Raw genomic sequence first — 121,896 nt, forward strand, 5'->3', positions numbered from 1 at the left:
TCTAATTGGCCACAATTGGCTGCCCCCAAATAACGAACAAGTCACATCTCTAAAGGAGGTGAGCAAGATATTTATGTGGTTTTTTGTTGTTGTTGTTGTTTTTGTTTTTTAGTTGTAGGTGGACACATACATATTTATTTATTTTCATGTGGTGCTGAAGATCCGACCCAGTGACTCACACATGCTAGGCAAGCACTCTACCACCAAGCTTCAACCCCAGCCCAGATTTTTATGTTTTAATGCCATGTTCCTGCCTTTGCAGATATCTTGAGAAGAATGCAGTCTATCAGTAAATGTCTAGAATCCTTACCCAGTGGGCCCCAAATTTTTTCTGCATCTCTACCCCGAGGTTTGCCTAGGTTCAGTGAAGGCCCCAAGGCAAGAAGCTGAGCCTTCACAAGTCCCATCACCCTCTCAGGGGCCTGTAGGCATGAGGAGAAGGGAAGCCCTCAACCCTCACAAGCATGTAAGGATCCCTCCCTTAGGAAGTGTCTCAGTTTATTTAATGTGGGTTGGAAGCAAGGCTGGAGCCCAGCTGCCTAAATAGAACCTGAACTTGGATATTTTGTCCTCATTCCTATCTAAAACCTGGACAGCTTCTTCTTCTGGCATAATATCCTTGGGTCACCTCTGCAAAGAGAGATGGATGACAGCTAAGTTTTTTTTTCTGAATTTCTGGACTAAATTGCAGATGTGAGAAGTGATGTAATTAGTAACAATGTAGTTAAGTACATTCATTTTATCTTTATAAAAAAGGCTTATGGCTTCTCACTGTCTGTACATCTAGAAGTCACAATCAGTATTCTATGAGCACAATTTGAGGCCTAATAATTCTCACATAGGAACTTCACCTTCTCTTTGAAAATAGGAAAATATGTGTTAAATAGGACTAACATAAAATTGATGCCATTGGTGGGTATGAATGGTCCTTTTAAAAATGAGCATAAAACATCATTAATTTGTAGCAACCTTACAAAATAATACAACTAAATTAATACAGGATAAGTTGAGTTCAAAAGTTTTAGTATTAGGTTTTTGTTTGGTACTAGAGATTGAACCCAGGGGGCACTTTACCACTGAGTGACTTCCACAAATATTTTTATTTTGAGACAGAATCTCAATAAGTTACTGAGGCTGACCTTGAACTTGTCATCTTCTTGTTTTAACCTTCCAAGTCCCTGGGATTACAGGCATGCCACCATGCTTGGCTTTCAGTATTAAGGGTTTTTTTTTGTTTGGTTGGTTTTTTTGGTGTTTTTTGTTTTTGTGATTTTGTTGTTGTTGTTGTAGATGGACACAATACCTTTATCTTATTTTTATGTGGTGCTGAAGATCAAACCCAGTTCCTCACAAATGTTAGGCAAACGCTCTACCACTGAGCTATAACCCCACCCCTCAGTATTAGGTGAATGTTCAAATTGTTTAAATAGGCTCTTCCCACACTGCCACAGAAGCTCCTCTGTCCAATTATTTGTGTTTGTTTTAATGATGGCAACTGGAAGAGTTTTCAAAATAAAATCTACCTTCATCTCTGTAACAACAGACATATGGTTGCATTAAACTTGAAAAAGAAGTTGGTATATTTTGGGGTATGTTTTTGGAATCACACAGCAAAACCTCCTCTATTTAAAACTTGTCTATCCTGAAATTTCAGGTTGACAGGAGATGGCTTAGGACCAGAAAGAAAATAGAGGCCTCCGATTAAATAAATCTTGGAAAAATCCCTGCACTAAAACCTCATGCATTTGATTCAAGGGGCAACAGAGAATCTGTGAAGGCCTATTTGACTTCCTATTCTGAGCTTATGGATTATAAAACTACATGAAAAGGAGGAGATTATAGGCATTTCTTTAGGGTCTTAACATCATCATTAAGTGATAGCTGAGAGCTGGTCAGCAATGAAGGAAGCAAACAAAAGAGAAACCAAGAAACAAGTAAAATCCCCATATGAAGTTGACACAATTTATTGCAGAGACAACATCCAACATACTCTCACTGTATTCTAGCTGATGCTCACAGATGACCCTGAGTCACTAGATTAACTTAAGTTCAGAACACTCTCTGTAAGAGAGGGAGAAATGCTTAGTATATTTTAGATAACATTTTGCAAATATTCAAATCACCCCAAAAAGTAGAATAAAGAAAAGTAGGACTTTCCAAAAAGAAAACTGAGCTCCTCTGAGTTATTTATTAATTCAGCAAGTCTTTATTGAGCATTTCTTTGTACCAAGGTCTGTGCTAGGTAGGCCTTAGTGTCCTGCTCTCAAGAAGTTTATGTACAAGTCAGAGGTTTCAAAGTATGACCCAAAATCCTGGGGTTCACAGGATCCTTCCAGAGGGTCATCAAGGTCAAAGCTATTCTCCTAATGATGCCAAAATGGCATTTGCATTCATGGTGCCAAAGTATTGGTGGGTAAAACTACAGGTTCCTTAACATGAGTCAAGAAAGTGACACCAAATATGCTAGTAGTTGTATTGTCCCCATCCTAACATATGCACGTGAAAAGACACTTTCACTGAAAAATGTCATTGACAAAGCAGGAGAAATTATTACTTTTATTATATTTCAACCTGCAGTATACCTGTTTTGAATCTTCCCTGAAATGAAATGGGAGGTCCCTATGAGGCACATTGCTACAGAGAGCCATGGGTGTGTTTGTCTGAGCTAGCCACATTTTACAAGGGATGTAATTTTTACTTGAAAGAATGATGGACAAGTTGGTTGTTCAAACTTAGGTATTTGGCAGGTGTTTTCTCAAAAATGAAAAAAAAATTGATCTTATCACGTCAGGAAAAAGAGAATATTTGTTGACAACAATGAAACTTGAACTTTCAAATGAAAGAGTTTTTGAAAACATAAACTTGCAGCTTTCCAATAATTAGAGACTTTCCAATGAGAATGATGGTGATATTAACAAATCGATTACTTGATATTATATGATGAAATTGTCAAATTAAAATAAAGTGCATAACACAGTGAACCAGTCTTTTCCAAGTAAGCAAAAATGCATGAAGTTAAAAAATCATGCATGGATAAATGTTGCATCCAAAGTGAAAAAAAACAGACCAATAGATGTAATGTAACAGAACACATAAAGTTCACTAATTTGCTTTTAGATAACACGTTGAAATTAAACTTTAAGAATCTACCACTTGTTCAGTTTTAGCATAGTATGAAAGACAAATATCCACAATTACCTGAAAAGATTATTGAAATGTACTTCTCTTCTCCACACTGTGTGTATATATATTCATATTCACTACTAAATAAGTTATGTATTTATTTAAAATAAGATATATATTTATTTAAATAAGCTATATATATTTATTTAATAGTATCTTCTTTCAACAGAACTGTTAAGAGACACACACACATGCATACACACACACATTTATATATATATATATATATATATATATATATATATATATATATGACTGTATATTCCTCATATATTTCAACCTCCCAAAATTAATTGCAGCATATTGAAAACAGAAGTAGATATGGGAAGTCTACTGCAAAAATGTGAAGCACCACCAACTTTCTTTCTGAAATTTACATTTGAAAAATACTGTAGTTATTTCCATAAAAATATGTTCTTAGATATCAACCTCTCATAGGTTTCTTATTGTTACATTTATATGAACCAATAAACAAAAATGTTAAGAATTTTTAAATTTTACTTTCTAATATCATAATCCACATAAGCAAAAGCTCTTTGGGGTCCTCAATAATTTTTAAAAATCCAGAAAATCTTGAGAACACAAAGTTTGAGAGCCATGGGTAGATTCTAGTAAGAGTCTAATTTACTACAATAGGCCTGTGACAGGAAGAAGCACAAGGCAGCATGGAGGCAGCAGAAGGTGCATCTAATCCGATCTTAGAGAATCAGAGAAAGCTTCCTGGAGGAGGTTATCTCTAAGCTAGACTCAGCAGATGAGAAGTTGGCATGCTAAGAGGGATAGCATGTGGAAGATAGAAGGAAGAGCTTCTACAAGGGTCCAGAGGACAGTGTGGCTCAGTCATGAAAATTCATTATTTGCTAGAGATTAGTTTGTGATAAATTAGGTTGTACTGATGATATTATCATTTCAATAAAATAAGCATATATGTGGAGTAAAGGGTTAAAACTTGACTCTGGTCTCAAGTGTACATAATAATAATGAGGGGAAAAATGAGCTGGAAATGGTTTCTAGTATGTTGTACCTATTTATAGAAAGTTTAAAACAGACACCTTAATAAGTTATTACAAATATGTAATTAGAAGGTGCAATCTATATTCCAAGATATCTCTAAATTAAGCCAAATTTGAGACTATTGTTAAAAGACTTTTTTTTTCAGATTAAAGGACATCTAATGAGATGTTTAAAGTCTGATTTGAACTGGAAACAATACAAGCATGAATATAAAGTATTATATTCTTTACAACTATGCGATTTTCTTTCAAAATAGTGGTAGTTATCTCACGAATTTAGGTCATGTCCAAAGGTGTTTTTTTTTTTCCCTAAAAGTAACACAAATCCTAAAATGAACTTTTCTATGTTTTAGTGGTCATTTTGTCATGTTTGCTACGTGCCCACACTTTCCTGGTTTTTCTATTTCTCTTCTGTTTTAATAGTGTCTTCTTCCAACAGCATGAAGGAAAATTTTTAAGTCCAATACTCCTGGAACCTCCACCAGGATTGGCTGATTCCAAGGATGGTATTCACTCTAACGTTGAGGCCAGGAAACCAGCTCTGTTAAGAGGCATGTCCATAACCAAAGCCCTTGCTTTATTCCATGGTGATTTCTAAGCTTCTTCTGCTTTGCTGCTGCTTCTTCATTTTTTTTTTTAAGACAGGGCCTCACTGAGTTGCTTAGGGCCTCACTAAGTTGCTGAAGCTGCCTTTGAACTTGGCAATCCTTCTGCCTCAGCCTCCCAAACTGCTGGGATTATGGGCATGTGCCACTGCACCCAGCAGATGACACACAGCTTCTGAGGGTGACTTATGTCTTTTGGTGGGAGTTCAGAAGAAGCAAAAATAAGTATTTCTGGTTCAGAATTTAATTCTCATACAATTGGCATCCTAGAAAAGAAGTGATCTATAATCACATGACCTCTTTTAAGTGTTACAGAACCAGCAATATGCAGTCAGGAAAACACAGTGGCTCAGGTCATATTGCCACATTTTTCAATCCTCTCTGAAGGGCTCAACTTCATTCATAGATGTCATTTGTAAGGTACTTCAGAGAGTATCTTGCCATGGATCATTATCTGTTAACTTATTTTTTTAAGTCTGCATACATGCTGCTTTGCTACTGTATGTTTTCTATTATCTGCTGGTTGGTTGGTTTGTCTATACATTTTGTGATTCCTGAGAACTCTGAAGAGTAAAATAAGGGGTGAATAATCATGTGATTTTTTTTTACAGTCTATTATACTTTATATTAAGGCAATAGCAAACACAGCAAAAATATATCAAAAAGTAAATAAAACTAACTGAAAACTAAGATTTACTCTGTAACTGCACACTACCAGCATCTTTCAGAAGATTTAGAATGTACTAGTTATTAAAATATGCTATCCCCTTGCACTGTGTCTGATACTTGGTGGGTATACAATAACTATTGAAAGAATAAATGAATCAATGACTGACATTTATAAGTGGAACTTATAGAAATAATAGCTATCATTTTCACATTTTTCAAATTAAGAAATTAAGACATATGAGGTGAAGTAGCTTGTCCAGTAGCTGAGAAGGGATGGGATTGAGTTTTGAAATCATGAATTTTGACTATAAGCTCACTTAATTTATCTGGGCACCTTACTGTGACATAAGTGATGTTTTTGAAGATTATGTTTAAATAGTATGAAATTTGTTTATCAACTGATAGAATATTTGATAATTATTTTTAGTATGGTAAGAAGTCAGATACACAAATACTGGTCTATATTATCACTGTCAGCAATCACTGACTGGGATATCTCCATGGTGTCAGTGGGAAGCATGGATGAGCTTGGAGCACAGCACATGAGGCTGGATGGCAAGCACGGTGGCCCTGAGCAGCACCCTCTTCCACCCTTTGTTCCATGACTTCACAGCTGCCATCGCAGATAAACTAAAATACCTATCCTGGTCAAATCCAGAACATTCTTTTACAATTACCTTTTGTTTTGCTGTTGTTGTTGTTGTTTTTTTTTTTTTTCAGTTAGGCTGTCTAATATATTTTGAAATTTCAAGTGCTTAAAAGGGAGTCAATTTTTTATACTTACCACAGGAGGGCACATGGTTTAAATGTTGAGAAATGACTGTTTCGTCCTATTTCCTCAAGCATGTAATGTTATCTGTTGTTGAGAGTCACAGTCACCCTCCTGTGCCGGATTTGCATTCTGAAGAATGGAAGCGTGGGAGTTCAGAGATTCTGTAAAGGTCATGGGGACGCCCTGTGCATGGGACTCCGTCCGAGGAGTCTGGTCATCTCTTCACTTGCAGATCCTTCATCTCTGTACTGCCGGCGGACTTTCTTTCATCATGTCCAGTAGATTGGTCCAATTTTCACTCCCTGGTGTGGATGGAGGAATGATGGTCAAAAGCATCATCTTGTCACACACGGAATCTGCCTTCCTGTACCTTCACTTCTCTCTCTGGGCAACATGTTTCATGAGGGTAGGGACCAAGTCTGTTTTTTCTCATCACCATATCTTCAGGAACTCAAACAGTATCTGGCTCATGGTAGATGCTTATTAAAGATGTGTTGACTGAAGGAATGTATGGATGACCAAATAAATGGCTACCTCTTTGTACCCTGATATTACAACTTGGAATAAGGTCATCTGTGTGTGACTTTACATTTTCCTATCACTTTTTAAAAGTTCACACACAATCCCAGCAATTTGGGAGTCTAAGGCAGGAGCATCACAAATTTGAAGACAGCATGGGCCACTTAGTGAGAACCTGTCTCAAAATTTAAAAAAAAAAAAAGGGGGCTGGAGATGTAGTTCAGTGGTAGGAATGCCCCTGGGTTCAATCCTCAGTATTGAAAAAATAATAAATAAATAATTTTGAAAATTCACATGCACAGATTCCACCTCTGAAGTAGCTAATCCATAAGCAATTGTAGAATTCTAAGCAGAACCAAACTCCTTGCAGAATTGGCAAAAAGCCATCTAATGGGAAATCAGATATTTGCTGGCCCTGGAATTTGAGAGAGATTGCCCACAGTTTTCTAAAGGACAACTTTGATTTTACCTCTATTTTAAAACCCAGTGGTTTCAGATGCTTGCCCAGCTCCAACCTCTTTAGAGGGTTAGCACCTTGTATCCTCACTGCGCTCCAGATGAGAAGCACAGAGGCAGAATTGCCAAGGCAGGTGGCTTCACAGCAGTCCTCATCCTTCTGACTGCTCCAGCCCAGTTCTAGCCAAGACCCAGCATGTTGTGTAGGGAAGGCCTGAGGGACGGTTGTCCAGAATCCCAGGCTACATGGAATCTTCCAGAAGGAATTGCAGGAAGAATGAGATCTATCCAACTATCTAACCCGTGGCATTAGTTTCTTGAGGTTGCAGCAAATTACCACAAACTCAGTGGCTTAAAACAACACAGATTTATTATTGTTTCATTCTGAGATCAGAAGTCCTGCTACCAAGGTGTCTGCAAGGTTTTGTTCCTTCTGGAGTTTCTGGGAAAGAATCCATTTCCTTTTCCAGCTTCCAGAGGCCATCCACAACCCTTGGCTCATGGCCACCTCCTTCCATCTTCAAATCTCAATCTCTCTCACCTTCCTTCCCCTACTTCTCCCTACCCTTTCCTTCCCTCCCTTTCCTCTCCTCATATCTTCTCAGACTCTCTATTGCCTCACAAAGGAACTTGGTGATTATATGAAGCCCCCCCAAATGATGATTTGAATTGTCTGTACATCTCAAAATTCTTAATCACATCTGCAAGGCCCCTTTGACCATGTAAATCAACAAATTCACAGATTCCAGGGATTAGGATAGGAATATTTGAGGGGAAGGGACATCATTCTGCCTATCACATCACCCCATCTGCTTTCTTCTTAATTGCTTTTGAAGGTGGCCTTAGGTCTCTACTCTCCAAAGCAGATTCCCTCACAGGTTGCTGGGGGCTTCTGTGCCAGTTCCTCCCAAGTTTTCCTGGTTGTCTCAAGAGATGCACTTGCTTCTTCCTCCCTATTCCTCAGTGCAACCTGGACCCTGTTCCCCTCTCTTCTCCCTTGTGCCTGTATTACTTTCCTTACTTATCTGAATCAGGAACCAACTCTGTGTCCTCCTGGGGCCTAGAATAGTGTGGAACAGATTGCAGGTATTGTCATTGCTGTTAGTGCTCAGCAGGTAACATACTTCTCTTTGGGCCTGGTGCTGTCCAGATGTTCCCCCCAGGCCCATGACTTCACCTGCTCACCCAACCCTGGAGCACCTCTGCTAGTGATATCCTCCCTGGCTGAGCTGAGAGGACTCCACAGTTGCTGTCCATTGAGCATATCTGTCCCCGGTTACTGCTGGTAGCCTGTGGAGAGAGCCTGCGCTTGCACCTGCAGTTTTCCATCTCCTGCAAGCTGGCCTGCTATTGCTGGGCTGTGTGCTGTGAGTGACTGCCTGTCTGCAGCACCAGCTGAGAAGCCCGGCTCCAGGCAGGCTTGGATATTTCCACCATAATTCTCTCCCCCTCAGGATGCCATCCCTACATGTGTCAGAATGACTCACTTGGCACTTGCACTTGCAAAGAGCCAGGATTTAATGAAAAGGCCCTGGCCAAGAACTTGCCCATCTCCTTCTCAGTCCCTCGCTGAACAGGCCTCCTCCCCACTCAGGTGGAATCTTATCACCCCAGCCATCAAGAAATGCAGAAGCAAGAACTGTCTCATTGTCAGGCACAAGGAGAGGCTTGGGGATGGGGTTGAAGTGGATTAAAGGGCAGGGTAAATGAGGGAATGGAAGCATGAAATCAAAGTTTCTGCTCTCACAGATTTCAAAATCAATTGGGGGAAAACATTAGTCATCAAGTAATTACAAAATGTTGTAAAATCTTGTATCAGGGAAGTGCTAAGGAGCTGGGGAAAAATAAGTGGATCTATAGCTCCGAGTCTACATGAGGATCAATGCAAAATATTAAAAATAACGTCTTAAAAATACTAGATAAAACCCTGTGAGAAATTTTCTTATATAGCCTTAGAGTGGCCTTAGGCCATTCTGGGCCTGAATATAACATAGGACCCACAAACCATCTAAAAAACAAGAGACTTAATTACATAAAAAAACTTCCCCATGACAAGATCTTTTATATATAAAGTAAAAACAAAACAACAATAAAATACAACCTGAGAAAAATTCATGAATCATACTACAGAGAAAGGCTAATTTCCCTAATGTATAAGGAATACGTACAAATCAATAAGAAAAACACTAAGCATTTTAATGGAAAAATGGGCCAAGAATGTAAGTAGACAGATCACTGAAAAAGAAATGCAAATGGTTTTTGAAAACATGAAAAGATGTTTAGCCTCACTTATAAGAGAAGGCAAATAAAATCATACAGATATATATATTTTTGCCTATTATATTGGCAAAATTTAAAAAGCATGAAAATACTTGTGAGGAATCTGCAGCCCACTCATGTGTAACATATTGGCACAAACTTAGAGGAGGCAAATTTTCTACATCTATCAAAACTGTAAAATGTGCATCCTTTGACTCAGCAATTTGTTAGGAATTCATCCTATGGAAAGTCTCTAACCTATGAGAAATGACATAGATAGAACCTTCTTTTATGGTAGTACTGTTTATATTATCAAAAGATCAGAAGGAATCATCACGAGAGGAGTGATAAAGGATGTTTTTCACATACAGTGGAATTCTGTGCATTGGTCACAAGCAGTGGGGATACCCTGTAGGATGATCATGCAAACAGTTTAAAGATGTGTTGCTGAGGGATAACAGCAAGATGCAGGATGATTTGTTCAGTGTGCTACCATTTGTGTATAAAAGAAAGAGAAGTAAACCATCAGTTATGTTCAAGGATAAGCCCAGACTCTTCCTGCCGGTTGTTTTGGTTCATCCTGTCCTTTCCTGTAGATTGTCTTATCTCCATCTCTGCCTGGTAGAAAAATGACTCTTCCAGGACAATTTCAAATATTTCTTTGTCTACACATCTTTATTGATATCTTGAATTAGATACCCTCTCGATTGAACAAAATTATTAAATATCAAATAATTATTTTAAAATTATTAAATATTAAATAATTAAATATTTAAATTATTAAAATTATCAGGTTTGGGGCTTGAACTCCTTCCTAAATAATTCATAAAAGAAGAAGAACTTATAAGAAATTTAATATTCTATATGATCAAAGACATCATAAATGGAACAAAAGACAAAACTGACACACCAAAAGGAAACATTCATGGCATTTATTGATGACAAAGGCTTATTATTCAGGTTGTATTAAGAGGTTGTAGTCTACAAACCAATAAAGATAAAATCAACAAGCCAATAGAGAAAAGGACAAATTTTAAGAAAAAATTCAGTTACTTAAATTAAAAGGAAGAAATGTTATTTAAGATACCTCCAAATATCAAACACAAATATATTTCTCCCCTTGAAGAACAAAATCTTTTTTAGATTTATACGATGATATGAGTAAAGAGGCAAGGATAGGAGGAAGTATAAATAGTTAAATCCTCTTGGGGCAGTAATTTGGCAGGAGTTAGCCAAAGCTAAAATTATGCATCACCTTCAACTCATCTATTCTACTTCTAGACATCTGTGCTCAGAGATCCATAGATGCACTCAGCAGCACTTATAAACATGGCCACTGCAACATTATTCACAATAGAAAAAAAAAATCTCCTAAAGGACCACCAGTAGGAAAAGGAGTGGATGAATTATGGTAAATTCAGGCTCTGGGCTACTGTGCAGCAGTTTCAAAAATAAGGTAGATCTTTACGTATTTGAAAAGAGCTCCAAAGGGAAAATGTCATTTGAAGAATAGTAAGCAAAATATTATTCCACTAATGGGAGGAAAGCGCATGCATATGTGTATGTATAGGTATGTTTATACATATGTGTACATACTAAATATATGTATAAATACATGAAATACGTGTTTATATATATGTAAAAAATCAAATAAAATAGAGAAAATTGTGTGTGTGTATATATCTATCTATATCTATCTATCTATCTATCTGTGCTTGCCTGGATAACAGTGTTTTCCTGTAGAATTAGGAATGCAAAAGGAGGGACATTTATTTTGTGCCCTATGCTTTAATAGGGTTTGGTTTTGTTTGCTATTGAATGGCAGTGATTGCAAGAAGCCAGTTCATGCAGCTAGGAAAAGGGATTGATCTCAGTCGATTGGCCTCCCAGTGTGATATTTTTTTTCCAGTGTTCTATCAAAGGAAAAGAAGAGGCCCTTTGAGTCAAGAATGATTAAACAGAAATAAGTACAAGACATTTTCACCTAGCTATGGAGATCACCACTGAATTTTCAGAATTGTCCCTCTTACAACCAACCTAAATGGCCACTACAGCATAGCTGCCCCTATCAATGATGCAGTCCATAGATCATGCTTCTACTCCCTTCTCTAATAGCTCAGACCTTACAAGTTATTGTCCTTGTTTTTCTTGTTTCTTCCAAGATTCCCTGTTAGATTTTCTACAGCTAGCCTAAAATTTGGAAAGAAAAGACCTATCAATGCTGAGTAAACAAAGACTATTTCTCGAGCCTTAAATAATACATTCCCTGAATTACATTCTAGAATGACTTCACTTTTAAATAGCAGCATAATATTGGAGCTTCATTTGATGTGACATTTACTCTGACCCTTAAGGTCTTTCTCTTTTATTCTTCTTCCCAACCAACACTTTTGCTTGCTTTGCTGCCTTTAATTTTCCTTAATTCTTATAGCATAGAAGAAGGGAGTTGCTATGGTTCGGATGTGGCTTGTCCCCCAGCTTCATGTGTTGGAAACTGGGTCTTCCACGTGACAGTGGGACATGGTATGGAACCTTTAGGAGATGGGGCCTAGCAGGAGGTCCTTATGCGAACTGAGAGCAAATATACCATCAGAAGGGATTTGGGGATCCCATTCTGTCTCTGGCTTCCTGTTTTGAGATGTGATGCTTCCTCTGGAACACGCACCACCATCTATCATGGGGTCTTTGTCAGAATTAACACTATGCTGTTTGGACCCTTAGTCCCCAAACTGTGAGCTAAATAAACCTCTTTTTCTTAAAAAAATATCCTGTCTCAGGTATTTCATTATAGTAATGAAAACAGACTAAATAAGTTATAGGGGAAATTGTGGGCTTTGAAGTCCGACATATTTGAGTTCTTGTCATGGGTTTTCAACTTACTATTTCTGTGACTTAGAATTATCTAGCTTTTCTGTCTGTCAGTTTTTCCATCAGTCAATTAGCAAAATAATAACACATGGAAAGAAGAGAAATCACAATGAAGTTTTAAAGATTATGAAGTGAATGATAATGAAAACACAACATAGTGATATGTTTAGGGTGCTGCTAAAGCAGAACTTGGAGAGAAAAACATAGCTTTAAATGTATATGATAGACAAGAAGCAAAACTAAAAATCAACTTATTTGTTTATTTTTATGCAATGCTAAGGATCAAACCCAGTGCCTCACACATGCTAGGTAAGAGCTCTGCTACTGAGCTACAGCCCCAACCCCTACTGAGTTTCTTAAGGAACAAAAATAGGAAATAAAATAAAACTCAAAGAAATTAGGAGGGAAAATAGAATAGATACAAACATTTTCAATGAAAACATATACTTACATGCAATAGAAAACTATCAATAATGCTAAATGTGGTCATTTGTTAATAATAAAGAAATTGATAAACCCCTTGCAAGACCAATCAAGAAAAAGACACAGAATACAAATTACCAAGATCAGAAGTGAAAAAGAGATATCAGTACAGAGTTTAAACCAGCAAAATTATAAATAATACTATCCAGCACTTAAGAAGTTTGTGAGAATTAACTCAAGTAATGTATGTAAAGCACTTGGCATAGTAACATGGCTCATAGAAGCAATTCATTTAGCCACCAAGTCTGCTTTTATTGAGTGCATGCTCCATGCTGGGCACTAGGAATATGAAAGTGAGCTGGTGTGAGTGAACACAGTGTGTATGGGGCGTGACAGACATGATCCTTGTCCTATAGAGCAGAGTCCATAGTGAAGATAGAAATTTCAAAAACTCATGTTTAAATGTAAAGTTACAATGATGACAAGTATCATCATTGGGGCCTGGAGCCAAAAGTGCACATGAAAAGTGTAACTGGCCCAGGAAGGAAAGTCGAGAGGCCATCCCTAATAAACAATAGCTGAGATGCCATCTGCAGGGTGAGCAGACATTGACTAGAAGTTCACCAGTCAGCTCTTGGCAGAGGAAAGAGCAAGGTAAAGGTACTGCTTTGGAAGGAAGGATGGTCTGACACAAGGTCATTGTATCCGAAGCTGGAAAGTAAGGGTGAGTAGGGTTGGGGTAGAGGGTATAGATCAAACAAGGGAGATAAGGACTTTGCAGGGTCTTGTAGGATATACCTATATGTTTAGTCTTTATCCTAAAGACAGTGTGAATCCATTTAAAGATTTAAAGCAGAGGTGGGGTAACATGGCCAGATTATAAGAGACTGTTTTCCACGTGGTGTGAAGCATGGACTGGCTAAGGGTCAGGGTGGACATGAGGATGCCAGTCAGATGATCATTGTTATTGCACAAGGGAGAAACAATAGCTATAATTACTGTTCATAACATAAGGTCAATTGAAAGTAACTCAAATGTTCAACAACAATGGACTGGTGGGATAAGTTATAGTCAATATATAATGGGTTAGTATATGGCTAAAAAGGGATGAAGAATATAAATATATATTGCTATAGAGTTATTTCCAGGATATATTGTTAAGTGAAAAAAAAAGAAAAGAAAATAGAAGAAACTGTGTGTGTGTGTGTGTGTGTGTGTGTTGCTATTTATCTGAGAAAAGAAAGCAGGTAGTATGCATTTTTAGCAGGGGGTTGAAACCAGGGCCTAGCACATGCTAGGCAGCACCCTACCATTGAGCTACACACCAAGAACTATATATATGTATTTTTACAGTGAACAGATAAACCAAGGTTAAATGTGTTACTTAAAAGGAGCATGATGGAGTAGACAGGGATAGAGGCTTAAGCTTTCTCAATACAAAGGTTTTGTAGATTTGACCTTGAAACCATGTAAATATTTTACATAATTATAAAGCAAAATTAAATTTTAAAAAATCAATTCAAAATTAGTGAAAATCAAATGAAACAAACACAGCTAACTATGTATTGAGTTAATAACATTAAAAAGGAGTCAACTAGACCATAAAACTTTATGCTGTTTGTTTATATCTATTGATGATGGAAATTGTCAAAAAAAATCCAAACTACTTGCAATAATCTTATTGATATTAGTAGGGTTTTGTTGTTATCCTGTGACTACTTTGTATATATTCTGGGATTTAAAAAAAAAGGAGTGATCATTTTAGTGTCTGGCAACTGGAATTTTGGTTTTCTAGTGTGATAATTCTAAGAATAAAAATAATTGCAAAAAGCTTTGAACCATTTTTGGTAATCATGTTGTTGGCAAAAGTATTCCATTTTATCTAAAATTACAGAGAATATGATTTTTATATATTGTGAGACAAAGAAAATGAAAAATCATCTGTTCTTCTAATCATCCTGGATGTCTCTGAGAACTGGAATTCAAGGCATAGGACAAAGGGAAATACAGATGTAGAATAAAAGTTTAAACAAAATCCCCATGGCCTTCATACTCAACTGGGAGTGCCAGTATGAACTCATAATGTATTTCATCTTGAAAAAAAAGTATTTCCTATTTCTGTCCACTGAAAATATCTAGGAACAATTACCAAGATAGTAGCAAAAACCCTTATGTTCAGATTATGGTCTCTAAATACCATTTCCTACTTTAGGAACTTGGGTTCCTTAGAGAAATGGATAGTTCTCAAGTTCTGAGGCCAGATAAGTACACGGTGAGCAGGGAACACATTTTCCAAAGGTGAAAAAGTTAAAGCATCAACATAATAAAAGCTGCAAGTTATAGTCTTAATGATGCAAAAACATTAGTTTTTTTGGATTACACTGTGGAATGGATTTGTTATTTTGAAAGTTAGTAAATAAAGAGAAATTGTCATGTTTTTATCCTTTTATTCCTGTACAAACTGTACCTCTGGCTAATCAACAGATGGAATAAGGCTTCTCCTAACAAGTCTTCCAGTTGTCAAATGAATGAAAAATAATAAAATTAGAATATTACCCCATTTTCAAATCCTTAGTATATAATGACGCTAGGTAATGATCATGAATACTATTAAAATTACAGAATAAGAGTCAACCAATATCACCTAGGAAACATACTGGTAAAAAATATCAAATCTGATAAAAATTCTGCATCTGATCAAGCTTTTGGATTTAACTATCAGTATACAGAAAACTCAGGAGATAGAGAACATGTTAAGTAACCCAACAGGGGATACAACCAGCAAAATTAGGACTTTGTGAAACTCTACATAACACATATTCTAACAAGAAATTACAAGGAAAAAAATCAGGAACACACATTAAAGGAGATTTAAGACTGAGCAATCAATTAAAATAAATAGACTTTATTCTGATTTTGATTTAAACAAGAAATTAAAAAATCACTTGATTGGAGTTGGACATAGTGGCACACAAATATAATTGATTTTGGAGACTGAGGCAGGAGGATTGCAAATTCAAGGCCAGCCTCAGCAACTTAGCCAAGACCCTGTCTCAAGATTAAAAATAAAAAGGGCTAGGGATGAGGCTCAGTGGTTAAATGACCCTAGGTTTAATTCTTGCTACACCTCAAAAATCACTAGATGAGAGATGATTTTGCATTTATAGTATTCTCTCTACTTGTATTTATGTTTGAAAATTTTCTATACTGAAATGAATAATAATAAAACAAACTATCCTCTAATGAGTACTTATAATATACAGACACTTTTAGGCACTTTAAACTTTTAAACTATCCCCCATTTAGAACACTGGCAACTCATCTGCATCATTCAAATGAGAAAACCAAAGCACAGAATGGTTAAGCATCCTGCCCAGAGTTACACAGGTAATAAATTATGGCAGTTGAAACCAGGCAGTTTCAACTCCAGAACCCATTTCCTACTTTATACACCAGTACCTCTCATGATGATGGTAGCTTGGACTAGGGTGACTACAGTGGTAAGAAACAGATGAATTGAAGAGATACTTAGAAGGTAAAATTGACCAAATTCCATGCTGGATTGCACATGAAGCTAAGGGTCAAGGAAGGGTTCAAGACATCTGTGAGTTTCCTGACTTGCTACATAGGACAGATGGTGGTAGTATTAATCGAAATGGGAAACGTGTGACAGAATCAGGTTTGGAGAGCAGAGGTGATTTGGATTTGGAGTGTTTCAAATTTGAGGAACCTTTGGGACATTCAGGTGATGTCAACTGGGTAGCTGGGCATACAGGCCTTCTTATATTATTTTCTGCCTTCCTCCTCCTCAGAACTGTAGCCTTTTTCTTGGAATGGGGTTACATTTCTAGGCTTGAAGTGTGATTTAATGTTCTATTCTTTTTTCAGAGGTGTTGGTGGAGGTATCACCCGCACATTTTGGAAAGCTGCTTTTACTTCATTGTCTCAAATCAGAAAAAAAAGTCATTTAATCAACCATGCCTTGATTATTTATTATGCTTCAACCATTGCATTGGGGCTTATATAAATTTGCATCATTTACTCCTCTCTTACAGAGTTATTTAGATTTATAAAGAGCTTATTCTTCTTACCATATACATGAGGGGTCTGAATATCAAAAAAAAAATGTCACTTGCTCAAAGTTACAGAGCTATAAAGCAGCAGTATGCATTCTTTTTAAAAAATTTTTTTAGTTGTAGATGGGCACAATACCTTTATTTTATTTATTTGTGTGATCAAACCCAGTGCCCCATGCATTTGAGACAAGCGCTCTACCACTGAGCCACAACCCCAGCCCAACAGTATGCATTCTTAGTCTGTGTTCTGCCATTATGTCTGTCCAGATGATGATGGGAGTAGTTCATGGTCATGGCCTTTCACTGCATATTATAGTGAGAAAGTCCTTTTGTTGTATTTTTCATCCTACCTTCTGCTTTAACATAGGGGAACAACCCAGATACTACTGTGTTTTTCACACCTCTCTAATGCTTGCTAACATGTTTTTATAGAAGATAGGATATGCCTCAATCTTGAGCAAATAATATGTATAGCAGGAACTTAATCAATTTATTTTCATTATGTATATTTTATGAATATCTTCTACATATAAGGATATTAGTATTTCCATGTATATAGCAAAAGAGAATTTATTTCAAAATAAATTTAAGAATAAATTGAATAGTAAAAGAAAACTATCACATACATGGAGGCAATGGTGACTCAGAGAAGGGAGGGGATCACTAGGTGATGCTGGACTCCAATGGCTAAGCCCTGCCAGACTATTCTTCACATTACCTCCAGCCCCCTTATGGGATTCCATAGTGATTGAACATCTTGACCATAATCTATTGACACTTCACTTAGAAACTCCTAGGCTCTGTTTACTAGTGTCTGGAGCTCTCCAGTGAATTTGTTGCAGACATCAAATGCTATTGACCAGATGGTACCTTTATTTCCCATTGATCAGACTGGCATATAGGAGGGGACCCACAGTCTTTTGCTGCTCACTGCCTCTCCTATTCAAGATTGCAGGAAAAGGGGGCAAAGGGTACATAAGTAAGCTACGGCTGTTAATATCTAAGATATTGGGTTATTTTGGAATTCAGAATATCCACTTTTTAAAAATTATTATTAGTTTTTTACTAACATGCATTCTTGTATTACAGCTCATTGACTACTCTCATTTCTGTCCACCTCTCTTCCCTAACTCTAATTCTCCAGTTTTTATGGTGGCATCATGTTTGCACAGTTTGTCCCCTCTTCATCCTCCCTTCCTCCCTGAGACAAAAGCTATACTCATTATACTTGTGGAAAATGGTTGTAGATGGGTTGTCTTTTAAAAATTTTAATGAGTTTTTCTAAACATAGACAAAGGCGATAAAAATTCCTGATGCTACATGTATTTTAAGACATCACTGTCACATGAAATAATTTTGCCTGTGTGTTCCCCAGGGAATTGAAGAGTACATTATAGTTGCTGTAATCCTGCTGGTTAGAGACAGTATCTTTATTCTTTGTTATGCCTGAAAATATCTGTTCAGAATATTATTAAGAAATCTGTATCTGAGATAATATATCTGTATTCATCTCATTTCCCATAAGCACCACAAAGGCAGTGCTTTTCCACCATTAGCTCTTAAAAGAAAAGTTCAAGACTAAACAAAAGTAGGCTTAGTTTTTGCAATTTTCATGCATTCTTTTAAGCGAAGGTGGTAAATATTGCTATTGATAAATATCAGTAAACATGTCTTCCTAAACCCACAAGGTTAAAGAAAAGACAGATTCCAGTCTTCCTGGGGAGAGTATCCTGGGCACCTGTCCACTGTAGCTATCACAGATCTCAGACCCTGGCTTCATCATGGACTGGACATAGACGAAGGCCTGACTTTGTGCACCTAGGACGTGGGAAATATCTCCACTCTGAAAATAGAAACTCATCCCATTCTCCTGCATAGGCGGGATGAGGGTTTGGAGAAGGCAGTAGGTGCGTGGGAGGGGGTGTGTGTGTGTGTGTGTAGACTGCGTGCCTTCCCACTTCACGGTTGCAGCAGGAGCCCTTTGGGTCCCCCAGCCCCTTGGTTCGCGGCCCTGCCCAGACCATTGTCCGCACACCTCGTCCCTTCAGCTTCCGGGCCGCAGGCAAGATGATTTGCTGCAGATGACATCAGCCCTGGGCCAACGGCTGGAAGAGCCGAGGCAGCCACCGCGTGAGGATGTGCCCGGTGGTCCCTTCCTCCTCCTCTTCCTCCTCCTCCCGGGCTCCCTGCCTAGTCTCCATATAAAAGCGGCGCCTCCCCGCCCTCTCTCACTCCCCGCTCCTCTCCCCGCGCACTCTCCACCGCCTCCGAGAAGGCGGAGGGGGAGGCGGCGCTGCGCCGGGAGGAGGGGGGACGCAGGGGGCGGAGCGGAGACAGCACCTTCGGAGATAATCCTTTCTCCTGCCGCAGAGCTGAGGAGCGGCAGGAGAGGAACACTTCGCCGAGGCATATCGGGCCGGCAGGATGGCGACCGTGGTGGTGGAAGCCACCGAGCCGGAGCCATCCGGCAGCATCGCCAACCCGGCGGCGTCCACTTCTCCCAGCCTGTCGCACCGCTTCCTCGACAGCAAGTTCTACTTGCTGGTGGTGGTCGGTGAGACCGTGACCGAAGAGCACCTGCGGCGTGCTATTGGCAACATCGAGCTCGGTAAGCGGCCCCTCGCCCCCAGGGACGCGCACCGGGAGACGCGCAAACACGACCCCACCCAGGGCGCGACGGCCACCCAGCTCCCCTGGAGCGGCGCGCCCCGCACCCACGTCCTTCCGGATCTCCTCCCGCACTCGACCTGGACTCTTTTCTGGTCATTTCGGGGAATAACCCGAATATTAAATTTGAGACCTAGAGGGAGAGTCTCTGATAACCTTGAGGGATCAGTCACCAGGACGGTCCGCAGCCACAGTCGAGTTGGCCACCGCCTCTCCCGCTAAGTGAAATGCAGGTGTCAGAGGAGCAAAGGCCATAATAAAGCCGCAATCGCAGGAGGCAAAGGGGGGGATGGTGGTAGTAGACCTGATGCAACCACTCCCTTCAGCACCCTTCTTCGCCTTAGCAAAAGCTGGGATCCCTCTCACCCGCAGACCTGAGGGTTGAAACACCATGTGCCAGGGCCCGTGGGAACCATCCTCACCACGGCCACCGAAGCCCCCGAGAACTGCCTTTTCTGGCGTAAAACTTCCCGATCCTTTCTTTCCTCAGAATGACTAGGCTAGTCCTAGGGCCACGCCCGCTCCCCCCACCCCTCGGGACTTAGGGATGGAGAACCGCCTGCGCTCGTTTCCCAGACGAAGCCCGCCTCGCCGCTGCCCCTGAGGTCTGAGCTGCAGCTTTGAGAAGGGACAATGGGACCCCAAGTTGTGGGGTGGGGCTTCTTTAAAAAGTATCAGCCTTGGGAGTGGTATATTGAATGGGGAAGGGGGCGTCAGCGGGTAGGGCCAGCCCCTCGCCCGATGTGTGCACCAGGAGCGCGCTCGGCAGAGCAGGGTAGCGGTTCGCCCGGAACCTTGGGCGGGGCTGGGAGGGTCCCGGCGGGCGCAGCCTCGGACGTGCGGACCGACCCGCCCTTCAGCCCCACCCGGACTGCCGCAGTGCCCACACCCCGCCAGCCGCACCTGCCCCCCGCACTGCGGCGCCCCCACTAGGCACGGCTGGCAGGGCGTGCGCTTTGCGGGAGCCTCAGGCTGGCGGGGGCTACTCGCCCCCACCTCTCCCTCTTGCCTGGCTTTGTTGCGCTCGACTCCAGGGTGGCAGTTATGATCTCTGCCTTTTCGTCTACCCCCGGCGTCCTGGCCATCCCCGCGCCCCTGACAGAGGTCGCCGGGTCTCTCTGCAGCCCCAGCCTGGCTCTATTCTCTCGGGGTGGTGCTGAAGCCTTTCTGCCCGGAGACACCGGCTGGTGGGCGTGGTGCAGTCCGCACTGCGGTCTCTACGGCAGCCCGAGGCGGACAAAGGGCGTTCACGCAGCCCTCCTTCCCGGTTCCCCCTCACCCCAATAAAAGGCGGAAGAAAAGCCTTGTTTTAGATGAAAAAATAAATAAATAAATAAACGCTTGTCATCTGCTTCTTCTGCACTTGGAAATGGCCACTTGTCCCCAGAACAAAAGGCTGCAGGGTGGAGACTGGAGTTGCAGACCTTGTTCTTTTGTTTAACTTTAAAGCACTGATTTTTCTTTTCAGCTTAAAAAAGGAAAAAAAAAATGAGAACAGAAAGCAGTCATGATAATTCATTCGGAAAAAAAAAAATAAAAATAAGAGACTTTAAAAATGAAATGTTTTATTTGAGCACCTCAATAACCCTACGTTCTCAAACTATAGGCCTTTGATCTGATTTATTCTAATTTTGTTTATTTGCACATTTTTCTCCTGGAAAATTTTTGCACATTCTTATTTTGGGCGTGGCTATTGTGGGAATCAATGACTTTGATTTTTTTAAAAAATCATTTGTCAGTAGCATTGCCTGGGAATAATGACATATAGGGAGGTGATTTCTAGCTACAAAATTTTCCTAATCACCCAATGTGGTTCAGGGAGGGATCCTCATCCTTATTTTCCAGATGAGGGCCCAGAGGCAGGAAGGGGACCTGCTCAAGGTCACACCGCTTATCAGTGACTGGAGTGCCAGTACTGCAGCGTCACTCCTTTTCTGACCCTGTCATGATGTTGGCGCAGGGCAGGCTAATATCTGAGGGAGATTTCAATACAGCAGTTTTCAGAGCTTGCCTTTGTACAGTCATCCACTTGTGGGCAGCGCCCCATGCAGGGAGATGGTTCAGCACTCACCTTCCCACCATAATTATCTTCTCGCTTTGTTACTCAGCTGATCATCCTTTCAGTGTCCCATTCCTCAGGGGGTTTATTCAAGTTGCTTCCGCTGAAGGACAAAACAGATGCAGCCAACTATTGCTCCCTCTATACTCTTTTTCACACTACTAGCACTTAGTAATAAAAATTCATCTTTCTGATTTTTTTTTTAAATTTAATCCTGTTGAAGTATTAGAGATGAAAGGGCACAAATCATAGATGAACAGCTCAATGGATTTTTCACAAAATGAACACACCTGTGTTATCCAGATAATAACAGATATTACTGCAATTCCAGAACCCCACCCCCATCTCCTTTGCCATCACCTTGCCTTCCTGATTTTTAATTCCTTAATTTGGTCACATTTTTGTGCAGAATTCCGAAATGGCTGTATTGATCCCATTAAGAATCAGCCAAGTGAGTGAGCAGAGCCATTTCCTGTGGGCAGTAACAGATGCTGTTGTTTCTCTGGAGATTGCTCTCCTGGGTCCTGGGGTCTCCAATGCAAATCAGGCTGCAGGGCTTCCAATGCTAAGTGAGAATACCACTCCCCAGCTTTTCATTCAGAAAGTCTGACATGTCTTAGCAACAGGGTGAGCAGGATTTCTTTCCCTGTGTATGACATGTTGCAGCTTCAGTGGGCAGGTCCCAGCTGGGCCTCCTCCAGAGGTCACTCTGATGCCACCGCTGTTGTTGCTGAACCCTGCAGGCCATGTGTGTGAAGCAAGATGGAGCTGCTCCAGGGAGCTCCGCTTTTAACTGGGCCCTGCTGCGTGGAGTCTGGGAAACCATTTTCTCATTGGTTACTCTTTCTTATTATTTCCCTTCCTGTCTTCATTGAGGTTCTGTGGGATTGGAGACCCTGGTGACTTGCCATCTGGTTACTGAGGACCCTCTGGGAAGCCTAGAAGATAATCTATAAATCTGTAGAGGGATGATAGTAGCATGGTAAACCAACATGCCTGAGACATCCTAATGTGGATGCTTAATAAATGCTTCTTGAAGCCAAGAGAAATGGTCACTCTTGTTTTCTCAACTGTATTTACAAAGCACAATGACAGGTTTGGTTATTTCTGAGTTTGAAACAATTGTTTCCATGTCCTCTAGCTTTACTGATTCAGTTATGCAGGACTGAATCATTGTGGCTATCACCAACTATTATTCCTTGGCAATACCCACCCACCCCCGCCCCTGCAATTCACCCTCAACATGTGTTTATCCAGTCATCCTTGGATTTTAACAGAACACCTGCTCCTCAAGTTTGTTTTGTTCTGGTTTTTTTTTTTTTTGGGGGGGGGGGTATGTGTGTGTGCATGTTTTTTTAAAAATCTAGATTACATATATGGGTGTCTTGCAAATTGAATTTATTGGTGTGTGTAACTGCCCTGGATTTTGAGATTTAGATTTAGCTGATTATATTGTAACATTCTGATGTCACTTTATTGAATGGGTTTAGTCTAAAATGATAAGAGAATTAAGAACCCAGGAAAGATTTGGGTTTAATTTCATTATCAGGTCTGGAGATGAAGCTCAGTAGTAGAGCACTTGCCCAGCATGTGTGAGGCCCTGGGTACAATCCTCAGTACCAATAAATAAATACAAATTCCATTTTCTTCTAATATAATAAGTGGTAGTTAAATGAAATGTTATAAGGTATTAAATTTATTGTACTCATCTTTACTTTTCTAAGTCAAAATGTGATAGATTTCTGCTTGCATCGAGTAGTTGGTATTATCTACTAAGGGCTCTGTGATCCATACTGAAACACAAGCCAGTCCCAAAACTTAAGGTCATTAAATAGATGATTCATTGTTAACCTTCTCTAAGGGCTCACTTAAAAATATATATAAATATAATATATATTTATAAATATATATTAAAATATATAATATATTATATATATTTTAAGTAATATATTATATATATTTTTGTAGATAGACACAATACCTTTATTTTATTTATTTACTTTTATGTTGTGCTGAGGATTGAACCCGGTGCTCATACATGGGAGGCAAGTGCTCCACCACTGAGCTACAGCCTCCTAAGGGCTCACTTTAAAATAACTTCTAACTTTTAGGTCAAATAAATAAATGATCATAAATCAATTATTATTTGCTTCTATCATAAGATGTTTTATAAGATCTGAATTATTTATTATCAATACTTGAAATTATGAACTATGTATGTAACATAGGTAATGAACATCAAGTTGCTAGCTTATAAAAAATAGGGAAAAAATCAAATTGAAAGTTAGGTCAAGGGAAAAAAATAGGAAAATCTTGTCTCTGAAAAGTAAAGCCTTTCTTAAATTAGCATTTACTTTTTAATTGTTTCCTTAGCTTATGCTTCTATTATGGTTTCAGTTCACTTTTTGGCATGGTTTTACCAATAGAGTCTTATGATTATAGGTTAGTTATTTAGGTATTTACAAAAATACATTCAAAAGCCCATTTCTCAGAAACAATAATTAAAGCCCATAGAGGCAGATCAACTCATTAAAGGCCCAAATGACAACATGCAATGCAGGTCATTTTATTCTGCTTTCTTCAATCTGCAGTTGTTTTTAAGAATCTAGGTTTTTGGGTTTTTTTGTGTGTGTCTTTTTAGCTTTTAAAAGGGAGGTGCTTTTAAAAAATTGTTGGTTTCATTAAACAATCCTGCAAAATGCATGCATCAGGGTAAGCTTGGAGAAATCCAGATTGTAGACTTCAAGGATACCGGACTCTTCCTTTTTCACCCTGACTTACTCTGTGGTGACCCCCCCCCCCTTACACACACCTTTTCTTTCCCCCACTTTTCCATCTGTAAGTGTCACATGCACATTCCCCTCCTCTTTGTGTACTTCTACCATGTGGGGTCACAGAACTGAGAAGAAAAAAACCCTTTGTTACTCTCTTGTCACCAAGGATAGACCAATGATAGTGCTCACTTCCCAGGGCTGGGCCAAACCCATTTAGCAGCCAGGAGTGTTCTTAGGGGTAACAGATGCCCTTTTGGGCCCAGATGTTTAAAAACTGCTGGAGTTAGCAGTTGTTCCCCACCTGGGTAAGCCAAGAAGGGTGCAGCAGTTAGAGACTGCTGGAGAAGGAAAGCCTCAGGGAAGAGCTGCACTTGGGGACTTTTGGGAGGATAATCAGAAAGAGGGCCAGGAATTTCTCCTGATTTCTCTTCTCCCATTGCTGACCAAGATAACCTGCTTCTAAAAGCCTGCTCAGAATCTCTTAACCAATACCCAGGATCCCATCCAGCCACAGATTCTGAGAAGGGAGAAAGTGGGAAAGACCAACAAGAATAGTTTCTGTGCTATGAACTCTAGAGGTCCCACTGTTGGCTCCATATTAGGCACAAAGGGGAGATACCGAAACCTACTCAATGCAAATGAGCCTTCAGTGAATAATACTCTCCCTTCACTGATATTATCCAGCAGATGGTACAAAGCAATTCTGAATATTTTCTTTCTACAATTGGTATAGAAAGTGGCCTGATCCCCAAATTTTCCTTTCCAACAAAAAATAACTAGTAAATCCCTTTGATCTTTATTTGAAAAGTGATAGTAGTGATTGTGCATTGTTAAGAAATAATTTGGCTGGAAATTGCTCTGATAGAAAGAGAACCCTAAATTTTTAGTTTAATTGGAAGTGCAAACATGTATGTAGCTCAATGGTAGAGTGCACTTCCAAAGCAAAGGAAAAAATGACAAACAATAATGTAAGAGCACGCATACGCATAACCCCAGATGGAGTCATTCAAATAATGTAGCAATTTAGACATTATTTAGAACAAAGACAGAAAAATTGTATGAATTTAATTTAAATACATATGTCTCATTATTAACTTATTGACCCAGCTTGACAAGCTAGAAGACAAAGTGGAGCTCTGACCTGCAGCTTGGAGAATTCAGTCAACAATACCAATTAAGTCAGACGCAGACAGAAACGCAATGATTTTTCACACTAGGCTGGTATATAGTGTATATGTTGAAGTAAAATATTCTAATGAATTCAGACCTCTCAACCTGTCAAGCTCTTCGGGAAACAAAAAAAGAAACCATTTATCATTTCTGTACTAAAAAGAGCTGCAAAATCTCAACATGCCTTTCTTGTTAAAATTTAAATACTCCATTAGCACAAATGCAAACTGAGGCCATTAATGTTTCCAGGGAGACCCATAAAATCCCCCCTTATAATTTATCCACTCTTTAGGGCTGTTAACTCTTCCATTTCTGAATTCTTCTCATTGATCATGTGGGGAATTTCTGCCTTTATTTAGTGGACATAAGTCTATTTGAAAATATTCCTCATGGTTGAAAAGGTATTTGATGTGTAATCTGAAGGTATTTAATATGTGTTTCCAGAAAAAAAATGCACATATAGACACACATGTATACATATATGTGTGTGTGTATATATATATATGTATATATAAGCACAGATGTGTACATATATGTATGTATGTGAATATATATATCTATATCAAGGTAAGAACAAATTCTTTGTAAAATAAGAAAACTGAATAAATCATAAGTGGAGGTAAATACAGATAGGCATTCAGGATTTGGAGATGTGTTTAGCACACTGCCATTTAAACCCTCTGGTCTCTGTGCACAACAAACGATCAACAAGAATGATTGAATAACTGGCTATTTAGAGATATTTTACCTGCAGTGTTGTACCCAGAGGTTCAAGCTCCTACCTTTAGGACATGGGCAGTAAGTGTTTGTTGTTGCAGAAATTTGTTCTTGGTAATTGAGGATGCTGTAAACAAGGATGCAATCATGAATGCTATGTACTGGCTCCACCATGAGCCATCTGCTCGGAAAAATATAAATGTACGCACATGCACGCGCGTGCACACACACAATCTCACTCCAGAATCCTGGGTTTCCTCAGTTTTCCCTGAATTGCTCTCCAGTTCTCTCTCATCCAGTGCTCTCTGGATTTCCCTCTGAGCCATCCCCTTTGGGATGAGGAGCTGGAGGGAGGAGAAAGGAAAAGTCTGAGGAGGTGGGGCATGGGCACAGGAAACCACCATCATTCCCAGACTTGATCTTGTGTTCTCACTGCTGATGTTCCTTTCAGTCCAGTGAAAGGAGGTCTCAACTGAAAGGAAGTTCATGGCCCCCAACATCAGCAACGGCTTAATAAAGTACAAAATGTTGCCATATTTCTTTGATTCTGGATAAGAAACTTTAATACAGCTAACAATTGTGAATGAATGCGCTGCTTGCCAAGTTGGGCAGGTAATGCCTGAGAGAACACATGGGCCAAGTCTTGAGATCCACCCTGCTTATCAAAGCCAAGTCTTGAGACCTGCTTATCAAAGATCATGTACATTTTGGATGGATATCTAGGGGTTGAGAAACATAGGTTAAAAAAATGAGATGGGTACAGGAAAGAAATCAGCCGGGCAGGGTGGTGCATGCCTGTAATCCCAGCGGCTAGGGAAGCTGAGAAAGGAGAATCTTGAGTTCCAAGCCAGCCTCAGCAACTTAGTGAGACCCTGTCTCTAAATAAAATATAAAAAATACTGGAGATGTGGCTTAGCGGTTAAACGCCTCCGGGTTCAATCCCTGGTTTAAAAAAAAAAAAAAAAGAAGAAATCATATACTACACACACTAACAAGAACATCATTTGAAAGACAGAGGCCTAGGCTCCCTGATTGCAGCTCCCTTATGGCTTCTCCACCTGCTTTTTATATTGTCTTGCCACTGCAAGTGAACCATGAGAAAGCTAGAGATAGTCCAGTGACCTCTCAGCCACAAACAAACTCGCCGTCTTCCTGCCCTTTCTCTTCCCTCCCTGGAGGAGAGCCTGTCATTTCCCTAATAGTTGTTTTCTTTGACTCTTCCAGCAAAGCTGCATTTATGTTTTATGAGGGGCAGAAGTTCAGTCCCCGATGATGGTTATCCTTCCCTTGTGGCCTGGTGGAGAGACCTCCCTGGCCTTCCCACTTTGTGGCCATCCACTGCTAGTCACCAACCTCTTCAGAAAAGGACTCTATAGTCTCCTCTAAAGCCTGAGAAATGTAGCAGTGATGTTTTCCAAACCACTCTGAAATGACTAACTGGAAGTCTGTCAACTCTTCCTTTTCCTCCTTAGGAATCCGATCATGGGACACAAACCTGATTGAATGCAACTTGGATCAAGAACTCAAACTTTTTGTATCTCGACACTCTGCAAGATTCTCTCCTGAAGTCCCAGGTGAGGCTTCTGTATTAGTCAGGCTAGAATTTGAAAGGACAAGGGAATAGGCCACTGGCTGGAAGCTTTGTGTGGGACTCTGGATTGATATCTAGGGGAAAGATATTCTTGAACTGCTACATGATTCTTTGTACTGGTTATTATCAACTACTTAGCCAGCAGCCACAGTTTAAGAAAGCCTACTCCAAATTATAGCTGTGTGGATTATTCATTTTGTGAATTCTTAGATATTTAAGTTCTAGGCTAATATTTTTTAACTCTCCATACTCTAAACTCAAGTGATTGCAAACTATTTAAATGTTAATTTTACCCAAATGAAATTATGAATTCAAATAGGATGCTCCCAGAATCCCACAACTTCCTCCTCTTGAAAGAAAAAGGAGACATCTACTACATTTCATTTTATCTTTTCTTTATTATCCCCATTGCATTATCATCTACCTTTCTTACTGTGGGTAAGAGAGTTTGATATTCCAAACTGCTGTTAAAATAGCCTTTCTTTTAGAGATGAAAAAGAACACTGCAGAATAATTAAAGGTAAGGACACAAACATTTGTCATCCTTGAAGATTCCTGCCTCCCTGGAGATGTGCCCTGTTGCATGTCTCTGGTGCTGGTGATAGATTCATGCTGAATTCACATCTCTTCTTCCTCTTGTGAGTTGTGACCCTTATTTTTCCCAGTTTGTCACATTTGGGGATTATGAAACAATTTCTGGTCCATAAGAGCTTCAAACCCAGGTTGTGTTTTCCAAAAACTTTGCTATTGAAACTATATTGTGCTTGATTTCTTGACTTCATTTGAATTTTATGTAAAATAAGAGAGAAAACACTTTTCTGTCTACATGCTTTGGCTCTATGATTACTTATTTTATTGGCATTGCTATAACATCAGAAATGAGGTTTAGTCTTTGGGGGATGATTAGATCATCCTCTATTATAATATGTACATTGAGATTTGAAATGACTTTTATGGAATGTCAGTGCCTTCATGAATCATACTTGGCTATAGTATTATGCCCATGGGATTGTCCTGTGTTTTTTTTTAAGTTTGATATTAGGATGAAATCCCATACATTTTAGTTATCCAAATGAATTGTAGCATTCAAGCATGGATGGGTGAATCGATTAAGAGAAAATTAGGGGGAATTTTTTTTTTCATTGAAAGTTAAACTTGCTTCAAAGCCCTATGAAAAATCAGTTCTTAAGTAATGTTGCATTGGGTTGAGGAAAGGAATGATCCAGAGACTTATCAGGCAGGATATGATTTACTGAAGGACAAGTACAGTATTAGATTGTCTCTCTTGTTATTTTCATGTCTTGCAAAATCTCCATAACTTTTCAAACCATCCCACAAAAACTAAGAGAAGTACCCTTTACTAACAAGTATGTTTATTTCAACATATAAAAGCCAAGTTTTTATCCTTTTCCTATAAGTTGTTCTGGTTTTCTTGCTATGACTGTGGGACTTGTTTTCTTTTTTGTAAACATCATGTTTGTAAACATCTTGTTGCGTTCATTCACATTTGGGTTGACCTTATAAGAAAGACAACTGTGTATTGAAAAATGAAAATTTGTAAGAATTTCTGAAAAATTAACCATTTTTAGACCAAAGACCTAGCTAATATTTCTCTTGTGGGCTAAAAAAATCAAGTCCCTCCAAATTATCACTTCAACCTAATGTACCCTTTTCTTTTCTCCTCTCCTTCTATCACCTGTATAAGAGCTGGTCACCTACCTAGTTCTATCAAGTGCTATGCTTGATGCTCTGTTTAAAAACTGGCCTTTACATGCACAGCATCCTTACCATTCTTACCAACTGCAGAAAGGACTGGTGTAATGATTTTCCATCTCAAGCATATGTAGGCCCCAGCCTTCTCTGGGAACTTAAACCTCTAATGGAGCTATTATAGTGATGCCTGTATGTGGGAAACATGAAGTTTTCTTATTAAGACTGTTTCATATGTTGATTATTCCTTATTCAAAATGCATGAAACTGAAGGTCTCAGATTTTGGAACTTGGAGATTTTTGGAACATTTGCCCACATTTTTACCAGTTGAACATCCCAAATAAAAAAATCCAGAATCCAAAATGTTCCCAAATCCTTGGATGTTTAGTCTGTAGATGATAACATACATGTCATATTTAGTTTCAGGTGTGTTTTAGAAAGAGGAGACATCAGAAAACAAGAATACAAAATTGAGGTACATAGAAATTAAAGCATTTTCCTTGGATTGGGCCACGGAAACCTATAGCTTTTCCTGAACAAACTGGAGAAATTTGAGGTGTGTTTCTTAGTGACTCCAAGCCTAGTGTTCTCTTCCCTTTTCACTTGAAATTCTAAAAGCAAACTTGTATCCTGCAGATCCCTGAAAGTGGAGTTAACTGAATCTCTGCATTTAGAGTTTTAAGAATCAAAGTTAACTTTTGAGACAAGGAACAAAAAGAATGATTAAAAAAGAATAAAGCCACTCATTCACTTGGTTTTAAAATACTGAAATGGGGGGCTGGAGTAGTGGCTCAGTGGTAGAGCACTTGCCTGACATGTGTGAGGCCCTGAGTTCGATCCCCAGCACCACATATAAATTTAAAAAAATAAAATAAAAAGATCCATTGACAACTAAAATATGTAAAAATAAATACTGAAATGGCACCTACAAGGTGCCAGGCACTATGGAGAGTGAGGTGGGTGAGGACATGCAACAGACAAAGCAAACGTATTCATTACTTTTATGACATTTATGTCACGAGAGGAGGTATTAACAACCACAGGCAGCTCAACATCAAATCTAGCATCCTGTGTCAAGTTCAGGCTTCACAGGGTTTTTTTGTTTTATTTTGGTTTTTTTACTTTTTCTTCTCTCCTTCTTTCTTCCCTGGCTTTGAGAGATGCCCCCCCCCCCCGCCCCCCGACTCTGTTTAGCAGAGTTACAGTAAAATACTCATCCCCTGGCATAGTTGATTAGGGCTCAGGTTGTTGTTACACCTCCAAGTACAGCTAACAGACCCTGCAAATGGCACAGCTAGGTTCATTCCTTTGTACCAGTTTATCCCTTGTTCTAGAGTTTTGAGCTTCATTAAGGCTCTTTCTTCAGGATTTGCTCTCGTTCAAGACCACTCTAATCAGTTTAATCATCTAAGATAGATATCCTTTGGGCAGGAACCTGGCATATAAGTGCTTTCTCCACACAAGGTGGGGATGGCATCATATGAATGGGGAGTGGAGGGTCCCCATCCCCCAGAACCTTAGTCCTGGGATCGTTCAGCCCTGTCCAACTCTGGCGACTGCAGTTCTTGGAGTGGTCAATCATCAGGTTCATCTTAGGGTCTTGAGTGTGCTACAGCATTGACTTGCCTACAGTGACTTAGCCACACCTGCCATGCCTGCCATGTCCCCAGGGCACTTCTTGCTGAGCTGCCCTGATGCTAGGCTTCCTGGCCACCCCACATGGGAGGGAGCTGATGCAGGCAAGCACAGTCATCTTGAGAGAAGAGATGAGGTTCTTTTGAGAGTTCTCCAGTCTTTCACTCAAGTGACAGGTCAGTAGTTGAGATTTTTCAAAATAGAACAAATCTTACATTTCCTTATACTTATGAATTCAAATACCATCACAAAGGTTTTTTTTTTTTTTTGGTGTATTATATCCTAGAAATTTTGTCCCTTAACCCTGCTGGATGCAAATCGTTTTTATAAGTCTTACTACAAAAGTAAGACCATGGGAAGCGTAGGTTTGCCTTACAGTATAGAATGTCATTCATTTTCCATTCCTATTGCTTCTTTCTCAAATTTAACATTAGATGTAACTTTTCATACAGTATTGGGGGAGGATCTCTCCTGGGGCTATAGGAAGTGCCCCATGACTATCTGTGGTAGACAGGCACCATTTCAGAACAAGTGAAAAACATTGCCAGGACAAGGGACATCAGACGGAAAATGTTTCATTTTTCTTTTTCCTTTTGCCACTGTTGTCTGCTTATTAAAACAGTTTTGAAATTTTGATAACGAAGTTGCTGACCAGCAACATAATGTAACAATTAAGAATACAGATTCTCTGGGCTGGGGTTGTGGCTCAGTGGTAGAGCGCTTACCTCACATGTGTGAGGCACTGGGTTCCATTCTCAGCACTGCATATGAAAGTAAGTGAATAAAATAAAAGTCCATCAATAAATAAGTAAATAAAAACTATTAAAAAAAAAAAGAATACAGATTCTGGAGCCAAACTCCCATGTTGGATCCTAGCTCTTCCACTGATTTTCTGGATTGACTTGGACAGTGACTTCAACATCCTCTGCCTTGGTTTTCTTATCTGTAAATGGAAATGATCATTCCTACCTCATAGGGTTTGCATGAGGATTCAAATGCATGTGTATAAATCTTAAAACAGGCTTTATCACATAACAAACAGTAAATCTACACTAATATTCGTATTATCTCCCTTGTAAAAATCTATTTGGCTTGGGGTTTTGGTGATTATTATTTTCTATGGGAAATATTGGATCTAGATATTTGGCTGGTAATAATGGTAATGATGTTTAATTTGTATTAAAGATGGTGATTATTACTGTCTATGGGAAATACTGGATTTAGATATTTGGCTGGTAATAATGGTAATGATGTTTAATTTGTATTAAAGATGGTGATTATTACTGTCTATGGGAAATATTGGATTTAGATATTTGGCTGGTAATAATGGTAATAATTTTTACTTTGTATTAAAGATGTTTCCCTGAGAAATTGTTACCTCTGGAATTATCAAGGGGTATGAAGCTGCTGGTCTGTGAAGATGGCAGCAGCGACATTCAGTGACTGAGTTTAGTAAGATCCTTTGGGCATAAGAGTTAAAAAAGGAGGTGTCGCTTTGGAGTGCTGGGTCACCAGGAGCAGAGCAGGGCTGTAGACCATTTGCAAAATGGTCCTGTCCTTGTGCAGGTAAGGATGCTGAGATGCTAGGAGAGTCCCAGCCTGCTTTCTCACTGTGTAACTTCTTCCACTCCATTCAACCACTCAGCTTTCTCTTCCACTCTCTCCAATCAACAAGAGACTGTAAATTTTGCCAGTTAGAAGAAACTGAGGTTTCTTGTAGTGTATTTTCTTAGCTGGATAAATACTAAGAATTTGGCATATTTCCACTAGTTTTATAACTCCTAGATCACATTCACAAAACCCTTCCTATGATGTGGCTGATTTTGTAATGTGGATAGGGGAGGTTTTGTTTAAGAATGCATGCCTTTTCCATGGAAGATAAACAAACCACAGCTGAGCATCTTTAGATTGGTGCTGAGTGACTGCTAAAAATATCCTGCCTGGAGATTGGTTTTTTGATGGAGAATTAAAATCAGCCCTTTGAATTTCAGTCGTTCGGATCCTCTCTTCCCTTTGACATTAACGAGGAAAGGTTTTATAGCTAATATTTACCGGTAGAATGATAAGAAAATGCTAAACTGCTCTTGGAAAAGGGTCTTAGAATATTTTTAGTCATCTTCCTCTGTCTGGACTTGTATAGTTAGTCTGTCATTGTGTAGAATTATAGCTCAATTGTATGTGTCTAGAATACGTGAGCTGCTCTGTGACAGGGAGTGATAGATGCCTTTTTTCAACCCTGCTTCCAACCTTTAACAATAAAGCACACGAATGTATGTTCCAGTTGCATTCCATTGGCTCACTTTATGCTCAGGGAACCTGCAATTTTGAAGGGAAAGCAGATCCTTTATCCTCACATTTTCTCTGTCACAGGTGCACATCTCAGGGCTAGGTACCTGCCCCCAAGTCCACAGGGCTCACTCGTTTTTCGTCACTGCACTGTCATATGAAATGATAGGAGGAGCTGGGGGGGTGGCTCAGAGGTAGAGTGCCTGCCTAGCATGTGGGTTCGTTTCTCAGCACCGCATATAAATAAATCAAATAAAGGTCTATTGACAACTAAAAAATAATTTTAAAAAAGCAAAAGAAATGATAGGCAGAATCATGGTTTTAGAGGAAAGGAGCAAATAGAGAGCCTTAATTTTGTTGAAGTAACCAGACCTCTATTTAAGATCCATTTAGGTCAATGCTGCCTGCCTAGGAAGGAGACTCATTAAATGCAAATCCCTAGTCTTTCCCCCTATTGCTTCCTGCCCTAAGCTTTCCTGGCCCCGTGCAGGGAGGGCAGAGTGATCTGCAGCTCCTCCACTCCCTGCTCTCGCCCCACTGCCCCCATTCAGACTTTGCAGGCAACTGCTTGCTCCCTTTGAAATCGTCAAAGAACCAGACCTTCCAAGGAGTAGAGCCAGGGTTTTGTAGTGTCCACAGCATAAGGCGTAATTCCTGAGTGGTTTACATTTGCTCAGCTTTGAAATTTGAGGGATTTCTTTAGATCCACATCCTCACACATATGTGATGCTTTTTTTTTTTTCCAGGTATGGCCATCAAAAAGGAATAAAACAGTGCTTCATTGCTATGTTCAAGCACCTACATTCCTCAGGGTAGTTAATGATGGCTTATTCAGACCACCCTAGAAATACCCATTCATCTCACTTTTTTTTTTTCCAGAGTAGAAAGGCTGTTTTAGTCTGCTGACTATAATGGCTCTCAAGCGGTTCCTAATGGGCACTGTGGAACCAGTAGACACAGGCAGGCATGGGCAGGAAGGGAGCAGGAAATTGGCTGCCTGGGCTCAGAAGCCATTTTAGGGAATGTCAATAACCCTTCCATTAAATCCAGCTAAGTGCCTTCCAGAGCAGCTGCTGACACTGCCGAGCAAGGACGGTGTCCCACGTGGAATGTCAGCGCTTTTGTCTTCATTGCCAGAGACCAAAGCACCATGTTTTTAAAGCACGCGGTGACAGCAAGCCATTGGGGTGGTCACAGGCCCTTTCTGTTTGCTGCCTCTGTTTGCATCTTCTTTCTGGGACATTTTCAGCATTTGTGGTAGCATGCCATAAATCCAAGTGGAAGATGAGGAACAGAGCAAAAACTGATAGATTACATAATACTGTTGAGCACTCACTGATAGGCAAGAAACTGTCAAGGGACAGATGGAAGAATAAGGGAGGTATGCCACTGTTCATAATGTAGTTGGGAAAAGTCACTCACAGCTTTAAAAAAATACTGTGCTGTTTAACAAAGAAAGTATGTCCTTAATTTACAAACTCTGTATGTGTGTATAAGAGAAAGAGAGGGACAGGCCTACTCAAATCCCTAAAGAAGACAAAGGGCGAGAATGGAAATCATAATGAGTGGTGCATTTTGATTGTTCATCCGTAGATGTAGTCACAGTGACAAAGGTTACCCAGGTACCAGCGCCCCCCCCTACTCTACCCAGGACTAATTAAACCGCTACCGAGGCAACGATCCAGTGTCCCCAAACATCATACTCCAGGGCTTACCTCTTTTGTTTCCGCGGCTGCAGTAAGTTCTGTTGCATGTGAAGTCAGATGTCCTTGATCCTAGAGACGTGGGAGAAAGTAAGAAATGGTCCTGAGGAAACGTGCTTGAAAATGGACCACGGGGGCTGGGGAAATTAGCAGAAGTCCAAGACAAAAGTAATGTTATTCACATCAGCTCTTCCAACCTCCGATAAAGGATTGCCTGTAGTTAGGACTGGGGAAATGAATGTTCATAGAAAATGCAGCAAGAGAGTCTATGGGATCTGAGAATAAAAGTAAGTCATTAAATATGAGGGCTCAAAAACTACGCCATACCACACCCCGTTTTAGGTCAAGCCGAGTCTAGCAGTTGCTGCCTGTGTTCCTGAGGGGCTAAGATCAAATACGTCCTAAGGAGTACCTTTGTTGTCACAGAAGAAAGTCCCTTACACCAGCACTTTGCTGTTAAGCTGTTCACACTGGCCTTTTCTTTCTTAATAAAACCAGCTTTCAGTGGAGCTGCGAGTATAATAATCCTCCGTTGAGCATTTGGTCTAAATTCCCAGATTCCTTTCAGCAACACACATCAGTGGTGTGCGGGAGGAACAGCGGCTTCCCTGAGTGAGCACCTCATTTCTGTGGATCCCAGCCCCAGGGACGCTGCTCCAGGTTGACGTTGTTTTTTGCTCCCTGAAACATCAGTCAGCAGAAATGTCATATTTGAAGAACAATTAAATTAAAGATGGAGTACATTCTGCAGCCCAGGTGAATGGTTCTTAGTGCAGAGTTCCTTAGCCATTTTGAGCAGTTGTCCCTCTGCCTTTTCAACTTTTGAGAGTCTGATGAAAACAACTTTGTGGGATTCCTGCCCTTTGAATTGCACTAGATGCCTGCTAGAATTTCAAACAATTTCTCAACTCAAATACAAGAGTTTTGGGTGGTGCATTTCAATAAAGAAGAGGTGATCAGCTGCACACAGTGGCACACACCTTTAGTCCCAGCAGTTCAGGAGGCTAAGGCAAGAGGATTGTGGGTTCAAAGCCAACCTCAGCAACTTATCAGGACCCTGTCTGAAAATTAAAAAAAAAAAAAAAAAAAAGAAAGAAAGAAAGATGGTGCTGGGGATGTAGCTTAGTGATAAAGCACTTCTGAGTTCAACCCCCAGCATAAAAAAAAGAAAGAAGTGTCAGTGTGAAGTCCCATGAGGTGCCTCAGTGAAGTGTGTATGTGTGTGTACACTCATGCATGAGAGAGAATACCTTATCAATCATATTCTAATTCATTGGAAAGGAGATAATATTTTCACATTATATGGCATATCATTTTTAAATGTGCCCTATCATCAGCCAATTTGACATTAAATATTTACGTTCTGCCTCCAGGCACAATCCCAGTCCTAGCTCTGCAAGGTCATAAGAAGACCTGTAAGTAAATCCTGGACTGAGAGTTGCTTACAATTGAGTGTGTAAATAAAGCAACTAAGTCAAGATGTGACATGTGCCAAATGAGAGTTTTGCACGGATGTCGTCCTGAGTTCTCTGTGTTGAGGATATTTTAAAAAATATATATGTATGCATAAAAACATGCACTGAAATATATTATCTATTTCAATTGTGGCATTAGCACAACAGATTCTAATGCATTGAATTCTCTTTGTGACTCAGGAAATTTGTAATCCAGACTGAATTACATTATTCCCTAATTTGAAGCTAGGTTTAAAATTGAGCCCTTTAATTCAATATTGAAAAAATCAAATTGATATTTTAAGGATTCACCTCCTCTGAAAACATGTGAGAACAAAACCACTAAATTGGACATATATGCTTAATTTCAAGATTGTCTTCATCTCTCAGTGCTGGAAAATTGTATGTTGGCAGCCTCCAAAGATACTAGGGAGAGATTGTGAAAGTGCAAGGTTTTATGGAAACAAACATGAGAATAATCTGTTCACTGCTCCACAGCTAGGATGGACACTTAGGAAGGCGTCCAATTTAGCTGTTCCTGTGTCAGGGGAAGGGAGCTGTGGGGACAGTTGTGAGCTGTTTTCCAGGACCTTCCCTCTTCCAGAGAGTCTGGAAGCCTGACCATCAAGTGCAACATCTCCATACTGGAGTCACTCATGTGGCTCCCTAAAAAGTTGCTATAAAGGGATTATACTAGATTAAGGCACCTTAAACTTTGTTCTCCCAGTCATTAGTTCTGCAAAATCTTAAAATAAAATGGTCAGTGGAAAAGAATTCCAGGGCAAAATAAGCTTGGGAACAGTGGCCTACTCTCTCATTTTTGTAGAGGCATAAAGTGTATGTGCATAAGTTTAATTTTATTCAACCACAAATAATACTAATACTAATACTACTAATGATAGTTATTATTATTATTATTATTATTATTATTATTATTATTATTATGTGGTGCTGGGGATTGTGCATGCAAGGTGAGCACTCTACCAGCTGAGCTATATCCCCAGCTCTGAACCATAAATTTTTACCAGTCACCTCCACCACTACTCTCTTCTGTGGATCTAGATTTTTGTGGAACACAGTTGGGAAAAGATTGGCTAAGGGGCTGGGGATGTGGCTCAAGCGGTAGCGCGCTCGCCTGGCATGCATGCGGCCCGGGTTCGATCCTCGGCACCACATACCAACAAAGATGTTGTGTCCGCCGAGAACTAAAAATACAGAAAAGCCCAGGAGCTATCCTTACCAAACTCCAGAATGCCAGGGGATTGTACAAAAAATAAATAAATAAATAAATAAATAAATAAATAAATAAATAAAATTAAAAAAAAAAAAAGATGGGCTAAATGTCGCAGAGTCCCTTCCAGGTTTTGTGTTCCATGATTCCATGAATTCTTACCAAATTGCCTCATTGCTGAAATGTAGACAGGAACTTATCCTACTCCATTTAGCTTAAGATGATTTTTGATCCAGGTTTTAAAACACTAACATATTTTGTTTAAAAAATCTGCCTGTCCCATCTATTAGGATTACCAATTTTAAGGGAATGTGCACAGGCTTATGATTTCTTGGTTTGGGGACTCTTGGCCCTTGACTTTTTCCATCTGTCTTTACCTTGTAGGCAGACCAAACAAGATGAAACTTAATCCTGTTTGTACTATGCCAAACACCTGCATGGAAAGAATTTCAAAAGTCAAATTCATGGGTATTTTATCTATGCAATGCCAAAGAGGAAATAGCTTCATTTTGTTTTTTCCATTATAATGAGAACTTGCATGTTGCTGTTTGATGCTGCTTTGAGCCTCAGATTAGCTACTTACTCACAGATCTTTGGAAGGAGGCTGAAGGTTTGAATCTCATGAGTTCTGGGAATTATCTGTAGGTTGAATGTGTTAAAAAGTCCCAGGCACATTGTTTGTTATAGATAATTGAGAGTGGCCTGCATTTTAATAAGCATGATCAGCTATGCATATCTTGTCATGTGAACCATTAATTAGCACAAGGTAATTTAACAAGTCAGTACACGCAGATATGAATGCCCTTGGGAAGCCATGCTCAAGTCAAATTATTACTGACGGTGTACAACTTGCATACAGGTAATCATTATCAGAAAGCCATGACGATCCAAAAGGAAAAGTGATTTTTATGGTAATACATCTTATGATTGGCTGTTGGTATCTAATATCTTTAAGGTAATGATTTCAATCTCTAATTTGATCATGTTTTGCAAAAATTGTTTAAATTCCTCATTAAACATTGGATGTGACTTTATGTATTCACAGAGAAACTTAGAGTATTTTAAAACTTGAAAGAGAATTTGTATACATTAATACCATTAATGATAATATTCCATAGATGGAAAGTAGGGTGACCTAGTGAATAAAAAATTCTAGTTAATAGAGTTGTCCTAATTCCTTGTGGGATTATTATTTTACAAAATTCTGGATTGCAGTCATATAGTCATTTCTTTTATGTGAACACTTCACATTTATTTAGAAATAACTTAGAATTCCTAAACTCAATTTGTGCATTAAGCCAAGATATATTCCAATGATTTATGGAAAATATGAATTTAGAAATCCATTATGCCTTCTCCCTCCCCAATATAATGATATTTTCAAAGGATATTTTTTAAAAGAGATAATGTACTCTTTATGGAAATATTGGAATTTATTTGGAACATAGGCCAAGAGAGATGTTCTCATTCAAGAGGAAAAAGAACATTTGCTACCTACTTGGAATCCAGAATAATCTAGTGCATTTATCCATGCATTTACAGAGGAAGGTCTTTTCCCTGTGCCTCAGGGTCCTCATGAACTCCAGTGGTTATCACCCTGTAGGCCTGAGAGTATGCTGATGAGTACTGAATTCCTATTCCTGAGCAAAACCATTCATGTTGAGGTAGTCAACAGACAGCCACCTAGATATTTTATCATCATATTTTAGTATAGAACAACTACTATCCCTGAAAGTTATAGTGCTGGAAAAGTCATTGGTTCTAGATATTCCAAAATAACCCAAAACTGCTGTAAAGAAAGGGGGAGTATGGAGAAAGAGACCATAGCAATGTTGTAGATAACTTCCAAAAAATCTCCAAGTTTGTGAAATAAGTACTAAGTTAACTACATTTACACTGGCCTTGTGTACATACGATAGGTCCACCCATTACTAAGCCCCTATCATTTTTTTCTTCCTGCTTCCTATATTCCTTGCCTAAGAAAACGTGTTTTAACTAGATAATTGTCTTCTCACTCCTAATAAGCTTATAAACACAAAACCCAACAAAGACATGGTGCAGTGGTACATTCCTGTAATCCCAGCAACTTGGGAGGCTGAATCAGGAGGATGAGAGTTTGAAGCCAATCTCAGCAGTTTAGTGAGAATGTACCAATGGAGCAAGACACTGTCACAAAATAAAAAAAAAAAAAAGGATTTGGGATGTAGCCAAATGGTAAAGCACCCCTGGATTTAATACCCCAAAGGGAGGTAGGACCAAAAAAGAGGTAAAAGAAATAAGTGAAATTATTTTTAAAGATTTATTACTTATGCTTAAAGATTGTCCAAAATATATTTGGATCCTAGAAATAGACAGTTATAGGGCTAAATTATGTAGTTGTTTACATCCAAATTTAGTTATGAGCATGTGCATTGTTTGCTTTGTTTTATATTACAGTTATGTGCCACATAATATTTCAGTGACACCCCAGGGGTTCCAGATTATTATTAGGAAGGTGAAAAGTCCCTTGGTGACGTGATGTCTATCCCAACGTCATAGCACAATGCATGACTCACATGTCTGTGGTCATGCTGTGCAGAGAAGCCTATTGTGCTGTCAGGCACATAGAAACAGTGCATCCAATTGTGTACAGCACATCATACTTGATAATAAACACTGTGGTGCAGAATTATGGGTTGACTAAGCTTTTTATCATTGCTTTGGACCATACTCTTTTTTTTTTTCCTTAGAGAGAGAGAGAGAGAGAGAGAGAATTTTTTTTTAATATTTATTCTTTAGTTATCGGCAGACACAACATCTTTGTTTGTATGTGGTGCTGAGGATCGAACCCGGGCCGCACGCATGCCAGGCGAGCGCGCTACCGCTTGAGTCACATCCCCAGCCCTGGACCATACTCTTTTTACTGGTAAAAGTGAGTGTCCTGAACCACAGACGGCGTGTTGCACCAGCAGCAGCCTCAGATGTCGAGCTTACTCTTGTGCTCTCCTGTTGCTCCCTCGCCCATGTCACTCATGCACTTTTCCCTCTCGAATACCATCTGTTTCCCTCCTGCATTTTCTCTGTGTGTCCTCCCTACTCTCCAGTCACAGCCGCCTTTTCTACAAATAATGTTGATTTGAGGTTGTTTTAAGGCAGCTAACATGTCAGCTGATCAGTATTTGCTTTTAAAAGAAACATTACATTATGTATTATATTTAGTATTATACTCTAGCTTATTTTTGTTTTATTTGTCTTATACATAGAACAGATTATTTGGAGCCTTTGGAATGACATCCCAGAATATAAATATAAACGGAATAATTTGGCAAATTAACTCACTCTAGGGGTCATCTAGAAATATGATTCCATCATGACATAGAAATTTCTATTGCTGGACTCCTTTAGCCAGCAATGGATTTCCAATGCTTGGTAAGATTGAAACTAGTTACAAAAAGGGGAAGAAAGGAAGGAAGAAAAGAAGGAGAGGGAAGGAAGGAAGAAGAGAGGGAGGAGAAATCTTAACTTACAATTAAAAAAAAAAGAAAAGAAAACCCCAATAAACAAAAATATACTTTGAATGAGGAAAATAGAGACCAAAGAACTTAAATTAATCATAGAGATAGTTTTGTTGTTGTTTTAGTTGACAATGGATTTTTATTTTATTTATTTATATGCGGTGCTGAGAATCGAACCCAGGGAGGGCCTCACACATGCTAGGTAAGCACTCTACAACTGAATCACCACCCCAACCCATAGGAATAGTTTTTTAAAAATCTTTCTGGATTCTAACTTTCAGAAATGGCTTTTCCCTCCCAGTTGTAACTGAAAGCAGGAATGCAATTATCTTCTAACCAGGGAAATAAGGAGGCCTCAGGGTAACACCCGTGATAAAGAGCCTTAGGTTAATGCCAGAAACACAGGCTTAGTAGGAGTGACAATGACTGATGAGGTGTCATGGCTTGAGAAACTATAATTAGCTCTTAGATTTGAAAAATAAACTGCATAAGAAATCTGACAATTTGCAATCATTATTTACATTGCAAGCAATTTCTTTGTTATAGATTTCCTTTAAACATTAAGGTACTGGGAAAGTGTTTATTTATAAGCTATCAGTTCCTTTCAAAGGACCTGGCAAAGAACTCTGGTAAAGAGCCAGTCTCTTGAGAGCAACAGACAGAACCCTTAGGAGGTGAGGTTGGAGGGGCAGAAAATTTGAGCTCTAATCCTGGTTCTACTGCTAAGTAGATTTGAGCTATTGTGGACAAATTACTTAGCATTTATGAACTTCAGCACTTCTGAACTTGATTATTTGTAAGCTTCCTTTTATATTTAACATTCTGTGGTATAATAATATTAACCCAAGTGGAAGTCATTTACATATTTTAAAAAAGTGTTTTGCATGCAAAATTGATAAACATAACTAATTTGTAGAGCTAAGATGTGCTGTTTCTTTAAAGTCCTTTGGCATTTTTAGGACACAGTAATTTGCCTGGCTGAATTGAGTATGGAAACATGTATACTCAATCTGTTCATTCCACCAACATATGCTATTTTTCTAATGGGATATGGTACTATGGGAAATGCTGAGGTTAATAACAATAAGTAAAATAAATAAATCAGACAAGGGCCCTACCCAGTCTCCTGTGGAGTTCTGAGTCAAGATGAGAAGACAGACAATAATCCCATGGAGGGAAGGGAATAGGGTGCTAATATATAAAAGAGGAATCAGATAATAAGAGGGAAAGTGAGAGAACTTTTGCAGTCAAATTTGTAGATTCTTTTTATGTTATGTTTAAGTCATTGGGTCCTGTATTTATGTTTCTTTCTAAATATGATGTTAGCAACTTGGACTAGTTGCAGAGCTTCTGGGGGTAAAGCTATTATTCCTGAGCTTCACATGGATCAATGTGAGTTAAAATAACACATTTCTTGGAAAATATGAACAATGAAATAGGAATTATTTAAAAATATTTCTATATAAATATCAACATTCTCATAAGGATTCCACTACTCTTCTGTGGCTCAAGAAAGTAAAGGTGATGGATGCAGCTCAGAGGTAGAGAGCTTGCCTGGCATGCACAAGGCTCTGGGTTCAAGCACCAGCACTGGGGGTGGGGGGAAATGAAAGTATCAAAGTAAAAGAAAACTATGAATCATCATTGGTCTTTTACAAACATGGTGGGGATATAACTCAGTATAGAGGGCTTGCTCTAGCTCTACCCCTAGCATGTGTGAGGTCCTGGGTTCAATTCCCAGTACCACCAAAAAAAAAAAAGTAGGGGGGATTTAATTACAAGTGCTGAGGTACCAAAATTCTGATGAGAGAGAAGTGGCCAAAATTTCTGGAGATCAGAACTTGCAGGTTGGGTTGCAACGTACATTGTGTCTTTGGTCCACAGAGTTCTGTGCATTACACTCTGATCAGTTTTCATTTATCATTTACATTCTGGTACGTCCTTTTCTTTTTTCCCATGTTGATTGATAACTCTAGCTATATTGATGAAATGTCTAAAATTCCAGCTTTTGCACACAGAAATACATCTTTTATAAACTGGAGAATATGACTGAAACAGATAGCTTGCATCTGTTTGGAACCAGTACCCCTTATTGGAAAAAAGAAAACCCAACTTTACCATCAAATCTAATTAGGAACAGATTTTTCTTGTTCCATGAATGTAACTTTTTACTTGAAGATGTTAATAACTCAGGTGCAGAGTAACATTTTTCAGGAGCATCAAATCTTGCTAATCTGACTATCTGAAATTAAAATACATTGCAAAGAAATACCAAGCTACAGGCATTTTTCATTATTATTATTTTCCTGAAATGCTCTGAATAGCACGCACCCTAGATGAACTAGGTCCATGCATGACCATGGACATGGGATGTGGGAGGGGAACTTGCTCCTGGTCTGATGTACAGGTTTTAGTTAGGAGAGTGAAAATGCTGGCACCTGGGAGGGATAGTGAGACTTGCTAAGAAGCCCTCCACCCCTGTCTGTTGGCAGATGCTGAGCCTAGACTGACTGCTCCCTTTACACAGGAAAAAGCACAGACAGAAGGTAGTAGTTCTTTTTCAGATAGCAAAGGTTTTTATTCTCTTTTTCATTATTTCTCTTCCTCTAGTTCTGATTATTAATTCTTAAAATGGAACTTGTTCTTCTATCTCATTCTATGCCTTGTTCTTTTTTTCCCCCAGTCTTTTGTTTTCTAGGAGAACATGTCCCATTTGCTCTGGGCATCACTGAGCCAGTGTTCTGCAGGGTTTGCTCTGTCCATGATTGTCTCAGATGCAGATTTAAATTCTGCTCTGGAATATATATTGTCTTTCCTTGAATTCTTTTGTCCATTTCCCTAGTGGCTTCCATTTTCATCTCTGCCTGTATTTCAACCCACCCTATTTATATTGTTCTCTATAGTTTTCATAGAGACAGTGTCTGCCAACTTTTGTGGACACAAGTATCATTTTCTAAAATTTTATCTTATTCCCTGTAGAAAGTCTTTTTTTTTTTTTTTGAGATATGTTTTTCTACCAACGCTCAAGCCAGTACTCCATTTTTTTTTATCTTGTGCTGCAGAATCTTTTCAATGGCCCCATTTTGAATTCTGTTTGTTTTCTCCTCTTGTAGTGAGATGTCTGTCTGGATCCATCATTTGTGGACAGACAGGGCTGCAGGGAGTTAGTGAGTTCCACTGTCCCACTTGGCTGCCAGCATCTTCACCCTCTTATACTAGAAACTGGACATCAGATCCAGATCTGTGACCCCGTGTCCACAGACAGGCAGGCATTCATCGGTGGTGGGACTCTGGCCTAGGAATACATGAGCCATCTTCGCTGTCAGAGCGTCTGCCTTGTAGACAGAGTTAGACGGAACCTTCCTTGGACAAATGTGAAACAAATGGGAAGGGCTTGCCAAGACAGAGCCCTCCCCAGCCTCCTCCAAATGCTGCTTCTGCTTGCAGATGCTTCTCCAGGGAGAGCCATTCAGCTCAGGTTGTCACGTAGGGCAGAATTTTCCTTCACCCCACAGCTCCATTGGGTTCCGAAGGTGAGGAGTGAAGAGGGGCAGAGAGCAGTGGGAAGGAGGCCACCGTTCCCCCTGCAGTGCTCCCCTTTTTCCTGTCTTGCATCTTAGAGCCAGAGGTAGATGTTAGGGGGTGAGGCCAACCTTTTCTACCTTCTCTAAGCCCAGCAAGATGGCTCAGCATGGAGGCTCAGGAGCTAGAGGGCCCAGGTTCAAATACAAGCTCCACCTCATGCTTAAGTTCTCTGTGCCTGTTTCCTCATCTGTGGTTCTATCTTATAGAGATATTCAGGACACGTGAAGTGTATAAACAGTGAGGGGTACATATTAAGTGCTCTATACGTGTTACCTATTACTAATATATTTACTTTTATCCTGAGGTGGAGCATGCATATAAAAATGTGTGCTCTGGGCTAGGGTTGTGGCTCAGTGTTAGAGCACTTGCCTAGCACGTGTGAGGCCCTGGGTTCAATTCTCAGCACTGCATATAAATAAATAAAATATTAAAGGTCTATTGATAATTTAAAAAATATTTTTTTAAAAAATGTATGTTTCAGTAGCTTTTGGTGCAGTTCTTCTCTCTGCACCCTCTACCCCCAGCCCTGCTGCTACCTATGATCCTCTCTTTATTTTGAATCCTGTCAGTTTTTCTGAGTTTGTATATTTTCATGAATTTTTTTTAAAAAATCATCAATTTGGATAAGAACATATTAGGCTCTTCTGGTGTGCTGACCTGCCAACCTACTCATCTTTCTAATTCCATCTGACTTGAAGTAGTCATTATGTGACATAAGTTTCATTTGCAAAATCTATCATGCTTGGGCTGGGGCTGTAGCTCAGTGGCAGAGCACTTGCCTAGCATGTGTGAGGCACTGAGTTCAATCCTTAGCACCACATAAAAAACTAAACAAAGGTGTGCTGTCCATCTACAACTATAAAAAAAAATTTAAATCTATCATGCTTATAGAATGTGGTATTATTTTGGTGTCTTTTGACATATTTCAAATCATATTTTAAGAGGCTATTATTATATGTATCATTTATAGAAAACAAAACTAATTCTATTGTACGTTTTTTGGTTCTGTGGTACACAGCCCAGTATTCTTATTCTAAGTAATGTGCAGGTATTTTTTATTGTAAGCTATAGTTTATTAAATATGCTTTTTAGATTTTCAGATAAAAGTTGTTTTTTAAAAAAGAATGTCTTCATTAATGATTAATGCTTTTAACCATTCATTCAAGGAAATGAATAAGAAATGTTAGCAGAGCTGAGAAAACTGATTCATCTTGACTCATGAATGTTCAAACTGATTCTCTGCTTAAAATCTCCATAAAATCTACAGTATATTCAACAATAATTTGGGCTTGTGGTATCTTTTAAAGCATTATCAGTTTTCTATACTTGAAGTATTGAGCCAAATATGCTCACTTCTCTTCATCTGAGCAGGACCTTTCACTCTTCAAAACTTTATTTAAACCATCCTTTATGGTCTTGTAGAAATTCCCTTCTGGCAGCCACCAGCTCCTATGAAAGAGTGAGAGCTCATTCACTCTCATTGTGGCTGCAGGAAAACCTGCCGAATTACAGTTTCCTTTTTTTAACTTTAGTTTTTATGAGCAAACATTTTGTGTGTGTGCGCGTGCGTGTTGTCTTTCTTGAAAGCACAGTTTAATTTAGTTGAATTAAAAAAAATGCAGTTTTATGTAAATGGTCACTTAGGGAGATAAGTTTGCCTCCAAAAATCAAGCAGGAATCTCTGACCAATGTAGTCCTTTGATTTCTGCTTCTTTTAGTATAGTCACAGCAAGACTCTAGCACTGCATTAGTGGGTCCCATTGTATTGCCAAGGAAGGTCCAGTGGGAAGGGCTTGCCTGCACCTCCCAGCCATCTCCCCTCCCCTGAATATCAGGCCTATAATTACAGCAGACATTCCTATCAATCCCCTCCCCTTCTGTGGAATGATGTCATTGCATGTCAAACAGGGGATTAGCACAAGGAAAGAGGTCCCCCTGACATTTTCATTTTCGTTAAGAAGAATTTGGCTGCACTTCTGTTTGTTAACTGTTGTCTTACTTCATAGGAGAAAATTTTAAAAAGGAAAAAAAAAAAAAGAAGCAAGTAAAACTTGAAAATGTAGAAGCAGAGGGTGCCTGCTGAATGGAGATGTGCTCTGTAGCGCCACTCTGTCAATTAGCAAAAGCGCCCAGGACACAAAGCATGCCTGGGAAAAGCGCCTCCTTTTCTTACAAAAGCAGAATATCCTTCTTCGCAAGGCCCACAATGACCTGAGCTCTGCTGCAGAGAATGTCCCTGAAAAATGAAGGCAGAGACCAGGGCCACTGCTGGGTAGAAAGGGAACTCGGGCAGCAGGTCCCTTCAGGCCTCTGAAGTGTTCCACTTTCTCAGGATGGTGCTGATGGAGTGTGCCGTCCAGGCTCATTTATTACTTCTCAGGGTAAAGCTCTTAGTTCCCTTCCCACGTGAAAAAAATAAATCAGGACCGCGGTGGAAGCCTGATAGCACAGAGTTTATCAATCATTTCCAAGTGCTCCAGCAAAAATAAACATGGGAAGGGGAGTCATGTCCTCCTTTGAAGCAATCTCATAATAACCTGAGTCGGAAAAATGGGGTTCAAATACCAGCTCTGGCTTTTACTTAGCTGTGTGACCTTGGGTCGTTTACTGGGTTGCTCTGAGCCTCAGTTTGCACATCTAATTAATGGAATTAACCAGCAGTAGTCCCCTCACCTCATTGCTGTGTCTGGTACCTATCAACAGTGGTTTTTCACCTTCAAAATGTATTTCCTTTCAGAAAACAGGCTGGTGTTCTGACATGAGCCTATTATTGTAAAAGCGGAAACCCTTCTCCTTTTCCTCCCCATTTGTCCGTGGGGTGCAGAATCAGGTGAGGGAACCGACTCTGGCCATGCTGGGTACCCTCCCTGTGGCATGACTAGGAACCATGAGGTTGAAGGCCCACCTGCATTAGGAGAGGCTTTGGAATTTTAACCTTTTTAAATTTTCCTATAACTTTGGAAGAGAAAAAGTCCCCACAGATTTTTCTTGGGAGGTTTTACAAACCCGTACAGTGTTTCTCAGTTCTGTATATGTGGACAAGAGAACTTGATTATTGTTAGTTTCTTTGGTTTTAAACTGTCTTGTGAATCCAGTCTAAATCAGGCCCTTCAACCAGGTGGTAATTTTGCATCCAAGTTGCCTGGGACCCTTCCACTTTCTTTCTTGTTTTGCCTTGAAAGGAAGGTGCTATTTGTCTTTCCTGCCTGAATTTTCAGGTCTCGTTACCTAGTTGACGTTTCTAGAGTATGGTGTTTTAGGAATAAGATTTGAATCTCACTGAGGTACAGCATAACTGTCACAGTATTTGGTTGTTTAGTAGAAAGGACATCGGGATGTGCCAAGGTCTGTTTGAGGGGTCTAGAAAGGACTAGACCATCTGAATCACCTGTGCTTTGCTCTTTGAGTGCAATGTGCTGAGGACCTGCCTACTATGTGAAGAGCCAGGTACCACAGGTACCACAGCTGTCACCTGTAACCCCAGCTCTCACTTGAGTGTCTCCTGAGTTTTTCTTCTGAATTCATGGAATATTACTGTTGCTTCCTCCACCCCCACCCCTGGTCCTGCTTGGATTCTTTGAAATACAGGACAGCTGTCTCAGCACAAGTTACCTGAACCTATGTGTAGCACTCAGGAAGACCATTACCAACAGGAAGTTGGCAGTTGCTTTTGGAAGCTGAAATTGCTGTCTGGAAGTGGCCAGAGGCCCTTTTCCTGGTGACAAGGGGCAGTTGGGTCACCTTCCTAGTGTCTCAGTTGTGTCCCCTTCAGGTTCTTAGCATGATGTTGTCAGCCACAGATAGTTCATGGAGGTATTTTTTCAGTTTGATCACAGTTTAATGCCTAAGGGATTTTTTGCACCTTCATAGACAAAACACACCCAAATTTTAATATGAGTCATCACATTGATTTTCATCCTTATCTTTTTCTGTACTTTTTACTTTTTGTGTTGTGGGAACATCATATTTTACAGTCAGGAGAAAGTATAAGCATTTTAAAAAATGATAAATCTAATATTTGAGTCATGAATCACTATCACTTTTGTATTTCTCATGGAAATGAGATTGAATAGTAAGTTCTGTATCTGGAGAAAATAGAGCTCTTTTGATTCAGAGGTTGGAAAGCTCTTATGAATACTAACCTCAGAAACCTCAAACTGGTATGTAGTGCAGTAATGACATGGCATGGGAAGCCACAGATGTCAGTCTGAGTTAAGGAGGTTGGAGTAGATACATAAAACAGCCCTAAGAGAAAAGAACGTACTCATCCAAGAGCCCCAACCCCGTTAACCTTGGGGTCAGTAGGTGCCTCCATATTGAACCTGCATCAAAGTGCATCCTATTGGGCCTGCGTCTTGGAAACCTAGGTTTTGTTCTGGCTGCTCTGCTGTTACATTTTGTACCTAACCTTGGGCAAGTCACCAAACTCTCTGAATACTGAATTTTCTTCCAGTGCTGGATGTTTATTCTTTTTTGGAGTTTGGCACTCCAAAATACAATTTCTAGCCCCGTGAGGTGAGGTGTGAGTCTGGGGGTGTCTGGCCAATGCTGAGGCAGATGGAGGCTCCTTCTGGCTCACACCCTTGGCTCCCATGTGTCTGAAGTCATCTGGTCCCTGTCATTTTCGAATAATAAATTACCTTGGAAAGGACTACAGTGGAGGGTGAGAAAGGCAGTTTAGTTCTGTCTTGGGGATCACAAAATGAAAGAATAAATATGTCACAGAATGTGAACAAGCCTGAGGTAGACTTTAACAATATTTTTTTCTTATGTAAAAATTAATGTTTGTAATTATCACTAGGCTAATTTCCCCCCCCATCAATGGTAAAGGTGGTTTTAAAATGAAGACTTTAGAGGCAGTAGAGGTTTGTCCTTTATTCCAGATCCATAAGAGGGCCCAGTTCAGGGGATTTTTTTTTTTTTGAACCTTAGAGACAACTTTATATTCAGAGAGACATTGCATAGGAATGTTTTATAAACTTTTTACCTTGACCACAGTTACAGAAAATGTATGGTAAGTCATGCTTTTATAAAATGGAAATAAAAAGTTTAACAGAACACTATCCATGCTTACTATCTGCAACAGATGATGACATTTTGTAGTCCGTTTTTATTAAAATATACTGGTTTGGACTGGCCAACTTGATTTCATGCCATGCTAAAGAATTGCAACTGTCATTTTTAAAAAATTGTGATATAGAGCTTTGGAAGAGGTACCTGAAATGAAGAGAAAAGCTATTGTATATCTTGAGAACTATTAAATATCACTTACAGGTTTCTTTACAGAGAAACAGAAACAGAAAAAGATCCTTTCTCTGTTAAGTTCATTGCAAAGGAAACAAAGACAAAAAGAAAATAGGAAAAACATTTTAAAAGGGGAGATGTGAGGGGTGAAGGTGGAAAGAGAGAGAGAGCGAGAGAGCGAGCGCAACATGTACCCGTATCTGATGTTTTCAAAGAATAGAGTCTCTGAACTTGTGCTTATGGAAGTGATCACATTATAGATGCCAATGAATGAAATCACCATCAACTTTAGACCACATGGGAAAAAATAAAAGAACCAAGATCTAAGTGGGCCTGGTTTTGTTTCTAGAGTCCATCTAGACATTGCCTTTTTCATGCTGGTCCCAGTCTCAAATGTATGAGTCGATTTGAATGCAAGGATGACCAGACAGTAAAACTGCTCAAGGCAGCAACCCCTGGGTCGGGGGAGGGGCGCGATGTCCACTTCATGTGTTGCATCTGGACCTCTCAGTGCTGGCAGGTGCCCACCAGCCTCCGGTGTTCCTAAGACTCTTGTTTTTTCTGCTGTTTGCGCCTTCCAGATCGCCAGCCAGGCTGCTGTAGGGTGCAGCGCCCTGCACCCTCATATTGTTTCACTCCCTCCCTGGACCATGTCACCTCCCCACAGTCCCGTCTCACACTTCACTCTTCTGCCCTGCCACTTCTTTCCTATTTCCTCCTGGTTTCCCCCCATCTTCGTGTCCCTGCACAGCAGTCCCAGCGGCAGCATGATGTCTGTCCCCTGCGCACAGCCGGTGGGGGTGAGCAGCAGTCACCAGTGCTCCAGGATGTAAGGGGTTGGAGGTACTTGAACAGGACTTGGTAGCTACAAGCCTTTAATATCTTTGGTAGGTTTTTTCATCTAATTCTCACTGGACTTGTGCCCAGTGAGAATAAGACGAAAAGACCTGAATTCAGAGTCTTGTGTTCCAGGCATTTTACCAGCAGACCCGCCCAGTCTTAGTGCTCAGTGGGTCTCTTGAAATCATGAACACATTGCCCAGTAGGCAGAGAGTGACCCTTCCCGCTCCTGGCTGGCCAGGGACCCTGAAAGGCTAGACCCTGTAATGTAGGAACTACCAACTTGGGAACTCATGTTGCACAACCCAGAAAGCCTGACAGTGCCCTAGAAGGCTTTTCTCCATTGAGCCCAAGAAACAGCCCGTAGAGTCATTCTGTGTGGAAATGCCATATATGGAGAGGTTCTGAGCCGATTTTATGTTTGGTTTGTAAGAGGATCATGGTTTAAAAAAAGAAAGAAAGGGAGAAAAGGAAGAAAAGCCTAAGGCAATGATATCATGTTACCAAGAGGCTTGGTTAAAAAGAATATACTCCTTTGGATCCTTTCCACCCTAAATCTGGATTACGGTGGGGGGCCACAGCAAATCCACCTCCCCAATGCTTCTGGCTGACCTGCCACAGCATCTTCACCCCTAGCTGAGTGACTGCTCGCCGGTCTCTCCCATCGCAGCTCTGCAGAGAGGCTGCGAAGCTGCAGAGCGCTGCCACGTGTTTCTGCAGATGAGTGGTTTTTATTATTTCTGGAACTCAGCCCCCAGCCCTAAATCCTAAAATGCTGACAGGGCAAAGCAAAAGGGACCTGTGGAGTCCCCGACCCAGCGACAGTCTGGTGGCCCTCCCCACCTTGGCACAGTGCCCAGCCTGACTGCCTGGAGGAGCCAGTGGCAGCAGCGGGTATGTGCTCAAGAACCAGGCTGCCCTTTCTGTGCCCACTCTGTGGCCCCGCCCTCCCACCTCATCTGCTGGGCAGAAGGCTGATTTTTTTTTGTGGGGAGATACTGGATATGGGACCCAGAGGCGCCCAACCACTGAGCTATATCCCCAGCCCCGCCACTTTTTTTTTTTTTTTTGTATTTTATTTAGAGACAGGGTCTCTCTGAATTGCTTAGGGCCTTGCTAAGTTGCTGAGGCTGGCTTTGAACTCCCAATCCTCCTGCCTCAGCCTCGCCAGCCTCTGGGCTTACAGACATGTCCCACTGTGCCCAGCCAGAGGGCAGTTCTTATATAGACAAGTGATGGGAAATGATTTTAGGTCCCTCATGGGATACAGTTCTGTGCTTACTGTGGGGGGGAAAAATTGCTCCCTATTTGAACAAGAGTAATTTCCTAGCTTTAGTTACAATTAAAATCAGTCAATCAAACAAATTAAAAGGTAAGCTGACTTTTGCATATGTTGCAGAAGAATCAAAGAATAGAGCAGAACTACCATGGATCATTTTTATATGGGCTGTAGTTCATGTATTTAAACATTTTCAGCTGTGGTTCTTATTTTGTCTCTCAATAGATTGGGGTGGGGGGTTGGGGCATAGAGTTTGTGAGTGATTTGAGGACAAGATGTAATTATTCTAAGTCCACCTTCATAGTTCATCTGCCAGAAATAGGATTTTTGGGTTCTTGTATAAAATGCATAATGAAAAGTTGGATTGTTTAGGTGTTAATATGTTGGAGTTCTAATAAATGATTCTTCTTTTTGTTATGTTTTTTTGTGTGTATTTGTGTGTGTGTGCAGTTATAATAGAAAAACACAATTATTGAGTAAGTGTAGAAAAGTCTTTACACAGACCATAAATAAACTGCCCAGTTTGATTGGGATTCCCAGAAAAGAAAATGTGAAATTTTAGTCCTGAGAATTTAGTAACCAAAGAATACACCACCATGTTGAGAAGCCAAATATAAAAGAGAATGTTTAATGCAATCCAATAGGCAAACAAATACATTTCCTTTTTAAGGCCGCGGGGCGAGGCAGTACATCGGGACCTTGTTTGAACACCCTGAACAGAATCCAGCCTTTTAATAACCAACTCAAGGTCGCCATTATGAAACTGTCCACAACTGGGTTGTGTCTTTGTGTCTTCCCAGAGAGGATGCTGGTTTGCCTCCAGAGTGGTCCAAACTGTTTTTTATTTTAAATTCATCTGTCTCTTAGAAAACATCCCTCCTGGGCTCCCCGCTTGCTACCATGTTGTCAGGGGTTTCTTCTAAGGTACCATCAATGCAGTTGTTTGTAAGTTTCCCTGAGCTGCCAAAATAAGTTGGAACAAACTGGGTAGTTTATAACGACAGAAATTCCTTCAATCACAGTTCTGGAGGCCAGAAGTTCAAGAGCAAGGTACTGGCAAGGCTGGTGACCTGTGGGGGCTGGAAGGGAGCAAGCAGCTATTCCATGCGTCTCTCCTAGACTCTGGTGGCTGCAGGCAACCCTTGGCATCCCTTAGATTGCAGAACTATCACTCTAATATCTGCCTCTGATGTCACATGGCATATTCAACTGGTGTGTCTGTGTTTTCTTATGAGGATACACCTTATAAGGGCTGATCCTAACCCTATATGACCTCATTTGAACTAATTACAGCTATAAAGACCCTATTTCCAAATGAGGTCCCATTCTGAGGGGGCAGGTGGCTGTGCATTTGGGGGAATGCTGTTCAGTTCAGTGCCCTTCTCTTCTCTTCTCTTAGATCTGCTGTAGACTAAAACCTAGTACTTGAGCTCACTAGATCTCCTAACTAAAGAAGAAGGAAAGAGAGGAAAGACTTGATTCTTGGTGATAAGCCCTGAGAGGGGTCTCACTGGCCTCAAGTCCTGAAGCTTTAAGTGCTCTGACTCAGTGCTATCTATTTTGCTTGTTTGGAGACTTCTATCCCTTCTCTTATTCTGTTGTTTTGTTTTATTACCAGATTCTAAGCTGAATTTCCTGCGGTTGAGGCTGCTGGATAAAGAACTTGTGACACACCAGGCATTATGCTTGGGTCTTTCAGATGAAGAGTTTTAGGGTGCTAGGGGGAAAATGAGCCAAGTAATGCTTCTGAGAAGTGGTCTGGGCCATGACTAGAAATCTGAGACCTCAGGCTGCTGGGTGAGGTGCTAGAATGTATTCATTCTTACCCCTCAAGACATAGCTCCCTTTTCTCTTGGCCATCTGAGCTGCTGGAAGACTGTTGCTGCTTGTGTGAGCTTCAGGAGGGTCCGTGCCTGCCCAGCTCTGGTGCTGCCTGTGAATCACACTCTGTTTTGGCGAAAATCACGCTCTGTACAGCTGTGGGGGGCACCGTCTGGCACAAACTCTCTCCTCAGTTCAGTTCAGTTAGTATTTTTGAGACCTACCTTTGTGCAGATTTGCCCCCTGGACAAACAGGGGAGGACATTGGTCTCTAAAGAGAGTGACAGAAACCCCAGTGGGAAGTGTCACTAACCCAGTGTAAAATTATAGAAAGATCCTCTTGGGAATTTGGGATCTCTTGCATCAACTTTTGTATTTCTCTGCCGAGAGAAAATACTAAACCTCAGAGGAACACAAAGAAAGAGAGTGATATTAAACACAGAAGGATTTTCATTTTTGGCAGCAGCCCCCATACTTAAGAAAAAGAAATACCCCGTTTCCATTGTCATGCACCTGTCATGACTATGAATGAGTTCTTTTTCTGTCTTGATGGATGGTGGTCTTAAAAGCTTGCTGTTTTTCATTAGCAGAGTGCCAGTGCTAATGCTTTGTCATTCTGATGGAGTCTAATGCACGAATCAGTGTAATTATTCAGTGTTTGCATAATCAGCAAGATTTTGAAGAGAAATGTTGCACAACTCAGAAGTGGCCTAATTTCACCTGACAATATTCCATTTAGACGCCAAGCATTTCCTCCAAGAAGCAGTGAAGTGCTGGTGGATTTTCTCGAGGCCCACGGCAAAGATGGTGGGAAATGGAGCCGTCCTAAATCACTTGCTAATTATGAGATGGCCAGTGGTCCCGTAGAGGGTCTCGCTGTAAATTTGAATTTATGTTCCTCCCTATTAGTTTAAAAATGTTATGTATTTATTATGCATGAAGCATGATGCTATTCCACATGAGCCAGTAATGAACCACCGGTCAAATCCATTAAGTTTCATTCAGGAGTCATATAAGGAGTCATATAAATGTGGACAGTGAGAGGAATCCTTACAGAACCCTGAAGTTGGATGGAGATGGGCCAAGCAGGGGACTCACTGAGTGATTTGTGGAAAACTACATAAGTTCAATTCATACTCTTCTTTCGCTTTTGCAAGAAAGTAGTCCGTTCCGTTGAGCCCTTTTAGGAAGCTTGGTGATGCCATTTGCAAGAAGGGAAACTGAATTTTTCATTAACTCATTTAAATCAATTTATTTCAGCCCAGCATGAGACCAGAATCGAGAATCTGAACATTGCCCCAGGGCTGGATCTCACAGTCACCCAGCTCATCTAATTTGGACTAGATAGCGTTTTTCATTAAATCTAAAAATAATTCCAGGCAGGCCACCTTTCCAGGGATTTCTGTGAGGGAATCATATTCTGGGGAAGAGGGTTTGTCTTTGTTTGATGGAGCTGGTGGTGGCTTTTCAGTCTGGGTTTGTTCCCCTTTCCTCTGTGAAGACAGTTTGCCTTGGTCTTTATTCTTGATGAGAGCTAGTAAAGAGCATAGCTAACCGTTACCGAGTGCTCACCATGTGACAGGTGCTCTCATAAGCACCTTAAATGGGACTAATGTAATCATCACCAACCTGCCCCCTAGCACCCTAAAGCCATGAGGAACCTGAGGCCCAGGGTATGAGATAGAGAATATGAGAGTCCAGAGCCACACAGCAGTGCGTGGTGGAGGTGGGGTTCAGACCCTGTGGGAATCTCACTCGAGTCTTTTGTTCCATTCTGAAGATGCTCAGGTATTGCTGGGAAGTTCTTTAACTTCTATATTCTGAGGAGCTTGCAGGTCTGATTAAATGGATGCCAAGCACAGGAAGTACTTGGTTTTGATATGCAGCAATAGCCCTTCTCTGGGGCAGCTAAAACCTTTTTCAAAAGCAGAAGCTGGTTGGCCATGGGATGTTCTAGAGGACACTCTCCTTAGTGGCTGATGGAAGAATGAAGTTTTTCAAACTCTTTAAAAGCCAAGAACCAAATTGCTCACATCATTCTTGATCAAGGTGCATCAGGAAGGTTGGCTTTGTCATGAGGCCAACATCTGGAAGGACACCTGGGTTTCATTGCCTGCTCTAGAGCCATCAGTGTTCCAGGTAATATGAACTACTGAATGAGTCCTTTGCTGTAAATTATAAAATGAAAGAGGGTTGGTGACTGGGTAAGAAAGGCAGGCCATTGGCAGAGTTGCCTGGTGCTGGAAAGCCCAGGGCAGAGCCTTCAGAGGACATTCCTGACTGTGCACACCCCGCTGGGTGATTGATTGGCCAGTAGGCAGGGGTCCTCCCAGGGACTGCCCATCCTCTCCTCCTGCTGTAGACAGAAAAGCATTGGTGTGGTCCCATGGCCAGCTGGGAGGGGAGGACTTGGAAGACATGTCAAGGGAGAAAATTGGTGACTATTCGATGGACTGGAGTTGGTGGCTGTTGCCTGGGAAATCTGCTGACTACAAAATGCACCAGCAGAGGATCCAGTTCACTGTCTTCCCTGACAGATTTATAGACTGAAAAACAAAGCCTCTTACCGGACTCAAATGAAAAGTTAACATGAGAATTCAAAGGAGTCTCTGCAGAGTTCAGGACAGTGATTTCCAAAACTTCTTTTGTTTACAAAGAAAGGAGAGAATCACCCAAATTAAGGGAATGGTAAGTTTCCCTAAACGTAAGACCAACAGGTTATAAAGGGGTTACCCCTGTATAGCAAAGGTTTCACGGTAATTAAATATACTTTGTATGGTTGTTATGAGGGCTCTGAAGATTTTTAAAATAGGAATTATTTCATAAAATATTAGTTTCATAAAACATTTCTTTTGTGATGCTCTTATGGAACCAAAGGACATCCCACTTAGTTAAACCTCTTCTGAGGCTTTATTCCATGGAATTTTCCATTTCACTCCGAGACTGCATAGGGCTCCTGAGAATTCTCCATCCTTCCTGTCTTCTGAGGACTCAGGAGACCGCCCCTTGGTCCTTCTGTTAATGGAGACCGGCCGAGACCCGATAAAGAAGCACACACACAGGGAGGTCTTTGCTAATAGCACTTGAGGCAGAAGCCCCCTGTTCTCCATGTTATCTTGCTACTTTTGAATATTCTTCTTTTCCAATTAATGGCATAAAGACCAGACCAGCTAACTCATTTGTCAGCATCACTTGGCAGAGAAGGGGGTGTGGGTTATAAATATAAGGGTACCCAGGATCCGGGGATCTGCATTTGGAACAAGTTTATGAGATGATTCTTACTCTCATCAGATTCTGGAGGTACCTGATCCACTTCCCACACACTCAGGAGATGCTGAGGTGGGGAAGGGAAACAGGAAAGGGAAGGAATCATAGAGTGTAGTGTGGTGTGGTGTCACTGGGAAGAAGGTCCTGAGGAGGTGGACCTCTACTGGGGCTGTGAGGGTTCTTGGCATCATCAGAGAAAGGAATCTATGGATGGGTTACAGTGAGGCCAGGTTGATTTTACTGAGGGAAAAGAAAGAAGTCTACACTTGGAGAGGCAGGGTAGAGTGTCAGCCTTGGAGAGGAACGCCTTAGTGACATCTTAGCTGGGCATGTTTATACATGCAAGATCAATAGTAGAGGGACATGTTCTAACAGGGTGTTTTCAGTTCTCCTCTGTGTTGGTAACTGGACATGTTGACCTTTACCAGAATGGGAGTCATTTACAATACCTGTTGACCTTTACCAGGCAAGTTAACCATTACCGGGATGGAGGGAGCTGGTTTTTTTCTTCTTCTTTATTTTTCTTTCTGAATGTGAACCATACATTGGTGTACCTGTGGATAGAGTCTAATAATTGATTTAACAGTGCTGCTTATGATCAAGATATATAAGGATGACTTTTAAATCTGGCCTTCTAATCCATGTGAAAGTGGACTTTAAAGCATGGCCACGTGTGTTTTGTCCGCCATGTTTTCTCTCTGCCTATCCTATGTCTTCTACCTCTGTAGTAACAAAGTGATGTTTCTTGTGATGGAGAAAAAGCCTCCTTGCTCCATAATGTTCCTCATAATAGCCCAGGTCACGAGCTGGACTGTGTACAAAGCTTCAGAGGAGCAACTGCCTTCCAGAGTCAGGAAATGGCAGCCTCTCTGTCCATTCCTCTAATCTCCCAACTGGAGCATTTAGAACTGTCCAGGTTGGCCTTTCTTCTGGAATTCTGAGGTTCTTCCCCTGTTTAGATTTAGGATAGAATCTGTGCTCACCCCCCAGGATCCAGCCTGTCTTGACACTGGGTTAATTTAGGATCCTGTTACATACTCTGGTGAACCCTGCATCTTGCTACTTTCTATGTGATTCTTTGCTGAACACCTCATTCCCACAGAGGTCAAGACCGTGTCTTATCTGCCAGTGTATCCACCAGCACCCAGCCCAACACTCATCAAAGAATTTGGTTGTTTGTTTTGTTTTGATCGAATGCTCTCATGGAAATCCCAAGGTAGTTTGCTGTTCTTTCTCAACTTCGAAAAGCTCTAGGGTTGAGAGTGTAGTAGACCACTTCTGAGATCTTAAGCGTCACTGTTCCTTCCAACTAGCTTGGAAAGAAATAGCTTGTTTCTAACCAAATAATTCATACACCCTGGGGAAAATATACTGGTTTAGCCCATGGAACCTTGAAGGGGGTGTTAAGCAAAATCTGATTCCCCTTTTTCAAAATAGACATTTGTTTTTGCAGCGTTTTCAGCTTCTGTCTGATGAGCCCTGAATTCTACAGGAATTGTTTGGTGATTTGTTGGCTTGGTGGAGAACATTGTTAGCTCTTTAGTGAGACACAGGTCCAGCCTCCTAACATTGGAGCAGCTGATCTTCCAAACAGTCTTTAGGAAGCCCCCTGGACAGAATCTGTTTGCTCAGCGGGGATGCCTCTGGCCTCCTCGGTACCTTTACTAAGTAAGAACCAGGGTGATAGTCGGATGATAATTTGGAGCATAAAATGCAGCTGTTTGGAGGCAGGGAATGGAGCAAAAGGGAAGGCTGGCTGCCTTTTCTTTTTTTGCCTCCAAATGTGTCCTGTTGAGTGCCATAAGGAGGAACATCCTTAGTGGGATTTTTTTTTTCTTTTTTACTGAAAATTGAACCCATGGGTGCTTAACCACTGAGCCACATCCCCAGGTCTTTTTATTTTTTTGAAAGAGGGTCTTGCTAAGTTGTTTAGGGCCTATCTTGCTGAGGCTGGCCTTGAACTTGTGATACTCCTGTCTTGGTCTCCCAGGCTGTTGGGATTACAGGCATGTGTCACCATTCCTGACCAGGGTGATTCTTTAAAAACAACACATTTTAAAAAATAAATTTGAATTTATATAACAGTTGCAAAAACAGTACAGAGAGTTCTTGTGTGTCTTTTACCCTGCTTTTCCCACCTTTAACAATTGACCCAACTATGTTACTCTTTATCAAAACCAAAAAAATTAACATCAGTAGAATGCTGTTAACAAAAGTTCAGATTTCATTCCAATTTCTCCAGGTTTTCCAGGAAATGTCCTTACACCATTGCAGGATCCCACATGGCATGTAGATGCTGGTTTATTTTAAAGGTACAAAGCAGTACAGGGTATTGTATGCTAATTATCCTATCTGTGGATCTGTTTTGTACATAAAAACTAGATGTTTTTCCTCCTGGCGTGAAGAAAGAGACACGTAAAGCAGTTGGCCTCTCCCCTGTTGAAATAGGATTCCTGTTCTACAAAACCCAGAGATCTCGAATGTCGCTTCCCTTCCCACCCTGAGCATTATGTTGGCCAACAGAGGGTCTATAAAGGAGAAATTGTAGAATAAAGTCTCATGCTATTTTTATAACATTTCTTATACATCAACCAGTTTTTTTAAAAACGGGTTTGGAAATGCTGTTTGGAGCAAGGAGAGCATCACCAGCCAAGCTCTAGAAGGCAGTGTGGCTGTGTGTGGACCCTGGGCCTCTCTCTTGCTGACTTGCTGGAGCAGGAAGCAGTAACATGGCTTCTCCAGGGGAAACTGCAAGGAAACCAAGGCTGCTTTTCTGGGTGGAAAGCTTGTCTAGGATCCCAGGAGTAACTGCAAGAAAACAAAATGCAGTGTGGAAATTGCACTGTGGGTGTGTCTGGCGCCTGGTTCTGTGAGTTCTGACCAACAGTAGCCAAGCATTTGCTGAGCTACCTCGTGTTTGCCTCAGGTCTGTGTTGCTGGATCTGCTTGCGCAGATTTGTCTTTCTTTCCCTGCCGTTTTTACAAACATGAGGCAACACGTTAGCAGTGCCCTGTTACCCGGCAACAGGCTGGGTTGCTGGCCGGGGCCAGAGTTCTCACACGAGAGCTGGGAGGGAGCATGGCTGTGCCAAGCCCATGTCATCGTCCCTGCTGGAAGCTGTTGCACAGATATGCAGGGACCATGTTTGCCTTGACGAGAATCCCTCACTGAAGTTAATCACCAAAAGGTATGAGGTCTTTGAATTGGCCAGGTTCTGGAACTGTTTGTCAGAGGCAATGGTGTTTTGCCATTTCCGTGGGCACCAATCTTCCACGATAATCTCATTCAAAAGCAAATCCGAGGCCAGTGGGACTGAGGACTAGGCAGTGTGGTGGTTATTTATAGTGAGATGGGAGTAGCTAGTAGTGTCCTGGGGGGGGACCACACAGAGCCAAGGGGGGTGTGGCTGCTGGCGGTGGATAAGTAAGAGTTAGGTGCTCAGGATATAAACCCTTGTTGTCTCTTTCCCTCTCTTTATTCCCTGGGTTCCCTTCTACTGGGCTTTGATCAAGAAGAGAGAGGGGATCCCTTTTTCTTTGTTTAGAGACCACTGGACTTTGAATAACAAATGAGAATGGAAATGACAGTTTGGAATCTGCAATGCATGCTGCTCAGACCCCCTCCAAAGCCCTGGGCTGTTGCTTTCACCAATGTCCATTTAAAAGGGGGAAAAAAATCTCTTCTTCCTGGATTGACAAGATAACCTTCAAGACCTAATTTCTCAGTGAAAGAAAGAAAGACAAAAAAGAAAGAAAGAAAGAAAGATCTTAAAAAGAAGAAAATGCCATTTATAACCAAATTCCACAGGTTGGCACTTGTAGTTGGTTAACATGACCTGCGAATCTCTCATATATTAACTAAAAGCAAAAGCAAAACAAAATAATATTAGATTTGTAGAATTACTATGACTTCTGTTATTTTGCTCATAATTCCTCTAGGGGAATTACTTTATCACTTTCTTTTCTTCCCAGCACACACACGTCTCTGTCACATGGAGATGCAGTAGACACGATCAGATTTCTAGAAATACTGTGCAAAGTGTGTTCAAGACCAGAGGATTTAGGGCAGGAGTTGGATGGGCCCACCAGTGCCCATGTGTAATGCCACCCAGGCTGCAGGACTTCCCTCGGAGTGTAAGGCTGACATATTTTTGGATCAATTGCGTGTCTTTGGTCCCTTTCCAGTGTGCTGTTAACAACTTCATCTATTTGTAAACAGACACAGAGGTAATGTCTACATAACACAAAGGGAGGTTTGACAACTTTTAGTTAATTTGGTCAATACAGATGGCCACAGGCAGGCGAGAGTCAGAGCGACATGTTGGAGGAGTAGGGTTTATCCTTTATCGGTGCCCAGCGTGCTGCCCAGTTAAACTGGTGAACTTTGCCAACCAGAGCTTTCCTGGGTAAACAAACACAGGTCCCCTACCAGATGGTAAGGTGCTGGTAGAACAAGGCCTCCAGGCCTGGCAATCATGCCATTCTTTGAGACCAGGTTTAGAATCTGCCTCTCGCTCCCTGGGGCCTCTTTTCCTGGATCCACTAGATTTGGGGATTGCAGTCAGGACTGAGCTTTTTCACTCACTCCCTTTATGAGTTCTTCTTCATGCTGTGAACACGTGCTAAGTGCTGCTTCTTGAGAGTGTCTTCTAACAAGGGCTCCTTCATCTGGGGAGCTTTTGCCCTGAGAAATCCAGGTTGCATTAACTAGGGTTCCCCTGGAAGACAGACCCAACGGGGAACAGTCATACATATGTCTATGGTCTGCGAAAAGGTTTAATAGGCAGATTGTCTCACACCATTATGGAGGCTGAGAAGTCCTGCCAAAGGCTGTCCATAAGGTGGAGGCTCTCGGGTCCTGGTGGTGTGGCTCAGGGAATCAGGGAAACCAGTGTTGTGACTCTTAGGATGGCATTGAAGGTTCTGAGACCTTGGAGCATCACCCATGCAAGTGTAGAGTCCAAAAGTCAGAAAGCCTAGAGTTCTAATGTCCATGGGGCAGGACATTAGAGAAAGAAAGAAAAATTTCACCTTTGTTTTGCCTTTTGGTCCTAAGAGGACCCCCAGCTGATTGAATGGTACCCACTCTCACTGGGGGCCAGTCTTCCCCAGTCGGTCCACTGACACACACACCAGAGAAGTCCTGCTAAAGGCTGTCCTGAGGAGTCAGGAAACACCCTCACAGACACCTCCAACTCTCTAGGTAGTCCTTAATACAGTCAAATTGACACTTAAAATTAACCATCATACACGAGCCCTGTGAAATTTTGAATGTCATCAGGGTGCTTAAAGCCCAGATTATCCTAGACTCTAGGTTGACCAGGGATTAGATGCTTTTATGAGGAGAGTATTACTTGCTAAAGGCAGGCTCAACACTCCAGTGAATTAAAGGTCCATCTTTTCAGTGACCTTGTGTAGTATGTCCCTTCACTGGCTCTGCACTTGATTCAATAGTCACCTACATTATTTTCTAAATATATTATATACAAAATCTGGCTTCACCAACCAAGTTATTAATCTCTTCGAGAGTTGTGATCCTGTGTTTTTCCAATTTTCCTCCTCCTAGGAGCAAAGAGCTAGCTAGTGAAAGGGCTTAAGTTCTGGGCTGAGGAGTTTGGATTTATTCCTGAGCCAACTGGTTAGCCATTTAGCTTTAGCCAGGAGCCATAGCGCCTGAGCTGTGGTTGAGAATGAGATTTGGTGAGAGTGTGTTGGCATAAAAACAGAGGCCGTGGTTTTGTATGTTCTTGTCCTGGGAAGTTGCTGGTAGTTATACTAACAACGAAAATATGTGATGGATTAAATGAAAATCTCTCAGTAAACAGGCAGTGTAAGTCACTTCATTTGTTGATAGTACCCCCTACTTTTTTTTTTTTTTTGGTAGTTGTGTATGGACAGCATGCCTTTATTTTATGTAGTGTTTATTTTTTGTGGTGCTAAGGATCAAACCCGGTGCCTCACACATGCTAGGCAAGTGCTCTGCCAGTGAGCTACAGCCCCAGCTCTCTCCCTACTTTTGAGTAGTCTTTTTGTAGAAAATGTGATGGAAAGAGTTCAAGAGGTAGTTGAACGATTTTCATTTTGAACACACATCAGGCTGCTTGAGCCTGCACCCCAGCCCCACCCCACCTCACTCCTCTGCTTCTCAAACACTGATGTTTCTTTATGCATCTGCCAGCACACTGGCCACCGCTTGGGGGAGTCCCCACCAGGCAGGGGCAGCCCTGGATTTCCATACCAACTACTCCCTTCTCTCCAGTGTCACATCCTGATGTGCCAAGTTTTCAATTTAGAATGAAATCAGAATTTTATATGGCTAAATGAAGCATCTGCTTCAAGAAGACAATAGATAAGGCAGGGCATTTCAAAATTGTATCATCTTAAAGCAAGGCAAACTGAAAATGAAATAACATGGCCGAATAGGAAGAGCAATTATGTACTAACTGAGCAATAAAATCATAAAACATGATAGAGATACTAAGGGAAGGATGAACTAGCAATATCTGATCCTAAAAGGGGCTGTTAAATTTCAGGGATGTTAGTACAGAGCTTTCCAATGCAGTTCACATTATGCTACCTCATTTAAATCTCCAGAGCAACTCTGTAGATAAGAATTGTTATTATTCTCCTTTGTGTACCAGGAGATCAGGACCTGGTAAGATTCAGGAACTCCAACATGTTTCTTCTGGTTCCAATATTAATTTCCTTTGCATCAGTGTACACAATGAGGGTGCAGCATTTTCTCTAACATGCATGGGGACACAGAGCAAGACTACAGCACCCCAGAGTTACCAGTGAGTGTCCAAATAGAAAAGGGGCTCTTAAGCAGCTGGTACAAATTCCCACCCTGTACACTGCACCCATTTTACAGATAAGAACACTGAGACCCAGGGAGACCTTGTAAGTCACAACTCAGAACTGAGTTATTCCCATTGATCTGGTCCAGCAGATCATGGACCAGAGTTTAGGCTTTCTCCACCCAATCATTGTAGGTTTATTTGTTGAGGCCACTGGATTATGAGTCAGGCTCCACACCATCCCAACTAGCTGGTGACTTAGTGTTACCAGCAGTTAGTAAATATGTATTAAACAGATGGATGAATGAGTGACTGAATTTAATTGTAACCATATGCAAATCAGCACATTTCTTTTATCTCTGTCTTAGACCTACTTGTCCTTCCCAAAGGTGTTGATTTTCATTCCATTTAGACTGAGAAGATAATGTTTGTAAAAATCCTGGGACAGTCAGCTGAGAGGCCCTGTATGTGCGTGAAGTGCCAGCAGTGGTATTATTGAGTTGCTTTTCTGTTGTACTGTGGGTTAATCTAAGGCCTTTGTCATTGTTGTTTTAAAACACAAATCTCCAATTTATTATTTAATCCTGTTGCTTTTATTAACTTATTTGAGATGCAAATAGCAGCAAAACACAGGTCAACAGCTGCAGCTGTGGGTGCACTCAGTGGAGCCTAGGGACAAGATGGGAGGGGGGTTGCCAGGGACAGCCAGCCAAGGGTTTCCACATGATTACAGGGGACAGGGCAGGTCTCTCTGGGACAAGTGGGCAGAACATAAAAGGAAATATTGATCTAGGTCCCTGAGAGTGGAGAAAAATGACTAGCCCGTACCTGCCTGATAAGATTCATGGCCATCCCCTAATAGACCCTTGCTATAAAAGCCAAGTCCCAAACCTTCCAGTAATTGCTTCCGGACTATGGGAAATGACGGTGGTAAAGGAAATACCATATGCAGAGCACTTTTAATGATGCTTTGTGCATTGAAAGCAGTTACTCACTGATAGCTTTTATTACTCTTTCTTCTCTGATTTTTATGACGGTCCTTGTAATCAGGTAGACTAGTAAGGGACACTGGAAACTGAATGATGCAAACCTAAGCGAACCTTAAATCTTATCCTTGCTTCACATAGCTATTTAGGTGGTTAAAACGGCTGGGAAAAATAAAGCAGTGTTTGCAAACTGTGATGATCCCTTTAAAGATAGCAACAAGGAATACACAAGGAGCTGCTGTGGCTGGATGAGGGAGTTTGGGGTGATGTTTGAGTTATATGATTTTCAGATGTATAACTCAGAGAGGATTACCTGTGTGTTGATGAGCCAAGTGATAACATCTTGGACTTGTGGTGATTTCCTCATGAGACCCAAACCTCACACTCAGTGGAAATGATTAAGGAAGGCAACAGGTAAGATGAGGTGATGATAAGCTGGTGCTGGTTCTAGGGTTGCCTGGTTGAGCAGTTTGGGAGTCAGTGCTGGGAAACATTCCAATGGGCATGCTAGAGACAACCATGCACCTCTGGGAGTGGGAGAGGGAGTCTGGGTCCAAGGAGGTTTCTATGTACTTGTTGTTTGGTTTCTGAAAGGGTTTATTTATTTATTTTTATTATTTTTTTTTATTGTTGGTTGTTCAAAACATTACATAGTTCTTGATATATCATATTTCACACTTTGATTCAAGTGGGTTATGAACTCCCATTTTTACCCCGTATACAGATTGCAGAATCACATCAGTTACACTTCCATTGATTTACATATTGACATACTCATCTCTGTTGTATTCTGCTGCCTTTCCTATCCTCTACTATCCCCCCTCCCCTCCCCTCCCCTCCCCTCTTCTCTCTCTACCCCCTCTACTGTAATTCATCCCTCCCCCTTGTATTATTTTTCCCTTTCCCCTCACTTCCTCTTGTATGTAATTTTGTATAACCCTGAGGGTCTCCTTCCATTTCCATGCAATTTCCCTTTTCTCTCCCTGTCCCGCTCACCTCTCATCCCTGTTTAATGTTAATCTTCTTCTCATGCTCTTCGTCCCTACTCTGTTCTTAGTTACTCTCCTTATATCAAAGAAGACATTTGGCATTTGTTTTTTAGGGCTTGGCTAGCTTCACTTAGCATAATCTGCTCTAATGCCATCCATTTCCCTCTAAATTCTATGATTTTGTCATTTTTTTAATGCAGAGTAATACTCCATTGTGTGTAAATGCCACATTTTTTTTATCCATTCGTCTATTGAAGGGCATCTAGGTTGGTTCCACAGTCTTGCTATTGTGAATTGTGCTGCTATGAACATCGATGTAGCAGTGTCCCTGGAGCATGCTCTTTTTAGGTCTTTAGGGAATAGACCGAGAAGGGGAATAGCTGGGTCAAATGGTGGTTCCATTCCCAGCTTTCCAAGAAATCTCCATACTGCTTTCCAAGTTGGCTGCACCAATTTGCAGTCCCACCAACAATGTACAAGTGTACCCTTTTCCCCACATCCTCGCCAGCACTTGTTGTTGTTTGACTTCATAATGGCTGCCAATCTTACTGGAGTGAGATGGTATCTTAGCGTGGTTTTGATTTGCATTTCTCTGACTGCTAGAGATGGTGAGCATTTTTCCATGTACTTGTTGATTGATTGTATGTCCTCCTCTGAGAAGTGTCTGTTCAGGTCCTTGGCCCATTTGTTGATTGGGTTATTTGTTATCTTATTGTCTAATTTTTTGAGTTCTTTGTATAGTCTGGATATTAGGGCTCTATCTGAAGTGTGAGGAGTAAAGATTTGTTCCCATGATGTAGGCTCCATATTTACCTCTCTTATTGTTTCTTTTGCTGAGAAAAACTTTTTAGTTTGAGTAAGTCCCATTTGTTGATTCTAGATGTTAACTCTTGTGCTATGGGTGTCCTATTGAGGAATTTGGAGCCCGACCCCACAGTATGTAGGTCGTAGCCAACTTTTTCTTCTATCAGTTGATCCATTTTGAGTTAACTATTGTGCATGGCGAGAGAAAGGGATTCAGTTTCATTTTGTTGCATATGGATTTCCAGTTTTCCCAGCACCATTTGTTGAAGATGCTATCCTTCCTCCATTGCATGCTTTTAGCCCCTTTATCAAATATAAGAAAGTTGTAGTTTTGTGGGTTGGTGTCCTCTATTCTGTACCATTGGTCCACCCGCCTGTTTTGGTACCAGTACCATGCTGTTTTTGTTACTATTGCTCTGTAGTATAGTTTGAAGTCTGGTATCGCTATACCACCTGATTCACACTTCCTGCTTAGAATTGTTTTTGCTATTCTGGGTCTTTTATTTTTCCATATGAATTTCATGATTGCTTTCTCTATTTCTACAAGAAATGCCATTGGGATTTTGATTGGCATTGCATTAAACCTATAGAGAACTTTTGGTAATATCGCCATTTTGATGATGTTAGTTCTGCCTATCCATGAACAGGGTATATATTTCCATCTTCTAAGATCTTCTTCTATTTCTCTCTTTAGGGTTCTGTAGTTTTCATTGTATAAGTCTTTCACCTCTTTTGTTAGGTTGATTCCCAAGTATTTTATTGTTTTTGAGGATATTATGAATGGAGTGGTTGTCCTCATTTCCATTTCAGAGGATTTGTCGCTGATATACAGGAATGCCTTTGATTTATGCGTGTTGATTTTATATCCTGCCACTTTGCTGAATTCATTTATTAGCTCTAATAGTTTCTTTGTTGACCCTTTTGGGTCTGCTAGGTATAGAATCATGTCATCTGCAAATAGTGATAATTTAAGTTCTTCTTTTCCTATTTTTATGCCTTTAATTTCTTTCGTCTGTCTAATTGCTCTGGCCAGTGTTTCGAGAACTATGTTGAACAGAAGTGGTGAGAGAGGGCATCCCTGTCTTGTTCCAGATTTTAGAGGGAACTGAAAGGGTTTATTTAAGCAGCAAGTTAAGGACTGGTGTACTATGTCCAGTTCCAGTTATCATAGTAAATGCAGTCACACCCCTTTATTGAGCACCCATGTGCTGGGCTTGAAGACCTCACTTGATTCTCACAAAAACCCTATGAAGTATGGTGACTTTATTCCCATTGACCAATGAGGAACCTGTAGGCCAGGGAGATTAAATGCTCTGCCCAGGCCATAGCCACCAAGTTGCAGTTTTGGGATTTGAACCCAGATTTGCCTTCTCCAAAGCCTCTTTCATGCTAAGCATGGTGGAGCATGTCTGTAATCCCAGCAGCTCAGGAGGTGGAGGCAGGAGGATCATAAGTTCAAAGCCAGCCTCAGCAACTTAGTGCGGCCTTAAGTAACTTAGGGAGACTCTGTTTCAAAATAAGAAGGGCTGGGGATGTGGCTCAGTGGTCAAGTGCCTCTGGGTTCAATCCTGATACAAAAGAAACCCCCAAAACCTTTCCTTGCCTTAGCCTTATGTCCTCATAGTGGAAAAGAAATCAGTTTTTTTAAATATTAATTTTTAGGTGTAGATGGACACAACACAATGCCTTTATTTTATTTTATTTTTTTATGTAGTGCTGAGATTCGAACCCAGGTCCCACCCATGCTAGCTAGGTGAGCGTTCTACTGCTGAGCCACAATCCCAGCCCCAAGAAGTAAGTTCTTAAGGAAAAATTATAGAGAGGTGATCTTTCTTTGAAGAAGGTTTAGGAATTAGGCAAACATATATATTATCACACAGTTATGCTTACATCTGGATTTATTTCTTAGGAGTCCTTTGGAGATTCTTTGGAATCTTTTTGAACAAAGTGTCTAGTGTCTGGAAGCTATTGAGAAGGCAGATTGGGTTTGTTAGTGCAATGAAGAGTATCACTCAGGGCTTACTTCTGGACACTGGCAAATAATTAACTCTGGGCCATCTTTTCGCTTGGTTGTGTATATACAATTATCTCTGTAAATTGACCATCTGGTGCCGTATTGTTGATAAACACCATTATACCAGTGATTTAACTTACACCCTAGAGAAAGAAGTGCCTTCTTATTCTCTTTATGGTCATGAAATGTTAGCATTGATGGATCTTAGAAGAAGCCTTCAAGGCATCAAATGATAGAAATAAAGGAGCATTCATGAAGATTCAACCAGGATTTCAGGAGTCCTCCAGGAACTAGAGTTTCATATTAAATTCACATTTGAGTCTGAGTCATATTTTAAGGGGAACAGTTTTCCGTGTCTGAACAGCATGAGATCCAGGTCTTGTTCATTGTTGTTTTAATATGAGATGGGAATGTGTGGGCAGCGTGTGTGTGTGTGTGTGTGTGTGTGTGTGTGTGAGAGAGAGAGAGAGAGAGATATGCAGCTTCTATCCATAGTAAATAGTGCTTTTCACTGGTAGAGGGCGGGGCTCCATCATAATTATACCCAACTACCTCCTTATCTTTCTCCAGTGTCCTCTGTAGCCAAAATGTTATGAGTGTTTTAGTTTTTATAGAGAAAGCTCAAAATGTGTTTTGAACTGAGCAAAGAATGAAGTTTCAGCTATTTAGCTTCTTCCTTCATTTGTATTTCCATTTTCACTTTGAGCACAAATGAGAATCAGGAGGCAGGAGGGAAGATGTTATTGTGGATTAGGGACAGAGAACAAAGGGTGGTTTTCAGTGATATGTTGGGAGCCAGAGAAATCCTCCCCAAACCAAAATCTTCCTCTAGCTATTTCCCAGCTCTTTTTTGAAAAGACTCTAAAAGTGAATAAGATCTTTAATCAAGAGCAATAATAGTATTAAGTCTTTTACTACAAGTTATATTTTTCTGTGAACCTATACTTATTTTGCCATCTAGAAATAGCTGAAGTTATTTAAACAACCATGACTATTGTCTAGGAAATGAGAGTAGGCTGGGAATAGCCTTGCTGATTACACTGTTTAGAAATAGGCCTTATTTTCTGCATTCCCTTTAGGTAGGAAGGACGCATAAATGTGATTTTTTTTTCTTCATGCCTTCTTTTGATATCAGTTCAGTAGCCTCAAGATGTAATCATTTCATTCTGTGTCATTTGAGTTTAATGTCTAGTAACAGGGCTGGTTTTGTTCCTTGAGAAGTGTATATAGACAACAGTCAAGACTGTGGGAAATCTCTTAATCCTCACAAAGTTGAGAGTAGGGCAAACAGTAGGATTTACACCCTCTCCAGCTGGAGGTCAGAAGCCTTGGAGTGACTCTAGAGAGATTCTCATGCAATCTTTTTATCTGGAGATCTTCAAGAAGCAAGACTGGCCATGGGCAGGAGGGACTGCTCCTTCATTGGTCCTGGGCCTTGAAATGTTACCTGGATGGTGGATGGGTGGAAATAGTTTTAGGCCCAGAGAGGTTGGGGGATTTTCACAGGCCAGAAAGACCCCAGAACACAGTACCATGTGGTTGCTTAACTCGAGACCACACCTGTTTACATGATGTGATGCCTCTGCACCTGAGCAACAGAGTGGATCTGGGGAGACCCCGTCACTTCTCCCTAAGATTTTGGGACATCCACCTTCAAAAACCCCAAGCCAGGGGTAGAGAAGAGTGCAGTTCTGAGCTACAAGGTTTGGCCCAGTGAGTGTTGGAGACCAAGAAGAGAAGATGAGCTTCCATATTAGGTACGCCTGGGTTGGAATCCAGCCGTGGACCCACCAGCCATATGATTTTGGCTCCATCACTTCCCTTCTCTGCTCCCCAGTTTCTCCATGTATACAGTGAAGCCCATCATACAGCTCTTGTTGAAAATTAGAATTAATGTTGTGATACTCAAAGAACACACAATAAACTGTTGGTGAAAGGCAGCTGTTATGGCTCTTATGCTTACTAGTACTAGTACTGGTGTTGCCATGAAGGAACGGATAACTAAAAACACTTCTTTCTGTGAGATTTTTTTTTTCTATGAAGAAGATGTCTTGCCCCCTACAGCCAGGATTCCTGCAGACAGATGGACAGGGAAAGGTCCAGTTAGCAAAGAATCATGGTGATGTTCCCAACTCCTCAAAAAATACCCAAAGGGATTTTCACACCCTCAGCTCACACTTAGGCTCTGTGGATGTGTTGCTGAAAAATAGATACTGGGAAAAAACAAAGCTGACCGCCAATTCGGGGCTTTATGATGAACTAGTACTAAGTTGTCATGACCAGAGAGTGAAAAGGGGCCTTTGTGTCTGAGATAGCGCCCTGGGCACATTATGCCATGCCGGGTACCACTGCAAGTGATGCCCGAGAGCTAACGTTGTGTGATCAAGGATACGGCACTCCACTTAGCAAAGCTGGTTGACGAGGTGAGTGTCTGAGCAGAGCAGAAGAAACAAAATAGTGACAGAAGTCTTTTTTTTTTTTCCTGAGACAGTCATTATTAAGACAATGTACTGACCTTTTCATCCCTCTGAGCCATTTTTCAAGAACTTAAAAAATCTTTGATACAAGGGCCATGAGAGGATTGGGAGAGCATCTTTTTTTTCCTCCATTTTGCTCAAACTCCTTCAAGGAGAGATGAAAATAAAATGGCTTTAAGAAAGAGAAAGACAGCACAGTGGCGCACGCCTATAATCCCAGCGGCTCAGGAGGCTGAAACAGGATGATTGTCAAGTTCAAAGCCAGCCTCAGCAACTTAGTGAGGCCCTAAGCAACTTAGTGAGACTATGTCTCAAAATTAAAAATAAAAAGGACTGGAGATGTGGCTCAGTGTTTAAGAGTCTCTAATTCAATCCCAGGTGCCAAAAAAATAAAGAAAAAGAAAAACATGCTAAACAAGTCAACCCAAAGCCAAAAGGAAACAGCTCCTTATAAACCACTTCCTATCTATTTCCTATAGTTTCAGAAAGTGTTCTGCTCATGCTTGTGAAATATTTCTAAAGAAATAGAAGGATGTTCACATCAGGTCTTCTTCCTTGCTCAGATTCTCTCACCTCGGCACATCCCAGGGTGTTGGCTGTTGACATGCATTATGAGGGACCCAGCACCGTGGGGACTTAGTAAATATAAAACCACCATCATTGGAAAAGCATTTCCCTTCCACCATGAGCCCTTTAAGTTTTAAGACTGTGCATGTGTGGAATATTAATTATGGCACAGGGAGGGTTGCTTAGGAGTGACCTCTCCCTGGCTTAAAACCTTCCTACTCAGTGTGTGAGGGTTTTCATTTCATCTATCATTTAGAGTTTGCTATGAGGGGGTCTCTGAAGACTGTAAAAGCAAAACAGAGCCCAAAAAGAAGGCTTGCTATTCTGTATTGAGAATTCCCTGTTGCCACTGAAACTAGTTTTGTAAATAAAGCAGTTATATTTTCTAGTCAATCCTTTTTCAAAAGAAGGAAGGTTCTGCGACCAGCTCTAGCCTCACAGTTTTAGCCAAATGGATGAGATGAGATTCTATGTCTTTGCCATCATTGACCCAAATCAGTAACCCAAGCGTTGCTCTTAAGATGGCTTCTCTTGCAGTCCATCATGGCTGCCAATTAGGAATATGAGCAGTATCTAGGTAAGAATCAAAGCCTTTTATACCGCTTGAGATGATACCACTTGATGGAGTGCTTCCATTTGCCATGGGCTAACAGGTAGGTGTGGGACAAAGTGTCCCCATCACAGAACTCTCAGGTCGCCTCTCCATGGTTACCTTGGAGGTGATGGTCGTCTGGATACCCGCATTTGATTACTGGCTCTGCCATTTTCTTCCTGTATGACTTTGGACAAGTTACTTAGCCTTCTGATCCTTGATATCTTTGTAAATGAGGAGTTAGCAATAAATCCATCCAAATTACATTTCCTCATTACAGGCTGTGGGATTTCTAATTGGACCATATCTCTCCCAGAGCATGTAACTTCTATATAGTTACATGTATGTATAGCTACTGTGGTCACTGGTAACTCATCCTTAATTTGATTAGGGAAAGATTTGAAACTCAGAATTGAGAGAGCCCCAAGAGAAGCTTTTAGGGAGGTCAGCCCTCTATTCAGCAAGAGTGATCTCTAGAATAGAGGCTTCCAACCCTCTGGTGATGATAGTCATCACTCTGGGCTTTGTAACTCTTATCTCTGGCCTGAGAGGTTCGGATTTAGCAGTTCTAGATTGGGCCCAGCAATATGTACTATTATAACAAGTACATGTGGTAGCCAGGACCAGGACCACCATTCTGAAGCTGTTGGCGGGTCCACAAGCAGCTCCTGGTTTCATGTCTGTTTCTATTCGGGGTGGGGGGTCTTTGCGTGCTCATCAGATGTCCAGTCTCATTCACCATGGCAGTGTGCCTTCTGTAAGACACTTACATTGTCAATGGGATTTAAAAATCTACATTTGGGGCTGGGATTGTGTAGTAGAGCACTTGTCTAGCACATTCGAGGCCCTGGGTTCAATACTCAGCACCAAATATAAATAAACAAATAAATAAAATTAAGGTATTGTGTCAATTACAACTAAAAAATATTAAAAATAAATAAATAAAAATCTACATTTGAGGTAAAATGTAGTAACTTATTGATGACTAGTTACCTATGCTTAACAATTTGTCCTCAGGTATTTGTGAACAGGCAGAATCATAGCCCATAAGGGATGAGCTATTTTAAAATACCAACCGTAACTTGTAGTCTAATTCAGTCTCTATACCTATCTGCCTCATTGCCAAAGCCTCTTTTCAACTATTCCACATCCATTTATTTAATTAATATTACTGTTTACTCTTTTCAAAACATCAAACTGCAATCTCATTTAAGGAGACTGTTCCTCACAGATATCTCCACTGACGAATAATAAGTAAATGCCAAGTGTCTCTCTAAAAGAAAGGACCAAAAGCCATTTTGACCCCTGACTTCTGACATCAGAGTAGACCTCAGTCCCAACCACGCAGAGAAACATTGTGTGGAGTTTGTGAGTGTGAGAGTGGGCACCAGGTGCCACAAGGAATGGAGCTTTGGGGAGGACTCTGGAAGGGACCATCTCTCTGCAAAAACCAGAGAACAAATAGGAAGCAGGCAAGTAAATAGGAGATGAATGTTCTACACAGAGAGCGGCATGTGCAAAGACCCAGAAAGAACTTTGTGGTGGACAGAGCAACTTGAGGTGGGACAAAGCAACTTCAGGGAGTGTTTATGGTCTCCTGTGGTTTTCAAAGTCTGAAGTGGGAAGTGTGGGCCAGGTCGTGAGTAGCCTCCCGAGCCATGTTAAGGAGCTTAGATTCATCTTGAAGGCCCTGGGGACACCTGAAATGTTTGTAAGGAGGAGAGTGGCAGGACGATGTGGAGGACCATGATGGAGCCTGGTCGTTGCGCCTGACACTTAGCATACTTCTGATGTGTACTTACTACCAATCTGATATTTGCACATCACCCAATAACTCCGTTATTCCTTCCAGCAACCCTGGGAGGTGTCCTCTTTTACAGATGAGGAGTGTTATAGCCAACTTTTTTTGCTGCTGTGACCAAAAGACCTGACCAGAACAATTTTAGAGGAAGAAATGTATATTGTGGAGCTCATGGTTTCAGAGGTCTCTGTAGATAGCCAGCTCCCTTTCTCTGGGCCAAGTGAGGCAGAACATCATGGCAGAAGGGTGTGGCAGAGGAAAATAGCTCAGGACCATGGCACCAAGCAACAGAGAGCAGCTCTGCTGAATGGGACAAAAAATATACCCCAAAGGCATGCTCCCAGTGACCTAGCTCCCTCCAGCTGCATCCTACCTGCCTACAGTTACCAACCAGTTAATCCATTCAAGTGGATATACCTGCACTGGTTAGGCTAAGGCTTTCATAATCCAATCATTTCACCCCTAAATTTTTCTTGCATCATTTCACACGTGAGCTTTTGGGGGACACCATATACCTAAACTATTAACAAGGAGATGGAGTGAGGAGAAGTATCTCGCCTTGAGATAATTTGGCCAGTAAACATTGAAGCTAGAGTTTGAACTCATGAAGTCTGGTTCCAGAGTCTGAACTCTGTTCTGTTTTGTTTTGTTTTGGGGGTGGGGTAGCGGGGATTGGACTTAGGGACACTCGATCACTGAGCCCTATTTTGTATTTTATTTAGAGATAGGGTCTCACTGAGTCGCTTAGTGCCTTGCTTTTGCCGAGGTTGTCTTTGAACTTTCGATCCTCCTGCCTCAGCCTTCCAAGTCACTGGGATTACACGCGCATGCCACTGCGCGTGGCCTGAACTCTTATATAAGTAAATTCATACATTAAAAAAACTACTTCTGCTATAGTCAGTAGAATGGATTGGACAGGTCCATACCTGGAGATAAGAAGACAGGTAGGAGGCTATCACAGTTCAGGTGAGGGGAGATGATAAGACAAAGGTGGCATTTCTGTGGTTTAAAATTCACTTTTTTATGGGTTAGAATCTTTTGGGTGTCTTGAGTTGACAGCAATATTGTTTTGTTTTTTGTTGGATGATACTAATATTCTCTGGGTTTCTCATGGCTGATGATGGCCACGATGGAACCATTTGGCAGTGATGCCACCTACCTCATCTCTTTGCTGGGTGCCCGCTTTCTTGCCTGAGTCGTAGAATCCATCCCTAACAAGACTACATACAGTAAAGGGTTTTGGAACCATATACAGGGTAGCCAGGGAGCCAGTGCAGTTGCCTGACTTCCATTCTCAGGTGGGGGAGACCTCATCTGTAGCTCCTATGTGCCTCCCCAGGACTGTGCTGATCCTTTTACCAGCGTAGGTACATGCTCTTAGACGGTAGAGCTTGCAGTCTATTGGGTGAACCATTGCTTCCCTGAGTGTTTTTGTTTGTAGGGATATTTCAGCCAAATGATTTGTTTATTAGTTAGGACTTTTGCCATTCAGGTAATATTTACTTATTAATATTTTCCTGGAAGTCTGTTTCCTTCCTTTCTTCCTTTATCTCTTTGGTTAAAAAAGTTTTTTTTCCAACTGGGTCTACCTTTTAGCAATTGGACATGTATATCACAGACCATACACTACCTTTTTATGGGTTTTGAACCCTGAGAACCTTGATAGGCTTAAACCAAGTACAGGAACCACCAAAGCCTGCTTTTTGAAATAAAATGTAATTTTGTCAGGTAATTGTGAATGGAGAGCTTTGTCATCCTCCTTGGTCCCTTTGTCAAAAAATAGTGACCAATTTCCTCTGCCAATCACTAACTGACATTTTTCTTATTGGGCTTTTTTGTTATTGTTTGTTTTTCTGCCCCAACTATAAATTAAGTCCACTGTATACCTTGAACCTGGCATATTGGAAGTCCTTAATATATATTTGTTGAACGAATGAATGAAAGAATATTTGAGTCATGCAAATTAGGTCAAGTCCATAGACCTGGCATATAAAATAGATTGGGGTTTTAAAAAGTCATGCATCAGTTGGTTAAAACGCTGATAGAATAGAAATGTTACTTATGGCATGAGATGGTGATGACCATATGTGATCCAGCAGAAGAATCGTGAACAACAGTTCTGTTGCTGGCCAAAGCTAGAACAGGTCCTGGAGCAAGTCACATAACTCAATTTTCTCTTCCATTCATCAAAAGAATTGGATGTAATGATCATTAGTTTACTTAACCATTCATGGAACGAGACAATATCACTATCCTTGATGGAAAATCAATGCCAGGTGACGACACATATGCATTATATATCAAAGTATGCATTGCTGTCAAAATTTTAAAAACTCATCAAATGTATTGCTCCAGTCCAGTAGAACATGGGAGATGTGGTGATGGTGATTGCCAAAGTCCTGTGACTGAGGAGGCTGCAAAGTCTAATTGTAGGACCAGAGAGTCTAGGAGGGAGAAATCATGTAATAGCAAATACGACAATAGCTCTTCCTATCCCAGCATGTTCTACCCTCCCAGCCACTGTCAGAGGCAGGCACTGTTGTTACCACAATTTCATAGACAGGGCTCAGACTCATTTGCCCCAAATCACACAGCCAGCAAGAAGACATAAACCCAGGTCTTCTGGCTGCAGTCCCAGGCCCTGAAATTCTAGAAGGTAACATCCCAGCTATGGTTTGGCAAATGCAGGAAAAAGCGCATCATTTGCGAGACATATCCCAGCACATCAGGCCTCAGAGAGCTTTCTCACATTTTCCCCCAGAGCAATAGCTTTTGTGGCTTATACAGAGCTTCCCCAAGGGTCACGGAGTGTTTCATGATCTACATGAGTTCAGAGAAAGGAGTGTAGCATGCAGATCCCTTTTCAATATCTGGGAGCAGAGAGCTGGCCACAGGAATCATGGTGGAGAAGAGCATTCCAGGATGCTGCTCTATGAAGCCATCTGTTTATAAAAATGCATCTGATTTGAGCTGAAAGAATATTCCATGCACTGTAGTTCTCCCGTTTCCTGGTGGATAAAGGCCTCCTGGTATCCAAAGCAGTGTTCACTCCTTAGAAATTTCAGAGCCGTTCCCTCGGACCCTCAAAGGTGTCTCCCTGTTCTCCCCCTTCAGCCCTCTTATTGTCTGCAGCCAGCAAAGCTTCATAATAACGGGATCCTCCCCTAGAAAGCCGGGGGTGACACAACTTGTCTTTATGACCCTTCTCTGATGATGTCTAAAGGGAAATGCAAGCCCAAGGCGGCAGTAGCTGGCCAAGTTCCAGAGTCAAAACTGAATTAAAAACTCATTAAGTACTCGAGCAAGGAAAGCTGAGTGTGCCCTGCAGTGGCTGGGAAAACGGAAAGCAAAGGAAGAGAAGGGGCGGGCACCTCCCGTTGGCAAATGGCAGGCTGGGAGCGGGGCGGGCCAGTCCAGGAAAGAAGACAAAACAGGGCTGACTGGTCTGGCATGCAGACGTGTTCGTGAGTATTAGAATCTGGTGCAGCCGCATAATATATGCTAATTGCTACGTGTTCCTTTTTTCTTTCTCCCTTTCTATGTATGTATGTATGTATGTATGTATTTATTTATTGGTGGTGGTGGTTGCTGCCCCCAGGAAATGCTCAGTTGAAAGATCTGAAAAACAAACAGACAATGCAGAAATGTCAAAATGTAGACATTTACAAAAAGAAGGGGAGGGACAAAGAGAAACAGGAGATCCAGACTCAGATCTACAAAATGGCTATCTCAGCACCTCTCTGTTCCATGGGAAGCCCTTATGGAAAATGAGGGAGCAGAAGGGGATGGTTTTCCATGTGTGATGATGCTCTTCACAGCATCTGTCCCATTGTTTGAAATCTGTTAATTGGATTTTTTTTTAAGTAGAGGCAAAAAAAAAAAAAAAATCTACCCACCAAAAGTCTATATAGAGTTAGCAAGTTGAGGTTCCAGAGTAGTTATCATAGCTTTTTAGCAAATATTAATAAGAAAAGTGTGAGCTACTTGTCTACTACTTTTCTGCACAGGACACTTCTCAGTTGACTTCAGGACTCAGCTACAAACCAGGGAAGGTCAACAGTTGAGCCCATTTAAAATAATTATCTAGCCAGATGTGGTGGCGCACACTTATCATCACAGAGGCTCCGGAGGCTGAGGTAGGAGGACTGTGGGTTCAAAGCCAGCCTCAGCAACTGAGTGAAGCCCTAAGCAACTTAGTGAGACCCTGTCTAAATAAAATATAAAAAAAGGGCTGGGGGTATGGCTCAGTGCTTAAGCACCTCTGGATTCAATCCCCTATACCAATAAATAAGTAAATAAATAAATAAATATCCATTCATAGGGAAGACTCAGGATATTTTTTGGTGTCTACCTCTAGTGTTCCCTTAGATACTTTGGTCAACTGTCATTTTTAAATCAAATAAAACAAACCAAGATATTAAAAGAATGATTTGGCTAATGTAGCTGAAATACATAGACATTTCATATTAAAAAACAAACAAAAATAAAGGGACCCAGAGAAATACCCTTTATCATTGACATAAAAATCTTGAGTTGAAGTGTTTCAACTCCTTGTTGATTTTATATCTTCCCCCAACGACCCATGATTTTTTTTTCAATTTAAGAAAAATAATGTTTTTATCTTGTCATGCAATGTTATACATATGAGACATTTAGGAAATTGAACAAGGACTTTGATTGGATATGACAGAAAGGCAATTCAGGTGTTTCCCAAAACAATATAGATCACACATTAAAACATCAGCTTATCTCCTTTAAGAATTATAAGGAAAAAAGTGACATAAATTCAAGCTTTTTCTAAGATACTTAAAAATTCTTATGAAACTTTTCTGTGGCAAAATGTTTAGAACACAGAAGCTATAAATATATAATCAAGTGTCAAAGTGGGGGACCCTTGTTTTATACAACAAAAGCCTCTTCTGATTAATTTGTCCCAAGTTCTGGTCATCTGAGAGCAGATCCTTCTCCTGCTCTTCTCCTTCTGGGGATCAAACCCAAGGCTTCCTGCACACTAGGTGTCCTGACTTCCACCAGGGACACATACCCCGACCCTTCGAGAAGCTGGAGAGAAAGAACAGCTGGGGCTGCTCTTCTGGTCCCATTTCAATTAAAAACATGCTTCCAGAGGCTGATCCTGAGTAGTGCTTCCAAAGAGGGACGATATCATGCAGGTTCTGGAACCTCTTCATCCCCAAACACTCATTCCTTACAGGGCGGATTCCACTGGGTTTGCATGGAGGTGGGATGATGAGCAACGTTCCCTTTTCCTCAGTTAATGCAGACAAACTACCTGCACTGTGGAAAACCCACTGGTATCTGGCTCTCCATGTAGGATGGCCTTGGGGAGAAGACTCCCAAAACAGTATTAGAGAAAGTGCCAGGAACATGCTAGTGCACTTGGGCAGCCCTTGTGTCATGACCAATGTGCTGCAGCCACTGGCCTTCTGCATACCAGCCTCACAGTTAGGAACAAGCAGAGTGTTCTCTATCCCTTTTTGGAAAGATTCCTGACCTCAAACTCAGACCAGGACACAGGTCACTATTTCCATGGTTTGGAGATCCTTTTGTCCTTTATTGAACTGAGTCAGAAACAAGGTCAGGTTCTTTTCAGGTTGGACTGCTGAATGTCAGCAAACAGGCCCGGCCATATGCCTGCGTTTGGCCCCTGTCCCCATTCAACTCCTTGGCTTTACCAGGGCCCCAACCTAAGGAGGGCCTCATACTTGCTTGAAAACTGCCTTTCCAACCCTTGGCTTTGACCCCTTGCCTCTTCCAGATAATTAAGTTCACACTGAGCAGTAGTGCCTTCTGCAGCCTCTGGGTGCTCTATCTTCTGGTTTCTTCAGAATGAATTTCCAGCTTCTCCAGAACAATAGGAAGGTGGATAGGAGCTAGATGGTCTTTCTTTCTTTTGTACCTGGAGCTCTGGCAAAGGACATGTGAAGCCCGTTCTCCAGAGCCATTCCACCTCTTGGCATTTATACAGGGACAAAATGAACTCCCACTTTATACTATTTTATTTATGAAAGTGTAAAGAGTACTGCATTAGAAGAACTTTGATTAGCATAATATGGATAACTGCATATATTCCAAGCGTATGAATACATACAACAAACCAGTGGAGGGTAATGTGAGAAAGGATTATAGGAAGTGATTTGATGCAGCTGCCCTTTCTATGAGAACTTGTCAGTTCTCATGGAAATGAAAATTCAGAAATTTTCTCAAGAGCAAAATTTGCCAGAGTCTCCAGTTTATTTTCCTCCCTACCCAAATTCATTCTAAAATTGAATCTCAGTCTTTCTTAATGGAAGATAGAAGAAAATACAACATATTTGACTCCCTGTCTAAATAACTTTTGTCTCATGGGCTTTAAATCTGTTTCTCAGGAGAGCTACCTTGTAGATTAAGAATACATTCATTGGGCATAGTGATGCACACCTGTAATACCAGAACTCAGGAGGCTGAGGCAGGAGGATTGCAGGTTTGAGGCCAGCCTTAGCAACTTGGTGAGATCCTGTCTCAAAATAGAAAATAAAGAGGGATGAGGATGGTTGCGTGTCCCTGGGTTCAATCCCTGGTACCAAAAAAGAAAAAAAATACATTTGTCAATGCCTTCAGAATGCCCCTTGGCCAAGGTTTGATTGAATTGCATTCTAAACAAATCTCTTCTTGTTTAGCAGGCCATCATTAACTATGTGGCCCAAACTTCTTCCTTTTGTTTCCTACATCAAGTTTTCCTAAATCTGCAAATGGATTCATTCAGCTATAGTCTCCCAGAGAAGGGCAATGGCATTAACTTTAAAATAAAGAAAAAATAAGTATGAATTAAACCTTCGGCAGAACATGTGGTTTAGGGACATGATTTGCTGTGGCATTCCCCAGATAGTGACCATGTGAAGATCTTATAGTTTAATATAAAGTAAGAATGGAACTGAGTACAATGACAATGGTGCACACTTGTAATCCCAGCTACCTGGGAGGCTAAAGCAGGAGGATCGGAAATTCAAGGACAGCCTGAGGAACTTAGTAAGACTCTATGTCAAATAACTAAAAAAAAAAAAAAAATGTTAAAAGGCTGGTGAGGTAGCTCATTGGTAGAGCACTTGCCTAGCATGCATCAAGACTTGGGTTCAATTCACTGTAGGGTGGGGGGGAGTCACATAATTATCTTCTTTATGATGCCCAATTTTAATTGCTTAAGGGATTTTAGGGAATGATTGAATAATGAGATGCAAAATCTAATGTGTTTGTGAGGAAACCAGACAAACACAAGCAACTCCTGATTCTTTTGGACATTTGGGGGCCTTAATCACGTTTAAAGAGCTGGGCAGCATTTCCTTTTTCATTCTGTAAGTATGACAGTGAGCTTTCTGCTGAGGGTGACAGTAGTATATTTTTCAGATCCTGCAGTTAGACTACCTGATCAGCTCGCTTCTGAAGGCTGCATTTCAGTCTGCATTATTGTGGTAAATCCTTCTCAGAAACTGAATGGGTGGGGTTGTGGCTCAGCAGTAGAGCATTTACCTAGCATGTTTGAGGTCCTGGGTTCAATCCTCAGTACCACATAAAAATAAATAAGTGAAATAAAGGTATTGTGTCCATCTACAACTAAAAAAAAATTATAAAAGAAAGAAACTGAGTGGATGTTTGTGTGGAACGTGGGTACCTACACTTTGAATTGTCCTGTTTTGCAAAATATTATCATCATCTGAATGCCTGTGCATGGAAGGCACTCATCTAGACTTGGAGATTTTCATAGAAACTGTTAACTTCACAGGAAGCTCAAGTGAGATCTTATACGTGAAAAGATGTGAAAGCATTTTGCTCACTAAGATCTTATAATTTCTTCAAAGGTAATAACTCATAAGTCTTTAGGTGCTTCCTCTAGTTGGATTATGTGATTGTTAATTACTATCAGAATTGGGGAAAGAGAAAACTCTGAGAATTGAAGTGGACAGGGAGATATCCCCAGAAGAAATCAAATGTGAGCAGAACTCTCAAGAAAATGATGAGATTGAAGTAGATATGATGCCTTGTTTCATAGCACAGTAAATGATTTCATCAAACACCCTTTATTTAAAACAAACTTCAAGAAAACTATCCACTGGGGGGAAAAAATGTTTGCAGGGATCAATTGGCATGAATATCTGATAACACATTCAGCTTTTTAAATTACTGGTTTATTTCATGGAAGCTTTTATTAATACGGCTCATTGAAATGAAATACCATTAGGTAAAAGAAAAAACTTAGTAGCTGATTTGAAATCCAAATGCCTACATCCTACCCATCAAAGTATAACTTCTCAAAGGCCTCAGTCAGCAGCAAATTGGGTTCTTTATCTTCTTATCCCCTCCAAAAACAATGGTGTGAAGGGCAGCAAGAAAGTCAACTCTGTTTATGATGTTCCTAAGAGAATATAGCATTAGCCATGTGGTCATTCCTCTTGACCCTTTTAATAAATATTTCACTGTGCAAATGAGGGATTGGATTTAGTTGATTTAGAGCTGAAGGGTTTAGTTGGAGAAAGTTCTATTAAAATTTTCCTGCCTCTGTGCCCACTGAGAGGAGCTGGAACTGCCCAATTTGCAGGGGCTTGATATCCTCTGTGGCAGTCTCTGAAGAGGTGGTGGGAGCAATTTAACTTGTCAAGTCTTTGTGACAGTGTCCTCTTTAACATTTAGTGTTTTATATATATATATATATATATATATATATACATATATATATATATATACACACACACACACACACACACACACACACATACACATGCACACACATATATATACATGTATAATAAAAATAAAAACAGAATGTTGCAGCGCACACACACACTCACAAACATTTAGTCAATAGGGCTAAAATATCCACTCAAGTCTTTCTGTTTGTATCTTCACATCAAGCCTTCAAAAATGGTACCCTTCTCCTGCTGCTGCCCAGGATAACATACAGAGCAGAAAAGAGTAAAGCAAAAGGGGGTGGTTCTTCCCTGCTTAGAATAAGAAAAAAGGAGAATAATAAGGAGGAAAACACATGAGCAAATTTGGTGGGTTTCCTGGGGCTGTTTGTGAGATCAGCACAGTAAAGCTGGAGCCTACAGATGTGGTAGAGATCTTTAAAGACTGTAAGTTTGGGGTTTAAAGAAAAGGCATTTAAACATGGGAGGAGATTTCTTGGGATTCACCGGAATGCAACAGAGGGAGGTTGAGAACCAGGTTCCACAGAGGCATCCTGTGGTTCCCAGCGAGGGCACGCAAAGAATAAGAGCGTTGAGGGGAATGGGGACTCAGCTCTGGGGTGCTGAGAACCACCCTTCAGGCCTGGGAGAGGAAAGACCCAAGGTCAGCAAGAACTGGGTGTCCTTTTCTGGGCAGCCAAGCATCCAACCATGACTGAACGACACGGCCATAGCACAGGTGGAAATATCCAGGTGCAGTCAGTCCCCATGGGCAAGTTAGCCATCTGCGCCTCACCTTTTGAATGATGCATAGTATTAATAAAACACCGTTTAAACAAATAGAAGAATCACAGGCCCTTTGGGTTGGGCTGAGGTTTTATGTGAACTATTTTGGAGATGACCAGATTTATTCATTCTGACCAGAGCTCAGGACCTGAGAATTACCTGTGTGTTGTGTGTTAACAGATGGTGGCAGCCGAGGCACCATGTCACCCAGGACATGGTCTCAGGCCTCTTGAGCCTCATCCTTCTAGATCAGGCTGTTGACCCTAAAAAGTCCCTTCCTGGTAGACCAGGTTACTGTGTTCAGCCTGATGCTGCCAGTACCACTAGCCTTGTCCCCTCCAGACTTTACTAGGGAAAGAAAATCATCTCATACCACTTTTCCCTAACGGGCTAAAGGCTTGCCTAGGGGTAGGTCATTGTCAGATTCTAGATTTAACATGTTATGTCAGCTACTTGTAGTTTTTTAAATTTTTCCTTTTTAATGGCCAAATATAAAAGAAGAAGACTAATTTACTTTTTGTTTTAAAGGCAGCTGGCTTTGAGGGTGAATAATAGTGGGATGATTTGGTTCTGATAGGAAGAGATGAGGGCAAAAGCTCAACTGTTTGCCTGGGTTTGATCAATGGTAGGAGTTTGATGGCAAATTAAATGTCAGATAACCTGTCAAATGAGCCTAGGAATCAATACCTGCTAGAAGAGTGGGTTGAGTCTTTAATGATCACATTTGCTCCCAAGGGAAATAATTCTCACAGTCCATTTGGACATTAGGGTAGTAATACATAAAACAACACGAGGACAATTTTAAATGAGGTCACTTTTTATATAATCGATCAATAGCGTATTCATCATCATGCCATCTTGTTTCTCAAAGAAGGGAACCAGAGAATCATCTGAGAGACTTTGGAAATGCAGAGTCCCAGGCTTCACTCCTGAATGAGAAAATCTAAGGGAGGCCATGAGAATCTGCATTTCTATGGCGCTCCTTAGATGACTGTGCAGAATATTTGATACTGAAACCTGCCAGGATATAGTCTTTCTCCTCCACCAGACAGGTGTCTCAGGTGTCTTGCAGAAAATAAAGTCTCGCCCAGAGTCTATGTAATATATCATAGCTGTGCATATAGAGGTCAAACCAAGAGTATTTGGATTGACTTCAAAAACCAGAAATAAGTTCTGATTGGATTAGTTAATGTCTTTGAAATATTCAGCCTCGACTCCTCTATGCAGAGGTGATACTTTAGTCTGTTTTCACTGCTGGACAAGATGATTGGAGGCACCACAGCATTTCTGTTTTTGAGTAGCAAAATAGCTATCTGATTGAATACTGGCTATACATATTAATGTATAGAGTCCTCTTGTCTTTCAAAATAAAAATTAAAAGCAAAACAAAGAGCTGGGTGGCTCAGTGGTAGAGCATTTGCCTTGCACATGTGAGGCACTGGGTCTGTCTTCAGCATCACATAAAAATAAATAAATAAAAATTAAAAAAAAAAAACTTTAGAGGAGGAAAAGACTCATTTTGGCTCCTGATTTCAGAGGTTTGAGTCCATGGTCAGCCAACTCCATTTCTGTGAGCCTGAGATGAGACAGAACATTGTGGCAGAAGGGCATAGTGGAAGAAAGCTGCTTAGCTCATGGCAGCTAGGTAGCAGAAAGAAGGAGAGAGGGACCAGGGAAAAGACAAACCCCTCCAGGGCACGCCCCCAGTGATCCACTTCCTCCAACTAGGGACCACCTCCATGAAACGGATTAATCCACTGAGGTGGTCAGAGCCCTGGTGATTCAATCATTACCCAAAAGCCTGACCTCTGAGTCTTGCTGCACTGGGGACCATGCTTTCAACAAGTGAACTTTTGGGTCCAAACCGTAACAGGTGATTTAGCTCAGGGTTCAGAATAGCAATATGCTTATAGGTCACCTCCAGGTGGGAGTGAAGGTGAGCAGAGAAGGCAGGGAACCATTACATCTTTCACATTTTTTCTCCATCATCTTCAACTTGCCTTTGCCCACCCTTTAGATACAGGCATTTCTGAAGACTATTCTCAGTAGGAGACTCTTACGGTGTTTGCCAAGAGTATCCACTAAAAGTATGCTTACTGTGCCTCTTGCCTAAGCATCAGATCCACATTTCTGCCTGCTTACTGGACAGAGCCACCTGGCTATCCCACAGGGACCTCAAATGCAGCATGTCTCACACCGAACTACCCAGATCCCACCCTGGTCTCATGACTAACTATGCAGACCCTTGGACTCTTGTGGCTCTATAGCTCCATGCTTTGTTTTCCTGTCTGTGAAACAAGAGAAGTATCTTCCTCATTGGGATATTGTCCAAATTAAATGAAATAAATAAAAGACACAAAGAACTTAGTGCTTGACCCAGGGTAGGTATTCAATATATCATAGCCATTTTATTATTCATTCCTTTATCAAATATTGATTGAGCTACTTCTGTGTCTCAGACATTATTTCAGACTTAGGTTTCCTGAATTAGAAATTGTCAAAACACTGAGTCTCTCCTCCATCAAACTGTGCTCCCTTCAGGATAGGGGTGTATCCCTTTTATGTGTTGCTCTCAATGTTCAGGTTATAAAAGTAGGACTGATTTGCCTGGATTAAACTCCAGAAAACTGTGTCCCCTATAAGTAATTAATAAATTAACAGAAAGAAAATACAACATGCTTTACAAAGGCAGAAGGAGACCATGAAGATTTTTTTTTTAAAGAGAGAGTGAGAGAGGAGAGAGAGAGAGAGAGAGAGAGAGAGAGAGAGAGAGAGAGAGAGAGAGAGAGAGAGAATTTTTTTTTAATATTTATTTTTTAGTTTTCGGCGGACACAACATCTTTGTTTGTATGTGGTGCTGAGGATCGAACCCGGGCTGCACGCATGCCAGGCAAGCGCGCTACCGCTTGAGCCACATCCCCAGCCCCCCATGAAGATTTTTGAGAACATCATGTGAGCATGGTGGTGCACGCTTATCCCGGATACCTGGGAGGCAGAGGCAGAAGGATCACAAATTCAAGGCTAACTTGGGCAAAACAGGAAGATACTGTCTGAAAATAAAAAATAAAGAGATCTGTAGCTCAGCAATAGAGCTCTTGCTTAGCATGCATGAAACCCTAGGTTCAATCCCCAGTAACCTAAGGAAAAATAAAGCAATGTTTTTTGGTTTTTTTAAAGATTTTGAAAACATTTCTCTGAAACCTACTCTGTTCTCCAGAAAGTTGGATCTAATTGTCAACCTGGTGAAAGTGCTGTCTTCAAGTTAAAAGTTAACTGATATTGTTAATCTATGACTTGGCAAAGCACCTGGCACATGGAAGGTATCCTTCAAAATAAAATTTATTCCCAAATTTATATCCCAAATGCTGGGATTATTCTATAATATTCCAAGGGAAATGTATCTCAGATAAGTCATTTTTTTAAAAATAAGGATTTGGAACCATGAAATTCCTAATATAATCTGAGAAGTGGATGAGAGTGAAGGTGAGCAGAGAAGGCAGGGAACTGTTACGTCTTTCACATTTTTTCTCCATCAGTGAGGGGGAGTAAAAAAAGTAGGGATCAGGAGTCAGACGGGCTGGATTCTAACCGAGTTCAACAGCTCATTCTGTCTCCTGTAAAGACAGCTAACTCTTCTCAACAGCCTTCCCTGTTGGCTTTGTTTCCCCATCTGTAAAAAGAAAGAGTTCTGATCATTGACCTTGGTAATGTCCAAATGAGGTAATGTGCAAATAAATAATTTTACAAACCATAAAGTGCATCACAGCTGAAAGGCAGCATTAGTATTTTGCCACCCACTTCCAAATAGAACTGTCTTTCTACAATATACATAGGAAATGCCTTTGGCACTTGTACAAATACACGTCTACCACCCATGACCGACCACAGCAGTGTCTGAAGCTTCCTCTTCTGTAAAATGAGAGGGAAAGAGAGAGGACAACATTGTCCCCAGGGCTCCTTCAGGTCCTCCCATGCTGAGAGGTGAGGAAGCTCTGATTCTTTACACCCTAAGAGCAACAGGTTCTCATGAGACTCTTGGGGAGGACGCTTCCTTCCTGGCTGCTGGACTCCAGGTCTTAAAAGCGGAGAAAGGGAATCGTTTCTTGTGCATGAGGGCTGTGAGTATTTTCCTTTGTTTGAAGTGGCTTTGTTTAGAGAACATCTCCGCCCCAGGAAACCAATTCAGAGACTTGGAAGGCTGTGCACAGACACAGGGGGAGAGCGCATAGTAAGTGGTGAGGTACGAGATACATGCTGGTCTGTCATTTTTTGAATGAACCTGGACTTGGTTCCCTGACAGGGTACTAGATCACTCTGCACGAGGTATGCAGTTTGTGTGTGTGTGTGTGTGTGTGTGTGTGTGTGTGTGTGTATAGCATCTGTACACTGCTGAAGATATGACCTTCAGGCTGACTTGTCGGCTTCAGCTGGTGCCCACACTGGGCATTGCTGGTTCCCCTTGGGTGTCCACCAGGGAGGCCTAGTTCCATCAACACTACCCATGTTGTTTATTTCCACTTCTTTCTTCCACTCTCTTTTCACCTGATAGTCTGGATTCTCATCCCTTTGCCTTGAGGCTTTAAAAAAAGGGAGAAGAAAAAAGCAAGAGGAAAACCTAGGGGAATGAGGCAAGGTAGGAGAACCAGAAGGATTTAGAAAGTGGGTGAAGTACAAAAAGAACCCGGGACCCATTGTCCCACAATCTCTGCTCCTGGTGTGTGCAGTTAGAACATGCGGGGATGCCAACTGCAAGACCAGGAGCAAGGCTTGCCTGCCTGGATCCAGAGGGCTGGGATGGCTTCTGCCTCCTGTGAAAAATGTGGAACCAGGAGAGAACCTGGGGAATGTGAAGGCCCTGGTTATTTGTTTATCCAGGCAGAAAAAGGCTGGGGGGACAAAACACAAGATGGCGGCAGACCCAAGGAAGATGGGGTGGAAGTACTGGGAGACGTGGGGGAAACCAGATCCCAACCAATGGTAACAAAAAAGCAAATAATTAATGGAACAAGGACCGGGAAATGTAGGAAAAATTAGGTATAAATTCAAATTAAATAATCACGTAAATTCTCTGTAACACAAAAGATATCAAAGGTGAGAGAAACAGTTTTCTGGCTTCCAAGCAATGATCCACCTATTTATATGGAAAAAGATCATTTGTGAAATATCCCGAACTTATTTACAATGGAATTTGACTCTTTTTTTTTTTAAAGTCTCTTTTTAATAAAGTGCATGTCCAGAATTGGAAGTGTGATGTGACATCCGGGAACACACATCAGAGATGAAACACATGCAGAAACAAAAATTCATTTTCAATAGAAAAGAAATGCCATTTCCAGGAGTATCAGGGGAGGTGGGAGAGAACTTGGCTGATTGTTCAGCAGAAACAAAGGAGGAATTGGCCTCAGGGTTTGTGTGGGAGGCCAGGGTGCCCCGTGATGGGAGGGAGTAGGGTATATTCTCCCAGCAGTGGAGCCGCACTACTCAACATAACTGACCCAGCCTCCCCGTTACCCTCTTACAAAGGGGAATCTTGGCATCACAACTTGAAAGTTTCATTTTGCACAGGAGTGGGTCAGTACAAGAAGGAAAACAGGATAGTTCCAGGTCCCTGACTACTTGGCCATGCGCAGCTGTAAGTGGAGGCGACCTGAGTCCCAGCCCTGCTCTTTCACACTGAGAAAGTCATTAGAACTCAGGTCTACAGTCCAAAAAGTGAGGAGAGTAGTATCTGCACCCAGCACTTCATGGGAATGTTATAAATGTTATAAATCGTAAACCAAGCTTGATGTGAAGGAACAGTGCTTAAGAACTCTAAAGCACCGTTTCTGTGTCAAGCTTTGTTGCTGTATCCTTCAGATGGGCTTTCTGGGGATCAAAGATCAGATGTTGTCACTAAGTTCATCTGTGCATTAGTTTCATGTTTAGTTGTGTTCGGTCCAGATAGGGTGGCACCTGGCACCTTGAAGGGGCTCCCACGTGACCATAAAAACCAGCATGCCCGTCAGGTGATACTTGTGCCGTCTTTTGCACAAGGTCCCCATGGCCTCTGAGACACCAGCCTAGAAACTGTTCTTCGGGCTGAGCTGAAGGGCAGATAAACAGGAAAAGATAAACAAGTTGATTTGACATGTGAGGGTCCTGAGAAGCCAGACCCCTCCAGGATTAGTGTTCCTTCCCCGGAGAGGGACTCTGCGCAGTTTCCTGGTAACAGTTGGCCTCTTGTTTTCCATGTGGACACCAGGTTTGGGGATCTGGGTAATCAGGAGATACCAGGTCCCCAGCACTTTTGTTTTGTCCCCAAGTGCCTCCCTGGCAGGGGTGAAGGGACTTAGTTGTTTTCCCTGCCTCGTGGTCACGTGGTCCCCCAGGACTGAGGTGATTTCTTGGTTCAGGGACATGAAGGAGGCTTCTGTTAAGTCAGGTTGCCTCAGCTCCTGGATTCTTCCCCTGAGCCCAACCCTGGGGCAGCCAGGAAAATCTGCTAATTGTGGCATCTCATAAACTCTGTTACCAGGTGACCTATGTTCACACCTCTCTGTCTCTCTGTCTCTGTCTGTCTGTCTGTTTCTCTCCCTCCCTGTTTTTCTTGCTCATAAATGCGGAGGAAGGGTGGAAGAGCTCAGGAAACCACCATGGACTCTTGAGCAGGCCTTTCTGCTGCCTCTGCTCCTTGGTTGCACACTGGCCCCTTCTCTCCCTCTGAGAAAGGAGCTGGGGACTCTACCTGCCCAGTTGGGACCTGTTCTGCACCCAGTGTTAAATCCTTCCACGTTGGCTTCCTTTCCCTTCAACCTGACCACACATTTGCTTTATGTGTGACGTGGGTTCCTGCAGAAAAGAGACCTGGGTATGATTCAAATAAAAAGCTGTTATTAAAAACTGCTGGGGGACCTGTTGTAATTACCTGTTGGTAATTTCAGTCCCTCCACAGAGCGCCTTTCCTTTCTTGCTTATATCCATTTAGCTTAATTTTACCTGGGGAGTGTTCTGTCTACATGGTTTCAGGTGAGGGGTTTCTCTCCAATCCACGGTCCTCGCCCTCTTCCTTTCTCCTTGACTTTAACATCAACACATCTTCTGCCTGTGGCCTTTCTTGATCTGCCAGATCTTTTTTTTAGCTCAGTTATCCCAGGCCTCCTTCATCCCACACATTTCCCTTTCTAACCCTAGAATCTTCTTTAACCTTCTCTACGAGGTCTGTGTCTTCACCTTGGAGGGGGGGGGGGTCTTAAAGTGTTGAATCACAATGTCAAATGCCTTTTCTAAAAAGAACCCACCTGGTTTCCACCTGGTTTCCACCTGGCAAGGAGCCATCTCTATGGGGCAAGAGGGCTATTCTCCTTGCTAGAGCCCCTCACCCACTCTGACCCTGGGTCCTGGTTATCAGTGACTCAGGACCCTCCTTGTCTAATCCATCCCATGCAGAGTGGAAATTGAATGCTTTCTTTATTCTTCAATTAGCTTTTCTAGATTATGCTTGCCACGTGTTAATTTTTCAGGAAAAAGAAGTTGTAAAAATTAAATTTGGGCTTGTGATCATTAATGGGAAAAGACTTAACTATTCATCTCCAAGACATATAATTATCACCCTCTTAGAGACTATTTGAAAGGTCTCAGCAACACTGGTTATGTTTTCCCTGGAGGGTTTGCTCCAGGTAGCTGGGAGCTACCTGGCCGCCTTGGTCGCTCTGCTGTCCCTCATGCCAGGCTGTTGCATTAGGAGCTGCCTGCCCAGGCCCAGGGCCAGAGGTTGCTCTGACTCCTGCAAAAATGTTACAACCTCCCAGCTACTATGTTCCCAGTCCAGTGGGAAGGAAAGCATCAGCCAGGTGTGAAAAAAGGTTCTGAGCTTTTGGGGGGGGGTAGTTTGTGGCTGTTCCCAGTGGAGTACATCTCTTGAGTTCAGCCATCCTCAGCTTCTGAAATTGAGGAGAGACCTTGTGTTTTATGTGTGCTCACAAGTACAAGTTTAGATGAATCTCTAGCTCTAGGGAAAAGAGACCCTGTAAGCATCCTAGAATCTTATGTACAAAGAAAATAACATTTTGCTTTAAGAGATTTCAAAATCACCTGCATATAGCAAAACAGGAGTGACTCAGCAGCCTAACTTTAAGAAGACACATAGATTCAGTTGATCAGATTTTCAAGAGGGGGAAAGAAATTCCAGCCATAACTGGAAAATACAGGCCTCTTTTCAAGTTCCAAACACAGCTTTGGAAGAGCACAGACAAAGGTCTCATTGTCTGCAAGGCCCCTGCTGCTTCAAGGGGTCCCCAGACCGTCCTCTTTTGATTCAGAGGTGGAGCAGACCCTTTTTGTCACACAACTGCCATCTCGGCTGCCCCCATACCGCCAGGTCAGGCCTCACAATCACACTGAGTTCTGTGGGGAAACCCCTGAAGAACACTCTTTCTGATGCGAGCAGTGAGTGACATTCCCTGGCTCCCCTCAGACGGACTATTCATGGGGGCTGCCTGATGGTCACCCGGTGAGCTGGGAGGGCACACTGGAATGGTGGGGAGAGGCTGGAACCCTGTCGTCTTTCTTTCCTGGGAACTGCTTTTCTGAAGCAACTGAATGAGACCTTTACAGGCAAGGGTAGTGGCCTCTCCTTCAGAATGCCTGGCCCACTTCCCAGTGTGAAACATTCCCCAAATATGCAACTCTGTGAGCCTCCCAGCCGCCTGACAGCCGCCTGCTGTGGGAGAGCTGGTACCCAGGGGATGCGGGGGTGGGGGCGCCTGCAGGACCCTCTACCCAGCTGTGGCTTTGCCAGATTGGTCCAGGAGGCTCGGCCCCTTTCCTGGAGGAGAATCTGGCCCACAGTCCAGCTGTGACAAGAGCACACAACTTCCCTCTCTCCTTTTAAGTCCCCTCCTTCGTCCTAATAAATCCTATAGAAAGGCTTTTGTTGAAGGAGCAGCCATTGCATCTTGGTGCATAGACATCGCTGGTGTCATTCCTCCGGGTGTTTTCCAAAGATGGATGAGAAGAACATTGGTAGCTGAATTCCTGGGTGAACAGGTCTGGAAATTGGCTTGGGAGGAGTAGAGGTAGACGGCAGCTGTCACATGCATTTGTTTTGTTTGCAGTTGATGAAGCCAAGGAGGAGGGGAACTGCTGGAGGATGGTAAGAAGCCCTTCAGGGAGCACCTGGCAGCAGGTGGCCTCTGGGACCCGGCTAGGATATGCAGTTCGGGCAGGGGCGTGGCTGTGCCGGCTTCAGTGAGCTGGGTTGGGGGCAGAGTGTAGGACACTTAGGAAAGAAAGGGGCTCTGAGACCACTACTGTCTCTTGGGGTGGGCGCTCCTTCTACGAACTTACTCATTTACTTTTATGAATTCCTGCAGAATATAGTCAGGGACAATGGTCAGACCCCGGCATGGGGCTGCCTGATACTTTGGGTACTCAGGTCAAACTTATGAAAAGGGAGATGACTGTTTGCTTCTCTTTGGTCTCACACTGTAGCTTAATTTTGACCCAACTTCCTGCCTTCAAAGATCCTGAAATCTTTGTTCAAGGAGGGACTCAGAGGCCACTCGATAGTGGATGGATTTGTGTGTATTGCTGATTTTTGTTTTATCATTTCCTTATTATTTAATTTGCTTTTCTTTGGCTTGAGCTTTAAATGCACAAAAACAACGAAAAAGCCAAAAGCAATTTCCAATGAATTACAAAATTCAGCATTCATAAATAAAGGAAATTTCTTTTCTCTGTTTTTTTTTTTTTTAAAGAACTGTTTAGCGTTGTCCTGATGTGAAGTTTTTTCATTTTTAGATGTTTGGAGTAAAGCACTGCTCTTAATTTTACTTATGTTTATGTAGGTAGTTCTTTGTTTTGTTTATTGATTCTTCTCCGAAAGCTTTGAGACTTCTTCTTTAAGCACATCTCTGATTTTATTCATTTATTCATCCTTTCCACGGTGAATCGGTATTCCGTTGTCAGTGCATACGGATTTTATTTGGCCTTTTCTGGGTGCCTTCCTTCTCAGCTTGACCACTCACTCACTGGTTGGATGAGGTGGGTACTTAATTTTCTTCTCCAGACTCATCACCTTCAACAGTAACAGGAATTATCATGATACCTCAGTCATAAGCGAAGTTGTATATATGAAGTCTTAGAACAGTGCTGGACACCATTGTGGCTTAGTTTGGGCTGCTTCTATGTCCGAGGTGGGGCTTACTGGTAAATAATAGCTGTTAAGGAAAGCATGATGTTAGAGGAGAATGAGCTTGAAAATGGCAATGTTGAGAATGTCAACATGTTGTCCAGAATCTGTAGGGCTCCTGGTCCTTGAGGGGAAAAGGGGAAAATCCTCAGCCCTATGCCTAGGCTGGTTGCTTTGTTTCTAAACACTTCACTGAGATGTGATTTGCATATCATACCATTCACGCACGTAAGTAAACTACTCGATGCTGGTTGGTATATTAATTATTTTTAAAGTTACAATAAGATATAAATAAAACAAAATCTGTCATTTTAACAATTTTTATATGTACAATTCAGTGGTGTTAATTATATTCACAAAGTTGACTAACTAACAACTATCACCTCTATTTTCAAAACATTTCCATCACCCCAAGCAGAAACCAGACCCACAATCCCTCATGCTCCCTCCCCTGATAACCTCTCATCTACTCTCTGTGAATTTGCCACTTCCAGCTATTTTATTGGAGCAGAATCATATATTTGTCCATTGTGTCTGGCTTATTTCTTTGAGCATAATGTTTCCTGGGGTCGTCCATGTTGTAGCTTTATCAGTACTTCATCCTTTTCACGGTGAGTGGGTATTCTGTTGTCTGTGCGTACGGATTTTATCTGGGTTGTCTCACCTTTTGACTGCTGTCAATATTGCTGTAATTAGCATTGATGTATAAGCACCCATTTCAGTCCCTGCTCTCCATTCCACTAGGAAGGGAATGGCTGGGTTGTTGATAATTCTGTTTTAGCTTTTTGAAGAACATTAACTTAAGCTATTTGTCTGGAAAACAGTTGCCTCTGGTCATTTTCCCCTCTCTGTTTCTCTCGGTTGGTGTCCTCCTCGCTCAGATTCCAATCTGCTTCCTCCTGTCGCCCAAGCTTCCTTGTGCTTCCGAGCAGCCCTCCAACCACGTGTCCCCCCCCCCCCCCCGACTTTCCGAGGGATGCCCCTCTTCTCTATCAGCTGGCAGAGCACACACAGCCAGCTCTGGCTGTACACCCCCTGATGGCTTTCATCTGGCTGGCAAGGGAGGGGGTGTCGAGGCCGCCAAAAACCTCCGTCCACCCTGGATGGAGGGCTGTTCAGCCGCAGGATGACCCTGTGAGATGGGGGAAGGCTGGGATGTGGAGCTGGGCTCCGCAGGGCTTCAGTCCTCCCACACACCTTGATTCTCCGTCAACCACCTTGATTCTCCGTCAACCTTGCTTGTCTTTAGGGGGCCGTTTGGCCACCCTGTCCAGAAGGAAGGTTGTTCTTCCCTTTTCATTTGCCCACAGTTTCTCCACTTTTCTATGAGCAAGTGAATTAATTAAGGAATCCCCCAACAGACTGCGAGCCTGCCTCAGACAGCCATTCTGGTTGTTGGGCTAATTGTTAGTCCGGGTTTCTGGATGTCATTCATTTCACAATGAGGCTCCTAATTAATCTCAGCGCAGTTCTCACCAGAAGAAAGGCTGATAGGGAGAAACATCCCCGATTACCATGAGAAAAGAAATGTCAAGAGCCCCAGTTGAGTTTTCCTGGCATCCACGCCTTGTCTCAGAAGAAAACCGCCATTAGGGCACTGAGGCTGCCCGGCGATCTACCATGAAAACTAGAGTGTGAGGGGTCACTGATCTGCAGGCCACACGGACCCAGCGCCGGGTGGAGCCTGCTGCCTGCACCCTCTTCATCCGGAGCCCAGATTGTGTTTCCCCAGAGAGTGCAGAGAACCCAGTGCCCCTTGCCACCTTGGAGGCAGAAATTCCTCCCTGAAGCAGGCAGGCTTTTCATCTGGAAAAACTAAAGATCTGCTCTTTGTGTGTTTGTGTGTTTTTTCGTGCCTGCAGGACAAAAGATCCTTCATCACCGAAGTGACGTTCTAGAAACAGTGGTCCTGATCAACCCTTCAGATGAAGCTGTCAGCACTGAGGTAAGCATTCGAACCCGCAGGGGCTTGGGCACGATCCCCCACACTTACTCCAGGAGCTGGACAGGAGGGGGCTAGCCAGGGTCATGAGAGGAGGAGAAATCCTGGGTGCAGGGGTTTTCCTTAACCTTTACTCAGTGGCTGGTTCTCTGCATCAGCACCACCTCAGACAGCGCCTCCCAGTAAGGACAAAAGGAAGACGCTCCTGGGGCTCTCATACTTTGTGTGTGTGTGTGGGGGGGAGACAGTGTAGAATGGGGGTATCCGTGGGGTGTGTGCTGGAGGGGTAGAGTCTAGCAGGAATATAGCAGAGGATATCGATTGCAAGCCCTCCGGCTGGGGTGTACAGGAACCTAACTTGGAGAAGAATGGCACCTTAGATGCAAGCCCATTGCGAGCTCTCCTGCACAACCCTTATCCCTGCTGAAAGGCAGGCCAGCATAGTGGTCAAGAGCATGGACACCACCTGGGTTCCCACTCCCAGGTCTGCCACTTACTAGCTGGTGGCCTTGGGTGGGTTATTTACTGTCTTTGTCTCAGTTTGCCCTCTGTGAAAAGGAGATCGTAACAGTCCCTACATGGAATGTGTGTACATAATGTGGTACTTGGAAGTACTTTGGACAGAGTGTGGCATGTGATGACGAAAGCGTGTTGGCTACTATTGTTCCCAACATATGAAAGCATGGTTAGAGTAACTGGGGATTTCAGAGCCCACTGTGACAGAGAACTAGGCTGAAGCCTACAGTCCATGGTCACCCAGGCTCAGGAGCTGATATAACTCCATTTCCAACTTCCTTTATTAGAGTTTAGCACTTTGGAAACTGAGTTGTTTCCTGGATTTTAAAGCTGTTAAAGATGGCTTTAAGATGGGAAGCATCCATTATTTGCAGTGTCTTCTGCCCATGCTTTGAGCATCTATGATTATACTCTATTTTTTAATGAGAAATAATTCATATGCATAAAAGCTATTTTAAAGTATGCAATTCAGTGATTTTTGGCCTATTTCAAAGTTGTACAATCATCACCACTAATTCCAGAGCATGTCCATCATTCCCCAAACCCATTAGCAGTCCACTCCCCATTCTCCCTTGCTCTGGCAACCCATAACCTATTTTATGTCTATAGATTTGTCTGTTTTAGACATTTCATATAGCTTGTGCCCTTTTTATCTGGCTTATTTTACTTAGCATGATCGTTTCAAGGTTCAGCCATGTTGTCACATATATCAGCTCTGCATTCCTTTTGATGGCTCTATAATATTCCATTATGTGGATATAGCACATTTGTTTATTCATTCTTCAGTTGCTAGATATCTGAGTTGCTTCCACTTTTTCACCCTTATAGTGTAGCCTATTCTGACTCTCTTCTCCCTGCTTCAGATGAACAAAACCTCTTTGACAATCCATTAAGGTGAAAAGTTGAAGAAAGTGAGGGAATAGCAATCTCTGTGACTAACAGAATCGGGGAGTAATTATAACCTGAAAAGACGGGAGGATTAATCTGTGTCCAGGCAGACTGCCTAGAACAGCTATGAGGAATGGTCAAGGAAAAATAAGGATTTTTTTTAACGATTTTTTTTTAGATATTGATGGACTTTTATTTTATTCATTTATTTATATGTGGTACTGAGAATCGAACCCAGTGCCTCACACATGCTAGGCAAGTGCTCTACCACTGAGCCACAACTGCAGCCCACAAAAATAAGGATTTTGAAAAAGGAATCCAGGCTTGCCTGCAGAGCAACTGGGACTGAAACACTTGCTTGGGTACATGTGTCTTCCCATGATGAGACTGTGAGGTCCTTGGGCGAGGAGGGGTCCTGGTCTGTTTACTTCTGCCCTCTGCTCTCAGTGCTTCCCATGATGCCTGGCACCCAGTATGTGTCAAACATTCACGAATTGGACCCAGAACAAATATCTTGGTGCTCAGACTGGTGTTTCTGCTGAAGGACAGCTGGCTTCCTGCCATGTAAAGTTCACAGAGAGTTCTTTAGTGCAACCATTTGCAATTCAGTTTCAAAGATCACTGTTGAGGGGAAGCCTTTCCGTCATGCTCAGTGTCCTGCACCTTGCAGATCCCACTGGAGACTGCCTTTGGAGCCGGGTGCCTGCTCTAGGAAGGAAAGGGGAGGGACCCGAGGTGGGAGGGGCGGGCCTGGACCCTGGCTGGAAGCCTCTCCTTCCCGAGGGCCCCTGGGCTGTACGTGGTGACTCAGCCTGTGGGATTTTGGCAAGACGGTCCTGGTCTCCCAGACTGCCTGCTGCTAGCAGACACTTCCGAACAGCTGTGGAGCACATGCCTGCCAGCTGTGAAGGCTGCCTTAAAAACCAGGAGGAGACTAGGAGAGAAAGTCAACTGCATGACTGTCTGGGTTATAGTAGAACTTTGGAAATGGTGTTGATGGGTGAACTCCCAGTGGCTGCGTCCATAAAGTTTGCAGATAATTCCTGCAGCCACTGCTGCACTCAGCCCTGCCTGCCCCAACCCCGACCAACCCCAGGGGAAGAAAGTAGACTCCCAGGGCCTGAACACCTTTGGTTGATAACTTCATGTGCCCCAAAGCCCCGTCCTGGAGGCGGGTGGCAGTGCTCCCCGGGCTCATGGCTGGTTTCCCGTGTTTTCTTTCAGGTGCGCCTGATGATCACTGACGCGGCCCGACACAAGCTGCTCGTGCTGACCGGGCAGTGCTTCGAAAACACCGGAGAGCTCATTCTGCAGTCTGGCTCTTTCTCCTTCCAGAACTTCATAGAGATCTTCACCGATCAAGAGGTGGGCTCCTTTCTGGGGATAGCTCAACTTCCAGTTGTTTGATAATTATTTAGCTGTAGGCTCTTCTTTGAAAGCACTAGGGAGATAGAAAGAGGAGAGGAAGTCTTATGGCTCCTTTGAAATAAGCAAAACTGTGTGTGATCCAAAGTACTTTATTCTTATGGTTTATCATGGAAAGAATCTAGAGCACTCATTGGTAATTATTTGGAATCACCTGATGTGCTGGAGACATAGCTAGGTGTGTGTGGGGGGCGGGGTGTTTAGAAATAGTCAGAGTTCACAGATAGCATCTGGGCATGGTGGTGCATGCCTGTAATCCCAGTGACTCAGAAGGCTCAGGTAGGAGGATCACTGAGTTCAAAGCCAGCCTCAGCAAAGGCGAGGCACTAAGCAACTCAGTGAGACCCTGTTTCTAAATAAAATACAAAATAGGGCTAGGGATGTGGCTCAGTGGTCGAGTGCCCCTGAATTTAATCCCAGTACAAAAAAAAAATGTTTACAGATAGCAGAAATAATGGGGAGACTTGGAATGACAGAGCCAAATAGAAAATCCAGGTTCCCTGTTTTCTGCAAAAATACTTCGAAGATCTCTTTAGCTTTTGGTAGGCTGTCACTGCTTTGATCTCTTTCAATACTTGTGCCTACTTTCCTTGGCCTAATTATTTTTTTATTTCTCTTCATTTTAATCCCAGTGTTTGAATTTGGGTTGTATAACTAGTCCACCAAAAAGAGAGGGATCTGGAAGGGGAGGCACGTAGGAAAATGGGGCATGACTGTGACCCCAAAAAAGATGGTCAAAGTAGCTAAGCTGGAGCTGGATCATTAATATTTCTCACAAAGATATCTTACTCAAGGAAGATACTTATGAAGTATTGAAAACTATAGGAAGCTGTTAGTATTTGGTGAAATCAGATGAAAGATTTGAATTTGTTTATTTCTACTTGAGAATTTGCCCTGGCTGAGAAACTTTCCAAAATAATGTGCCTTTTTGATTTAGCACATTTGTTCATAGTGGTTACAGATAGAGTTCAGGACCGTCGTCACTGGGGCCTGCCTGTAGCTGGTAGCAGATTTCTAAATGGAGAGAGGCTGGGGATCTGCTGATGCGGAAGTGCCAGGACCGTTTAAAACTGTCTTCTTGCGACGGCAGCTTGTCCATCTCCTGTGTGTCATGAAAGGCCAAGTGTCTTTCTGCATTTAATCTCCCTTTGCCTGATGGTTCTTGGAAAAGTCCCTGTGTACTTTTCCTCACCCACAAGAGCTGTAAGAAAACTGCCCAATTTCATTTAGTTTACCTCTGTAAAAACACAGGTCAGATAACAAAATGATTGTCACTCTCCACCCACGGGGGACCAAGACACAACATGACCTTGAAAATGAACATTTCACTTAAAACTCGAAGCCACAGCCCTCTGTAGGTGTGGGGTCATCTGCAGCTGGAAGCATAGGACACTGGTTCCCCAAAGCAAAAAGCTGTCCCCCAGGCATCAAGTAGTACCTTCCTCTAATAATTCAAGGCTCTTGGACCTGGTATCTCTTTGCCACTTCAGAATGGAAATTTGGCTAATTTTTTTTTTTGATACTGGGGTTTGAACCCAGGGGGCACTTTACCACTTAGCTACACCCCTAGTCCTTTTTTGTTTGTTTGTTTTGAGACAGGGTCTCACTAGCTAAGTCTGGTCTTTAACTTGCAATCCTCCTGCCTCAGCCTCCTGCATTGCTGGAATTACAAGCATGCACCACCCTGACCTGCCCTTTGGCTCTTTCCCAGAGCTTGGGATCTGTCTTCCCCCCAAGCTATTAGAGGCAGCCTCCATGCCTCATTGGTTCTGGTCTCCATGGCTCCCACATGTAGTAAAGGCCCAGTAAACCATCGTTGAATGGCATTGAAATTCCTGAGCTTAGCTATAATTTTTGCTCTGTCTACTGCTCTGAGGTTGATGTGTGATCACTGGAAGGACAGACTCTTTTGCAAGATTGTATCCTCAAGTTCATGTTGTACCTGGGGCAGATGGGCAGTGTCTGATAGCTCAGAGGCCATGCACATTATCAGTATCTTGTCCCAGGGAGGCAGGAGAGCTGCAGAGAACTGGAGATGGTGCAGTGGTGGGCAGCTAACCCTGCGGAACCTCTGGCTCTTTCCTCTGCATCTGGACACCTTTCTGCATTTCTGTGCGTTTCTGCAGTTGGTTTCTAGTGGTCGGTTTCTCCCCAAGCCATTGGTTTGCTTTTTTTTTTTTTTTTTTTTTGCCATGAAACCAAGCAAAGGAAATATGTAAAGAAAAGAGTTCATCATTGCCAAAATTTTACATAAGGACATATCATGTTTCATCCACCTGGACCCCAAATAATACCTGCCTTTTTAAATGAAGAATCGTGTTTAAGAATATTTCCATTTAAGTCATTTTTACAGACCATGGAAGTGGAGCTGTGGCGCAATGGGCTAGGCATGTGTCTGATTTTTACCAGTAACTACAGAATGAAAATGAACAACCTCACCTAAGAATTAAGAGTTCTGTGGAAGGGCAGGTTCCCAGGGCTCATAATCATGGGGTTGTTCTGAAGGGTACACATCTTCATTATACTCAGGCAGGTATTGTCAGGGCCAGACACTAGGTCATGTTCCCCTCTGCTGTTCTCACAATCCCTCATCCTGATACTTTGTAGAATGTAATGGTCAATACAAATGGAAAAAGTTTTCTAGATTTTTTTTTTTCTAACAGTCTAGATCAGTGGTGTTGGGGTAGAGAGGGAAAGAGGGGGGAGAGGAGGATGATTATGAAGATCCAGTCCCTCCCTCCTGCCCCAACCAGAGCCACTCAACCTTTATCTCTCTGACCTCATGAGCACTGAAGAAGGACGCCAGAGACAAAGTGAATTAAAAATCACTGTGATGTAAGCCCAACTACCTGGGATGCTGAGGCAGCAGGATCACAAGTTCAAGGCCAGACTCAGCAACTTAGTGAAACTTGTCTCAAAAAATAAAAAAAATGATAGAGCTCCGTATTATGGTGTTAGAGTGCCCCGGGTACAATTCAGTCTTTGTAGCCATGTTTGCCCTTTTTTTGTTGCCTGGGGAAAAGGGTTGGGTACAGAATGACTCAGTAGCAAAAGCACCAAAGGTCACTCTGAGTCCAGCTCCAGTCCTTTAGTCCTTGAAAAGTGTTCCTTGTCAATTCCAGAGAAACCAGAAACGACAATTTTAGAAAAACAAAAATGATACTTTTTTTTTTCTTTTTAACAAGAATAGCTACAAATAAAGGGTCTAAAAAAATAGAATTATGCACTTTGAGCTTTGGGTTTAGGGAGCGTTCATCATTAGAGGTCAACTACAAAATCAGCTCTTCTAGACAGAGCAGCCATCTGGTTAACTCACCCCCCCCTCCCCCCCAAATCCAGGGTGGCGAGTCATCGCCTCCTGGGGGCCTTTTCCTGCCTTTCTGTTGATTTGTCTTTTTATGTCTTTGAGAAAGGAACAAAATCCTTTACCATCTACAGTGTCTTAGATACCCCTAAACAACACTCAATTTACCCTCCCAGCAAATTAACCATCTTTGTAAAATATTAAAAGCTCCTTATGTTCCTTGGTCACTGTCCTTCAAACCTGTTCCTCTGTCAGGAAAGGCAGATAAGGTGCTGTGCGGGAAATTCAAGAGTTCAGTCCTGGTCATGTTTTAATATCTTGCAGTTCATTGGACTGCTGGATGGGAGTCCAGAGCTGGGGAACTTGAATTGGGCTGGGGATATTGATTTGTAATCTGCTGGTATACTTAAAACCCAGAGGTATTTGACACCTAGAAGACAGATGTCATGATCTAGAGAGAGACATGTGTATCAAGACAAAGAGACCCAGATCTAGCATGTAGAGGTCAAGGCCAAGGACGTGAAGCTAGCAAGGGGGAAACTTGTTTTATTATGTTGTTTGATCTAGTTTCTCAAAAATGTCATGACGTAAACCGGACACCATTTCCTGGGAGTCATTTGACCAGATTAGAACTGTAAAAATCAATGACTTTGATAGTTTCCAATACAATTATCTATTAAGCAAGTCTAAAAGTAACCTTTGACTGTCACCATATATGCTTAAATGCCAACCAGGAAGGGCGCAGCCTTTGAGGAGCTCTGCAATTTGGATAATTGGGGGGGGGGGGGAGGGTATCTTATTAAGTAAAAGAAAACAGCCAGGCGTGGTGGCACATGCCTGAAGACCCAGCTCCTGGGGGGGCTGAGGCAGGAGGGTCCCTTGAGCCCAGGACTTTGGAGCCAGCCTGAGCCACTTAGTGCCACTCGAAAGAAAGAAAGAAAAAGAAAACACAATTATTAATCCACAATTAAGTGCAAAAATTTAGTAGGGAATCATGCCAGTGAGGGGCCTTGGCATTTAAGCTTCTTTAGCTTCATGATAAATCCATGACTGTCACTAAAATCCCTGAGTTTTCCCCCATGGATATTGTTGCTAAGCCACATCTCCCAATCCTGTCCTTTGCCCTGCTGGTCTATTTAACCTTACGTTTATCCCTTTAGAGTGCCACCCTGTTAGAGGTGACTTAGCCATCATCATCGAGAGCTTCCTTAAGTACTTTAATTCTGCCACCCCACATCTTTGCCAGGCCTCTGGTTTTCATGCCCTCCACTGATCCCCTAAGCACATCCCCACCATTCTTTCCCAAGTGAATCCACAGCAGGACAGAAATTAGTCTTGAGGCAGCCGATCACAGACCCCCTGGGTTGACACTAAGTAGCACTATTTATATGGCTGCTGTAAATCCACCTAATTCTGCCATCACAACATTCAGAGATCCTGTTCAATGTTTTGCTAAAGCCCAGAGATACGCTGTCTGTGGTATTTCCTCATCAGCCAACCAAGTAACTTAATCAAAAAAGGAGATGTAGTTAGAAGGCCACAGTTTAGAAATAAAAGTCTTATTTCATTAATATCATCTTCAGTAAAGCCGTTTATTTTCTTTATCGCCCTTCCTCTTCCAGCATGCCTGCATTTGATCAGGAAAAAATAATTAACAAAAAAGATTATGGTTGCTCCGAAGAAACATTTCTCCCAGTCATGTCTACCACCCATCTTTATAAGGCCCAGGGGAGTAATTAGTGTGTTTGATAAGTACCCACAGGCTCATGTCTCTTCCCAGTGCCCACTCCAAGAAAATGGCAGGAGTGGAATTGACTGTATTCAGTGCAATTTAATGAAACCTGCTGAGTCTGGCTATATACTAGGGAATCAAGGATATTAATTGAGATACTAGTTAACATTTAATAAGATACAAAGACACAGAGGATGGATTTGGGGCATAGCCCAGGAGTACAGGGCATGTTTAGCATGAGCAAGCCTCTGAGTTCAATTCCCAGCACCAAACCAAAAACAGAGTGAGAGAAAGAGAGAGATGACGATGATGGTGATGATGGTGATGTATTTCTGCTACCTGGAAACAGTCATATCATGGAGATGTTTTCCCAATTTGTTTAGAAGAAGCCTCCATTTCCAAATCTAACAGCCAGTCAGAGCCTGGATGCCATTGTTGGGTTCTCCTTAGTGGTCTCATCTGTTTGTTGAATGAGCATCCATGGAGTGTGGCCAGGGGCTGGGCACTCTCTAGCCATCTCTGGAGGTGCGCTCTCTAGGGTACCTGTAGGCCGCCCATAGGTCTAGAATCGGGCAAGAAAACAGGGGCTTCATTTCTGTGGAACAGCTCAAGGATGTAGTGTTCCTCCTCTTCTTCCCTGTCCCATTCAATCCCTCCTGGCCTCACCGTCTCCAGTCCTTGTCTCTGCATTCTTGCCTCATCATTCTCTCATGCTTTTTTTCTAGAGGGACCAAAAACTTGTTGGAAAGAAAGAAACCTGCCCAGCAGAGCAGACTTTCTTTCTGCTCGGCCTGGTCCCTCCTAGGTTTTCTTCACTCACCCCTCTTGGCTGTCTTCGTGCCCTCTGACCTCCTCAGACTCCTTTGCAACCTCATTTTGTTTTGGGGTCCTTTCCTGCACTACATTCAACTCTCTGGGTAGAGGCAAAAAGGTGGAAAGTGGGAGATATTCCTCAAGTCTTTTTGCTTCCTCCTTAAAGTTGGAGGAAGTCCACATTTCACATAAAAAGAGCTAGTGATTGATCAACCCCTATACACATGACCCCGGCTGCTGTGCTTTGTAGCTTGGGTGGAATTTCAAAAATTCATGATTAAAGATTTAGCAATTTGAGTTATCCTGAATTTGCTTCCTAAAGTGTATTACAAAACTTACATGCATAGCTTGCGCGTGCTCTTTGTGGATATTAGGTCTAAGAGAATCTACATGGGGCTATAGTGACGATGACGAGGGTCTATGCTGATTATTGGACAAGAAACCATAACTGGTACTTATGTTTGCTTTGGCCAGCAAATAATTTGAGCAGAGATTTTTGCCCAAGGACAGTTGCCATGTGCTTTTTCTGTTTTCTTAGCTTCCAAACTAGGTGTCGATTCTTATTCCTTTTGTATAGGATTGTGAAGTTAGGTTAGAGGAAAATAGAAAACCTTCATTATTTTGCTATTTTGTGATGCTTCATCTAAAATGTTATGCCTAAGACCAATAGGCTAACAAGACAAAAATGATTATTTTCTGCCATCTAATATAGGAAAGCTCAGTCTAAATAACCCTTAAACACACACACCACACACATTCTGGTAGTCAGAATGTTAATATGCAGGAGGTTATGAGCCAGAAGAAACCAAACCTAGGAGGTAAGAGTTCAGATCCACTGGCCCAGGGATGCCTGTGTGAAATAAAACCTTTGCTTTGCCTCTTTATCATTTGCTATCCAGGCCACAGAGCACTTGTCAGTTGAAACTCTGAGCTGATTTATGAGGTTTGCTGAAATGGAAAGAGCTCTGGAATTTATGGCGTGATTCCCCCTTGTTATTTGCTAAGCTAAGACCATGAAACATATGGCCTTAATATGGAGTGAGAAGGAAAATAGGGCTTTCATTAAACCACAGTCACCATTTTGATCCTGATTTGCTTGTCCGCATTCCCGTCCTTGGGAAGTACTAAACAGTGTGTTGAAAAGCCTTTGAGTCCAATGTGATCTTAGCCACTCAGCACCCAGTTTGCCCTGAAAAATAAAAAAATAAAATGGGAGCAGGGCCTTACCTTGGGTTTAAACTTAAGCAAGTGAGGAATGAAGTTGGCCACAGGCTTGCATAATTACCCAACCACTTGAATCATTATGGCTTCAATGAAAGCATTTGCATTTACAGAGGATCTGCTGAGTGTACCACTCATGTTTTAAGTAGAGTGCACTGATGCCAGAAACCAGGAATTTTTTTTCCGTAGTAATGGGCAATCTGCAACTTATTGTGTCCCAGGGGGAAAAAAAAAACACCAAACTTTTTTCTTTTATGCCTACCAAATTCTGAGATGAGACAGGAAGAAGTGCATTATTATTTGAATTCCTTTTAATGTGTCCATCAGGCCTTTTTCTTTTTGCCAAGCCCAGTGGATTAAAAGAAAAGGTTTTATGTCAGTGGTGAGATGACTCACATAGTCCCCTCCACACACATCCGTGATATTTAATATTTTTTAAAGGGCATCTTTGCATGGCAAATACCCAGGGGGAATATTCAAAGTATTTTGTAACTGCGGGAGCGGAAGCACTGATCACCCAGATGGTCAGTGGTTTTGGAATTGGAGCAGAGTTCTGAAGTTCTCCTACTGGGCAAAGACATATGGGAGAAGGATTACTGGACAGGTGTCAGGTGGAGGGGTGCTGGTGGTGGCAAAAGGGAGGAATGTGGGGCTCTAAACAGAGACTGTTCAGCTCCCAGTATATAAATATGTCTGCATTTAAATAGCATGGCTACCCGAGTCCAGGTCCCAGTTGCAGTCAGTGATCCCATAATATCTGTTAATTGATGGAAGTGACAGATCGGTAATGACAGCCACTTAAACCTTTTCTTTCCTTTTTCCCTCCTTTTGTAAACCCAGATTGGGGAGTTACTGAGTACCACCCATCCTGCCAACAAAGCCAGCTTGACCCTGTTCTGTCCCGAAGAGGGGGACTGGAAGAACTCCAATCTTGACAGACACAATCTCCAAGACTTCATCAATATCAAACTCAACTCAGCTTCTATATTGCCAGAAATGGAAGGACTTTCTGAGTTTACCGAGTACCTCTCAGAATCAGTGGAAGTCCCGTCTCCCTTTGACATCCTGGAACCTCCCACATCAGGTGGATTTCTGAAGCTCTCCAAGCCCTGCTGTTACATTTTCCCAGGAGGGCGGGGTGATTCTGCCCTGTTTGCCGTGAACGGATTCAATATGCTCATCAATGGAGGATCCGAAAGAAAATCCTGCTTCTGGAAGCTCATCCGACACTTGGACCGAGTGGACTCCATCCTGCTCACCCACATTGGGGATGATAATTTGCCCGGAATCAACAGCATGCTGCAGCGGAAGATCGCAGAGCTGGAGGAAGAGCAGTCCCAGGGTTCCACCACCAACAGTGACTGGATGAAAAACCTCATCTCCCCTGACTTAGGGGTGGTATTTCTCAACGTACCTGAAAACCTGAAAAACCCAGAGCCGAATATCAAGATGAAGAGAAGCATAGAAGAAGCTTGCTTCACGCTCCAGTACCTAAACAAATTGTCCATGAAACCAGAGCCTCTCTTCCGAAGTGTTGGCAACACCATTGATCCCGTCATTCTTTTCCAAAAAATGGGAGTGGGGAAGCTTGAGATGTACGTGCTTAACCCTGTCAAGAGCAGCAAGGAAATGCAGTATTTTATGCAGCAATGGACTGGCACCAACAAAGACAAGACTGAACTGATCCTGCCCAATGGTCAAGAAGTAGACATCCCAATTTCCTACCTGACGTCCGTCTCTTCTTTGATCGTGTGGCATCCAGCAAACCCTGCTGAGAAAATCATTCGAGTTCTGTTTCCTGGAAATAGCACCCAGTACAATATCCTGGAAGGGCTAGAAAAGCTCAAACATTTAGACTTCCTGAAGCAGCCACTGGCCACCCAGAAGGATCTCACGGGCCAGGTGCCCACCCCGACGGTGAAACAAGTAAAACTGAAGCAGAGGGTCGACAGCCGAGAGAGTCTCAAGCCAGCTGCCAAACCACTGGCCAGCAAATCGGTGCGCAAGGAGTCGAAAGAAGAAACCCCCGAGGTCACAAAAGCTAATCAGGTGGAAAAGCCACCCAAAGTCGAAAGCAAAGAAAAGGTGATCGTGAAAAAAGACAAGCCAGTCAAAACAGAGACCAAACCTCCCGTGACGGAAAAGGAGGCACCCAGCAAAGAGGAGCAGCCTCCTGCCAAAACCGACGTGGCCGAGAAGCAAGCCACGGACGTGAAGCCCAAGACGGCCAAAGAGAAGATCGTGAAAAAAGAGACCAAGACCAAACCCGAGGAGAAGAAGGAGGAGAAGGAGAAGCCCAAGAAGGAAGTGGCTAAAAAGGAGGACAAAACACCTGTCAAGAAGGAGGAGAAACCCAAAAAGGAAGAGGTAAAGAAGGAAGTCAAGAAAGAAGTCAAGAAGGAAGAGAAAAAAGAACCCAAGAAAGAGGTTAAGAAAGAAACGCCGCTGAAGGATGCCAAGAAGGAAGGGAAGAAGGAAGAAAAGAAGGACATGAAAAAGGAGGAGAAGGAGCCCAAAAAAGAAATCAAGAAACTCTCTAAGGACTCTAAGAAACCATCGACGCCCCTCTCTGAAGCAAAAAAACCAGCGGCTTTAAAACCAAAAGTACCCAAGAAGGAAGAGCCGGTCAAGAAGGAGTCTGTAGCTGCTGGGAAGCCAAAGGAGAAGGGGAAGATTAAAGTCATCAAGAAGGAGGGCAAGACTGCCGAGGCTGCAGCTGCAGTGGTCGGCGCCGTGGCCACCTCGGCACCCGCCGTGGCAGCGGCTGGGATAGCAGCCACCGGTCCTGCAAAAGAACTGGAGGCCGAGAGGTCTCTTATGTCATCCCCTGAGGATCTCACCAAGGACTTTGAAGAGCTAAAGGCGGAAGAGATTGATGTAGCCAAGGACATCAAGCCCCAGCTGGAACTCATCGAAGACGAAGAGAAACTGAAGGGAACCGAGCCAGTGGATGCCTACGTCCTCCAGAAAGAGACAGAAGTCAGCAAAGGTTCTGCCGAGTCTCCCGATGAGGGGATCACCACCACTGAAGGGGAGGGCGAATGTGAGCAAACGCCGGAAGAGCTGGAGCCGGTCGAGAAACCGGGGGTGGATGACATTGAAAAATTTGAAGATGAAGGAGCTGGTTTCGAGGAATCCTCGGAGACCGGAGATTATGAGGAGAAGGCAGAAACCGAGGAGGCTGAGGAGCCCGAAGAAGACGGTGAGGAAAACGTGTGCACCTCCAAGCACAGCCCTACGGAGGATGAGGAGAGTGCCACGGCAGAGGCAGATGTGCACATCAAGGAGAAGAGGGAGTCTGTGGCCAGTGGGGACGACCGGGCCGAAGAAGACATGGACGAGGCCGTTGAGAAAGGAGAAGCTGAACAATCTGAGGAGGAGGAGGCCGAAGAGGAGGACAAAGCAGAGGATGCCAGAGATGAATATGAGCCTGAAAAAATTGAAGCTGAAGATTATGTGATGGCTGTGGTTGACAAGGCTGCGGAGGCTGGGGGTGCCGAGGATCAGTATGGATTCCTCACCACATCAGCCAAGCAACCGGGAGTCCAGTCTCCTGGCCGAGAACCTGCGTCTTCAATTCACGATGAGACTCTACCTGGAGGCTCAGAGAGTGAGGCCACTGCTTCTGATGAGGAGAATCGAGAAGACCAGCCTGAGGAATTCACTGCCACCTCTGGCTACACTCAGTCTACCATCGAGATATCTAGCGAGCCCACCCCCATGGATGGGATGTCTACTCCTCGCGACGTGATGAGTGACGAGACCAACAACGAAGAGACAGAGTCCCCATCTCAGGAATTCATAAACATCACCAAATACGAGTCTTCACTGTATTCTCAGGAATACTCCAAAACGACCGTCACCCCCTTCAACGGATTATCCGATGGGTCAAAAACCGATGCCACTGAGGGCAAGGATTATAATGCTTCAGCCTCCACCATATCCCCACCCTCCTCCATGGAGGAAGACAAATTCAGCAAATCTGCTCTACGTGATGCTTACTATTCAGAAGAGAAAGAGGTGAAAGCGAGTGCCACGTTGGAGATCAAAGATACCGTCTCCCCGGTTTCAGATGAGAAGCTTAGCCCAGCCAAGAGTCCATCCTCGAGTCGGTCTCCACCATCACCCATAGAGAAGACCCCCCTGGGTGAACGTAGTGTGAACTTCTCTCTGACGCCCAATGAGATTAAAGTCTCCACAGAGGCCGAAGTGGTCCCTGTGTCTCCTGAGGTGACCCAGGAAGTAGTTGAAGAACATTGTGCTAGTCCTGAGGAGAAGACTCTGGAAGTGGTGTCTCCGTCGCAGTCTGTGACTGGCAGTGCCGGCCACACACCTTACTACCAATCTCCCACCGAGGAGAAAGCTAGTCACCTCCCTACAGAGGTCACTGAAAAGCCAGCAGCAGTGCCAGTGAGCTTTGAATTCAGTGATGCCAAAGATGAGAGTGAAAGGGCTTCCATAAGCCCCATGGATGAACCCGTGCCTGACTCAGAGTCGCCTATGGAAAAAGTCCTGTCTCCTTTACGCAGCCCTCCCCTGATTGGATCCGAGTCTGCATATGAAAGTTTTCTCAGTGCTGATGACAAGGCTCCTGGCAGACGTGCCCAAAGCCCCTTTGAAGGAAAGAATGGAAAACAAGACTTTGCAGACCAAGTCAGTCCAGTTTCTGAAATGACGTCCCCTGGTCTTTACCAAGACAAACAGGAGGTCAGAAGTACAGACTTTACACCAATCAAGGAAGACTTTGGTCCAGAAAAGAAAACCGGTGATGTTGAAGCCATGAGTTCTCAACCAGCCCTGGCTTTGGATGAAAGGAAATTGGGAGGAGATGTCTCTCCAACCCAAATAGATGTCAGTCAGTTTGGATCTTTCAAAGAAGATACCAAGATGTCCATTTCTGAAGGCACCGTCTCAGACAAGTCAGCCACTCCTGTTGATGAGGGTGTAGCAGAAGACACCTACTCTCACATGGAGGGTGTGGCCTCGGTCTCCACCGCCTCCGTGGCTACGAGCTCATTTCCGGAACCAACCACAGATGATGTGTCTCCTTCTCTGCATGCGGAAGTTGGCTCCCCACATTCCACAGAAGTCGATGACTCCCTTTCAGTGTCTGTTGTGCAAACGCCTACCACTTTCCAGGAGACAGAGATGTCTCCATCTAAAGAAGAATGCCCAAGACCGATGTCAATTTCTCCTCCTGATTTTTCCCCCAAGACAGCCAAATCCAGGACACCAGTTCAAGATCACAGATCGGAACAGTCCTCGATGTCTATTGAGTTTGGCCAAGAATCTCCTGAGCACTCCCTTGCTATGGACTTCAGTCGACAGTCTCCAGATCACCCTGCGGTGGGTGCAAGTATGCTTCACATCACTGAAAATGGGCCAACTGAAGTGGACTATAGTCCTTCTGACATGCAAGACTCCAGTTTATCACATAAGATACCACCAACGGAGGAGCAGTCCTATACCCAAGATAATGATCTCTCCGAGCTCATCTCAGTGTCTCAGGTGGAGGCCTCCCCGTCCACCTCTTCTGCTCATACCCCATCTCAGATAGCTTCTCCCCTGCAAGAAGAAACTCTATCCGATGTTGCTCCTCCCAGAGAGATGTCCTTATATGCCTCACTCACCTCTGAGAAGGAGCAAAGTCTGGAAGGAGAGAAGCTCTCTCCAAAATCTGATATCTCTCCACTCACCCCACGAGAGTCCTCTCCTTTATATTCACCTGGTTTTTCAGATTCTACCTCTGCCGTCAAAGAGAACACAACAGCTTGCCATACCTCCTCATCTCCACCTTTAGACGCAGCATCTGCAGAGCCCTTTGGCTACCGTGCCTCCATGTTATTCGATACGATGCAACATCATCTTGCCTTGAATAGAGATTTGGCCACATCTGGCATGGAGAATGACAACGGAGGAAAGACACCTGGTGACTTTAGCTATGTCTATCAAAAGTCTGAGAAAACCACCAGGTCCCCAGATGAAGAAGATTATGATTGTGAGTCTTCTGAGAAAACCACCAGAACCCCAGATGTGGGCAGCTATTACTATGAGAAGACGGAGAGAACCATAAAATCTGCATATGACAGTGGCTACTCCTACGAGACCATTGAGAAGACCATCAAGGCCCCTGAAGATGGTGGCTATGCCTATGAAATCACCGAGAAGACCACACGGACCCCTGAAGAGGGCGGCTACTCTTATGAGATAAGTGAAAAGACCACACGGACCCCTGAAGTGAGTGGTTACAGCTATGAAAAGACCGAGAGGGCTAGAAGGGTCCTGGATGACATCAGCAACGGCTATGACGACTCTGAGGAGGGTGGCCACACACTTGGGGATGCCAGCTACTCTTATGAGACCACTGAGAAAATTTCCAGCTTCCCTGAATCTGAAAGTTACTCCTACGAGACGTCTACAAAAACAGCTAAAAGCCCTGATAGTTCTACATACTGTTATGAGACGATGGAGAGAATTACTAAAACCCCCCAGGCGTCGACATATTCCTACGAGACTTCTGATCGCTGCTACACTGCGGAGAAGAAGTCCCCCTCAGAGGCCCGCCAGGATGTGGATTTATGCCTCGTGTCCTCCTGTGAGTACAAGCATCCCAAGACAGAGCTTTCACCCTCCTTCATCAATCCCAACCCTCTGGAGTGGTTTGCCAGTGAAGAGCCCACTGAAGAATCTGAGAAGCCCCTCGCTCAGTCAGGGGGAGCCCCACCACCCCCAGGAGGAAAGCAGCAGGGACGACAGTGTGATGAGACCCCACCTACCTCAGTCAGTGAGTCAGCCCCATCCCAGACCGACTCTGATGTCCCTCCAGAGACAGAAGAGTGCCCTTCCATCACAGCCGATGCAAACATCGACTCTGAAGATGAGTCAGAAACCATCCCCACAGACAAAACTGTCACATACAAGCACATGGACCCCCCGCCTGCCCCCATGCAGGACCGCAGCCCTTCTCCACGCCACCCTGACGTGTCCATGGTCGACCCAGAGGCCTTGGCCATTGAGCAGAACCTGGGCAAAGCTCTGAAGAAGGACCTGAAAGAGAAGACTAAGACCAAGAAGCCAGGGACAAAGACCAAGTCCTCGTCACCTGTCAAAAAGGGGGACGGGAAGTCCAAGCCCTCAGCAGCTTCACCAAAACCGGGGGCCTTGAAAGATACCTCAGATAAGGTGTCCAGAGTGGCTTCTCCTAAGAAGAAAGAATCTGTGGAAAAAGCCACGAAAACCACCGCCACTCCTGAAGTCAAAGCTGTGCGAGGGGAAGAGAAGGACAAGGAGACCAAGAATGCTGCCAACGCTTCCGCATCCAAATCAGCAAAGACTGCCACCGCAGGTAGGCCCAGGGCACCGGGCATCCTTGTGTAGGCCATGCAGTTCTTTCCCTGTTTGGCTTTGTGCTGGGAGGACAGGGGAGCACACATGGATGCTTCACTTCCCCTCATTACTCTCTCCTGCCGAAGGTCTGTGTAGCTCAGCATATGGCCCAGAGCAGCTCTGATGGGACAGTGGGATTCCTGGCTTTGCACCATTCTGGAGTATAGCAACTGCATTCCTGATCGAAACCGTCAGAGCCAGGGGTATGAGTTTCGAGCTGCTCTGAAGACTGGCTTCAGATATGACGGCCGAGGTTACAAGGGCTAGAAGCTCCAAAAGGCCTAGAGAGAACTAGAAATTCCATCCCAACCCCCAATGACCTGTCAAGGCCCAGGATTTTAGAGTCCTACTTTTTTTTTAAATAAGATTTTTAAAAATAAAATCATGAAAATTTAGAATTATCATTTTTTTTTTTTATTTAAGGAAAAAAAAATGACCAGTTTGGAGATACATTCCCATTGAAGGAAATGTTCTGTTTTCTTATCCGCTAACACACACTGTCATTCCCAATTGATATTCCTGACTTCTGATCATTCCTGATTTGCCTCTGATTTCCAGATTTATCAGTTTCATAGCAGTGATGTGGGATTTTGATGACACTGGACTTTGGTAGCACAGCTTTATCTTGTTGCTTCTTAGTATTCACGGGGATTTGTACTAATGCTCTTTTCTTCTTTCTTTCTTTATGTAATTCTCCAGGGATTTTAGATCACCATTCACAAAGGCATATAAATTGACCCAAAACTATGAAATAAAAAATAATTTGAATAACATTTCCTTGATTTATTAGACAATATCAGAGAGATGACCCTTTGGGGCTCTCAAATTCCATGCATTTTATGGTATCTTGGTTACAGCTGCAGATTTTACTTTATGTGAAGCATCAATTTTAAGACTCAGTTCTCACAAGATTGGGTCTTTTTATGTACACAGAGAAAATAAATGGAATTTGTTCATGCTTAGTATAAATATAAAGCCACCAGATAATTAACCCTTTGGTCTGAAAGAGCTGATGACCTGCACTAAGGAAAAAGCATGGAATCCCTTCAAATTAATAATATTAATAAAAAACAGATGAAATTTTGCAGAACATATACACCCTAGTCCATGGAATTGATATTAAAAAAAAAAAACTTTCTTGAACATTTAAGGAGACAATTTAACGACAAAGTAATAAAGAGGATTTAATTTTTATTTACTTTGAAGATGCTTTTAGATTCCTAAAAAGGCAAAGTTGCCCATTTAACTGATTTTAAAAACAAATTTGGGTGGACTTCTGGTGATTTCCAGTTTGTGCTTCTATGGACATTATTAATTTGATTTTGATGGTAGCAGTTTAATATTCAAGGTAAAATTGCAAACATATTTAATTATTAGAACATAAATTCAAACTTCTGTTAGAGTCAGGATTCTTTAGAAGGTCCCCAAATGGTTGTTTTCAGCTCAAGATTGACTAAAATGGCCTGTGAATGTATTTATAAAATGAGCTTATTTACCTTAAACATTAATTTGGCCAATTCTTGCTACTCCCTTGCTCCACTAAAAGTAAAATTGGGCAATTGATGGAATTCACTGGAACTTTTTAAACTCTGAGATGAGAGTTTTTATACATCCCACGGAGAAAGGAAAGCAGGTTAAGTGTATAGAATCTCACCGGCATTTCAGGTGGTTTAGGCAGTGGTCTTAAACTGCATACTAGAGTCCCCTGGGGTGCTTTTAAAAGATCATAGTGCCCAGACCCCAGCCCTAGCCCACTTAAGCAGACTCTGGAGGAGAAGGCCTTGGCATCAGTAAGCAACCAAGGTGACTCTAATCATGCAGGGAGAGTGACGGACGGACCACTGCCCGAGTGTTAGCTTTACTCGTTCAAAAGCATTAAACCTTCAAACCAGAAGAAGTTAGCAAGGCAGCTGACGAAACAGGGTGCCAGGAAATTTGGGGGTTAATCTGAACTGCTTCTTTGCCCAGGCCATTCTGGGTTAGGCTGGAAATTTGGGCTCCAAGGTGCCCCTTTCTGCAGTCTGATATGTCCTGATTGGTTAGCAAAAGCCTGGTCTTTCTGGACCTTCCTTTGCCAAATGTTGGTGTCCAGCCTGCATAGGGAGAGATGTCTCACAGCACTGTGGGAAGGCGAGAATACAGTGTTTCCTTGGGTTATGAATGGTGACGAGGGCCCTGGAGAGCATATAGGGTGAAGATCTGAACTACTTACTAGGACAAAGGTTAGGGCATACTCTTCAGCTACGGGCACAACTGCTATCAATTGATACCCTAAAGTGAACTGCTAAGATCTCTTAACTGCGGCTGGGTGCGATGACATAATTCTACAATCCCAACATCTCAGGAGGGTTGCAGGTGCGAGGGCAACTTCAGAAGCTTAGTTTCAAAATAAGAAGGACTGGGGATATAGCTCAGTGGTAGAATGCCCCTGGGTTCCATACTCAGTACCACCAAAATCAATCAATCAATCAATCATCGAGTAACTATGGTTTGCCAGATGCAGATGCTTCTTTTTGATTTTTAAGGTGTTTCCTAGATCACTTTTCAGATTTAGATGATGTTAGTAGCTCCTTTAGGAAGGTGTAGCTATCTAGTTCTGTCTTTGCAAGGGCCTTGAAACTTGAAACTTCTTACTTCATAATGGGTTGTGCACAGAGGGCAAACATCCCACTCTTCATTTCTCCTACTGAAGTGATAAACAACCATGGAATTCTCATATCACTAGAGTTAGATGTCCTGTACACATTATTGGGGAGATGGAGATGCTTTCACTTCTTTGCCTATCTCAGAGAGCCTGCTTGGGGATGAGTGGGGGAGGTACATTGGACAGACAGCTCTCTTCATGTTACTGAGACCCTTGCTTTGTTTTTGTTTGTTTTCCAAAGGACCAGGAGCCACCAAGACGACCAAGTCCTCAGCTGTGCCTCCAGGCCTCCCTGTGTATTTGGACCTGTGCTATATTCCCAACCACAGCAACAGTAAGAATGTTGATGTTGAATTTTTCAAGAGAGTGAGGTCGTCCTACTATGTGGTGAGTGGGAATGACCCTGCTGCTGAGGAGCCCAGCCGGGCTGTCCTGGATGCCTTGTTGGAAGGGAAAGCTCAGTGGGGCAGCAACATGCAGGTAAGGGCCCGAGGACCTTGTCTGCACTGTGGTTGAACTGGGGCCAGAGGCAGAGGGAGGGAGCCATGTTTAGCAAGGCACCTTTGTCATTGCGGATCTGTACAAGGTGCCTCCCAAAACTGTCACACATGAAATCTCCTCAGGACAAAGTCAATTTAACCCACAGAAAATGGTCTAAAATAGTACTTTTTTAAAATTCGTTCTTTTTAGTTATACGTGACAGCAGAATCCATTTTGATCTAATTATATTAGCATTGGATATATCTTATTTTAGTTAGAATTCCATTCTAATGGATGTACATGATGGTGAGATTCACTGTGTTGTTTTCATATATGTACATGGAAAATTACGTCAGATTCATTCCACTGTTTTTTCCTTGCTTATCCCTGCTCCCTTCCCTTCATTCTCCATTGTCTAATCCACTACACTTCTACTCTTGCCCTCACTGCTCCTTTCACATTTCAGAGAAAATATTCAACCTTTGGTTGTTTGGACTGATTTACTTCACTTAGCACAATAGTTTTCAAGTCTATCCCTTTGCTGGCACATGTCATAATTTCATTCTTCTTAATGCTGAGTAATACTCCATTGTGCATATATACCGCAGCTTCTTTATCCATTCATCTATTGAAGGACACCTAGGTTGGTTCCATAATTTAGCCATTGTGAATTGAGCTGCTATAAACATGGATGTGGCTATATCACTGTATATGCTGATTTTAAGTCCTTTGGGTTTATACTGAGGAGTGGGATAACTGGGTCAAATGGTGGTTCCATTCCAAGTTTTCTGAGGAATCTCCATACTGATTTCCAGAGTGGTTGTACCAATTTGCAGTCCCACCAGCAACGAATGAGTGAACCTTTTCCCCCACATCCTCATTGGGATTTTAATAGGAATTGCATTCTATCTGTGTAGCACTTTTGGTAGTATGGCCGTTTTGACAATATTAATTCTGCCTATCCAAGAGCATGGGAGATCTTTCCATCTTCTAAGGTCTTCAGTTTTTTTCTTTAGTGTTCTATAGTTTTCACTTTAGAGGTCTTTCGCCTCTTTTGTTAGATTGATTTCCAAGTTTTTTTTTGTTTGTTTGTTTATTTTTTGAGGATATTGTGAATGGGATGGTTTTCCTAATTTCTTTTTTAGCTGATTCATCATTAGTGTACAGAAATGTAATTGATTTGAGTGTTAATTCTGTGTCCTGCTACTTTGCTGAATTCATTTATGAATTCTAGAAGTTTTTGGTAGAGTTTTTTGGGCCTTCTCAATATAAAATTATATCATTGGCACACAGAGGTATTTTGAACTCTTCTTTTCCCACTTGTATACCTTTTATTTTATTCTTTTGCCTAATTGCTGTGGCTAGAGATTCAAGGACTGTGTTGAATAGAAGTGGTGAAAGTGGGCATCCCTGTGTTGTTTCTGTCTAAAGTAGTATTCTTGATGCCACCAATAACCATCACTTTGGAGGAAAGCCACCTTACCTAAGGCATAATCTATTCATCTACAAAATGGACTGAAGGTTTATTGCCCTCCCCCAATATATGAGTATTGTGCATGCGAATCAAAGCGGTCATATTTCTATGGGAGAGCTGCTGAAGAAGTGCATTCACTCCTTTGTTTTTTATGGATGGACCGAAGGTAAGAACTTTAGAAAATTAACTGTCCAGGTGAAATTCCATAGTAGGAGCATTGACTCCTAAAGAATATGCCTAACTCCCAAACCAAGTGTCTAGCTATGAACCACCCTGTCAGTACGGTTGGGATCTTTGTTCATCCAAATTTTACTTGTGGTTCTGCACAAAATCACTTAGTAAACTGTGTTTGCATACTATTAAATAGAATTGCTTATTTAATCATATGACATCTAATGTAGCCAGGTGCATTAGATTTCACACCCCTATAATCCCAGCAACTCAGGAGGCCTGCAGCAGGAGGATGCCAAACTTGGCCTCAACAGTCTCAGCAACTTGGTCAGACCATGTCTCAGGGGAGAAAAAAAAAAAAAAGACTGAGGATATAGCTAGCTCATAGCTCATTGGTGGAGTGTGCTTGGGCTCAATCCCCAGTACTACAAAAAAGGTAAAAGAAATCTAATGTGAAACAGCCAGTTGCCTCCTAAGGAATATAACATTTTTAAGTCATTAACCACCTATCCCACTCACCTACCCCCCAGCCACACATGTAAAGAGACATATCTTCGTTTCCAGAAAAATGTTAATTACACCCAGTGGGTGGGTTTTCTGAGGATGTTGAGCTATAATAATATTTGACTAAATATGCATTATCTTTTATGCAAAACTTACTGGCTGAAAGAAAATGTAAGAAATAGCCTTAACCAAGGTACTTAATGAACATTAAAGGATTGAAAAAACAACAGTGAATTTAGATGAACTAATTGACAAGTTTCTAGTTGCCTTTGGTTCCAGTCTTCCACTCTTTGTGTGTGTGTGTTTATTCTGGTTCCTTACAAATGTAAGTTGAAAAAAAGACTTGCATTCCTTGAGGAAAATAGAACATTTTTCTTTCATTCCCACCTTCTAGTGGTCTAATACCTTGGGTTTGTACTATTTTTGCATCTGGTTTCTGTCCCTGCCCTTAAACAGCTATTTTCTCCCTGCAGGTAACTCTGATCCCAACTCATGACTCAGAAGTGATGAGGGAATGGTACCAGGAGACCCATGAGAAACAGCAAGACCTCAACATCATGGTTTTAGCCAGCAGCAGCACAGTGGTTATGCAAGATGAATCTTTCCCTGCATGCAAGATAGAACTGTAAAAACCAAGGCCAGCCACACCACAGGATTTGAACTTTGTTTCCAGAAATTCTTCAATTTGAAACTACCTTTTCTAAAACGCCAATTCATCTAATTAAGTCACCGAACAGTTACCTGCCAAATGCTATCCTGTGTCATGGTGACGCAAGTCACTAATATTTCTCAGTTTTTGCTGATTGCTAAGGGAAGTAACAGTATTCCCACAATAGGGTTCAAGTTACTACAAAATTACCTACCCCAGTTCATCTCTGCTGAACATTTGGAAACCATGCACTAGCAAACCCAACTGACTTCTGCTAGGTAGAGGCATTTGTCTTAGAGAGAAAGAGAGAGAGAGAGAGAGAGGGAGGGAGGGAGGGAGGGAGAGAGGGAGTGAGGGAGTGAGCGCACAAAGAGAATGCAGGAGAGAGAGAGAGGAAGAATGAGAAAGAAAAAGAATGCAAGAAAAGGAGATGGAGTGGAGAGGTTCTGGTGAGATACCCAGAGAGGAAAAGAGAGAGCAGGGTGGGGTAAAGAGAAGAAAACCAACAATGAGGTCTGCATTTCCTCAGGCAGTAGGTATTCTGTAGTCTACACAGGCCAAGTTTTCCATTTTTGTCAGTCTTAAGTCATCATTTTCTAAAGCGAGCTGGCTAGAGGAATACAAAAAGAACAAAACTTGTCATGAGGGCATGTGAGATTGTCACGCCTTAATTAAGCTCCTTCAGTTTGAAGGCTGCACACTGACATGCTGTAGTGAGTGTAGACCGCACACACAAGTGGAATGAGCCCCATTCAGAACTCTCAGACTCTTTAGACACACGAGTAGATTGATCTAAGGCATGCTCCCAGCATTTGTCCACCCACTTAGTCCACACTGCGTCAATTAACCTGCATGCGTCAATGCCCAAGTCCACCCCAATTAACTGAAGCAAATACCAAAGCAGTTGGGAGTACATATGGTAGACAATTTGCCTTAGGAAGTGACTTGAATGTACAAAGATACTTGATGCACTTATTTTTTAATGTGAGACAGCAAGTTTATAAAACATCCATGTAGGATTATAGATACTCCAGTTGAAGAAGCACGTGTGTGCACATGGGGGGTACTAGAAGTTGATCTGATTGGTCCAACAGTTTGATGCTGAGTCATGCGTGCTGAATACCACGCCAGTGCACCCGTGACCCCTCAGCCAAACAAGTTGCACCTTTCATAGCTTCTTCACTACTGCAAATTCAAGACTGAAAAGGCTTCTATGATCAGAACTGGGAAAACAGTGAATCTTATGGTGGAAGAGGTTCTCAGCAAGTGTACAGTATTTACCTTCCTTTGTCTTACATTGGCTTTTTTAATTTTCCATTAATTTCAACATGATTATGGGAACAAGTGTACAGAACTTTTTTTTTTTTTAGCTATGTGAGAACTTTTCATAGATGAACTTTTTAACTAACGTTTTAATTTACAGGAAAATACAAAAGAAAAATTTCAAGCGATAGTCTTTTTTTTTAAGTGTTTCATAAGACAAAAATCGAATAATTTTTTGAAGTTCTGGCAAGATTGAAGTCTTAAGGTTGCAGTAAGAATATTTATTAAAAACCCCTAACTACCAGGAAGAATGATACCTCCCACCTTTTGATTCCCATAACCTAAAAATTTGAGTATGGGCTATTTGAGAGTGGGAGAGAACAGCATGGTAGGCTAATTCCAGGGCTTTTATGAGTCTATCACCCAGTGGTACCCATACTTCTTTCAAGATCTTCAACCATGAGGTAAAAGAGCCAAGTTCAAAAGAACCCTAGCACATGGGATTTTCTTTTTTGGAAAAAAATAAGTAATAGATTGACAACAAATGAATCCCCCACTCCTGTTGTTCATCATGTAGAGTTCAGACATACTGTTCATCGCCGTCATCATTGAACATGAACCTGGGAAGCCAGATCATGATTAAAACTGACGTCCGGTTTCAAGTTGCAGTTCCATGCACCCAGTGTTCGGATGTGGCAAACTTCTCAGTGACAACTGTGCTGTGCTCTGTCATGTCACGTTTCCTGCAGACTCTTAAGATCTACGGAGTAGTGAACAATGACCTCATTTTATTTTCTGTGTTAGTTATTTATTTCAGAATTAACATTTTAGTTTATTTTTGTCTGTTAAGTGTTTGTTTTGCACTGCTAACTAATATGAGGGTTTAAACAATGCTTCTTCAGGGTCCCTCACTGAGGACCCGTGCAGTCTACTTAATGCTGTGAATTACATTTTCCAAATGTTTAATTTTTTTTAAGAAAATTAATATTCTATTTTTGTTAGGCTTCTCTAGGAATACAGTTTTTATTTATTGCCCTATTTCTTTTTTAAGTTTTTAAAAATAACACACTAAAGGTACAAACATGTCACACCTGATGGAAGAGTCATTGTGACCAAAATGGGTTTCATTGAGCATCAACTCATCTACCTAAAACTTCTTTTATGAGAAGCCCATGAAATTACTCAAGTTTATTATTTAATGGTTAGTTATTGAGTTGGTTCACATAATGCCTGGGAAGAGAAACATTTCCTAGCCTTCTTGCCAAATCCAGACCTCTGGTTGATTTTTCTTTGATAGAAGATGGAGTTACTTTCCAATTTTCCAAATTAAAGTTACTTAAGTTGTATATTATTCTGCTTTTAAAAAAAGTGCAAACACTTTTGGAAAATTACAGCCAGTCTTCAGTTATAACCTCTCTACCCACTCCTTGCCCCCAACTCCCTACCCCTCTATG

General features: G+C 42.1%; 1 protein-coding gene across 3 annotated transcripts; it reads left to right on the plus strand.

The window, feature by feature from the left end:
- Positions 1-18,855: 18,855 nt before the first annotated feature.
- On the plus strand, positions 18,856-120,857 carry MAP1B (microtubule associated protein 1B). 3 transcript variants are annotated; one of them, XM_081310147.1, is made up of 7 exons: positions 18,856-19,451; positions 27,703-27,804; positions 95,893-95,975; positions 98,601-98,741; positions 106,712-113,216; positions 116,143-116,381; positions 119,004-120,857. In XM_081310147.1, the coding sequence occupies exons 1-7, from the start codon at positions 19,268-19,270 to the stop codon at positions 119,157-119,159; spliced, it is 7,410 nt and encodes a 2,469-aa protein (XP_081166273.1). In that variant the 5' UTR covers positions 18,856-19,267; the 3' UTR covers positions 119,160-120,857. The 3 variants fall into 3 exon arrangements, with proteins under 3 accessions (XP_081166273.1, XP_081166274.1, XP_081166275.1); XM_081310148.1 differs by lacking the exons at positions 18,856-19,451; positions 27,703-27,804 and adding an exon at positions 92,591-92,992; XM_081310149.1 differs by lacking the exons at positions 18,856-19,451; positions 27,703-27,804 and adding an exon at positions 92,591-92,886.
- The last annotated feature ends 1,039 nt before the right edge of the window (positions 120,858-121,896 follow it).

Source organism: Spermophilus citellus (assembly GCF_964194105.1).
Source record: "Spermophilus citellus genome assembly, chromosome: 1".
Lineage (NCBI taxonomy): Eukaryota > Metazoa > Chordata > Mammalia > Rodentia > Sciuridae > Spermophilus > Spermophilus citellus.

Excerpts from the sequence above, each read along its gene's own strand:
- MAP1B (XM_081310147.1), top strand. The coding sequence starts at position 19,268 with ATGGCGACCGTGGTGGTGGAAGCCACCGAGCCGGAGCCATCCGGCAGC. Across the intron at positions 27,805-95,892 it reads ATTCTCTCCTGAAGTCCCAG|GACAAAAGATCCTTCATCAC; the intron begins GTGAGGCTTCTG and ends TCGTGCCTGCAG. Across the intron at positions 113,217-116,142 it reads AGCAAAGACTGCCACCGCAG|GACCAGGAGCCACCAAGACG; the intron begins GTAGGCCCAGGG and ends TGTTTTCCAAAG.